The sequence below is a fragment of the Delphinapterus leucas genome, chromosome 2 (assembly GCF_059928025.1).
Source record: "Delphinapterus leucas isolate spDelLeu-1000000601 "Yukka" chromosome 2, BTC_Dleu_Yukka2, whole genome shotgun sequence".
Taxonomy (NCBI): domain Eukaryota; kingdom Metazoa; phylum Chordata; class Mammalia; order Artiodactyla; family Monodontidae; genus Delphinapterus; species Delphinapterus leucas.
In genome coordinates, this window is record NC_143130.1 from 55,868,642 (window position 1) to 56,012,820 (window position 144,179).

The window sequence follows — 144,179 nt, forward strand, 5'->3', positions numbered from 1 at the left end:
ATAGCACCATTTGAAATAGAGAAATGCTTCTTGTGTGAAGTTTTAAGAGCACCCCTTTTGTTGACCTTTACCTTTCTATTATGAGAGCCTGAGTAGCGGCAATGGAACCTCTGTGTATTTAATGAACAAGGGATGCCAAAAATGGGCACCAGTCTTTTTGAAGAATGTAGTAGTTCTGTGCATCTCTCATACTACTCTGATAAAATGTAATACCTGACCTTGAATCCTGTGAAAAGGCTTTTCAGGATAAGTACTTGGAGTTTTCAGTGAATGGATGCTATAGGCATTTATCTGGTTATTCAAGATGAAAGACTTCTGAATATCTGCCTATATGTGTGTCCATGGCCATGACCATGTCTGTGTCCATGAAACATGGTGAGGTGGATGGGTTTTTAAGAATTAGGTACCATGAAGTAGTCAATTTAGGCAGGTTTAATTTTGATACCATTTGCTAATGGTCATAATTTCCCTTTTACAAGTCATAGAGGAGACAGAAACTGTTCCTTTTATACATGTTGTTCCTGGATACTTCTTCTAACAGTAAGTAGCTGGTCCACATGCAGTTCTTTGTATCACTCTTTACAAACAGCAAAAGGAAAGCCATGGGGCTTCCCTGGTGGTGCAGTTGTTGAGAGTCCACCTGCCGATGCGGGGGACACGGGTTCTTGCCCCGGTCCGGGAAGATTCCACATGCCGCGGAGCGGCTAGGCCCGTAAGCCACGGCCGCTGAGCCTGCGCGTCCAGAGCCTGTGCTCCGCAATGGGAGAGGCCACAACAGGGAGAGGCCCACATACTGCAAAAAAAAAAAAAAAAAAAGGAAAGCCATGGAGAACTGAGTAGTCACTTTGCCCACAGCAAGCACCCACCTTGGGAACACCTTCAGGTAGAGCTCTATCAAGCAGAGACCCGTAGGGCACCGCACCCTGGAGATGTATGAGACGGAAAGAACTTCCAATTCTACCTATTCACCTCACTGTGGTTGAAGTCAGCTTTCTCTCTACATACTACCCAGAAGAATTAGATTGGAACAGAGGTGAGCAGCCAAGTGAGACACTTTTTCCCAAGCAATTTCATGATGGGTTTCCTTTACATCATTTTTAGAAAATGAGTCAATCCACCCACAAAATATGAAATATTTTTCAAAATATGACATTTATCCACAAGATCAGTTTATTTTTTAATGAACATTTAAGGTTCATATACAAATGCTAACAGAGCAATAAGTCAATCATGAAATAACATACAGGGAAATAAAATGGAAAATAACTCATTTACAATTTCTCACCACTGAAGCACTACACACTGGCTGCAGTGAGGTGTGGTCAGTGTTTCAGACAGTGGATGCTCAGGCCAAATGCCAAGACTGTCATCACACTATTTGTTTTAAGATCTTTTCTTTCTTGGTCATTGTTCAGTTAGTGGGGGGAGTCGGAGGGAGAGAAGTAAGTTTCATTCCCACCTCCCCCACAAAAACTGTTTTTAAGCAGTTAAATTTTTCCTTGGGGAAACATTGTATCTGTTAATCTAACATATCATATATTTCTGTTATTAAATGTCTGCATAAATATTTGTTTATTCTATTTCTTAACATAAGATCATGCAGAACTTTTAATTTCAGAACAGTAAGAATTATCAAAGGCAATTAGTTTGTACATAAATGCCCACAGTTTCTTTTTCAATGAAAAATGTGCTCTTTGTGATATTTGCTTCTTGTGAGAGTTGGTCAAGTAGTAATCATGGAGTATTTCCTAAAATATTTATTTGCTGGGAAAATTTGTATGAAATGACATTCAAAGTATAAAAAACATTGTTAGGTAACACTTGGAACAGTTAAAAATATACTTGTTTGTAAACTATCAATGTAAGATACTGAGCATCTGAGTATCAGAGCCATTGTCTCCTGTTTTTCTAGAAAGTGGCTTGATTTATCAATTTGACATCTTTGAAACATCTGACATTATATATAGAAACATCAAGGCAATATTATTTGTACATATTATTAAACATGCAAAAATTTCCTGAAAGATAGTGCCCCAAAAAGGAAGGTCCCCCAAGCTCAACCTCTCCTTGGTGCCCATCACTGAACGTATGGCTGTCTTGGAGTTTGGGAGCATGGCAGCTCATTTTGGAGAGGTAGCCCCTTTAATCACTGGCTCCCTATTCAAATATGTTGCCCAGTAAACTAGGTTGAAAGTGCCAAACAGGACTGGGAATATAATTCGGGACATTTTGTCTATCTTGCTGATGCTGTTGTAAGTCTTTTTGTTTTCAGAAGTCTTGTCTTCAGGTTTTACTGAGGCTGAAGAGGCATTTGAGGTCCCTGAAGGGGTCTGCTCCTTTGGGACGTTTGGGGGGTGGGTCATCTTCCCAGTAGTATAAGCATTTGTTGATTTATTTAGTGTAAGTTCACGCTCCTTTTTCTGCAAAATATAAAAAATTTAAGGGCATGACGTTTGCAGGCAGCTGTCAGTTCACTTCTAAAGGTTCTGAAGGTTTATCTCTCAAAAGAGAGAGACAGAGACAGACATAAAGACAGAGACAGAGAGGGTATCAGCTTAGCTCTGGCAGAGGGCAGCCTTCCACAGACTTCTAAGCCTAGAACCCCACATGGCCAGTCTTGGATGTGAAATTCTAGAACAGGCAAAATATTTTATGGTAGAAAAATTCGGAATAGTGGTTATCTTTGTTGTGGTGGGGACGGGAATGAACTGGGAAGGGGCATGGTGACCTTTCTGGAGTGCTGGCAATGTTCTCTATCTTGATAGGGATTTGGGTTTACAGGTGAACATGTTCATCAAACCTCAGCAAAAGTACCCTTAACATTTGTGCATTTCATACTATGTAAATTTTGCTTCAAAAGAATCAAACAGTATACAAATATTGAGCTCTAGTTAGTGACATGCTTACTGAAGTATTAGTGGGAAATGTACTATTTACTTTGAAATACATCGAAAAATAAGATGTATTGACAGATGGATTGAGGATGGGTGGATGGATGAATGGATAGACAGATTTTAGGTAACATAGATAGATAGATAGATAAATGATAGATGGGTGGTGATGACACAAGCTCAGTAAAATGTTAATAGTAGACAGGTTTTCATTTTGTAGTTCTTCAACATTTCTGTATGTTTGAAAATTTGCATGATAGAATGTTGGGAAAAATTCTGTTCCTTTACCAAAGTAACATAATCTCATTAAATTAAATTTGGAAAACATAAGAATAATTAAAGAAGATATATCACTATCTGAAAAACATATCTGCATCCCATTGCTCATACCAACATTATTCACAATAGCAAAAATATGGTAACAATGTGTCTGCCAGTCGATGGTTAAACAAAATGTGGTGTGTGTGTGTGTGTGTGTGTGTGTATACACACAATAGAATACACATCGGAACACAATGGAATAGTATTCAGCCATAAAAAGGGAAGAAAATCCTGCCATTTACAACAGGGAAGGACCTTGAGAGCATTGTGCTAAGTGAAATAAGTCAGAGAAAGACAAATACCATATGATTTCACTTATATGTGGAATCCAAACAAAAAAACAAACAAAAAGCTGAACTCATAGACACAGAGAGCAGATTGGTGGTCACCAGAGGGCAGGGGGCAGGGAGCAAAATGGGTGAAGGTGGTCAAAAGGTAAAAACTTCCAGTTGTAAGATAAATAAGATTGGGAAATGTAATACACAGCCCGGTAACTATGGTTTTTTAAAAAAAGAAAGAAAATATATTAACCATTAAAAATATGTGGGAGGGAGCTTCAAGATGGCGGAAGACTAAGACCTGGAGATCACCTTACTCCCCACAAGTACATCAGAAATACGTCTACATGTAAAACAACTCCTACAGGACACCTACTGAATGCTGGCAGAAGACCTCAGACCTCCCAAAAGGCAAGAAACTCCCCACGTACCTGGGTAGGGCAAAAGAAAAAAGATAAAAACAGTGACAAAAGAATAGGGATGGGACCTGCACCAGTGGGAGGGAGCTGTGAAGGAGGAAAGGTTTCCACACACTAGGAAGCCCCTTCGCGGGCGGAGACTGCGGGTGGTGGAGGGGGGGAACTTCAGAGCCACGGAGGAGAGTGCAGCAACAGGGGTGCGGAGGGCAAAGCAGAGCAATTCCCGCACAGGCGATCGGTGCCGACCAGCACTCACCAGCCCGAGAGGCTTGTCTGCTCACCCGCCGGGGTGGGCGAGGGCTGGGAGCTGAGGCTCGGGCTTCAGTGGGAGCGCAGGGAGAGGACTGGCGGCGTGAACACAGCCTGAAGGGGTTAGTGCACCACGGCTAGCCGGGAGGAAGTCCGGGAAAAAGTCAGGACCAGCCAAAGAGGCAAGAGACTTTTTCTTGCCTCTGTATTTCCTGGTGTGTGAGGGGAGGGGATTAAGAGCACAGCTTAAAGGAGCTCAAGACGGATGCGAGCCGCAGCTATCAGCGCAGACCCCTGAGACGGGAATGAGATGCTAAGGCCGCTGCTGCCGCCACCAAGAAGCCTGTGTGCGAGCACAGGTCACTATCTACACCGCCCCTCCTGGGAGCCTGTGCAGCCCGCCACTGCCAGGGTCCCGTGATCCAGGGACAATTTCCCCAGCAGAACGCACGGCGCGCCTCAGGCTGTTGCAACGTCACGCCGGTCACTGCCACCGCAGGCTCGCCCCGCATCCGTGCCCCTCCCTCCCCCCGGCCTAAGTGAGCCAGAGCCCCCTAATTAGCTGCTCTTTTAACCCAGTCCTGTCTGGGCGGGGAACAGACACCCTCAGGCGACCAACACGCAGAGGTGGGGCAAATCCAAAGCTGAACCCCAGGAGCTGTGAGAACAAAGAAGAGAAAGGAAAATCTCTCCCAGCAGCCTCAGGAGCAGCGGATTATATCTCCACAATCAACCTGATGTGTGCTTCATCTGTGGAATACCTGAATACACAATGAATCATCCCAAATTGAGGAGGTGGACATTGGGAGCAAAAATGTATATATTTTTTTCCCTTTTTCTCTTTTTGTGAATGTGTCTGTGTATGCTTCTGTGTGTGATTATGTCCGTATAGCTTTGCTTTTACCATTTTTCCTAGGGCTCTGTCTGTCCGTTTTTTTTTTTTTAAGTATAGTTTTTAGCGCTTGTTATCATTGGTGGATTTTTTTTTTGGTTTGGTTGCTCTCTGCCTTCTTTCTTTCTTTTCTTAAATTACTTTTTAAAATGTTTTTAATACTTATTTTTTATTTTAATAACTTTTAAATTTCATTTTATTATATTTTATCTTCTTTCTTTCTTTCTTTTTTGTCTCCCTTTTATTATGAGCCATGTGGATGACAGGCTCCTGGTGCTCCAGCCAGACATCAGGGCTGTGCCTCTGAGGTGGGAGAGCCAAGTTCAAGACATTGGTCCACAAGAGACCTCCCAGCTCCACGTAATATCAAACGGCAAAAATCTCCCAGGGATCTCCATCTCAACACCAAGACCCAGCTCCACTCAACGACCAGCAAGCTACAGTGCTGGACACCCTACACCAAACACCTAGCAAGAAAGGAACACAACCCAATCCATTAGCAGAGAGGCCGCCTAAAATCATAATAAGGCCACAGACATGCCAAAACACACCACCAGTCATGGACCTGCCCACCAGAAAGACAAGATCCAGCCTCATCCACCAGAACACAGGCACTAGTCACCTCCACCCGGAAGCTTACACAAACCACTGAACCAACCTTAACCACTGGGGACAAACACCAAAAACAACAGGAACTATGAACCTGCAGCGTGCAAAAAGGAGACCCCAAACACAGTAAGTTAACCAAAATGAGAAGACAGAGAAACACAGCAAATGAAGGAGCAAGGCAAAAACCCACCAGACTTAACAAATTAAGAGGAAATAGGCAGGCTACCTGAAAAAGAATTCAGAATAATGATAGTAAAGATGATACAAAATCTTGGAAATAGAATGGAGAAAATACAAGAAATGTTTAACAAGAACCTAGAAGACCTAAAGAGCAAACAAACAGTGATAAACAACACAATAAAGGAAATTAAAAATTCTCTAGAAGGGATCAATAGCAGAATAACTGAGGCAGAAAAACGGATAAGTGGTAGATAAAATAGTGGAAATAACTACAGCAGAGCAGAATAAAGAAAAAAGAAGGAAAAGAATTGAGGACAGTCTCAGAGACCTCTGGGACAACATTAAACGCACCAATATTCTAATTGTAGGGGTCCCAGAAGAAGAAGAGAAAATGAAAGGGACTGAGAAAATATTTGAAGAGATTATAGTTGAAAACTTTCCTAATACGGGAACTGAAATAGTTAAAGACCAGGAAGCAAGGAGAGTCCCATACAGGAAAAATCAAAGGAGAAACATGCCAAGATACATATTAATCAAACTATCAAAAATTAAATACAAAGAAAAAATATTAAAAGCCAACAAGGGAAAAACAACAAATAACATCTAAGGGAATCCCCATAAGGTTAACAGCTGATCTTTCAGCAGAAACTCTGCAAGCCAGAAGGGAGTGGCAGGACATATTTACAGTAATGAAGGGGAAAAAGTCTACAACCAAGATTACTCTACCCAGCAAGGATCTCATTCAGATTTGACAGAGAAATTAAAACCTTTACAGACAAGCAAAAGCTAAAAGAATTCAGCACCACCAAGCTAACTTTACGACAAATGCTAAAGGAACTTCTCTAGGCAGGAAACACAAGAGAAGGAAAAGACCTACAATAACAAGCCCAAAACAACTAAGAAAATGGTAATAGGAACATACATATCGATAATTACCTTAAATGTAAATGGATTAAATGCTCCAACCAAAAGACATAGACTGGCTGAATGGATACAAAAACAAGACCCATATATATGCTGTCTACAAGAGACCCACATCAGGCCCAGGGACACATTCAGACTGAAAGTGAGGGGATGAAAAAAGATATTCCATTCAAATGGAAATCAAAAGAAAGCTGGAGTAGCCATTCTCATATCAGACAAAATAGACTTTAAAATAAAGGCTATTACAAGAGACAAAGAAGGACACTCCATAATGATCAAGGGATCGATCCAAGAAGAAGATATAACAATAGTAAATATTTATGCACCCAACATAGGAGCACCTCAGTACATAACGCAAATGCTAACAGCCATAAAAGGGGAAATCGACAGTAACGCATTCATAGTAGGGGACTTTAACACCCCACTTTCACCAATGGACAGATCATCCAAAATGAAAATAAATAAGGGAAACACAAACTCTAAATGATACATTAAACAAGATGGACTTAATTGATATTTATAGAACACTCCATCCAAAAACAACAGAATACACTTTCTTCTCAAGTGGTCATGGAACATTCTCCAGGATAGTACTTGTACTGGGTCACAAATCAAGCCTCAGTCAATTTAAGAAAACTGAAATCGTATCAATTATCTTTTCCAACCACAACGCTATGAGACGCTATGAGATATCAATTACAGGAAAAAATCTGTAAAAAGTACAAACACATGGATGCTAAACAATACACTACTTAATAAAGAAGTGATCACTGAAGAAATCAAAAAGGAAATCAAAAAATACCTAGAAACAAATAACAATGAAAACACGACGACCCAAAAGCTATGGGATGCAGCAAAAGCAGATCTAAAGGGAGGTTTATAGCAATACAATCCTACCTTAAGAAACAAGAAGCATCTCAAATAAACAACCTAACCTTACACCAAAAGTAATTAGAGAAAGAAGAACAAAAAAACCCCAAAGTTAGCAGAAGGAAAGAAATCATAAAGATCAGATCAGAAATAAATGAAGGAAATGATAGCAAAGATCAATAAAACTAAATGCTGGTTCTTTGAGAAGATAAACAAAATTGATAAACCATTAGCCAGACTCATCAAGATAAAAAGGAAGAAGACTCAAATCAATAGAATTAGAAATGGAAAAGGAGAAATAACAACTGACACTGCAGAAATACAAAGGATCATGAGAGATTACTACAAGCAAATATATGCCAATAAAATGGACAACCTGGAAGAAATAGAAAAATTCTTAGAAATGCACAGCCTTCTGAGACTGAACCAGGAAGAAATAGAAAATATGAACAGAGCAAACTCAAGCACTGAAATTGAAACTGTGATTAAAAATCTTCCAACAAACAAAAGCCCAGGACCAGATGGCTTCACAGGCGAATTCTATCAAACATTTAGGGAAGAGCTAACACCTATCCTTCTCAAACTCTTCCAAAATGTAGCAGAGGGACGAACACTCCCAAATTCATTCTATGAGGCCACCATCACCCTGATACCAAAACCAGACAAAGCTATCACAAAGAAATATAACTACAGGCCAATATCACTGATGAACATAGATGCAAAAATCCTCAACAAAATACTAGCAAATAGAAACCAACAGCACATTAAAAGGATCATACACGATGATCAAGTGGGATTTATCTTAGGGATGCAAGGATTCTTCAATATATGCAAATCAATCAATGTGATATACCATGTTAACAAATTAAGGGGGGAAAATATATGATCATCTCAATAGATGCAGAGAAAGCTTTCAACAAAATTCAACACCCATTTTTGATAAAAACCCTCCAGAAAGTAGTCATAGAGAGAACTTACCTCAAGATAATAAAGGCCATACATGACAAACCCACAGCCAGCATCATCCTCAAAGGTGAAAAACTGAAACCATTTCCACCAAGATCAAGAACAAGAAAAGGTTGCCCACTGTCACCACTATTATTCAACATAGTTTTGGAAGTTTTAGCCACAGCAATCAGAGAAGAAAAGGAAATAAAAGGAATCCAAATCAGCAAAGAAGAAGTAAAGCTGTCACTGTTTGCAGATGACATGATACTATACACAGAGAATCCTAAAGATGCTACCAGAAAACTACTAGAGCTAATCAATGTATTTGGTAAAGTAGCAGGGTACAAAATTAATGCACAGAAATCTCTTGCATTCTTATACACTAATGATGAAAAATCTGAAAGGGAAATTAAGGAGACACTCCCATTTACCACTGCAACAAAAAGAATAAAATACCTAGGAGTAAATCTTCATAAGGAGAAAAAAGACCTGTATGCAGAAAACTATAAGACACTGATGAAAGAAATTAAAGATGATACAAATAGATGGAGAGATATACCATGTGTTTGGATTGGCAGAATCAACATTGTGACAATGACTATACTGCCCAAAGCAATCTACAGATTCAATGCAATCCCTATCAAACTACCAGTGGCATTTTTCACAGAACTAGAACAAAAAATTTCACAATTTGTATGGAAACACAAAAGACCCCAAATAGCCAAAGCAATCTTGAGAACGAAAAACGGAGCTGGAGGAATCAGGCTCCCTGACTTCAGACTATACTACAAAGCTACAGTAATCAAGACAGTTTGGTACTGGCACAAAAACAGAAAGATCAATGGAACAGGATAGAAAGCCCAGAGATAAACCCACACACATATGGTCACCTTATCTTTGATAAATGAGGCAAGAATATACAGTGGAGAAAAGACAGTCTCTTCAATAAGTGGTGCTGGGAAAACTGGACAGCTACATGTAAAAGAATGAAATTAGAACACTCCCTAACACTATACACAAAAATGAACTCAAAGTGGATTAAAGACCTAAATATAAGGCCAGACACTATCAAACTCTTAGAGGAAAACATAGGCAGAACACTTTATGACGTAAATCACAGCAAGGTCCACTTTGACCCACCTCCTAGAGTAATGGAACCCAATGAAACTTAAAGCCTTTTGCACAGCAAAGGAAACCATAAACAAGACCAAAAGACAACCCTCGGAATGGGAGAAAATATTTGCAAAGGAAGCAACTGACAAAGGATTAATCTCCAAAATTTACAACCAGCTCATGCAGCTCAATATCAAAAAAACAAACAACCCAATCCAAAAATGGGCAGAAGACCTAAGTAGACATTTCTCCAAAGAAGATATACAGATTACCAAGAAACACATGAAAGAATGCTCCACATCATTAATCATTAGAGAAATGCAAATCAAAACTACAATGAGATATCATCTCACACCAGTCAGAATGGCCATCCTCAAAAAATCTAGAAACAATAAATGCTGGATAGGGTGTGGAGAAAAGCGAACCCTCTTGCACTGTTGGTGGGAATGTAAATTGATACAGCAACTATGGAGGTTCCTTAAAAAACTACAAATAGAACTACCATACGACCCAGCAATCCCACTACTGGGCATATACCCTGAGAAAACCATAATTCAAAAAGAGTCATGTACCAAAATGTTCATTGCAGCTCTATTTACAATAGCCAGGACATGGAAGCAACCTAAGTGTCCATCAATAGATGAATGGATAAAGAAGATGTGGCACATATATACAATGGAATATTACTCAGCCATAAAAAGAAACGAAATTGAGCTATTTGTAGTGAGGTGGATGGACCTAGCGTCGGTCATAGAGTGAAGTAAGTCCGAAAGAGAAAAACAAGTACCATATTCTAACACATATATATGGAATCTAAAAAGAAAAAGAAAATGGTCATGAAGAACCTAGGGTTAAGACAGGAATAAAGACACAGACCTACTAAAGAATGGACTTGAGGATATGGGGAGGGGGAAGGGTAAGCTGTGACAAAGCGAGAGAGTGGCATGGACATATATACACTACCAAACGTAAAACAGATAGCTAGTGGAAAGCAGCTGCATAGCACAGGGAGATCAGCTCGGTGCTTTGTGACCGCCTAGAGGGGTGCGATAGGGAGGGTGGGAGGGAGCGAGACGCAAGGGGGAAGAGATATGGGGATACATGTATATGTATAACTGATTCACTTTGTTATGAGACAGAAACTAACACACCATTGTAAAGCAATTATACTCCAATAAAGATGTTAAAAAGAAATATGTGAAAGATGAAAAGCAGAGAGGAAATGCATGGAGAAGGAGCAAGAAGAAGCAGTGAAAAGTGAGGTGGAATAAGAGTGCGTATGTACCCAGATGCAGGGAGCACAACTACCCCGGGGCCACAGTGAGGGTGACCACAGCGTCAGAGCAGAGCAGGGCCTGTGGGCCACTCCTCAGGAATGGTACGGTTCTTTGCAGTCCCCGTGGTGCCATGCACACACCCCTACTCGTCTGCCAGAAGAAGCCCATCAGCATGATGGACTAGCTACCTCAATGGTTTGCACGGTCTTTGTCTCTGGGTGTAACCAGGACAGAGCAGACACTGGAGGAGAGAATGATGGGTCTCAGAAGTGGGTGTTTCAAACAGGACTCAGGGTGGCCACAGTGGTCCAGAGATGCGCCTCTGTCCTCCTTCCGGGACGACTTGCTGCCCAGCTGAGGGCAGACAGCTCCCTACACGGTCAACTTCAACTCCTTCCTCTGTCCTTTCACAGGTGTCCACCCCTAAAAACCATCTTGCACCCCCAACTCTGAAGACCCCCAACAGGTAACGACGGTGAACACAGTCTGGTGTTCAAATTTTCTCCACTTCTAAGTAAAAGCCAGTAATGCTATACTTACTTATTCATGCTCACCACCGTGTGTAACAGTATGACTTGCCTGCCGGGATACCTGCAGATGCCTCGATGCCTCCACTGGCCTAAGGGATGGTATCCCCAGCACCACAGCCTTGGGGGACAACACCTAGTCTTCTAGGAGATCAGTGCTAATCTGAGATTACATGAGCCAGTTACCTCCATGTCCTCCTCTCCCTCCAGGTCTGCATTCAGATCTGTGACGAGTAATAAGGACACTGAGGCTGAGTGTGAGCAAGCGAGGTGGCCGATGATGATGACAGCCCATTCGACAACCTTCAAGGACTCTCCATTGCCCCTGGGTTCCACCTTCTTCCTAGACTCACAGACACGAGCCTGATGGCCTCAATTCCTGCAGCACCTCCCAGGCGGCTGCCCCGCTCAGGCTCAGGGAGGCTGTCTCCAGGCCTGTAGCAAACATTTACTTCCTGGCAACACAGTGTTGGGTGTCGGGAAGCCCCTCTCTCCAGACTCCATGTCCCCCAACAAACATCCTCCATGGTTCTGTCTGTTGGGACACTTCAGTCCAGAATTCCCACAGTCTGAAGACGCCCTGCCTCTGCCATGTTTTCTCAGCTCCCCACCAATCGCCTGCTGCTGTCAGCTCACTCCTGTCCCCCATCATCCCCAAAAACACACCCCCTCGTGAGATTCCTGCTTGTCAAGGCCCTCCCCAGGCATCTCCCCCCTTCCCTTCTTCCCTGAGGGGCCATGGGTGCACACAGCTGAGTGCCCTCAGCAGCAGCAGAGTATCCTGGTGTAGTCACGGGTTTGGGGCACAGTCTCCGGTAGGGCCTTCCAGGCTCCCTTCATGATGATTTCCAAAGGACAGATGAAGTTTCACTTTCAAGTCTACCCTGATAAGTCCGGCCTGTTCCTCTCTCAGAGCAAAGGACTTGTTTGTTTTAAATGTGGCATACTTAGCACTTTACCATGTGCTATTTATTTTCTATTCCATATATGTTATTTTCTTTTCCCCAAGGATCTGGTTCAGGTTGGAATGTTGTGCAACCTTTTTTCTTCAAATATTTTTTAGATTCAGGCACCGACCTCCCTCTAAATACTCAGCACTTAATTGCTTTGAATAGAGAAATGCTTCCCACAATAACTCACGTGCATCATTTAAGCAAGACAAATCATCTCATCAGTGGAATTGGGTGTGTTTGCCTGTTGTGTCGCTCCCAATAATTCGAATGCTCCCTTCATGACCTTCAAGCCACCTTGCAGAAGACACGTTGAATGGTGAAGTGGCAAGAGTGAGCAGAAGAATTGACTGTACCATTCAAAACTGGATAAATAGTCCCTGAACAGACAGAAGGTACTTTAGCAAAAGTAATAGGCCTGATATCAGACCTTTCCCTTGAATGAAGCTGGTGATTCAAAATAAAGGTAAAACAAGACATGTTATAAGACTTTGTAAGGACCTTGAGCATAAGGGAAGAAATCATTTTTCAGGGGGAGGGATGTAGGGAAAACAAACACCTGGTCTTATACTTGGACATAAAATCAGGCACATTTTCTCTGGAGTATGGAGGAAATGAAGTCAGTACCTTGATCTTGGCTGCTTCCAAGGCTTTTTTGCCATCCCAGGCCCAGCCTCTCTTTGTGAAATAGTTGACGGTGGCAAACTCGATCAGCGCAGAGAACACAAAAGCATAGCACACGGCTATGAACCAGTCCATGGCCGTCGCATAAGCCACTTTGGGCAGAGAGTTCCGGGCACTGATGCTGAGGGTCGTCATAGTCAGCACCGTGGTCACCCCTGTGGTTGTCAATGACAGGGGTGGGGTCAATGGGAACAAGGATCAGCACCAGCACTGGACCCCAGTATAACACCCCTGAACGTGACAAAGAAAGAAAGGAACTATCACTTTAATCCCCAGCCTAGGTCTCCCGCTCCCTCTACAATTTTCACAGCACAACACATTCATAGCATTTAAAACACTGCTTAGTTTATTTACCTTGTCAATCGTCTCCTTCCTCTAGAACATAAATCGAGGTGGGCAGGGATTTGGGTCTGATTCATACACATACTCTAACTGTGTCCCCGTTGTCCTGACCGGACCCTGCAGAGAGCTGGTGCTCAACAAGGATGCGTCAGAGGAGTGGGGCATCTTAGGTGGCCCCAAGGCAAGTCCAGCTGAGAAGGGCAAGAACGTTCCCACCGCTCTAACGAAGTGCTTCACAAAGACTCACTGTGCACCTTACAAGTCGTGGGCTCCAGAAAACTGATGAGACAGGCTTGCTTTCACATGGATTAACACAGCCTGCAGACTCCGAGGACCGGAGTGCAACAGAAGCACCACATCTGAATCTGGGTCTTGGCACTTCACTCCTTCTAACAAGGATCTGGGCCACCTTGATGCTGCCATGCAAGATGCCTGTAGCCATCTGCCTTGTCTTCTGGGGAAATTTACAGTGACCATAAAGGAAGTCTGGATCCTCGGAAGGGGACGATAAGCCTCTAACGGGCATCTACTAAGGGCCAGATTCTGATCTAAGCTACATTCTGGATGGGTGTCATTATCCCCATTTTGCAAGTGAGGAGCTTAAAGATTTAAAAATAGTAATGTACCCAAATTCGCCAGCTGGCAAATGAGAACCTGTACTGGGACCCAGGTCTGCTGAACCCTTACAGCCCATGTAGTTTCCACATGCTCTGTGTCTTTCTTCTTACTGCAGTTTTGTTTGCAGAAAGGTGCAAGTATGTGTATGGGGTGTGGGTGCAACACACCTGTTATGAGTGGAACTGTGTACCCCCCCAAATGCATAAGTTGAATTCCTAATCTCCAGAACCTCAGATTTACTTTCCAGACCTTACTTGGAAATATGGTCTTTACAGAAGTAATCAAGTTAAAATGAGGTCATTAGGGTAGGCCTTAATCCAATATGACTGGTATCTCTCTCTCACACACACACAGGGAGAACAGCACATGAAGACTGGAATTATGCTGCCACAGGCCAAGGAAGTACCAGAAACTGGGAGAGAGGCCAGAAACAGAGCCTTCCCTCACAGCCCTCAGAAGAAACGAACTCTGCTGATTTTGGACTTGTAGCCTCCAGAACTGTGAGACAGTTAATTTCTATTGCTTAAGCACTCAGTGTGTGGTACTTTGTTAGGGCAGCCTCAGGAAAGAGCACCAAAAGAGTGTCATGTTGCTGGTGGTCATAGCAGCTTAGTCTTCATTCAGTGTCATCCTTCAGAGGTATGTATATACCCTCACTGAACACGGTACTGTGCATGGAATTAACGCTAAATGAGAAATCGGTAGTCATCTTTGATTTTTCTTAGAAATCCAGTTAATCACTGTGCTGGAGAGAAGTGTTCTGTGTGTGACCTTGAACAGGCTTCTTGTGTCTCCTTGAGTCCTTTAACAACCTAATGTGCTTTGAGAATCTCTAAGAGGAAGCAGACTGGAATATAGGGCATTCTGCAAACTAAATTTTTTTCCTTGCCCACCTACTAATGCTCCCCTAAAGAGCTGGGGGAGCACTGCCTGGCCACAAGCCAACCTCCACACCCTCCTGAAGCGAAATCAGGTGAGGCAGGTGAAGCTGGGTATGTGGCTCAAGGTAGAGAGATGGTCAGACAGGAGCAATCCTGGGCCCTCACTGGAAATCCCGAGGCTCCCCTGGCTTCCTCCACCTACAGGAGCGCTGGCGGGGAAATGCAGGGCATGCTTTCCTTCTTTGGAAGGGACAGTGCAATAGGAAAAGCTGAGGGGGGAATAGTACTTTACAGTTTAGAAAGATGTGAGCATCCATTACAACTGACCCACGAAATTACTTCTAACATTGATTTTGATGAAATGAGCTTCCACGTAAAAGTCAAACACTCAACCATGTCTGCTGTGCTAAGGTACCTCCTGAGCTGGATCTTGCTAGACTTGATTTATGTCTCAAGGATGTCAGATAATCTTCTAAATTCTTATCATATATATGTATACATATATACATGTATCATACGTACGTATGTATATCTCATATATATTACATTTATATATACATAAGGTAATATATATTATGTTTTATATACATTTAATCTATTACTATCATATCACATGTAACATATTGACTGCCACTTGGGAGTTAATTTTAAAGTGGCATGCACATTTCAAAGAAAACTGCCTGATAACATAGAAAACAGTACTTTATGAGACTTGTGAAAATACTGTAGCAAAATCCCACATAAGACAGATTGCTGGCAATTTCAAACCTCAAAAAAAAAAAAAAAGGCTCTTAGTGAAAGACTTCAAAAGGGAAACAGTGATCGAATTGCTCTGAACCCTGGTTCAGAGAGCAGCCCTAAATCTACTCTTTAACACTGAATTCATAACTAACTGGTCTGTTTGTTTTCTAGGTCACAGAATAGACAGGCAGCACTAGGGACTTTGAGGCTGCTGTCTTTGGGGTGTTAGAGGCAGTCACAGGCCTGGCTTGGGGACACTCACCAAACACTGTCCTGGCTGGAACTGATTCTCGGTTCAGCCAAAAGGACACTTGCGACAAGATCACAGTCATTATGCAGGGGAGATAGGTCTGGATGACAAAGTACCCGATCTTCCTCTTCAGATGGAAATGAGCCGTCATGATTGTGTATTCACCTGCAAATGAGCAAATTACTGCAGTCAGCCACCTAAATGAAACCCTACAGTCCTGCCCTGTGGTTCCTGCCCCTGGTCAGAGCCCCAGAGCTTCCCTTCTCTCCACCCTCCCTTTGGACAAGCATTTATTTGTATTGTTTGGGTGAAGGAGAGGCTGAAGGATGCATGGATTTCTTAATGGTCATTTTATAAGTAAGTCTTTTGACCCCCAGCCTCTGAAGAGCCTCTGCTGGTGGATGCTTTGCTGGGGAAAATCAGATTTGTGTGTTTTCCTAATCCCTGGTCACAATCTATGCCACTCTCCACCTGCCCCCCTCACTGCTACTGCCATCGGGATTTCAGGATTTAGCCTCTCCAGATATAACTCAGGACATCACAGAGCCCTGTCGTGGGTGGATTGTTTTCTCCTCATTTCCCAGCCAGGGAGGGCTGGAAGGAGTGGGGGGCTACCACTTTCCCACAGGCTCTGTGCCCCCTCAGCCAGCTTGGGGGTGAGGAGCAACAGCCTCCGGAGGCCACTGGTGCTGGCCGCTCTGAGCTTCCGCTGGTCCACAGAGAGAGTGAGGGCATTTCCTTGGCGATGCCCCAGTGCCTTCTCTGGATCTGCCTGGCTGTGTGGGAGGCGAGTGCAGACCTCCCCTTCGTTGCGGAGAACGATGCTGCCCTGATGGTGAACTGGTAAGGAGCCAAGGCAGCTGCAGTGGGAGGGTGTGTTAGACAGAGTCTCCTTTGCTGTGTGAATTTGCATCTCTCTGGTGAGATGGGAAGGATGCTTTGAGAGGTGGAGGCAGAGCTGAGTTGATCTGAGGACAAGAGTTCTTCAGCTGAATTGCAACAAGTAGATGGTGTGGCCAGGGAGCCTGGTGGAACTGTGAATGTGGGGGGAAGGGCCTGGGGTCTCTGCTAAGGTAGACCCCTGGTGGGGCCATCTGTTCGAGGGTGGTCGGCTGGCTGCATGGGCAGAATGTTGAGACATTTGAGACTGATTACATAGCTCGGACGCCTGCTGTTGGATTCAAAGCCCAGTGCTCAGCAAGGCCAGCTGTGGATGTGTCCCTACGTGCCTTTTCTCACAGCATGAGTTAAGATCATATGTGGCAAACTCTGCCCTCTTACAGAAGAGGAGACCAAATTTCCCTCAGGGCCAAGATGCACCACGCCCTCCCCACAGCCTCAGGCAGATGAGAGCAGGTGAGAGGAGGGGAATAGGCTCAGGCCTAGCAGAAGGAGACAGGGACAGAGAGAAGGGTGGCAAGATATGTTTAGTAGCAAAGACATCTTTATCATGATCCAATTTTGCCTCTCAATTCTTGAGAAGAGGGAAAATGCCATTCTGTTTCTTTGCATTAGGATTTGAAGTTACTCTCCTACTTGTAATTCTTTTGTTGTGGTGGTTCTTTTCATTCTATTTTTGAGTTGAGGATAACAATATAAGATAACGTTCAAAAAAAGACCATCTTTTTGGAATGCAAATAGAGCAGAAACCCATTTATAAATTTTTAAAGAACGACATGAAACGACTCCCAACTGTAGCACCCTCCATTAGCATTGCAATTCTTAACCCCAAACCTCTGCCGTGCCACCTTTTCACTTGTTCCCATAAAATCAGGTCTGCTTCCTCTTCCCTTGCCTTTAACACGGTAACCACATGGCACAGCAGCCTCCTCCCAGCCCTGCCAGGCCCCTTCCCCAGGATGCCAGCCCACGCCAGTGGATGGGCACTGAGTGCCTGTGTGAGAGGAGGCATGCACTGCACGTCCCTGTGCTTCCAGCCAGCTCCAGGGGGTGGTGATGCTGACAGAGTGACGCTGACCAGGGTAACATTTGAGGCTTAGAACTCATGTTGCAAGCAGGACTTACTCCATCCCTGTTCTACATTTCTCCTGCCATGAGAAGCCCTGCAGGACTTACTCCATCCCTGTTCTACATTTCTCCTGCCATGAGAAGCCCTGCAGGACCCTCCCCTGCTCACAACCAAGCTTGTGACCATGACCTCTAGGGCTGGGCCTCCTGTGGCCAGGAGGTGTCTGAGGACACCCTTTGCAGGTGCAAGAAGGGAACGCGTTGTGTTCCTTTGGACACCCTGCCCACTTTGTGTCAGGTGAAGCCCAGCTTGTGCTGCCCTGCAGGCTCAGGCCAGCCCTGTGCCTGTGGGTGGGACAGCACCTGCTAAAGCCTCGGCTATTTCTGTGGTGCCCGGTTGTGCTTTCCCAAACTCAACCCCAGGAAAACCTCTGAAATGTTCAAAGTGGGGAGATAGCAGAACAGGTAAATGAGAGTATTTGCAGGAAGCTCTCTACCTTTCCTGCAGAGGCTGCTGCCCTCATGTCTCAGTGCTTGGGCAGGACTATGTTATATAAGTAGGTCCATGAGGGCTCCGGTCAGGGCCTGCGGTCACCAGGGCTGCTCACATGGAGGCAAATGCACCTCAGATTAATGCTCTCATGATCCTTAATGCCAGGATGCCACAGCTGATGCCTCCATGTGCGGCTGGAGGGAGGGGGCCCGATGTGGAAGGTTCCTTGTGGCCAGCACAGCACGACAGGCCCGGGTGGCTAAGGAGAGTCCTGGGCTCTCCCAGGGTGTGCGCCCCTGAATGGGGGGTGAGGCTTACCTGTGCTAGTGCTGATGTTCTCTGTGCCCACTGTCTGCCCCATCAGGTGGTATTGGTTCAGCCTGGAGCCATCTTCTGCCACCACCACCGACTTGGTTGTGCCATTGGTCCAGACATAGACAACTTCAGAATTAGGATATGCATCTGTACGGGGGAGAAAAAAGGGGTGTAAACATGGAATCATTTGCAGCGTGGCACAGCCAAAGATGTTTATAAAAGTAGTACGAGAGATGATTAGAAAGTCAAAGTTAAATGACCTAAAGAAAGTACAGGCAGTCAGACCAGGGCAGACAGCACCACGGTTCAGGCCCTTCTCATTTCTAAAGGGCAGAGTGCTCAGAAGCCGGGCCCAGTGCTTCCTACAGGGTATCTTCTCTTCAGGGTGCACTGTCGCACGGGCCTGAGACCACAGGGCCTGGGGCTCTCCCAGCTCTTAGGGCTCCTGTTGTCATTACAAGAGCTCTGTAAGGATGTAATGCATAGAGTGCCTTGTCAACAGTTCATAAACAGTCAAAGTAAGAACAATGAATCACCCAAGAAGTAATGAATACACACCAAAAAGACAGTTTGGAAACCGGGAGCACTCAAACCAGAACATGGATTGAGGCTCAGGGGTACACTGCTACAAAGCATCTTGTATGATGGGAAAGTGGTGATGGTTTGTTTATTCTTCACAGTGTTGGTTACAGTATTAGAATTTTCTTAAATGATTGGGAAATGGTCAGTATTTACCTCATATCAACCTTGGGAAACAGTTTAAGTTTTGCTTATGATTCTCAGAGGCATAAGGAAGAAATGACCCAGGTCAAGTTAGCCTTACAAAATAAGCTAAATTAAGCTTTGTTTGTAGGACTAAACTGGTTGTCTGCTCAGGGAATTTTCAAGTCTGGTCTCTGTTTTTGTTTTTATTTATTTATTTATTTTTGGTTGCGTTGGGTCTTCGTTGCTGCGTGTGGGCTTTCTCTAGTTGTGGCGAGCGGGGGCTACTCTTCGTTGCGGTGTGCAGGCTTCTCATTGTGGTGGCTTCTCTTGTTGCAGAGTGTGGGCTTTAGTATGCAGGCTTCCGCGGCACGTGGGATCTTCCCGGACCAGGGACTGAACCCGTGTCCCCTGCATTGGCAGGCAGATTCTTAACCACTGTGCCACCAGGGAATTCCCTCTGTTTTTGATTCTAACAACTTGGAGCAGCATTTGATCACATCAGCTACTATAAAGGTCTCTCTTTTCAGAAGGCACTTGTTGCCCTGTTGTCCATGCTGTCCTGGTGGGAGGGTGGTGCAGAAGGCAGAAACTTTACCCTGGTGTCACACCTGTGACTGTTACCTTACACAGCAAAAGGCACTGTGCAAAATGGAATTAAAGCTATGGGCTTAAAATCAGGAGATTATCCTAGATGATCCCAGTGGACCCCGTATAATCACTCGAGCCTTTAAAAACAGAGAACTTTCTCCAGCTGGGGCCAGTCAGAGAGACCCAGCTCAGAGAGATTCGAAGCAGAAAGAAAGGACTCGACTGCCATTGCTGGTTTTGAAGGTGGAGGAAGGGGCCATGAGCCAAGGTATGTGGGCAGCCCATAGAAGGCAAGAATGACTCCTTCAGGTGACAGTCAGCAGGAGACAGGGACCTCAACCTACAACCCATGGAACTGAATCCTGCCAACAGCCTGAGAGAGGCTGGTTGTGGATTTGCCCCCAGAGCCTCCAGAAGGGAAAGCAGCCCTGCTGACACCATGATTCTGGCCGTGGGAGACCCAGAGCTGAAACACTAGGCAAATCCACTGTATTCTGACCTACAGAACTGTAAGATAATACACGTTTTTGATTATTGAGATATAATTAACATGTATCATTGTATAAGTTTAAAGTGTACAGCATCATGATTTTATATATGTATTGATACATATTGCAAAATGATCACTACAATAAGGTTACTTAGTAAACGTGTTGCCTCAGTTAAATTGCTAAGTTTGTGATAATTTGTCATGGCAGTAGAAAACTGGAACAGGTAGATGGACTGATAAACAGAAGACTCTCTCCTAGAGGAAGGAGACAAATATACATAAGACATGTTACATGTGAGGTGGTAGTAAGTGCTATGGAGAAATATAAGCTATGAAGAGGAAAGAGGTGCTATTTTAAATAAGGTAATCTGGGAAGGCATAACTTAAGAGACCCAAGGGCTGTGCAGGAGCCTGCCACATGGTTGTCAGAAGGACATGTATCCCAGAAAAGGGCACTGCAGGTGCACATGTCCTGGGGCAAGAGTGTGCCTACAATGCCTGAGGAGAAGGCAGGTGGGCAGTGTGGCTGGACAGGGTAGACAGCAGAGGGCAGAGGAAAAGACTAGATAAACATTGCCTCAAGGCTATTTAAGGCCTTTGCCTTTTACTCTGAGCTAGCCAGGAAGGCAGGGGCGGGGATAAGCAAGTGACATAGCCTAGTTCATGCTGTAAAAGGACCCATCTGGCTGAAACAGGAGACTAGAATGCAGGGGGGGAAAGAACAGAAACAGGAGAGTGCTTAGGGCAATATTAAAATAATTCAGGTGAAAGATGATAGTGGCTGGAAGTGGTAAAAAGAGGAGAAAATAGGGATACATTTTAAAGGAAAGGGTCATCCAATCAGCTTACAAATCAGATGTGAGCTGTGAGAGGAAGAGGGTGACCAAACCAGGCATCTGGATGGCTCATTTGCACTCTAGGATGGCAAAGATTCTGGAACAACCCAGCTTCTGAGGAAACAGCAGCATTCAGGTGCTGACATTTCAGAGTTGAGAGGCCTATGAGAGGTCTCCTCGGGGTGCTGAGCAGACAGTGGGCCACACAAGTCAGGAGTTCATGGGATTGGTCCCTGGTGAGGATGTGACTTCTTGAGGCATCGGCACACAGATGTCACTTGAAGCAGGGGCCGGTGACAGGGTCACCTGCAGAGTGAATGATGGTGGAGGGGACGGCACGGCAGGGCCTAGAGGCTGGGAAGGTGAGGAGGGAGCTGCAGAACCACTGGAGCAGCGGCCACGGCAGTGGGAGGACATGGGGAGTGTGCTTCGCAGGGGCTTGTCACAGGCTTCAGAGGACAGCTGAGAAGTGGCCTCGGGGCCTCGTGGCATCTGTTCACCTCAGCAAGAGCACTTCCAGAGGAAAAGTTGGCTTTAAGGAACAGGGGAGCTCAAGTGTTCCCCATGGCTCTTGAGGGCCCTGAAGGTAAACCTGCACACCCGCTCTGTAGTACAAACCTGTGCATCTTCCCAGCTGCCACACACAGCACCCAATGCCTTCTGGACAAGGCTTTGTGCTTGGCTCGCAGCCTGACGCCAACTCCAGATGGAACAGAACCCATGCACCCTCACAGGGAGGCCTCTGCAGACGTCTCAGGAGATGGGATAGGCTGGCAGGGAAGGCATCCCTAAGCAGGACAGCAGGCTCCGGGACTCCACCAGGCAGGGCTGGTGCCCGGCACTGCGAATGGGCTCCTGGTGTGGCCACTGCTGAGGCAGACAAGCAGGACTACACGTGTGATGAGGTCTCCACAGAAGGAGCCAGAAGAGGTCACGTTAGTAATGAGCCGTGTTCCCACTAAGTGTGGGAGTTTCTTTTCTAGTGCACATCACTTCCTTATTCTTGCTTTATGTGCAAAAGAGTATACGTAACACTTGGAAAATAATAAAACAAGCATGTATGTAGCAAACATTGAGCTTAACACAGAGGAAAACGTCAGAACCTTCTAGGCCCTCCACGCACGACTCACCAAAGGCTCACTTTCTCCCCACAGGTGGTATTCTGAACTTTATGATAATCATTGCATTGTTTGCTTTGTAGTTGTACCTTCTGGGCAGACATCACTAAACAAAGGGGCTTTTTTTGCCTCCCTATGTTTTCTTTGTGAAATCTGTTTTCTGCTTTTTGCTCATTTGATTCATGTTTTCAAATATATTCTGATATACATATTTTTTTTGCTCCATGTGTTGCAAATGTCTTCTTCAAGTTTGTGGCTATTTCACTTTGTTCATTTTTTTAAAAATTTTTTGATAAATGGTATGCTAAGTTAGTCAAATTTATCAGCCTTTTAATCTTTCTGCATCTTATTTTGGAGGCCTTCCTGATGTTACACATGTAGTATCAAAGCTGGAATGCTCCATCTTTAACCATTAGGGCCTTGATAACAGACAGTTGACTTCTGTATATATTTTCCTACATAAGTATCCAATCAGATCTTCTCCATGTGGTTTTTGGTGCTGGACCGAAATCATTAAGCTGTTCCTCCCACCCATGTACTTGCAGGGCCTGTTCTGACAAGTAAGGTCTCCATCAGGCATGGGCTCTCTCTTGCGGGATTCTCTGTTCTGCTCCTTTTTTCTACTCCAGTTTCAATCTCCCCTGTCTTAACTACACAGACTTTAGAACTCTAGACAAGAACAGCTGGAAGGGCGAGGTGCCAGCTTTTCTTCTTCATGGGGCCCTGGCTGTTCTTGGTCCTCTGCTCATCCAAATACATGTTAGAATCCGCTCATCAGGCTTTCCCAAAAATACTCTGATGAAATTTATGCTGGACATGAATTGGATCTATAGATTACAGATTGGGGACACATGACATCTTATGGTATTGAGTCTTTTTATCACAGACTTGATGTGTATTTAGGTCTTTGGAGTGAAAGTGCCTGACAGTAAGCCTTTTTGATTGTAATGTAAGTGCCTGGCATTAAGCTTTCCATTGCCGACGCAACTATTTAAAAGGCATCCACCTCACATAGGCATATTCCCAGCTACACTACTAGATAAAGGGCAGGTCCACCCATGCAGTTCCCCTTCTAGAAGGCCCAAGGTGACCTAGATAACTGGTCATTTGATGACCCCACTTCTCCCTAGTTAGAGTGCCTAATTCCTGTTCTTATGTTTTAAATTTGCCAATAAAGATTGAACTGGTGAAACCCTAATCACCCCACCCTGGACCCCAATAAGGGTAGAGCCCTGGGTCTGAGCTCTTTCTCTCTCCCTTACCCGTGACAGTGCTGTGTGGCCCTGGGCGTGCTGTGTACCCTCTGAGAGCTCTGAGTAATAAGCCTTGTTTTTTCAAAGTTCCCTGGTGGTTGTTGCTGAGAATGCCTTGCAATTGTCATAGGAACCACAAAGGCCAGTCCAGCCTCAGCGTTGCCTCTGGTCAGGGAATGTCTGAGGGGCCGCCATGGGTAGTATGGGCCCAGATGAGCACCCCAGGCATTCTCAGTCACAGAGCATTTCTGACTGCTAATGTATGAGCTGAGAGCAACACAAAGTAGTCTTCTAGGTTGAAATATCTTTCAGTGAAGTTGTATCACTTTCTTTCTTCTGCTAGACATTCTCCCTCCAGATGTGTGTTACTCAACATGGTTCCAATAACCAGTGTATCCTGTCTCTGAGCAAAGCCATATGGGATCCCAACTTATCAGAAGGCTGCTCGGCGAAGGGGTGGTCAGAACCCTGAGAATTAGTGACATGATTCCAATGTTCATCTGCATATTAGTAAGACATGAAATAGAAGGACGTAAATAGAGTAGACCAGCTACAGCAGTCAATGGAATAACATGGATGCTACACCTGACTTACACAGCAGGTGGAGGTTGACTGTTCTTGTCATGTTTTTTTTAAATTAGCATGACCTTCCATTTCCAAGTTTCAGGTATTACAGAAGTGTTGATTTCACATGGACAGCACTGGAGCTACCCAACACAGTGCATTCTGCCGTAATGTCCTTCTCTACTGGGGGAACATGGCTGGGGATGAGGGAGGTGAGGCCTGATGATGTGCTCCACCCTGGCAAGCTGCTTTCTAAGTGTCTGGTCACAGACACCACCAGGCATATGCTGAGACTTGGATGGCGCCCTGAGTTGCCCATAAAAGACATGAGATTTCTATCTTCCTATTATTTAGATGCTACAGGCCCCTGAATACTGAAGGGCCGTGGTACTGAGACATGGACTTGAGCAGAGTGGCCACACTGGATTCTAGCTGGGGCTGTGAGTATGGAGTGGACGGTACATGGTGATGAGGCAGCATCTCCTGGCAGTCCCCAGACTGGCTCAGGCAGCTTGTGCTCCTGTTGTCCTGTGCCACTGTCCTGCATCTTCCCCCAGCTCCTCTGCCTCATAGCAGGCAGAGCTGCTGCACTGTGAAGCTGGCCTCGCCCTTCCCGGCTACATTTGCAGTGAGGAGGGCTGCCAATGTCCCACTAACAACCCCCACTCCAGTCCCAAACCACACGTGGGCTGTGAGTCTGTACCCTGGCCAAAAGAGTTAAGGGGGCCCCCATAACCCCTGGAAGATGTGAGTGGGTTGGGAAACGTGAATCCCAAAGCTCAAAAAGAAAAAGAAGCTCAAACCTTGGGGCAATAGGTCTCAGTGACCAGGGCAGTTCTGAGAGTCAGAAAAGACTGGGAGCACAGACATGTATCTAAAGAGAGTACGGGGGAGGCCAGGGGAAGATGGCGGAAGAGTAAGACGCGGAGATCACCTTCCTCCCCACAGATACATCAGAAATACATCTACACGTGGAACAACTCCTACAGAACACCTACTGAACGCTGGCAGAAGACCTCAGACCTCCCAAAAGGCAAGAAACATCCCAAGTACCTGGGTAGGGCAAAAGAAAAAAGAATAAACAGAGACATAAGAATAAGGACGGGACCTGCACCAGTGGGAGGGAGCGGTGAAAGGTTTCCACACACTAGGAAGCCCCTTCGCGGGCGGAGACTGCGGGTGGCGGAGGGGGGAAGCTTCGGGGCCACGGAGGAGAGCACAACAACAGGGGTGCAGGGGGCAAAGTGGAGAGATTCCCGCACAGAGGATCAGTGCCGACCAGCACTCACTAGCCCGAGAGGCTTGACTGCTCAGCCGCGGAGGCGGGCCGGGCTGCGAGCTGAGGCTCGGGCTTCGGTGGGAGCACAGGGAGAGGACTGGGGTTGGCGGCGTGAACACAGCCTGCAGGGGGGTTAGTGCACCATGGCTAGCCGGGAGGAAGTCCGGGGAAAAGTCTGGAGCTGCCGAAGAGGCAAGAGACTTTTTCTTCCCTCTTTGTTTCCTGGTGCGCGAGGAGAGGGGATTAAGAGCGCTGCTTAAAGGAGCTCCAGAGACTGGCGCGAGCTGCGGCTAAAAGCGTGGACCCCAGAGACGGGCATGAGATGCTAAGGCTGCTGCTGCCGCCACTAAGAAACCTGTGTGCGAGCACAGGTCACTATCCACACCTCCCTTACGGGGAGCCTGTGCAGCCCGCCACTGCCAGGGTCCTGGGATCCAGGGACAACTTCCCCGGGAGAACGCACAGTGCACCTCAGGCTGGTGCAACGTCACGCTGGCCTCTGCCGGCGCAGGCTCACTCCTCATCATGCCCCTCCCTCCCCCCGGCCTGAGTGAGCCAGAGACCCAGAATCAGCGGCTCCTTTAACCCCGTCCTGTCTGAGCGAAGAACAGACGCTCTCCGGCGACCTACACGCACAGGCGGGGCCAAATCCAAAGCTGAGCCCCGGGAGCTGTGTGAACAAAGAAGAGAAAGGGGAATCTCTCCCAGCATGCTCAGGAGCAGCAGATTAAATCTCCACAATCAACTTGATGTACCATGCATCTGTGGAATACCTGAATAGACAACCAACCATCCCGAATTGAGGAGGTGGACGTTGAGAGCAGGATTTATTATTTTTTCCCCTTTACCTCTTTTTGTGAGTGTGTATGTGTATGCTTCTGTGTGAGATTTTGTCTGTATAGCTTTGCTTTCACCATTTGTCCTAGGGTTCTATCCCTCCATTTTTTTTTGTTTTGTTCTGTTTTTATTTAAAAAATTATTTTTTCTTAATAAATATTTTTTACTTTAATAACTTTATTTTATTTTATATTATTTTATTTTCTTTTATCCTCTTTCTTTCTTTCTTTCGACTTTTTCTCCCTTTTATTCTGAGCTGTGTGGATGAAAGGCTCTTAGTGCTGCAGCCAGGAGTCAGTGCTGTGCCTCTGAGGTGGGAGGGCCAACTTCAGGACGCTGGTCCACAAGAGACCTCCCAGCTCCACATAATACCAAACAGCGAAAATCTCCCAGAGATATCAATCTCAACACCAACACCAAGCTTCGCTCAACGACCAGCGGGCTACAGTGCTGGACAGCCTATGCCAAACAACTAGCAAGACAGGAACACAACCCCACCCATTAGCAGAGAGGATGCCTAAAATAAGTCCACAGACACCCTAAAACACACCACCAGATGTGGACCTACCCACCAGATAGACAAGATCCAGCCTCATCCACCAGAACACAGGCACTAGTCCCCTCCACCAGGAAGCCTACACAACCCACTGAACCAACTTTAGCCACTGCGGGCAGACACCAAAAACAATGGGAAATACGAACCTGCATCCTGCAAAAAGGAGACCCCAAACACAGTAAGATAAGCAAAATGAGAAGACAGAAAACCAAACAGCAAATGAAGGAGTAAGATAAAAACCCACCAGACCTAACGAATGAAGAGGAAATAGGCAGTCTACCTGAAAAAGAATTCGGAATAAGGATAGTAAATATGATCCAAAATCTTGGAAACAGAATAGAAAAAATGCAAAAAACATTTAACAAGGACCTAGGAGAACTAAAGAAGAAACAAGCAATGATGAACAACACAATAAATGAAATTAAAAATGCTCTAGAAGAGATCAATAGCAGAATAACTGAGGCAGAAGAACGGATAAGTGACCTGGAAGATAAAATAGTGGAAATAACTACTGCAGAGCAGAATAAAGAAAAAAGAATGAAAAGAACTGAGGACAGTCTCAGAGACCTCTGGGATAATATTAAACGCACCAACATTCGAATTATAGGGGTTCCAGAAGAAGAAGAGCAAAAGAAAGGGACTGAGAAAATAGTTGAAGAGATTATAGTTGAAAACCTCCCCAATATGGGAAAGGAAATAGTTAATCAAGTCCAGGGAGCACAGAGATCCCATACAGGATAAATCCAAGGAGAAACACACCAAGACACAAATTAATCAAACTGTCAAAAATTAAATACAAAGAAAACACATTAAAAGCAGCAAGTGAAAAACAGCAAATAACACACAAGGGAATCCCCATAAGGTTAACAGCTGATCTTTCAGCAGAAACTCTGCAAGCCAGAAGGGACTGGCAGGACATATTTAAATTGATGAAAGAGAAAAACTTAAAACCAAGATTACTCTAACCAGCAAGGATCTCATTCAGATTTGATGGAGAAATTAAAACCTTTACAGACAAGTAAAAGCTGAGAGTTCAGTGCCACCAAACCAGCTTTACAACAAATGCTGAAGGATCTTCTCTAGGCAAGAAACACAAGAGAAGGGAAAGACCTACAGTAACAAACCCAAAACAATTAAGAAAATGGGAATAGGAACATACAAATCGATAATTACCTTAAATATAAATGGATTAAATGCTCCCACCAAAAGACACAGATTGGCTGAATGGATACAAAAACAAGACCCATATATCTGCTGTCTACAAGAGACCCACTTCAGACCTAGAGACACATACAGACTGAAAGTGAGGGGATGGAAAAAGATATTCCATGCAAATGGAAACCAAAAGACAGCTGGAGTAGCAATTCTCATATCAGACAAAATAGACTTTAAAATAAAGACTATTAGAAGAGACAAAGAAGGATACTACCTAATGATCAAGGGATCGATCCAAGAAGAAGATATAACAGTTGTTAAAATTTATGCACCCAACATAGGAGCACCGCAATACATAAGGAAAATACTAACAGCCATAAAAGGGGAAATCGACAGTAACACATTCATAGTAGGGGACTTTAACACCCCACTTTCACCAATGCACAGATTATCCAAAATGAAAATAAATAAGGAAACACAAGCTTTAAATGATACATTAAACAGGATAGACTTAGTTGATATTTATAGGACATTCCATCCAAAAACAACAGAATACACTTTTTTCTCAAGTGCTCATGGAACATTCTCCAGGATAGATCATATCTTGGGTCACAAATCAAGCCTTGGTAAATTTAAGAAAATTGAAATTGTATCGAGTATCTTTTCCAACCACAACGCTATGAGACTAGGTATCAATTACAGGAAAAGATCTGTAAAAAATAAAAACACATGGAGGCTAAACAATACACTACTTAATAACGAAGTGATCACTGAAGAAATCAAAGAGGAAATAAAAAAATACCTAGAAACAAATGACAATGGAGACTTGACACCCCAAAACCTATGGGATGCAGCAAAAGCAGTTCTAAGAGGGAAGTCTATAGCAATACAATCCTACCTTAAGAAACAGGAAACATCTCGAATAAACAACTTAACCTTGCACCTAAAGCAATTAGAGAAAGAAGAACAAAAGAAGCCCAAAGTTAGAAGATGGAAAGAAATCATAAAGATCAGATCAGAAATAAATGAAAAAGAAATGAAGGAAATGATAGCAAAGATCAGTAAAACTAAAAGCTGGTTCTTTGAGAAGATAAACAAAATTGATAAACCATTAGCCAGAGTCATCAAGAAAAAAATGGAGAGTACTCAAATCAATAGAATTATAAATGAAAAAGAAGTAACAACTGACACTGCAGAAATACAAAGATCATGAGAGATTACTACAAGCAACTCTATGCCAATAAAATGGACAACCTGGAAGAAATGGAAAAGTTCTTAGAAATGCACAACCTGCCAAGACTGAATCAGGAAGAAATAGAAAATATGAACAGACCAATCACAAGCACTGAAATTGAAACTGTGATTAAAAATCTTCCAACAAACAAAAGCCCAGGACCAGATGGCTTCACAGGCGAATTCTATCAAACATTTAGAGAAGAGCTAACACCTGTCCTTCTCAAACTCTTCCAGAATATAGCAGAGGGAGGAACACTCCTAAACTCATTCTACGAGGCCACCGTCACCCTGATACCAAAACCAGACAAGGATGTCACAAAGAAATATAACTACAGGCCGATATCACTGATGAACATAGATGCAAAAATCCTCAACAAAATACTTGCAAACAGAATCCAACAGCAATTGAAAGGATCATACACCATGATCAAGTGGGGTTTATTCCAGGAATGCAAGGATTCTTCAATATACGCAAATCAATCACTGTGATACACCATATTAACAAATTGAAGGACAAAAACCATATGATCATCTCAATAGATGCAGAGAAAGCTTTTGACAAAATTCAACATCCATTCAAACCCTGCAGAAAGTAGGCATAGAGGGAACTTTCCTCAACATAATAAAGGCCATATATGACAAACCCACAGCCAACATCATCCTCAATCGTGAAAAAATGAAAGCATTTCCAGTGAGATCAGGAGGAAGACAAGGTTGCCCACTCTCACCACTCTTATTCAACTTAGTTTTGGAACTTTAGCCACAGCAATCAGAGAAGAAAAGGAAATAAAAGGAATCCAAATCAGAAAAGAAGAAGTAAAGCTGTCACTGTTTGCATATGACATGATAGTATACATACAGAATCCTAAAGATGCTCCCAGAAAACTACTAGAGCTAATCAATGAATTTGGTAAAGTAGCAGAATACAAAATTAATGCACAGAAATCTCTGGCATTCCTATACACTAATGATGAAAAATCTTAAAGTGATATCAAGAAAACACTCCCATTTACCATTGCAACAAAAAGAATAAAATATCTAGGAATAAACCTACCTAAGGAGACAAAAGACCTGTATGCAGAAAATTATAAGACACTGATGAAAGAAATTAAAGATGATACAAATAGATGGAGATATATACCATGATCTTGGATTGGAAGAATCAACATTGTGAAAATGTCTCTACTACCCAAAGCAATCTACAGATTCAATGCAATCCCTATCAAACTACCACTGGCATTTTTCACAGAACTAGAGCAAAAAATTTCACAATTTGTATGGAAACACAAAAGACCCCGAATAGCCAAAGGAATCTTGAGAATGAAAAGCGGAGCTGGAGGAATCAGGCTCCCTGACTTCACACTATACTACAAAGCTACAGTAATCAAGACAGTATGGTACTGGCACAAAAAGGGAAAGATAGATCAATGGAACAGGATAGAAAGCCTAGAGATAAACCCACGCACATATGGTCACCTTATCTTTGATAAAGGATGCAGGAATGTACAGTGGAGCAAGGACAGCCTCTTCAATAAGTGGTGCTGGGAAATCTGGACAGGTACATGTAAAAGTATAAGATTAGAACACTCCTTAACACTATACACAAAAATAAGGTCAAAATGGATTAAAGAGCTAAATGTAAGGCCAGACACTATCAAACTCTTAGAGTTAAACATAGGCAGAACACTCTATGATATAAATCACAGCAAGATCCTTTTTGACCCACCTCCTAGAGAAATGGAAATAAAAACAAAAATAAACAAATGGGACCTAATGAAACTTCAAAGCTTTTGCACAGCAAAGGAAACCATAAACAGACCAAAAGACAACCCTCAGAATGGGAGAAAATATTTGCAAGTGAAGCAACTGACAAAGGATTAATCTCCAAAATTTAAAAGCAGCTCATGCAGCTCAATAACAAAAAAACAAACCACCCAATCCAAAAATGGGCAGAAAACCTAAACAGACATTTCTCCAAAGAAGATATACAGATTGCCAACAAACACATGAAAGAATGCTCAACATCATTAATCATTAGAGAAATGCAAATCAAAACTACAATGAGATATCATCTCACACCGGTCAGAATGGCCATCATCAAAAAATCTAGAAACGATAAATGCTGGAGAGGGTGTGGAGAAAAGAACACTCTTGCACTGCTGGTGGGAATGTGAATTGGTACAGCCACTATGGAGCACAGTATGGAGGTTCCTTAAAAAACTATAAATAGAACTACCATATGACCCAGCAGTCCCACTACTGGGCGCATACCCTGAGAAAACCATAATTGAAAAAGAGTCATGTACCAAAATGTTCATTGCAGCTCTATTTACAATAGCCAAAAGATGGAAACAACCTAAGTGTCCATCATCAGATGAATGGATAAAGGAGATGTGGCACATATATACAATGGAATATTACTCAGCCATAAAAAGAAACGAAATTTATTTGTAGTGAGGTGGATGGACCTAGAGTCTGTCATGGAGAGTGAGGTAAGTCAGAAAGAAAACGAGAAATACCATATGCTAACACATATATATGGAATCTAAAAAGAAAAAGAAAATGGTCATGAAGAACCTAGGGGCAAGATGGGAATAAACATCTAGTAGGGCAGACCTACTAGAGAATGGACTTGAGGATATTGGGAGGGGGACGGGTAAGCTGTGACAAAGTGAGAGAGTGGCACGGACATATATACACTACCAAACGTAAAATAGATAGCTAGAGGGTAGCAGCCGCATAGCACAGGGAGATCAACTCGGTGCTTTGTGACCACCTAGAGGGGTGGGATAGGGAGGGTGGGAGGGAGGGAGACACAAGAGGGAAGACATATGGGAACATATGTATATGTATAACTGAATCACTTTGTATCACTTTGTTATACAGCAGAAACTAACACACCATTGTAAAGCAATTATACTCCAATAAAGATGTAAAACTATGTTAAAAAGTTCATTATGTTGTACACCCGAAATAATGTTATATGTCAATTATACCTCAATAAAAAAAGAAATAGAAAAAAATAAAAAGAGTACGGAGCACTGAAAACTATGCTTCCCCTCTCCCCCTCCCCGTCCCCCGTGAAGCTACCTACTCAGTGCCCAGCATCCTCAAGGAAGACGGGAAAGAGGGCAAAGAGCTGGCAACACACTGAAGAGGGAGAACATTCGGGACAAATGAGGCATTTGGGAGAGTGGGGCAGGTGACCCCTCGGGTGGCCTGGAGGGACGTCGACTGAGAATGTGGGGATGCAGGTGGGACCTGTACGGTGGTGGAGGCACAGAGGTGGGAGTGCAGACTGGACTGCCGGGAACATGGTCCTGACTGCAGGCTGGGCATCACTCTCCTCAGTGGGACTGGGGGTGGCTGTGCTTGAGCTCTGGGGCTAAGAGGAGCACTGACCAGGGAAGCGTGTCTGTCCTGCAGGGATCAGTGGCTGGGGAGAGGTTGGCTCTGTTACCTGCAGGCTCACTGGGCACCAGTCCTCCAAGCCTCTTTCTCCATTGTTGGTGGGGGGTGGGGTGGGGGTGGATAATAATACTTATCTTACTATAAGGACCCAATAAAATAATAATTATAACTAGATAAAAGTTACTTGAAATCACAGAGTGATGTATGAATGTCACCTACAATGTATATTAATAATTCATATCCTCTGGTTTTTTAAACTGTAAATATTAAATGGCCTATTGATATTGATGATGTTAATGGCATTGATAACAGCAGGAACGAGAGGCAGCGCAGCCTCCAGCACGTCAGTTCAACACCGTGAGTTCTGCTCTGCCATCAAATTAAGGATGGGAATAAATGAGGCACTCATGTGCCTTTCTGCTTGGGCGTTTAGCAACACTAAATTCTTCTCTGTGTGTCAGAGGTGTGGCAGCCCATCTCTTACCTGGGGACGACAGTAAAGAAGGCCATCAAGTTTGCCATGTTGCCATCATCTGTCATGATTTAGAGCTCCAGAAACATAATGCTTGCCTTCCTCCAACCACACATCAGTGGAGCCAGGCAAGGTTTGAAACATTTTCATCCACAACTAACTTGGGAATTCATTACTGCTTTCAGAGCAGCTCTGTCCCTGGGTTAACACTTCCTGTCTGTCCACTTCTGGCACTGCAAATCCTGAATAAAAGGCCACAATGGCACATCAACCCCTTATTTCCAAGGCCTTTTAGAAGCGATGAGTTTTTGCCTAACTACAAGAGAAACATGTCTGACCTTCACTATGGGATGATCTTCGACAACCTCTTTACGCTCAAAGCTCTACTTCCTCATCTGCAGATTGAGGGAAACACCTAGGGGTGCTTAAGGGTAAAGTATATTCATGAATGTCAAGTATTTAGCACATGCCTGACACACAGTTATAAATAAATAGTAGCTATAAGAAACATAGCCATAGGTTGGAAAGAAGTTTTGCTTGGTATCAAATCCAGTCTTATGAGAAGATCTTTCTACATGAATTCACTTTCTAATTGTCTGTCAAAAGCAAACCCAGTGTGTGAGGACCACTGGTTAGTCTTATCTGACAGGCTGCTTGGACACCCAGGAACTGCCAGTAACCAGTGAGGAAACCTCTTTTACTCTGTGCATTCACTGCCTTTGGCGTTAGAAGAAATGCAGGTTAGGATGTAATTGGAATTTTGGTGATTTGCAAAACGTACAGGATTTGAGTTCTCTGACACCCATGTCCTCAGCCTTCCTCCCTCTTCTAAAACTGGAGGTGGGAACGGGCTGAGTACCTTCCCCAGGTGACCTCACCACCCATCACCTGCGTGACCTGCCCATCCTCAATGGTACCGAGTCTCAGTCTCTTGAGCTGAAAACCAAGTCAATACCTGACACATTGATTCCATAATCTAAATTAGAAAATTTGTAAAATATAAATGTCTGTGGTTACGTTATTTCTAATGGCCTGTTGCACAACCAATATCCCTGCTTTCAGTTAAGCAGGTAACAATTAGATCAGTGGGGCTTTGCCAGGCCACTTTCCTTGCCCAGAATCAACTGGGAAGTGAGTGCAGCTCTCTGCAGATGGAGATGAACAGATAACACTGCTGCCCTGTTACCCAGGAAGCGACACTGGAAGCCTGAGATTTGCTAGTCACATGGCCCATCACCACCCCACAGTCAGGTCCTTGTAAAATTACTTGGGGTCACTGTCCCGGCTGGTCTGAGGGAGTCAAGAGACCGTGCTCTCTGTGTCTATAGACTTAAATGGGACCAAATCAGGAAAGAGGGACAAAGGACTGTCACCCTCCCAGCAGAAAAGCTGCTTCCTTTGTGAAGAAGAGTGAGAGGCAGGTCAAAGGCCAGGAGTATGAGGAGGAAATCCCTCCACGCACTTTCTTACACTCTCATAAACTGATTAGCTTTTTATACATTCAAATCAGCAGCTCCTTCCAATTACTTCCAATTTCTCATAGAAAATAGTATTTTCCAAGTCACCTGGTCTTAAAATCATGATGCCATCTTTGACTCTTATACACACGCCCAGAGTCCATCTCAAAATCCACTTGTCACACCAGCCACCACCCTGCTCTCAGCTCTCATCACTTCTACTGCTTCATGGCATTCCAAGTGCTTGGTTTCACTTCCAAACTAGTGATTTCAGCACATCCCTTACTCCACAACATCACTGCTCTGCCTACTACTTTTACACTTTGGGATTTAAGGCCCTTCCTATCTGGGTTGTAACACTGTCCTGTCACTTCCCCAAAGGGTGTCCTCCACTAACTGATCACCTGTCATTTGTGTTTTGTCCTTATTTCCATTATGCCTTCTTCTATCCAAATCCTTCCAGGCTCAGTTCAAAATATGACCCCCATGAGGAGGTTCCCCAAATGGCCTTCAGTTTCACAAGGGTTTTAACCTGATTATCTAACATGTCCATCATCAGCTCCTTGAGCACCGATCAAGCTTCTTTTTCTCACTGCACCTAGCAGAGTGCTGAGGGCAGAGCACACCCGACATAGCTGTTAGATAGTAATCAAGGGTAACTAACGCACAACACAGACAAAACTTCAATGTATTTCTAAGACCTCACATCAGGCACTCCGAAACCTGCGCTCTAGACCACCAACAGGTGAGCTGAGTCTCTCCGTATTGGGCATGACCAAGGCAGGAGCGGAGTTGTAATCCCACATATCTGAATGCGCTGACAGGTTACCCCCATGACATCTACCCCCGACGGTCTGAAATTCTCTCTACTGGAGATCCACCAAAACAGTGTCCATGTCTAATATAGAATATATTTTCATGAATCCAGATGTTTTCTCATGACTTAATCTAATACTTAAGGCACCATTTCACAAATAAAATTAACAAAAAAATTGGTTTTTTTTTCTTTTCTAAATGGTCTTGATTTGTTTAAGCATTTGCTTCCAAATGTAAGCCATGCCATTATATTTAAGGAATTTCCTTATGTACTGGGAAGTATCCATCTATAAGCCAGGGCTAATTTCAACAAATGTTTGAATTCTTGAGAGAGGAGATAGCAATAACAGAAATGTCTGTTAATCCAGCTCTGCATTAGAGAAGCCAGAGCACATGGCTCGTTAGAATAATGACGACTGTTTGCATTGCTTTGTCTCCTAATAGCAGAGAACTGTTGGATTGGGTAATTTGAAACTCATTATACTATCACATTTAGCCTCTGCAGGCTCTGATGCTGATGGTAGAAGTGAACTACTTGGCCAAGCAGCTATTTTTAGTAAATCCAAAAGATGAAAGACAAGTAAGAAAAACACTTCATTGAATAGCATTTCTTCTCTTAAACCTATTAAGTCCTGAGCTGAAACCATACAAGCTGAGGAAAGGTGAAGTTTATGCAGTTTTCTAGCTCTTGATCAATTGTATGCAAACATGATATATCAGGAAAATCTTTTAAACTGCCTTGTATATCATAGTAAAGATAATAAGAGCAAATATAAATAAGCGATCTCATCTATTTCAAACCAGTCTTCAAATATCAGGCAGATAAAAAGAAATTTGGCATGAGAGTTCAATATCTCTACTGAGTTGAAGAAATGGTTATATTGGTTTTCTCTCTCTATGGAGTTCAAGAAATGAATAAATTTATATATGTATATATATATAAATTTATGTTGTTTTGTTCGATTGAATGTTGAAATGAAAAGATCCTATCAGATGCATATTTTAGCTTTGAATATGATAAATGTTATAACTGCAGCTGGTGAGTTGTTGAATATGAGATGATATGAAGAAGGGTTAAAAGCTCACATACTTTTTTTCACCAAAAACTGCTTTTGTGCTCCTGCCCTGCACACCATTGCCATTAAATCTGAATATCACATTGACTTGAATTTATTTAACTAATGATGAAAAAATAACAATCTTTGGCTTTTAGTGTTTTTACCTTTGATCAAATGAAGAGCATAATTTTCAGGTACAAAGAGTAGCATAATTTTAAGTTACACAACTCATTTTCCTCTTAGAGACATGAATCAGTGATTCCCAAGTGAGGTGCCCTAGGGATCTTTTGAAGGCTTTGTCCCAACTACTGATGTGCACAGCTATCTGATGGCAGTAAGTGGTTTAAATAAATCCTAGTGAGAGTCCCTTTCCATTAAACTACTTCCCCAAAATAAATGTATGTTTTATCTCTCCATGGCATTTGAAGATCATAGTTTGAAAAAAATGAATTATTCCCATCCAACTTAATTTTTGGCTCATCACACATACTTATTTCTCCTAATCCCCCAAATCCCTTTGGAATTATAGAAGCAATATAAAAGGAAACCCTCAGAATCGAAGGAAGTTCCTTGCCAGTAATGGCTGAGTTGCTGTTAGTAGGTAACAACTATTAACTCTGGACACCACATGAAAGGAGCAGGAAAGGGTCAGCCTATAAAGACAGAAAATATCACCCAACTCCAGTCAAATACCACCGAAAAGATGTTGCCCTACCCCACCCCAGGCCAGCAAAGAGAGTGGAGAGCCTAGACTTTCACACTCAGCAGGTATCAGCAAAGGTCCAACACGAGGGAGCAGGGCTTTCATCCTTGCTGGGCAGCACTGATGCCAATTCTCTGTAGTGGGCTAGAGGCCAAGTGGGGAGCCTGGACTCCCACCCTAATCAGTAGGAGCATGTCCTCCTGCTCCTTGCTGGTGCTGCATCACAGGAAGTTTAGTGGAGGCTCAGACTCCTGCCACCCCAAGTCCACCCTCCCCCACATGGTGTCAGTGAAGGCCTGTATAGAGCTCGGAGTCCTGCGTCCACCCAGCAGGAGCAAGAGCCCAGTCATCCCTGTGTCAGTGGAGGCTGAAGGGAAGCCCACCTGGCAGTAATGAGGCTGTGCTGCACCTTTCCCTGCCAGAGCAGTGGTTTTAAAAATCTAGCTAAAACAGAAGGTTTCAATAAAATCCAGATTGTCATAACATAATACACAAAATGTCCAGGTTCCAATAAAAAAACATGTGTCCTAACAACAACCAGGAAGATCAAACTGAATTTTTAAAAAAATCAATAGATGCCAAAGAAAATATGACAGAGATGTCAGAATTACCTTTTAAAAAATTACTTTTTAAAAATTCTTTTAAAAAAAGAATTTTTGAAGCAGCCACCATAAGATGTTGCAACAACCAATTACAAACATGCCTGAAACAAGTGAAAAAATAGAAAGTCTCAGCAAAGAAACAGCAGAGAGAAAGAAAAACCAAAGAGAAGTTTTAGCACTTGTGTTGGTCTGCTTGGGCTACCATAACAAAATACCATAGACTGATTGGCTTAAACAATCAAAATTTATTTTCTCACAGTTCTGGAGGCTGGAAAGTCCAAGATCAAGATGTTAGCAGATTCAATTTCTGGTGAAGACTCTTGTCTTGGCTTACAGAGGGCTGCCTTCTCGCTGTGTTCTCACATGGCCTTTCTTCATTGCATGCATGTGGAGACAGAGAGAGATTTCTCTCTTCCTTTGCTTATAAAGGCATCAATCCTATCAGATGAGGGTTCTACCTTTATGACTTCAATTAACTTTAATTACAAAGGCTCTATGTTCAAATACAGTAACAATAGAGATTAGGGTTTCAAAATATGAATTTTGGGGGTACATAATCAGTCCATAGTGTTCTACCACTGGCCCCACAAAATTCATGTCCTTCTCACATGCAAAATACATTCATTTCATCCCAGTATCCCCAAAGTCTTAACTCATTCCAAGCATCAACTCTAGCATCTAAGGTCAAAAGTCTCATCTAAATATCACCTAGACTCAATTCATCCTGAGGCAAAATTCCTCTCCAGCTGTGAACTTGTGAAACAAGTTATTTGCTTCCAAAATACGATGTTGGGATGGGTATAGGATAGACATTCCCGTTCCAAAAGGGAGAATCTGGAAGGAAATAAAGAGTGACAAGTCCCAAGCAAGTCCAAAACCTAGCAGGGCGAGTTCCGTTAGATCTTAAGGCTTGAGAATAATTCTCCTTGGTTCAATGTTCTGAGGCAGCAGCCTCATGCCCATTGCCCTGCAAGGCGTGGCACCCAGGGCTCTGCTAGGTGGCAGCTCTGCCCTTTGAAGCCCAATTGGAGGCCATCTGGTCCCCTGGGCCTGTGTACTCTGCACCTGGGGTGGGACTGGCAGTCCTGATGGTCTCTGAATTGCCTTTGGGGTCTTTCTACCCGCCTTCTGTTGAGATGGCCAATAACACCATGGGTAACCTTTTTATTTGGTGTTCCCTCCTGAAGAAACTTCTTCTTTTTTTGCAATATGAGTATGAGAATTTTCCAAATCTTTAAGTTCTGGGTTTTTTTTTTTCATTTTTTGTCTTAACAATTCCTTCTTTAATTCAGCTCTTGCCTTTCACATTTTACTATTAAGCTGTCAAGAGGAACCAAGCCACTCCTCCAGCACTTTCCTTAGAAATCTTCTCAACTAAATAACCAATTTCATTGTTCACAAGGTCTACCTTCCACAAAACACTGGAACACATTATAGTCAAGTGCTTTGCCAGTTCATAACAAGCAGCAGCTTTCCTCCACTTTCCAATAATCTGTCCCACATTTCTGTCTGAGACCTCACCAGAAGACCTTTAACATCCAAGTTTCAACCAGCATTTTGTTCATGATTCTTTGGGTATTCTCTAAGAAGAAGAAAGGTTTCTCTCTAGCTCTCTTTTTTCTTTCTGAGCCCTTACCAGTATCTCCTTTAACATCCATGTTTCACCCAACCATCCCTACATAGCAATCTTGGCTTTTTCTAACATGCACCACAAAAGTCTCCAGCCTCTATCCATTACCCAGTTCTAAAGCCACATCCACATTTCCAGGTATTTGCTACAGTAGCACCCACATCTCATAACCAAAATCTGTATTAGTCAGGGTTCTCCAGAGAAACAGAAACAATAGGGTATATATACATATATGTGTATGTGTGTGTGTGTGTGTCTCTCTCTATATAGACATATATACATATACATATATTTACATATATAGATGTATATACATATATATATAGAGAGAGAGACACACACACACATACATACATGGTTTATTATAAGGCATTGTCTCATACAATAATGGGAGCTGAGAAGTCCCAAGATCTGCAATCAGCAAGCTGAAGACCCAGGAGAACAGATGGTGTAGTTCCAGTCTGAGAATTGTTAGGCTGGAGACCCAAGAAGAGCTGTTTCAGTTTTCATGGAAGGAAAAGACCAACATTGCCTGCTCAAGGCAATCGGGCAGGAGGAGTTTCCTCTTACCCGTGGGAAGGTCTGCCCTTCTGTTCTATTCAGGTCTTCAACTGATTGAATGAGGCCGATCCACATTAGGGAGGACAATCTGCTTTACTCAGTCAACCAATTTAAATGCTAATCTTATCCAAAAATATCCTCACATGCATGCCTACAATAAGGTTTGACCAAATATCTGGGCATCCTGTGGCCCAGTCAAGTTGACACATAAAATTAAAGAAAACAATAACCATAATAAGATGCTCAGTAAATGAGTTCATCAGAAAGATGAAGGGGACAAAAGAAAGAATCAGTAAAATTAAAGATAGAACAATCAAAATTAAGTGATCTGAAAAACGGATTGTTGGGCTGCACCCTGCAGGTCTACAAGGCCTCTACTTGCCCATCCTTAAGACTGAAGAAAGAGCCAGTGACAGAAACATCAATGGTTTAATGGATGGGGGAACTTACACCTCTGAAGCAAGGTCCTGGAGTGACACCCCACCATATTTGGCGGATGGCAGGCAGGACATGAGGCCATCTTTGCTCCCGGGGTGGAAGGAGAGATTGCCAGTTATAGGGGGAAATTATATCAGGTTACCTCATTTGTTACCAGGGAAACCAGCAGAGGGGTCGGTCCCTCACCACCCCTTTGATAAGCAGAGTGGAGAGTTCTTATCTAAAGCTAGAACAGTCATTAGCTGGGGCCTGGGGCAGGTATGTAGGTCAGTCATATGAGTAGGGTGTAGGTGAAGTAGGCACTGGTCAGGCAAGGGATATACAGAGAACAAGGGAACAGCCATCTGGAGGGGCCTGTGACCATACACAGATGTAATAGAAAAAAAAGTGAAAAGAGCCTCAGTACTTGTGGGAATACAACAAAAGATCTAATATTCATGTCATTTGAGTCAGGAGAGAAAAAGAGAAAGAGGATGGGGCAGAAAAAGTATTCAAAGTAATAACTGGTCAAACGTCCTAAATTTGACCAAAATCTATAGATTCAGAAGTGGAGTAAATCCCAAATCAGTAAACCCAAAGAAATCCACACTAATACACATCATAGTCAAACTTCTGAAACTAAAGTCAAAGAAAAAACCTTGAAAGCAACAAGAGAGAAAAGAGGGCTTCCCTGGTGGCGCAGTGGTTGAGAGTCTGCCTGCCGATGCAGGGGACACGGGTTCGTGCCCCAGTCTGGGAAGATCCCACATGCCGCGGAGCGGCTAGGCCCGTGAGCCATGGCTGCTGAGCCTGTGCATCTGGAGCCTGTGCTCCACAACGGGAGAGGCCACAACAGTGAGAGGCCTGCGTACTGCAAAAAAAAAAAAAGAGAGAGAGAGAAAAGATATTTCACCTATAAAGAAAATACGGTTTGAATTATAGCAGATTCCTCATCAGAAATCATGGAGGCAACAGCAAAGTAACACATTTTTCAAATGCCACAAGAACTGTCAGAACAGGATCTTATATTCATTAAAAATGTTCTTCAGGTATGAAGGGAGAAATCAAGGTATTTTCAGATGAAGAAAAACTAAGAGAATTTATTGCCAGCAGTCTATCCTAAAAGAATGGCTTGGGACTTCCCTGGTGGTCCAGTGGTAAAGAATCTGTTACAATGCAGGGGACGTGGGTTCGATCCCTGGTCAGGGAACTAAGATTCCACATGCCGCAGGGCAACTAAGCCCGTGCACCACAACTACTGAGCCTGCGCTCTAGAGCCCGTGAGCCACAACTACTGAGCCCATGTGCCACAACTACTGAAGCCTGTGCACCTAGAGCCCGTGGTCCACAACAAGAGAAGCCACTGCAATGAGAAGCCCGTGCACCGCAACGAAGAGTAGCCCCCACTTGCCGCAACTAGAGAAAAGCCCGTGCACAGCAACAAAGACCCAACGCAGACAAAAATAAATAAATAAAATAAAAGATGTACAATAAGATATACACAAAAACACTGTAAATAAATAAAAATGGAATCATAATAAATGTTCAGCTAACCCACAGGGAGTCAGGAAAAAGAAAATAGAGAAATGGAAAACATAGAGAATGGAAGACCAAAAAATCAAATAAAATGGCAAACTTAAGTCATAACATACCAATAGTTCCATAAAATGTAAATTATGAAAATACACCAATTGAAAATACAGACTGGCAAAGTGAATTAAAAAATATGACCCAACTATACACCATCTGCAAGAAGCTCATTTTAACGTAATGATCCTTAGAGTAAACATATGGAAATATATACATCATTCAAATATTAATCAAAAGAAAGAAAGAGTGGCCATATGGATTTCAGGTAAAGTAGAATTCAAAGCAAAGAAAATTACCAGAGACAGATATGAACATTGTGCAATCATAAAGGGTTAATTCATCCACAAGAAATTATAATCCTGAATGTGTATACACCAAATAACAGCTGAGAAATACATGAAACAAAAAACCCACTGAATTGAAAGTAGAAACAGTCAACTGCACAATTACAGTCAGAGACTTCAGCACCTCTTTCTCAACAATTGATGAAGACAGAAAATCAGCAAACAATATAGAACTCACAACACCATAATCAACAGGATTTAATCAATACTTGTAGAGCATTCCACCAAGCAACTGCAAAGTACACATGACTTTCAAGTGTTCACAGAACAAATATCAAAATGAATCCTATTCTGAGTCATGAAATAAACCCCCATAAATGAAAAGAAAGTTGAAACCATACGGAGGGTGTCCTCTGACTCTAATGGAATTAAACCAGAAATCAGTAACAGAAAGATAACAGGAAAATCCCCAAACCGTTTAAAAATTAAATAACCCACATATAAATAATCAAATGTTCATATGGGACATCTGAGAAGTGACTCAACATAGCAATAACTACCATGCAATAAGGAGTTATCAGGTGGGTAACCGAAATTGGGTCATTAAGGGCTGTTGGAGGAGGTGACCTGCAATCTGAGAAGTGAAGACAAGAAAGAATTGCCTGGTGCAGGTCTAGGGGTAGGGTACTGCTTCCCGAGGAGCATACCCTAACAGGCAAGTGCCTCCACTTGCATTCTCAGTTACAAGCAAGGAAACCAGCCTGGTGTGTGTCCCACCATACTCTCCAGACTTCCCAAGCAGACTGCAGCTCATCTCATTCTTACTCACATATAGAACATAAATGCTTCTCTGTCTTTGGGGGACATAACCCCCAAAATATATCCATGATTCTTACTTGTGAAAAAAACTTACAGCTGCCAAATTTCAGAGGGCAGGCATGAGCATCCATCGGGAAGTCTTCAAGTTGCATTGGGCACTCTGCTGAGATGGTCAAGCTGAAAAACAAGAGATGGGGACCTTTCAATGACTCACCGACTCTGGCTATTTACTGGACACCACGTTTTGAAAGCCATATTAAGCACTCCACTCATTATTTTAATTACTATCTTTTATGAAATTGTCTAAACTGTCCCACCAAATTACATAGGATTGCATTGTAGATGAATATCATTTAGAAATAAGGTTTAAATCAAATCTACTCAGGAGTTCTGTGGCTTGGTGAGTGTCTGTACATACATTACCGCTTGTAAAGCAATTTGAGATGCCTTTAAAGATAATTTATTCTTTTATTCTCCCATCACTTACCCACAGTAATAAAAAAAACTTCCCTTGACAAGGCTGAAAATATATGTATGTTCTAAAATAATTTATAAGCTCAAAAATATAAGTGTGGGGCTTCCCTGGTGGCGCAGTGGTTGAGAGTCCGCCTGCCGATGCAGGGGACACGGGTTTGTGCCCCGGTCTGGGAAGATCCCACATGCCGCGGAGCGGCTGGGCCCGTGAGCCATGGCCGCTGGGCCTGCGCGTCCGGAGCCTGTGCTCCGCAATGGGAGAGGCCACAACAGTGAGAGGCCCGCATACCGCAAAAAAAAAAAAAAAAAAAAAAAAATATATATATATATATATATATATAAGTGTGGAATAAATACACAGTCCAAGTTTCGACCAGAAGCTGGCTATAATTATTGTGTACTGGACTGATGTCACGAAACTATAGAGTAAGCAAAATTGTGTTATGATAGCAACTTTCTTATTGTTTTTAATCCAAGTCTGGTCTTCCAAATAATAATACCACCATCCACTACCACTGTCACCAATGACTAAAACAGTGCTGATCATAAGAGTTGCTGGTCTGGGCTAGGGACTGTGTTAAGTGTTTCACCTGCATTAACATATCTAATTAGAATAGCACAATGTATTGCTATTATCACCCCAGTTTCAAGGTAAGAAAGTGAGGCATGGATATTAAGGGATCCGGACAAGAATGCAGAGCCCCTAATGGCACGTGCCCCACAGGCTGTGTGACCCAAAACTCTGTTTGTACTTGCGGAGTCATCATGCTGTGGTGCTTTTATTTCCCTACAGATTTACTAATTAAGTAGTAAATCTAAATTTCTTTAATGAGTTAGTCTTCTGTTCTTAGTGTTTAATTCTATTATTTAAAATGAAATGTAATTGCATAAAATGAAATCAAATTGCACAATTTTCAACTTTAAACAGACGTTACAATTCTATTTTGTTATATTGTCTGGATCTTGCCCATGTGCCTGGGGTGAGAATAAAAATGTAAACATTTTTGCCTTTACTGCTTCCTTCTTTTAAGATAGCTTAACTTTTTTGCTATTAAATTGGGCATGTAATTCACACTTGACGATTGCAGATGGAGTAGTCAATTCATGCATTCTCTGAATGGAGCTAAAACATGTCAGTGGAAGGAAGGTGTGTGCCCATCATGGAGAGGAAATCTGCTGCCTCTGCCTGGGGGTACCACTCTCCCCAAAATGGAGTGAGTTCCAGAGGGTGTGAGTGCACATGGATGAGAATATACCACAAAAGTCTCATATTCAGGTGGGGAGATGATATCTAAAATTATATGCCACCTATGTTCGTAGAAGAATATGGAAAATACAGAAAAGTTATAAAGAAGAAAATTACAAATGCATATCATTTCACTTATAATTTCACCTGGTACACTTTGTCCAGATTTCTTCACAGCTACAGATGTTTTCTTTCTGTTCCTGGTTTATAAAATTCAGTCTTCTGTTTACCTAACATTAGAGAAGGGGCATTTCCCACATCTTTAAAATCTCTGCATAATCATGACTTTGAAAGGTAAAATATTTAATTCTAGCATGCAGATGTGTGTGTGTGTAATATACATATGCATATATCTGTATATGTGTGGACATCTTCAAGCATAAACTATGTAAAAGGATTATTATTACAGACTACAAAATGGGGAAGGTAAAGGAATATTTACTTATTAGAATTAAGAAAACAGGACTTAAAAACCACAGCCTGTGAGAAGGACAACATAAAGGAAAATAGTGTTACTTTATCTTGTTAGTAAACTTAAGCCATTTGTTAAACAAAGCAATAGTGGGGCAGAAAACTTAAGTGAGTCAAATATGTTCTAGAGAATAAAATCACAATGACTCAGTAAATCTAGAATTTCTTTGAGAAGCAAATTTATAGTAGGGAAATAAAAAGTATATATAAAGCTATAGTGCCAGGTACAAAGCAATAAATGTGAAAGTAAGCACATGAAGAAATGGTGATGTGGGAGAACAGAGAACGCTTCCAATTAGAAAAGTACATCTCAGTGCTGGTCTACGGCCTCTGCTCCAACAGTTGACGGCCTTGGTGTAAGGAAGATGCTGGGCTCAGCCAGTGGGAACAGTGTGAGGGGGGAAAGGGTGCTTCAGGTGGTCCTGACTGTCCAAGCCCTGCTGTATGCACAGCAGACTTCAACCAGCAGACCCAGTGCTGCAGTCTTCAAGTTGCCCCCAATAATAACAACAACTATGGGCTGGACTCCCACCAGCAGGGTGACGTGGAGATGGTCCTTCCACGGCAGAATTTTCTCTCCAGACACTGCCATGTCTTGGAGCTCACATAGCTGGGCTTCTGTCCCCCAGAAAACACTCTTATGGCCCACAGGGTCTGGAGGCTGCCTTGAAGCCAGATCTGTTGGTTGAATTCTTGACAATGTGGTGAATCACAGTTAACTCCTCTCCCCCCTGCTTGGTGCTGGGTCTCTGCTTTGATCCCCGGGGCCACTGGAGGCACTGCCACCTGCATTCCTGTTCCTTGCCCTTACTTGTCAGAGTCGACCCCTCAGGGAGACTTGACCTCCCACCTCTGGCACTCTGCCCACTCCTGGCTTTTCCTCCTTTTCCTCACGTACTCCTCTTTCTTGGCCAACACCGTGTGTTTATAAGAGAGTTGAGGAGCCATCTTTTCTGTCACTGTGTTCTCAGCATTTGGTGTCTTGTTTGGTCCTGAGATCTAGGCCAAAACCACTGCACTGACAACATTTAACGATGGCAAGGAATGCACACCAAGGAGTCTGCTTTTAGCATATAGCAGGAGGAGAGAGGGTGGGTAGAGACAGGTGGACAGAATTTAGCTGGATGTAAAAAGAAAACCCTTTTGAAGAAAAAAATAATTCCAGTGAAAACATAAAAAAGATAATTCTACAATTACCATCTTGATAAATGCTAACATTAGAGCCTCACAGATTGTTCCCCCATTTTAATAGACCTCTTTAGAATTTGAATTCCAAACATCAGAAAAATATACTTCATCTATGATAGTGTCTCTCCTCTAAGGAGTGAATGTATTATTCAGATAAATTCCCCAACAGCAAATGTTTCAACCTTAGTAAGAGAACAACACTTAAAATTTTTGATCCTTTAAGCATTTCAAAAACGGCCTATGCTTTTATAGTACTCAAATAATATCTCTAGATAAGAGGGACCCTTCCATTCATGGGGTTCTTAAAATGCAGTGTCCTTTGATGTACAACCAACCTCCTTCACACAGAATTGAGATCAGAGCACTCCATGGAATGTGGACTGTCAGAGCTCAAAGGAGCCAGCCAGGTCACCTCCTAGAAACCCTTACTTTTCTCAAAAGGTTAAGGAATATGCCTATGGAAAAACTTACTGAATTACTGGTAGATCCAAGGATCCAGCTTTTTACTCCCAAAGGTCAAATTTCTGTTTCTAAAGACATTCAGGCGTTGACTTATTGGAACACAATATCCCATTTTTGAACATCTTAATTTTAGGGTAAGAAAAAGGGCATTTTGTGAGTTAAGCTGTTTGCTTCAACTTGGATGTAAACTCCCTAGAGAGCCCTCTGCTTGCCCAGCGGCAGCGCTCAGTGGCATGTGCTTCAGATGTTAAAACAGCCAAATTCGGGCTTCCCTGGTGGCGCAGTGGTTGAGAGTCCACCTGCCGATGCAGGGGACACGGGTTCGTGGCCCGGTCCGGGAAGATCCCACAGGCCGCGGAGCGGCTAGGCCCGTGAGCCATGGCCGCTGAGCTTGCGTGTCCGGAGCCTGTGCTCCGCAACGGGAGAGGCCACAACAGTGAGAGGCCCGTGTACCGCAAAAAACCCCAGCCAAATTCTAGAGTAGCTTTGCCATTAATGAATTGTGCAACTTTGTAAAACTGCCTAACTTCTCTGGTCCAGCCTTTCCATTTGAAAAAGAGAAATAGCAGCTGCTTTATTCTCTGAAAAAAACAAGAATAGTTAATAGGTGCGTAAAGAGATTTCTACCCAATACGCTCTCCAGATCTGAGCCTTCTTCATTTACTTGAGAATATTCAGTACAATAGAAGATGTGGTGGTAGGCAGAATAATGGTCCTGCAAAGATGTCCATGTCCTAATCCCCCAAACCTCATGACTTGTGAATGTTACCTTAAATAGCAAAAGGGCTGTGCAGACATGATTAAGTTAAGGCCCTTGGGAGAGGGGAGTTTATCTTGGATTATCCAGATGGGCCCAGGCGAATCACAGCAGTCCTTATGAGAGGAAGGCAGGAGTGTCAGAGTCAGAGGCGATATGATGACAAAAGCAGAGGTCATGGGATTGTGGTCATGAGCCCAGGGATGCAGGCAGCCTCTAGAAGCTGGAAGAGGCAGGAAAGGATTCTCCCCTAGAGAATCCAGAAGGAATGCAATCCTGCTGCCACAGCTTGACTTTAGCCTCGTAAGACCTTTTTTGGACTTTCGACCTCCAGAACTAGAAGATAATAAATTGGTTGTATTTTAGCCAATAAATTCGTGATAATTTGTTACAACATCTATAGGAAAATAATACAAAATTTGGTACTTGGAAGTGGGATGCTACTGTAACAAATACCTAAAAAAGTGGAAATGATTTGGAATTGGGCAGTGGGAAGAGGCTGGAAGAATTTTGAGATTCATTATAGAAAAAGCCTAGACTATGTTGAACAGACTGTTAATTGAAATGTGAATGTTAATGATTCTGTAATGAGAACTTGCAGTGAGAAACATGGTAGAGAAGACCTATATTATATGGTCATAAACACACTGCTGGTAGCAATATGGACATCAAAGGCCCTAATGGTGAGGTCACAGAAGGAAATGAGGAAACTGGAACTTGGAGGAAAGGAGATTCTTGCTGTATAGTGACAGAAAGCTTACGTGGAAAGCGGAATTTGTAAAAGATTGCAATAGGCTAAATAATGCCCCTCAAAGATAAAAGGTCCTAATTCCTGGAAGTTGTAAGCATTACCTTATATGGGAAAAGGGTCTTTAACAGATGTGATTAAGGGTCTTGAGATGGGGAGATTAACCAGGTGGGCACTAAATGCAGTCACAAAGATCCTTATAAGGGAGAGGCAAAGGAAATTGCACATAGATAAAAGAAAGAAGGTGATGTGATGAAAGCACAGATGTTTGAAGATGCTGTGCTGCTGGCTTTGAAGATGTAGGAAGGTGCCCTGAGCCAAGGAATGCAGGCATGCCGCTCTAGATACTGGAAAAGGCAAGTAAACGGATTTTGTCCTAGAGCCTCCAGAGGGAGTACAGCCTGGCCAAAACTGATTTCAGAATCATGGTCTCCAGAAATGTAATACAGTAAATGTGTTTTAAGTCACCAAGTTTGTGGTAATTTGTTACAGTAGCCACAGGAAACTGATACAATGATGAAATTGGACCCTTAGATGAGGAGAGTCCAAGTAAGTGTTAAAGTTGTGGCCTGTTTTTTTCTTCCTGTTGCTTATAGTAAAATGTGAGAATAAAGAGACAGATTAATGTAAGAGCTGCCAGCAAAAAATGGACCAAGACTTGATTTGGGAAATTCTCAGTTTATCCAGGTTGCAAAAGATGCTATAATTAGGAGATTCATTGTCAGGAAAACATACTCTTAAGGGAAAGCCAAGGGTGTGGTTGGACCTTTTGCTACTGCCTCAGACTCTTTGAGGAAATTAGATGTGTGACTCATGGGTCCTCTCAGCCATGTAAGCAAAAGAATTATCCATTCAAGATTTATGAAGGAGGTCTAGTAGTGTAAATTCTTAAGACATACACAGGAGACGTAAATGATTCTTAAAAATTTTATACCAGCAGAAACACTGTCAGTTTGGGCTGAATGGGACAGACAGAGGCCAAAATGAAAGAAGGCTGTCAGAACACCAACATTCCACAGGCAGGAAATAGGTTGAAAGAAACTACTCAACTGCAAACATGTGCTACCCTTCATGAAAAAGGCAGGATGACTCTAAGGGTAGAGCCTTAATCATGGAGGATTAGCCCCAGGCCTTGAAACCTACTGTTGTTTGCCTAACTGGATTTAGAAATTTGCAGGTGTGGGGGGGGATAGTGCTTCCTTTTCTCCAACTATTTTCTCTCCTTTCAAATGGGAATATCTTTAACTGTTATCCTATGCTTGTCCCACCATTGTATTTTGTGGGTAATTAACTTGTTTATTGAGTTCCACAAATTCACAGATGAGAATTGTGCCTCAGGCTAGATCATACCCAGATCCTCACACATAGCTGATTTAGATGATTCAGATGATAAGATTTGGAACTTTGGAGCTGATGAGATTTAGTTGAGACTATGGACTTTGATGCCATAATGAGTTGAGACTTTGGGGGATATTGGAATGAGATTAATATTTTTTGCACATGGGACAGACACGAATTTGGGGGGCAGAACTCAGATTGTGGTAAGCAAAATAATGATTCCCTAAAGATGTTCATGTCCTAATACTTCCTACTTATGAACGTGATACCTACCATGGTCAAAGGGACTTTTCAGATGAGATTAAATTAAGGATTTGGGGATGGGGAGACTACCCCAATTATTGGGCAGGCCCAATGTAAGCACAAGGCTACTTATAAGAAGGAGACAGGAGTGTCTGAGTTGAAGTGGGAGATGTGATGCTGGAAGCAGTGATAGTGGAAGGAGTGATGCAGGGCCATGAATGAAGGAATGCAGGCAGCCTCCAGAAGCTGGGGAAGGTGAGGAAATAATTCTCCACTAGAGAATCCAGAAGAGACACAATCCTGGCAACATAAGACCTGTTTCAGACTTCTGGTCTTCAGAGCAGTAAGATAATAAATTTGTATAGTTTTAAAGCCACTAAGTCCGTGGTAATTTGTTACAGCAACAATAGAAAATTAGCACAGTAGTTTCCATAAAATAAAATAATAATAATATTACTAATCCAATAACCAATTGTTAAATAATTTTCACAAAGTTGAGAAAGAAATTTGGTTTGGTCAACTTATAAATAGCTCACAAAGTATTCACTGTCATGAAAATCACAGGCTTGATAGTGAAATGGACCAGACGCCTCAGGCAAGGTGGCCTGGCTTGGTCAGTGACTGAGCTGCAGGCTGCATAGCCACTGTTTTTTTTTTCTCTCCCCCACCCCTCCCCCTTGGCAACCACAAGTCTGTTCTCTATATCTGTTTGTGTTTCTTAGATATGTTCATTTGTGTTACATTTTAGATTCCACATATAAGTGATATCGTATGATAGTCTTTCTCTGTCTGACTTACTTCACTCAGTATGGCAATCTCTAGGTCCATCCATGTTGCTGCAAATGGCATTATTTCATTCTTTTTTATGGCTGAATAATATGCCTCCACTGGTCATTCAGTGGAAACATCACCTTCCTATCAAGACTCTCAGGCAATATATGAAATTTATTTGGGGACTCTTGAAATTCAATACTAACATAGCACCTAATGATTGGTGTTATGGGAAAGAGGTGAGGCTTAATTTGGCTGATACTTTTCCAAGTGAGTCTTTGTAAGGAACATAAGAATACTTAATGTACACAACTTTCTGTTTACTATGGTTGCACCCATACGAAGGGCTGCCAGCTTTGGAGATGGAGGAAAGCTGGCACTCTCAGCTGGCTCTTTGTAGGCAACACCTTTATTTTTCTGTAGGCTCATTGTGCTGCCTCTGGCTTATTCCCACCTGGATGGGGCTGTGCAGGGCTCCTTCAACACTCTGGATAGTCTTCCTTGCTCTACATCTGAGTCACATCCTCAGAGATGAAGAAGCTATAGATTAATATCTGCACGAGGAGCACCTGTTGTGCTGGGTCGTCAGGGGGAAGGTCTCTGAAAGGAAGCCCAGCTCTGAGGGTTATATGCCTGTTTTCCTTATATTTGATTTACCTCTAGATTGGCAAATAAAAGTTTACTCAGGTATTACAAAGAATTGGTCTTTTTATTAATATAACATGTCTACTCATATGTATTTATTGAGTCACTAGCGCTAGGAATAGAGATAGTCCTGCTTCTTCTTCAGAAACTTCCCCAAGAGCTCTGCCTGATGTCAAAATCCTGTTTACTGGAGCTTTCTCTTCTATACTCCTGTGCTCAGGAAGAGCTGCAAACTTATTCATTCAATAAAATAATGCATGAATGCATTTCTCTTCCTGTAAACAATCACTATTCCATGTATCATGATAAATAGTGATATACCATGTTTATTATTTGTCAGTTAGGCATCGCTGGTTTTCCTTGAAACTAATTACAATTCATAATAATGTTTTGAGGAAAACATTCTAAAGCTCAGCTATGTAAACACTGAACTTTTTAAATCTAAACATTGACAAGTTGGGAACAATATATGTTGGAACCCAGAGGTCATTGCCAGGTTCAGCCACTTCCACTCCATCTTTTTACTAACTAACCTGTGTATACTTGTCCCTTTGGTGACAGTTGTAGATCTATTGTAATTAAGTTTGATCCAAACCAGAACTGCAAGCCTAGTTTCCTTCAGGGCCTGGCCATAGTGCTTATCCTGGTTAGTCGCCCTCCTGAGGGATCTCCATCTTAGCATTAACCCTGACCCTACCCAAAGCTAAAGCAGGGCCTTTGCCTGTGATAAAGATGAGATGAGATACCAAGTTCAGCAGGTACAGCCCAGGTTGGGGTGGGCAGCAGCCAATGGAGAGCAGAAGAATAAAGGGTGCAGTGACTTGTTTAAAAGGCAATAGAATTTAAATTCAGTGAAGGGCAACCTTGCAGAAAGCAGAACTTAGGGCATTATCTGAAAGTTCCAATAAGACTATACTAAAATGATGCGTGTTTTGGTTTATACAATTGTAAAGTTCCATACTTAAAAAAAAACCCACAAAACTGTTATTGAGATAACATAATGAACCTCTTCCTTTTAGCAATGAAGCCAAATTCTACAATTTACTTCCAGCTTGAGTTACACATTTCATAAGTCATTCTAAATCTAATTGATTCATTTTGTATTCTTCAGTGTAATAGGGATGTACATGGGACCAACCATCAGAATTATTCTGGCTGAAAATCCTCTGTGAACTTGCACTATTTATTGGGATTCTCATTCCTCTTCAGCTATTGGAAAGAAGATGCCAGGAATTCTATATTTTGGGAAAACTAGTAGATGTGTGATAATTTTACAAACTTAGCCTTATCAAAAAGGGATATAAACTTTATTGATTTATTTTGATTAACATGGCTATTTCTATTTTAATGCTTGTGTTCCTCAGGAAGGCACTGTAATGATTGATGTGAGAGCAGAAACATTTTGGTTAATTTTTTATGTGTATCCACACACCCAGCAATAAACCTTCTTAATAAATCAAATGTAGGAAAATAAACACAAGCTTGGTCAATAAAAAGACTGCTGCTGGGCTTCCCTGGTGGCGCAGTGGTTGAGAGTCCGCCTGCCGATGCAGGGGACATGGGTTCGTGCCCCGGTCCGGGAGGATCCCACATGCCGTGGAGTGGCTGGGCCCGTGAGCCATGGCCGTTGAGCCTGCGCATCCGGAGCCTGTGCTCCGCAATGGGAGAGGCCACAGCAGTGAGAGGCCCGCATACCGCAAAAAAAAAAAAAAAAAAAAAGACTGCGGCAAAAAAGGAGCAGCAAAATTATGCAAAGACATTCCTTTCTCAAAGTGAAATGCAAGTACATCTCTAATCATAAAGCACAATGCAATCAACAGTGTTGTGGGCTACAGAGAAGATGGAATAGACAGTGAAATCAAACAGACCCAGCCCCACCACTCAGCTCAATCTCCATGTGCCCCCATTTCCCTATAAAGGGGATTATATAAAGCTTATCTTACAGTGTTAAGTCCTGACATACCAAATACCAATACAGATATGTAGTACAATGCTTGACACACAGTAAATGCTTTAAAAATCCTAGAGGAGAAGTAAAGGTGACATCAGTTGAGGTGGGGGACTACGGAACATCCACAAAAGCAGTGAATAAGCTTCAAAAACAGTCAGCATAGACTTTTTACGGAACTCTGGAATCTGATAAAAAACTTACAACAGCCAGAGAAAACAAGAAAAAAAAATGCCTGAAAACTAGTAAGCAGGTTCTGTAGCATTTTAACTTACCCTGTTACCAGCCCCCACTCTCTAGCTCTGCAGTAGGCATGAAAATGGGAACTCACATTCCTCCTGCAGGTTGCTGGTAACGGGAATGATATGGACCTCATTCTCAAGGAATGTTAGTTGCTTGTTTTGATCTGCAAAACAAGCAGATCAAGGGTCTGGTTGGTTGGTTCAAGGGTTCAAGGGTCTGCCTTTGTTTCAACTGACTCAGAGGTGTCTTCCTAGGGTGTTATTTGTTGAAAACATTTAAAGGCAAATGTATTCACCACAGTCACAGGGGAAATGGATACAGCTGGGGCAAGCAACAGACAGACCGAAAGCCTAGGAAGGAGAGGCTGAGGAAGGAGATACTTGGGGAAATAAGGGCTAAAAAGCTCCCACATATTCCAGAGAATCTAGAAGGCCATGTGCATGCTCAGGACTGGACACATGCTCAGAAAAGACCCAAGAAGACCCTAAGTTCTCATCTCCAGCTGACTCTCAGGATCTGTACAGGCAGGAAGTGAAAGCTATGGCAAAGTTGTAAACTGGCTAAGCTTTAAAGAGCACTCCAACATACACACAGAGTCTATCTGCAAAGACTAAAAGAGCTTTTATTTTCTTCTTTTTTGCTCCAGGTTATTAAGAAATCTGTATCAAATCACTAGCTGGCCATTAAGCTAATGAGAGTGACCACACATGACAAAGAATACAAACTTTTAAAAGTTGTTGAGAAAACTCACTAAACAAACAAAAATACCACAAAAAGCAAAACAGGAAACTCTATGGATGGAGGAGGATCTGATTTCTCTAGTTACCATATTATGATAATCAAAACATCCAGTTTTCAACAAAAAATTGAGGCATACAAAAATAAAACCCCACAAAAATAGATATCCCATTCATAGGGAAAAAAGAAATTAACAGAATCTGTCTCTGACGAAGCAAAGACATTGGATTTACTAGAAAACACTTTAAATCAATTGCCTTAAATATCAAGGAGCTAAAGAAAACTATGGACAAAGAAATTAAGGAAACTTAGAGAACAATATCTCAACAAATATAAAATATCAATAAAGAGATAGAAGGTATAAAAAGAACCAAACAGAAATTCTACAGGTGAAAAAAAAATAACTGAAATGAAAAATTTGCTAGAATGTTTCAACAGCATATCTGAGAAGATGGAAGAATCAGCAAACTTGAAGATAAGTCAAATGAAATTATCCAGTTTGAGGACAGAGAGAAAAGAATGAATAAAAATGAACAAAGCCTAAGAGACCTCTGGGACACCATCAAGAATACCAAAACATACATAATGGGAGTCCCAGAACTAGTGAAAAAGGAGAAAGGGGCAGAAAGAATATTTGAAGAAATAATGGCCAAAAATGTCTTCATTTTAATGAGAAATATTAATCTAACATCAAAGTTCAAAAAATTCCAAGTAGGATAAACTTAAAGAGATCCACACTGAGACATATTATAATCCACACTGAGACACATTATAATTATAATCTCATGAACAAGAGATCTTAAATAAGATTAACAACTGACTTCCATCAGAAACCATGGAAGCCAGAGGCAGTAAAGTGACATATTCAAAGTGCTGGAAGAAAAAAGTATCCTTCAAAAATGAAGGAGAAATTAAGATATTCCAGATAAACAAAAAACTGAGGGCATTCATTGTGACAGACTTGTCCTATTATAAACACTAAAGGCAGTCCTTTAAGTGGAGACAAAAGAGTACTAGCAGTAACTGGAAGTTACATGAAGAAATGAAGAATGCCAGTACTGGTAAAGACATAGGTAAATATAAAAGCCAGTATTATTTTTATTTTTGATTCATAAACTTTTCTATTATCTTATATGATTTTAAAGACAAATGCATAAAGTGGTGATTATAAATCTATGTTACTGGGCACACTATGTATAAAGATGTAATTTTTGACAATAACAACGTAAGAGGGGGAACGGAACTATAGAAACAAAGTTTTCATATACTATTGAAACTAAGTTGGCATTAATTCAAACTAGATTGTCATACATGTAGATATTAATTTAAATCCCCAGAGTAACCATTAAGAAAATAACTAAAAATATAGGCAGTATGAGAAGTGAGATGAGCGTTTAAATAATGCACTAGAAAAAATAATCAATTAAATACCAAAGAAGGCAATAATTTAAGAGTTGAGGAACCAAAAAATGAATAAAGCATATAGAAAGCAAATAGACTTAATCATCTCTTTAAAAACCCTATCCCCAAACACAGTCACGTTCTGAGGTACTGTGGGTTAGGATTTCAACATATGAATTTGGAGGGACACAGTTTGGCCTATAACAACACCCCTTACTACATTATCTTTAATCCTTCCTTGTCAGTAGTTATATTAAATCTAAATGAAACAAACACTTCAATTAAAAGGCAGAGACTGGTAGAATCAATAAAGAAATATGAACTAACTATATACTATCCACAAGGGATTCACTTTAGTTCCAAAAATACAAATAAGTTGAAAGTGAATGGATGGAAAAAAGCATTCCACCCAAACATAACAAAAAGAGAGCTAAAGATAAACTTTGTTACAAGAGACAAAGAAGGACACTATATAATGACAAAAGACTCAATCCAGTGAAAATATATAGAAATTATAAACATATATGAACCTTACAACAGAGCCTCAAAAATATATGAGGCAAAAACTGACAAAACTGAAGAAAAATAGACAGTTTTACAATAATAGTTGGAGACCTCAATATCCCACTTTCAATAATGGTTAGAAAAACCAGAGAATAATGACAAGGAAATAGAAGATTTAAATTACACTGTAACCCAACTAGACCTAGCAGTCGTATATAGAGAACTTCATCCAACAATAGCTCTCTTTTCAAGGGTACATACTGTTGTATGACCATATGATGGACCATATGAACAGCCACAAAACAAGTCTCAATAAATTTCAAAATATTGAAATCATACAAAGCATCTCCCCTGACCAAAATGGAATGAAATTAGAAATCAATAACAGAAGGAAAATGGAAAATTTCACAAATATGTGGAAATTAAACAACACAATCCTAAATAACAAATGGGTCAAAGAATAAATCACAAAAGAAATGAGAAAAAAACCTTGAGATTAATGGAAACAAAAATATAGCATATGAAAACCTATGGGATGCATCAAAAGCAGTGCTTAGAGTGAAATTCAGAGCTGTCAACGTCTGCATTAAAAAAGAAGAAAGGGGCTTCCCTGGTGTTGCAGTGGTTAAGAATCCACCTGCCAATGCAGGGGACATGGGTTCGGGCCCTGGTCTGGGAAGATCCCACATACCATGGAACAACTAAGCCCATGCACCACAACTACTGAAGCCCGCGTGCCTAAAACCCGTGTTCTGTAACAAGAGAAGCCACTGCAATGAGAAGCCCGCACACCGCAATGAGAAGCCCACGCACTGCAACGAAGAGTAGCCCCCACTCGCTGCAACTAGAGAAAGCCCGTGTGCAGGAACGAAGACCCAATGCAGCTAAAAATAACTAAATAAAATAAATAACTTTATAAAAATAAAAAAGAAGAGAAGTTTCAAATCAATAACCCAATTTTACATATTAAGGAACCAGAAAAAGAAGAGCAAACTAGACCCAAAGCTAACTGAAGGAAGGAAATAATAAGACTGGGTAAGTGAAATAGAGAATAGAAAAACCTCAGCCTCTCTCACAGAGAAGCCAGAGGGCATGCTGCCCAGTGACCTAAAGCCCATAGGGCCTGCAGCCCCAGTGCAAGTCTTCCACACCACAGATGCTGCAGTTTTCCATCCTTGAATCCCTTCTTCCAGAATTCTGAACGCTGCAGATAATGGACAATCAGAGCAGGATTTATAATGTTATTTAACATATTTTAACAACCCAGAATCTTTCAAATGATGACCACATCCTTCTTTTGGAGAGCTGATAGAAAGGGTGGTGTTGGAGCACGTGGGTGAGTAGACAGACACTTGTTGTACTGGGTGATGCTAGAGGGCTGAGTCCCAACTGAGTGGCAGCTGCATCTTCCATAATGCAAGGACTTGGTTAAATTTTCTGTTGGCTTCACTGGACAGCGGGGATTTCTTTGCCCAAACTCAGAGACTCAGTGATTTTCTACCTAGAACTGCCCCTCAGTGTCACTCCTCTTGATTTCCATGACTGTGGTCTGACCATCAATCTCCTCTTTCCACTTCACATTTCAGAATCCTCTATTTTCTACTCTAGCAACTCATTTTGTGACAGTCTATCATTCCCATTAAGTGGCCAAATATTTTGGAACTGTATGGAGTTTCTGTGAATCAGGAAGGGTTTCTCTCACTATTGTTGAAATTACTGAGCTCAAGGCTACCAGTCCGCAAATGTCATCGACTTAGGAAAATTGCATTATTTTAAGAAAACAGCATGATAAAATGTGCCCTATAAAGTCCCTTTCTGGGTTGGTTTTACCCCCAGCACAGTGAATACCCTACGAGTAGCGTTGACTGGTCTTCATGATGCAAGTTCGTAGAGCAGAGGATCAGATACTTGTAGTAGAGGAGCTGAGCATAAAACAGGAAAACCGACAAGAGGATTTGGGTTCCACTCTCCTTATCATTAGTAGACATAAACAACATATGAATTCTGAAACTTTAGATTTTATCAATGAGTAACTTGTACTTCTCCAAGTTCATAAGGAATTGAGTGTGCAGGTGAGACAGCTGTGCAGAGTGGGCTGGGATGGTTTGTATGGCATTGTAGCTTTTCATTGATGTCTGTGTGAGTTCACTAGGACGGCCAAAACAAAGTGTCATAGACTCAGTGGCTAAAACAATGGAAATGAATTTTTTCACAGATCTGGAGGCTGGAAGTCTGAGATCAAAGCAGGGCTGGTGTCTCCTGAGGCCTATCTTCTTGGCTTACAGATGGCCGCCTTCTGTCCTCACATGGTCTCCCTTTGTGCCTGTCTGTGTCCTGATCTCCTCTTCTTATAAAGAAACCAGTTGTAGTGGATTAGGACCTATTCTAAAGACCTCTGTTTAACTTAATTACCCCTTCAAAGGACCTATCTCCAAATATAGTCACATTCTGAGGAAACTGGGTTTAGCTTTAATGTGTGAATTTTGGGGGACACCATTCAGCCCATGACAATAGCCAACTCATATGTTTCTTACCTGCAGCTCCCCCCACCTTTCTGACTTGACAAATGATGGCATACAGACTGAAGCAGACAATGAGGAAATCTACCTGAATTGGTTAAACTTGGACTGTTGACAAGTGACTTTAAAAAGGGGGTGAAAACTTTTGAATTTGTGAGACATTATGTTCCATTTCATATGCCTTTTATGAGATCTTTTGAACAGCTCTTTTATGGTTGCTTTGCAGAGACAGCAAGAAATCTTTGGTTCATCTGGGGGCAACATTAACGCACACACCAAGTGATACCTCATAGCCCTTAAAAAGAAAGGCAATGTATTCTAAATAGTCTTTACACCCCTGTGTGATACGGAGTGAAGGAGCAGCCAGAGGTGCTGGGTTCCAAAACAATTCAAGGTTGGGGAATGGCCGAGGGTGGGAAGGATGTAAACTGATGACTCTGGAGGAAAAACATGTAACAAAAGGGAGGTTCATCCCTTCATTGGAAAGCCTGAGTGGGGTCCGCCTGGCTCTCGTGGAGACCTTGACCCAGCCTGGCTGACAATAACTAAACGGGTTTCTCCTCTGGGCCGTGTGCTGTGAAAAAGCTCTTTTCACTTATATTTACAAAAACCCTAGAACACGGGTACTATTTATATACCCATCTTACAAATGAAGTTACAAAACTTCTCCCATGTCACACAATTAGTGGCACAGTTAGGATTCCAACCCAAGTGGAATCATTCCAGAGCCTGCACACAAGTGGTGTCAGGTCAAGAACTTGCAAGTTGGTTAACAAGCTCTGCATCCCTAACAAGGGAAACTCAGACTGTGTTTTAAATTGTCTTGGCTTCTGTATTCAGAATGAATAATTCAGAATGGCTCTCCGAGAGCCAGGAGTCAGCCAAGTGCAACATTCCCGGCAGAGGCGAAGGGCCTGAATGGCCTGGCAGGCAGGGCAGGACTTGAGGGATAGGCGGCCCCTGGTAGCCAGGGCTGGAAAAAAGGGCCAGTGCCACATAACAGAGAAAGAATGAAAAGGAACCATTTGGTCAACCAAAAACTAGGGAAGCAGTTGCTATCTGGGAAGAACTCTGGGCCACATTTCAGACCTCAGCAGATGTGCATGAGGGGGTGTCCTAAAGGCCACTGGGAACCCGGGACCACACAAGATGAAATAGGGCTTGTGTTTTACAGCATATGAGTAAATAGACAGGTTGGGCCATGGAAACAGAAGAATTTTCAGAGAAGAAACCCGGGGGTGAGACGAGAAGGCAAAACACCGGAGGGCCTGATGTTCTGTTGGCCCAGCTGTGCCTCTGGGTCTGTGTGGCTTTGAAAGGGTCCCAAGTCTCAGTTCAACCCCCTACAGAATAAGGAAAAATATATGTCCAACCTCCCCAAGGGAGAGTACACCACACACCTCAAGAGGCTAAAATAATAGGTATTAGCGTCTTCCTAATGTGAGAGGAAAGGAAGGGTCTGGTGAGAGAAGAGCACAGGAAAACACAGGTTTATAGAGTGAAGGACAGTGAACACTTGTAGAGGGAGTTCATGCCCCAGTGTTTAGAGGCCAAGGGATTAAGATGAAGGACAATGAGGGGAAGTGGGTCTGACCCGGCTGATCCTTGACAATCAGGGACCAGCTTTTACAAACAGGTAACAGAGACAGTGCAACAGCCTGAAGCCATGAGCCCCGCGTGCTGCTGACCTGCCACAGAGAACAGTGATCCCTACTCCAAGACATCTGAGAAGGAAAGGAGAAGGGTGGCCAGTCAGGGGGTCAGGAAATGTTCTGCTCCTTGCCCTAGAATTTCCCAGTGGCCCAAAGCAGAAGTAACTTGCCCTGAATACAGGGACCTTTTAAATCGGTCCTTGCCCACATTTTAGGTCTATTCTTCTGAGATATCATCACACATTTTTTACACTACTTCATTCTGACTCCTATTTTCATATTTTTGCACATTTTTGTCCCTATGTCTAGAACATCCTTGCAACTCCCCCTCACCCCACTAGCCACACCTCCTCAAGACCCAGCTCAGACAGCCCTCCATCACTCCTTCTGTTAACCCAGTCCCCTGCCCACCAGCCCAAGAAGACAGGCCCCCACTGTCGTATTCCTAAATATGCCTGCCTCCATTTCCATGACATGCGGGTCCATGGATGGTGTTTATGCACCAACTAAAGTTCTTTCAGGTAACTGTAAATTGATGAAGGGATGGAGCAAGTGGGGAGAAAAAGATGGTTAAGTGAAGGGCTGAGGGGGGAAGGGCAGGAGGTTGTCATCCTGGCTGACAGGCCTGCTCCCATGATCACTGCTTAGTTATTTAAATTAACACACAGGGAGATGAGCCAAACAGATCTTCGTCTTGCCTCCCCCACCTTGTTTAATAACATACTTTCAGTTGGAAAATTAAGGTTCAGCCCCTCACCACCACCCCCATACACCCGCACAGGCTTACATGTTGCTCCGACTCCGGCACTGACATCCTGTGCAATGTCCTTCCACAAGCTCAATACTGCGCTAAGAAAACAGAGAGCAGGGAGGGAGGAGGAGTACGTCCTCCAGACATCTGTACAATTGTCTGTTTTCCAGGCAGGGCCAAGCACAGCTTGTGCACTTAGAGGCCGATGGAGCACCCCCGCTGCAGGTGACCACAGGGGCGGGGAGGCCGGCAGACCCCCATCAGGACTGCTCTGTCATCTGCTGTCCCCTCAAGCCCACTGTTCAGGGCTTGGCTTCTGCCGTTTGGCACCCAGGGAAAGGGTTTAGCAATGTGCTAAAAGTCAAACCAAAATGTCGAGTGTGATTGCATCTTCGTCTGCACTTAGCAGCCTCAGGGCTGCACAGTCTGAGCATAGTTAAAATGAAATTCAGCCTTCCTCTGACCCTTTCAGGAAACCCTGGTGCCCTTCAGGTGTCCCCATGCATTCATTCCTTCAAACTATTATCTGCGGAACAGCACTGCTTTGCAAGACAGATCTGGGAATCGTTTTTGACACTTCTCACACACATATCTCTCCATTTCAATTCTACCAGCAATCCTGGCAGTTCTCCCTCCAAAATGAGTCTACCCATTTTGTTCTTTGGTTTTGCCTCCAGCATATCTGCCCTCGTCTCCTGCCTGGATGTGGCACGGTGCTCTTAGGAGCCCTTAGGTGCCCCTAAGAGCACTGTGATCCCAGTCAGAAGCCTGATTCCTCCAAGCCCTGTTTTTTTCAGAAGGCAGCAGATACCTAACCTTAAACCCGTGCACTTCACTCCCCACATCAGCCCTTCCTCTGTTCCTTAAAATGCTGGCTCAGGACACCCAGCCAGTGCCACCTTTTCCTTCTGGCCACAATTGCAAAGTGACTTAGAGAAGTCTTTTCTGGGCCCATGCCCAACCTAAAGGGCCCTTCCTATTATTCTCTCCCATGTTCTTTTTCTTCTCTGTGCTTTAATGTTAATAGAAAATAACATTTCCTCTGTTTATATTTAAAGGTCTGTTTATTGACCTTATTAATATTGTCTGAAGCACTATGGGAAAGAAATTAGATTCAACTGGAAAAAAATACATTCAATAATAAAAATTAGATTAGCAATGTTTATTATTTTTTGTTGGATGTCTTTACAAATATTTAGTCTACTTGATCATTAGTACATTTAAAATGCTTTTTAAAAACATCATTTAAAGATTTAAAAAAATTTTTAAATATTTTTTTACAAAAAGATTGTAGGGGAGTGACATCATCATTTTGAAGCCGCCAGTCTCCTTCCCCTTACAAAGATCAACAATTAAATTGCTATTCATGAATAAAAACAGCTCTGGGAGATCTGGAGCCCACTTTCCACTTCCAGGAAAGGAAGAGTTGGGTGAGTGATCAGGTTCCCCAGCTATTCTGGGCACTGTGCAAAAGTACTGCTTCACTTATACCCAACCAAGACTGGCAAAGCTGATGTACAGACATGGCTAGAAACAGAAAGAAAAGCAGGGGCTACTAGGAGCAGCCAGACAGCAGAGTGATAGTGCCCTGCTCTGTAGACAAAACCAGCAGATGCTGCCACTGATGAAACCAAAGGTGGCACTGCCACCATCAAACCCCTGTAGATTTCTCCAGCTTTCACCCCATAGGTATTTCACTGACTCCAGCCACCTGGGTCTTTCCTCGGTCCCTCCCCTGTGCCCCTGCCAGAGCACAGGCACCACACCAGCAGCCATCCCAGGCTTCTGTGGCTACATGAGTTCCAGCCTAGACACCCACTGCTGATGCTCACCACCATGCACGCACTGGAGGCCAGCCCCTCCAGTGGGATTGTGCATGTTGCCAGCCTCCACTACAGTGTGCACACTCAGGGGAGACTGTGTAGCCATACGAAAGCACACGAGAGCCAAGGCCGCCACAACTGCTGGTGGGCTCAAATTGGGCCCTGTCTTCTGTCACTGACCTGCACCACTGTGCTCCCTGCAGCTGGCCACTCCCCTCCAGCCGTGCACCAGCAAGCCCCCAGCCAGACCCGTCATCTGTCTCCACTGCTGCACCCATGGCATGATCCAGCAACCCCTAGTGCACACAGACAGACAGAACCCTGCCCCTGCTGCTTGTCCTGGCCTCCACCACTACATGTATGTCTGCAACTGACCCCTGCAGCTGAGTGTGTGCACACCACTGGCTCTGGCCACCACCACAATTTATAAGTCCTTATCCAACCAAATTACTTGATGTAAATGTAAACAGACTGAATTCTCTAATCAAAAGATAGAGAGTAGGTGGATGGATTGAAAAACAAGAACCAATCATATGTAGCCTACAAGAGACTCACATTAACTTTAAGGGCACACACTGGCTCAAAGTGAGGGAACAGAAAACGATATTCCACGAAAAGAAAGCAGAGATAACTGTATTTACACCAGAAAAATAGATTTTAAACCAAATCTGTAACAAAAGACAGACAAGGTCATTATATAATGATAACAGGTCAATTCATCAAGATGATATAACAATCCTAAATATATATGCACCCAACATCAGCACACCTAAATGCATTAAGCAAATACTAACATATCTGAAGGGAGAACTAGACAGTACAATAACAGTAGGGTATTCAATACCCCACTTTCAACAATATACACACATCCAGACAGGAAATGTATAAGTAAAGTTGGACTAGAACCATACTTTAGATCAATGGACCTAACATGCACGTACAGAACACACCACCCAAGAGCAGCAGAACACACATTCTTTCCAAGTGCACATGGAACATTCTCCAGGATAGATCATGTGATAGGACACAAAAAGTCTTAGCAAACTTAAGAAGAGTGAAATCATACCAAGTATCTTTTCTGACCACAATGGTATGAAACTAGAAATCGATGACAGGAAGAAAATTGAAAAATTCATGAATATCTAGAAATTAAATAACACTCTCTTGAATGACCAATAGGTCAAAGAAGAAATCTAAAGGGGAATCAAAAAATATCTTGAAGCAAATGAAAATGGAAATACAACATACAAAATCTTATGGGATGCTGCAAAAGCAATGCTAAGAGGGAATAAGAGGGAAGTTTATAGACAAATGCCTAGACTAAAAACAAACAAAAAAGAGATCTCAAATAAACACCCTAACTCTACACCTCAAGGAACTAGAAAAAGAACAAACTAAGCCCAAAGTTAGCAGAAGAATGAAATAAAGATCAGAGCAGAAATTTTAGAAAGAGAGACCAGGAAAAAACAAAGATTAACAAAACTAAGAGCTGTTTTTTTTTTTAAAAAGATAATCAAAACTGACAAACCTTTAGCTAGACTAAGAATAAAAGAGAGAAGACAAATAAATAAAATCAGAAATGAAAGAGGAAATGTTACAACTAATATCACAAAATACAACGAATCATAAAAGACTACTATGAACAACTATATGCCAACAAATTTAATAACCTAGAAGAGATGGATAAATTCCCAGAAACATACAACCTACCAAGACTGAAATAGGAAGAAATAGAAAGTATGAACAGATGAAAAATGAGCAAGGAAATTTAATCATTATCAAAAACCTCCCAACAAAGTAAAGCCTAGGACCAGATGGCTTCACTGATGAATTCTACCAAAACATAAAAAGAACAATGAACACCAATCTTTCTCAAACTCTTCCAAAAAACTGAAGAGGAGAGAACACTCCCAAATTCATTTTACAAGGTCAACATCATCCTGATACCAAAGCCAGGTAAGGACATTATAAGAAAACTAGACCAATATCCCGGATTAACTTAGATGCAAAAATTCCTAACAAACATTAGCAAACCAAATTCAACAGCATATTAAAAAGATCATACACCATGATCAAGTGGGATTTATTCCAGTGATGCAAGGAATCAATAAATATGATACATCACATAAATAGAATAAAAGATAAGAATCATATGTTTATCTCAACAGAAGTATTCATTGAAAATGAATTCATCCTTTCATGATAAAAACATCTAACAATTTCAGTATAAAACATGCCTCAACATAATAAAGGCAATATGTGACAGGACCACCACTAACATCATACTCAACAGTGAAAGTCTGAAAGCTTTTCCTCTAATATCAGGAACAAGACAAGAGTGCTCACTCTGACCACTCCTATTTGACATAGTTACCAGATGTCCTATCCAGAGCAATCTGGCAAGAAAAAGAAATAAAAAGCACCCACATTGGAAAGAACTAAAATTGTCTTTTTTGTAGATGATATGATCTTATATATAGAAAATCCTAAAAACTCCATCAAAAACTTGTTAGAACTAATCAGTGAATTCAATAAAGTTGCAAGATACAAAATCACATACAGAAATCTGTTGCATTTCTATACACCAATAAAAAATCTGAATAATAAAGAAAAAAATCCTATTTTCAATAGCACAAAAAACAAAAGTACTTAGGAATAAATTTATCCAAGGAGGAGAAGGATCTGTTCACTGAAAAGAACATGATTTTGATGAAAGAATTTGAAAAAGACACAAACAAATGGAAAAAAAACCACGTTCACGGATCAGAAGAATCAATATTGTTAAAATGTTCATGTTATCCAAGGTTGTCTGTATATTCAATGTGATCCTTATCAAAATTCGAAAGGCATTTTTCACAGAGATAGAAAAACAATACTAAAATTTGCATGGAACAACGAAAGACTGAATAGCTAAAGCAATCCTAAAAAAGATGAACAAAGCTGGAGGTGTCACACTTCCAGATTTCAACCATATTACAAAGCTATAGTAATCAAAGCAGTATGGCTTTGACTTAAAAATAGAAACAGACTAATGGAACAGAATTGAGAGTCCAGAAATAAACCCTCAAATATACAGTAAATTAATATTTCATAGGGGAGCCAAGAATACTCATTGGGAAAAGAACAGTCTCTTCAATACTTGGTGTGGGGCAACCTGGATAACCACATGCATAAGAATGAAATCAGATCCCTATCTTACACGATTCACAAAAAATTAACTCAAAGTAGATCAAAGATTTAAACATAAAACTGCTAGAAGAAAACATAGGGGAAAAGCTCCTTGACATTGGTCTTGGCAACCATTTCTTGGATATAACAACAAAAGTAAAAATTAATAAGGGGGACTCCACAAACTAAACTGCTTCTGCACATCAAAAGAAATAATTATTAAAATGAAAAGGCAACCTATGAAATGGGAGGAAATATTTGCAAATCATATATCTGATAGGGTTTATTTTCCAAAATATATAAAAAACTCATACAACTCAATAGCAAAAAACAAACAATCCAATTTTTAAAATGGGCAGAAGAACTGAAAAGACATTCTCCCAAAGAAGACATACAGATGGCCAACAGGTACATGAAAAGGTGCTCAACATCCCTAGTTACTAGGGAAATATAAATCAAAACAATGAGATACCACCTTACACCTGTCAGAATGGCTATCATCAAAAAGACAAGAGATAACAAGTGTTAGAAAGGATGTGAAGAAAAGGGAGCACTCCTACACTGTTAGTAGGAATGTAAGTTGGTGCAGCCACTACAGGAAACAAAGTATGGAGGTTCCTCAAAAAATTAAAAATAGAACTACGATATGATCCAGCAATCTCACTTTGGAATATTTCCAAAGGAAGTGAAAACTAGCTCCAAGAGATATCTGCATGCCCATGTTCACTGCAGGGTTTTTTCACAATAGACAAGATATAAAAACAACCTAAGTGCTCTTTTCGGGATGACTGGATAAAGAGGATGTGATATATATACATACATGTACATTAAACACAAAATTATTCAGTCATGAGAAAGAAGATAATTCTGTTATTTGCAATAACTCGGATGAACCTTGAGGGCATTATGTTAGACAGAGAAAGACAAATATTATATGGCTAAAAAAGCCAAACTTATAGAAACGAGAGTAGACTTGTGATTATCAGGGGCTGGGAGGTGGGTGAAATGGGGGAAATGTTGGTAAAAAGGTACAGACTTCTAGTTAAAAATGAATAAGTTCGAGGCTTCCCTGGTGGTGCAGTGGTTGAGAGTCCGCCTGCCGATTCAGGGGACACGGGTTCGTGCCCTGGTCCAGGAAGATCCCACATGCCGTGGAGCAGCTGGGCCTGTGAGCCATGGCCACTGAGCCTGCGCGTCCGGAGCCTGTGCTCCGCAACGGGAGAGGCCACAGCAGTGGGAGGCCTGCGTACCACAAAAAAAAAAAAAAAAAAAAAAAATAAGAATAAGTTCTAGCTATCTAATGTGGAAGCACAGTGATTATATTTATAATACTGCATTACATACTTGGAAGTTGCTAACAGAGTAGACCTAAAACGTTCTCACCACAGAAAAAGATATGGTAATTATGTGAGTGATGGAGGTGTTACCTAATATGATGGCGGTCATCATTTTGCAACACATAAGGTGTCAAAATCAACAAATTGTACACCTTAATCTTATACAGCGTTATATGTCAATTACCCTAATAAAACTAGAAAGCAAATATACAAGAAGCATTGTATCATAAACGCTTTAACTTTTTTCAAAACTATTCTAAAATTTTACTGAAATCCGAGGATACCTGGTATCCTCTGTCATCCCTTCTTTGTATGTGTTACAGCAAAAAGCTGGCTATTGCTGGTCTATGCGCTGTGTGTGCAACTATGATCAGGGCCAATAGAAAAATATGACCCTTAAGAAACGTTTCTGTTTCTGTTGGATTGGGCTGGGTTTCCAACGGAACTTTCTGTGATGATATGAATGTCCTGTATCTGTGCTGTCAGATACTGAAGCCCTTCTTTGACTAGCTATTGACCACTTAAAATGTGGCCAGTATGACTGAGAAACTGAATTTTAAATTTTATTTAACATTAAGTTCAATGTTTTATTTAATCTTAAATTTAATGTTAAGATGCAGTAGCTAACCCTGTATCTTAACATTAGAGATAGCACAGATTATAGGAAAAACAAAACCCAAAACTCATGATTTCATGCCACTTGGGAAATATTTTAAGCACTGATGACTTGGTGCCTTCATTCTTCTCCATAAGTATCAGACATATGCATAATCATTTTCAGGGTAAATACAGAAACCCTCAGGGCATTAGCCACATAACTGAGAGACAGTCACCTCTCTGAATTTTATACTATGCAAGGTACTTGTCTGACATTTATGGATTATCTCAAACTTAAAGCATGGACAGATGATTATGCATGAGCTGAGACCACCAATTTCAGCAACCTAGAAGGAACCTTCACGTTTCCCCAGGTGAGGAGGCGGGAGGACTTCTTCAGCAGCCTTTCGACACTGAGTCAGCACCCAGTTGTCCCAATGACTTGGTGGAAGGTACAGACCAGTTGCGTGCGGGTGAGGGTGTGGGGCTAAGGACGGATTTACAGGCTCTGAGAAACCTCAGGTCGGTTGCAGACATGCTAAGTGCGTCTCATGGGAAAACTCTCCAGAAACGCAGCACTTTGCTCTCACTGAAAAGTGTTTCGGTGAAACCAGAGTTTCCTTGGGTCTGCTACAAGGCACTCCTGAGCCCATTCCCCCTAAATGTAAGTGGATGGGGCGCCACCTGGTGGTGACCGTTTTCACCCATGTTGGCTGAATAGAGTGCATAGCTGAAGGCTGTACGTTTCTTAGACATTATGTTAAAGTAGGTGTAGGCAGGTGAGTTGGGCATTTGGGCTTTATTGATGGACTAATTCCTGCATATTCATTTTCACCTGCCTCATCTATGAACAGGGATAATGATGGTACCAACCTCTTAGGGTGTTTTGAGGGTTATATGAGTTTATACTGCTAAAGTGTCTGGCAAGTAATAAAAGCTATATACCTTTTTGAAAAGCAATTAGCAGCCCAAGTCAAGAGGTTTTTTCCATTTGACATTACTGAGGGCCTGGACCTTACCTTTGTGAGGTTGGGAATGGTGTTTGGGACCAAGTCCCCAGCCAGCAGCTGCCTGGGACTTTCCACAACTGCCTCCAAGGAGAGGTTACTAGAGATTCCTCAACATTGTGTGAGCTATGGCCCTGAGCTTGCAGGTGGCTCCTTTTCAAGGAAGTCCCTGCCTGGACAGGGAAGCCCGAGACTCCAGCCCAGGAGAGCACGGTGCCAGGAGCCTAGGACTGAGTGTCTGACAACCTTTGTGGGGTCATAACCTAAAAAGACAAAAATGTGCTGGAGTTGCCCATTTGCAAAGGATGATGTGGTCCAATCTAATGGTCCAAAAAGTCTAGACTAACTGGAGTGAACTGACCCAGGATAATTCCAGTCATGTTTTCAAACCAAATAGGCAAGAAACCTGTATTAAAATGTCCTCATGTGTATCCCCAAAGTACAATTTTTTAGCCAAACATAAACTTGAATTAATATAAAACTGGCAGAAACCTAAGCACTGAGCATGTTTGTGGAAGAGAAATTTTCTAGATCTCCCTTCTAAATCCCTGAAGCTAAGGACTAAGCCGGGAAACGGCCTAGATTAAGGAATGTGGTCTGTTCATTACCGTATTCTCCTTCACAAACGTGCAGTAAATTCCTCTTGAGGGCCAGCCCAGGAGCCAGGCACCCAGAGTCCATGGAGTGTATGAAATTACACAGAATCATGCATGATCAAGACGTGGGCCCCTCCCCAAGATGTTCAGAAGTTCAACCAGGATATCAGACCCAGGTGGCCAACGCTCCAGACAAGATGACTTGGGGCTGCGACCGGAGGACCCTGAGCTGAGCCAGGTGCCAGTGGGCTGGCAGAGCAGGAAGCTTCAGGGAGCCGTCTGGGGAAGTCTGGGTGCCCATGCCCAAGGAAACCGAGAGAGGGCAAGGGTGCACACCTGATGGGGAGATGGAGGTGAGGGCTGTGCTCTACAGCCAGGTTCCCAGGCTCCCCCATTTAGGAGCAAAGGTCATCTTCAGTCAACTCAGCTCACAAGCTGTTCTGTGAGACTCGTTTCACAGAACAGCTTGTGAGCTGGTGTGACTATAAATCTCAGGCTAACTGTTACACATAGACTTTTCTATTGTTGATCACACCTCATGTAGCAAAATGGGCTGATGCTTCATTTTCAGTTTCACAGATAGAGTGTCAGTGAGGAAGTAACAGAGACCATCCCTCTTCCCCCTGTTGGAGGGAGGGGAATTGGTACAGTTTTTCTAGACAGCAACGTGGAAATACATATTGAAAGGCTTATCTTTTGGCCAATTCCTGGAATTTATCCAATAGGTAGAATTATATGCTTGCATGGCAATATTTATCACCGAGGACAAAAATGGAAATGACATGAAATTTTTTGGAGACTATATAATGACAGGATACTGACCTGATGGAATTTGATGGATCACAATATTTGAGAACAATGTTTGATGACAGAAAAAAGATGTTCAATATATTTCAAATTATAAAGCTATTTACAAAACAATTTTCAGAGAATGAGACCACTCAAAAACTACAGGAGAGTATGTGTGGACACACACAGATATACACATGTGTATGCAGGTGTGCCCACACACACAGACACACGTACATGATGCACACCAAACCATTAACATTGATTTTCTTTGGTCTGAGTGCCATAACTGTATTCCATATTTGGTGATTTTCCATGTTTTACAAATATTTAAATAATACATTGATTCTTGTCATTAACATAAATGTTATCTTAAAAAATTCAAGATATGGCCAATATATCTGTTGGTGTCATGAAAGACTTTTAAAATTATTATTATTTATTTATTATTTATGTTTAGTTGCCTTGGGTCTGTTGCTGTGCGTGGGCTTTCTCTAGTTGCGGCAAGTGGGGGCTACTCTTCGTTGTGGTGCGCGGGCTTCTCATTGTGGTGGCTTGTCGTGTTGTGGAGCACTGGCTCTAGGCACGCAGGCTTCAGTAGTTGTAGCACGTAGGCTCAGTAGTTGTGACTCGTGGGCTCTGGAACACAGGCTCAGTAGTTGTGGTCCACAGGTTTAGTTGCTCCACAGCATGTGGGATCTTCTCAGACCAGGGCTCGAACCTATGTCACCTGCATTGGCAGGTGGATTCTTAACCACTGAGCCACCGTGAAAGACATTTTTAACCAGCACTGGTGTTATAAGTAGGGATGTAGACACTCTCATACACATACCAGTGTTTAGTTAAAAACTTCTACTTACATATGTATAACTTTCTTCAAATATATTGTCCACAAATCAAACATGTAACATGTATATAATTTCCTTCAAGTAAGTTATTTATGCTATAACTTCATGGTGGTGTCAGCCAATCGCTATGCAAAAATGTGACTGTGCTGCCTCCCAGTGGCCATTCAAGGAATAGCTGTATATACAATCACGTTTTCAAACTGACATTCTCAGACCCTGCAGCTACACTGTATTGAGAGAAAGTTAATAAGCAAACAAGGACCTTCAAGATGGCAGAGGAGTAAGACTTGGAGATCACATTCCTCCCCACAAATACATCAAAAATACATCTACATTTGGAACAACTCCTGCAGAACACATACTGAACACTGGCAGAAGACCGCAGACTTCCCAAAAGGCAAGAAAATCCCCATGTACCTGGCCGTGTGGCTGACAGGGTCTTGGTGCTCTGGCCTTGTGTCAGGCCTGAGCCTCTGAGGTGGGAGAGCCGAGCTCAGGACATTGGACCACCAGAGACCTCCCAGTCACACATAATATCAATCAGCAAGAGATCGCCCAGAGATCTCCATCTCAAGGCTAAGACCCAGCTCCACCCAACGGTCAGCAAGCTCCAGTGCTGGACGTCCCATGCCAAACAGCTGGCAAGACAGGAACACAACCCCATCCATTAGCAGAGAGGCTGCCTAAAACCAAACTAATTTCACAGACACCTCAAAACACACAACCAGATGTGGACCTGCCCACCAGAAAGACAATATCCAGCCCCATCCACTAGAGCACAGGCATCAGTCCCCTCCACCAGGAAGCCTACACAAGCCACTGAGCCAACCTCACCCACTGGGGGCAGACACCAAAAGCAACAGGAACTACAAACCTACAGCCTGTGAAAAGGAGACCCCAAACACAGTAAGTTAAACAAAATGGGAAGACAGAGAAATATGCAGCAGATGAAGGAGCAAGGTAAAAACCCACCAGACCAAACAAATGAAGAGGTAATAGGCAGTCTACGTGAAAAAGATTTCAGAATAATGATAGTAAAGATGATACAAAATCTTGGAAACAGAATGGAGAAAATACAAGAAACATTTAACAAGGAACCACAACAACTAAAGAGCAAACAAACAATGATGAACAACATAACAAATGAAATTAAGAATTCTCTAGAAGGAATCAATAGCAGAATAATGGAGACAGAAGAACGGATAAGTGACCTGGAAGATAAAATAGTGGAAATAACTACTGCAGAGCAGAATAAAGAAAAAAGAATCAAAAGAACTGAGGACAGTATCAGAGACCTCTGGGACATTAAACACACAGACATTCGAATTATAAGGGGTCCCAGAAGAAGAAGAGAGAAAGAAAGGGTCTAAGAAAATATGTGAAGAGATTAGAGTCGAAAACTTCCCTAATATGGGGAAGGAAATTGTCAATCAAGTCCAGGAAGCACAGAGAGTCCCATACAGGATAAATCCAAGGAGAAACATGCCAAGACACATATTAATCAAACTATCAAAAATTAAATACAAACAAAAAATATTAAAAGCAGCAAGGGAAGATCAGGAAACTTCCATAAGCCTCTCAGATAGCCTCATCCACCACAGGGCAGACAGCAGAAGCAAGAAGAACTACAATCCTGCAGCCTGTGGAACAAAAAGCACAGTCATAGAAAGATAGACACGATGAAAAAGCAGAGGGCTATGTACAAGATGAAGGAACAAGATAAAACCCCAGAAAAACAACTAAATGAAACAGAGATAGGCAATCTTCCAGAAAAAGAATCCAGAATAATGATAGTGAAGATGAGCGACGACCTCGGGAAAAGCATGGAGGCAAAGATCGAGGAGATGCAAGAAATGTTTAACAAAGATCTAGAAGAATTAAAGGACAAACAGAGATGAAAAATACAATAACTGAAATGAAAATTACACTAGAAGGAATCAATAGCAGAATAACTGAGGCAGAAGAACGGATAAAAGTGACCTGGAAGACAGAATGGTAGAATTCACTGCTGTGGAACAGAATAAAGAAAAAAGAATGAAAAGAAATGAAGACAGCCTAAGAGACCTCTGGGACAACATTAAACGCAACAACATTCGTGTTATAGGGGTCCCAGAAGGAGAACAGAGAGAGAAAGGACCCAAGAAAGTATTTGAAGAGATTAGAGTAGAAAAATTCCCTAACATGGGAAAGGAAATAGCCACCTAAGTCCAGGAAGCACAGAGAGTCCCATACAGGATAAACCCAAGGAGAAACATGCCAAGACACACAGTAATAAAATTGGCAAATATTAAAGACAAAGAAAATTTATTGAAAGCAGAAAGGGAAAAACGACAAATTGTTTAAGTATAAGTATATCATGCCACTCCCATAAGGTTAACAGCTGATTCCTCAGCAGAAACTCTACAAGCCAGAAGGGAGTGGCATGGTATACTTAAAGTGATGAAAGGGAAGAACCTACAACCAAGATTACTCTACCCAGCAAGGATCTCATTCAGATTTGATGGAGAAATTAAAACCTTTACAGACAAGCAAAAGCTAAGAGAATTCAGCACCACCAAACCAGCTTTACAACAAATACTAAAGGAACTTCTCTAGGCAGGAAGCACAAGAGAAGGTAAAGACCTACAATAACAAACCCAAAACAATTAAGAAAAAGGTAAAAGGAGCATACATATCAATAATTACCTTGAATGTAAATGGATTAAATATTCCAACCAAAAGATATAGACTGGCTGAATGGATACAAAAACAAGACCCATTTATATGCTGTCTACAAGAAACCCACTTCAGACCTAGGGACACATACTGAATGAAAGTGAGGGGATGGAAAAATATATTCCATGCAATGGAAATCAAAAAAAAGCTGGAGTAGCAATTTTCAAATCAGAAAAAATAGACTTTAAAATAAAGACTATTCTAGGAGACAAAGAAGGACACTACATAATTATCAAGGGATCAATCCAAGAAGATATAACAGTTGTAAATATTTACGCACCCAAAATAGGAGCACCTCAATACATAAGGCAACTGCTAACAGCTCTAAAAGAGGAAATCAACAGTAACACAATAATAGTGGGGGACTTCAACACCTCATCTACACCAATGGACAGATCACCCAAACACAAAATTAATAAGGAAAAACAAGCTTTAAATGACACAACAGACCAGATAGATATAATTGATATTTATAGGACATTCCATCCAAAAAAAGCAGATTATACTTTCTTCTCAAGTGTGCATGGAACATTCTCCAGGATAGATCGTATCTTGGGTAACAAATCAAACCTCAGTAAATTTAAGAAAACTGAAATCATATCAAGCATTTTTCTGAACGCAATGTTATGAGATTGGAAATCAATTACAGGGAAAAAACGTAAAAAACACAAACACATGGAGGCTAAACAATACATTACTAAATAACCAAGAGATCACTGAAGAAATCAAAGAGGAAATAAAAAAATACCTACAGACAAATGACAATGAAAACATGATGATCCAAAACCTATGGGATGCACCAAAAGCAGTTCTAAGAGGGAAGTTTATAGCTATACAAGCCTACCTTAAGAAACAAGAAAAATTTAAATAAACAATCTAACCTTACACCTAAAGGAACTAGAGAAAGAAGAACAAACAAAACCCGAAGTTAGCAGAAGGAAAGAAATCATAAAGATCAGAGTAGAAATAAATGAAATAGAAACAAAGAAAACAATAGCAAAGATCAATAAAACTAAAAAGCTGGTTATTTGAGAAGAGAAACAAAATTGATAAACCATTAGCCAGACACATCAAGAGAAAGAGGGAGAGGACTCAAATCAATAAAATTAGAAATGAAAAAGGAGAAGTTACAACAGACACCGCAGAATTACAAAGCATTCTAAGAGACTACTACAAGCAACCCTATGCCAATAAAATGGACAACCTGGAAGAAATGGACAAAATCTTAGAAAGGTATAACCTTCCAAGATGGAACCAGAAAGAAATAGAAAATATGAACAGACCAATCCCAAGTAATGAAATTGAAACTTTGATTAAAAATCTTCCAACAAACAAAAGTCCAGGACCAGATGGCTTCACAAGTGAATTCTATCAAACATTTAGAGAAGAGTTAACACCCATCCTTCTCAAACTCTTCCAAAAAATTACAGACGAAGGAAAACTCCCAAACTCATTCTATGAGGCCACCATCACCCTGATACCAAAACCAGACAAAGATACGACAAAAAAAAAGAAAATTACAGGCCAATATCACTGATGAATATAGATGCAAAAATCCTCAACAAAATACTAGCAAACAGAATCCAACAACACATTAAAATGATCATACACCATGATCAAATGGGATTTACTCCAGAGATGCAAGAGTTCTTCATTATATGCAAATCAATCAATGTGATGCACCATATTAACAAATTGAAGAATAAAAACCATATGTTCATCTCAATAGATGCAGAACAAGCTTCTGACAAAATTCAACACCCATTTATGATAAAGAAAAAACTCTCCAGAAAGTGGGCATAAAGGGAACCTACTTCAACATATTAAAGGGCATATATGACAAACCCACAGCAAACATCATTCTCAATGGTGAAAAACTGAAAGCACTTCCTCTAAGATCAGGAACAAGACAAGGATGTCCACTCTCAGCACTATTATTCAACATAGTTTTGGAAGTCCTAGACATGACAATCAGAGAAGAAAAAGAAATAAAAGGAATCCAAATTGGAAATGAAGAAGTAAAACTGTCACTGTTTGCAGATGACATGATACTATACATAGAGAATCCTAAACATGCCGCCAGAAAACTAATACAGCTAATCAATGAATTTGGTAAAGTTGCAGAGTACAAAATTAATGTACAGAAATCTCTTGCATTCCTATACACTAATGATGAAAAATCTGAAACAGAAATTAAGGAAACACTCCCACTTATCATTGCAACAAAAAGAATAAAATACCTAGGAATAAACCTACCTAAGGGGCTTTCCTGGTGGTGCAGTGGTTGAGAGTCCGCCTGCCGATGCAGGCAGGTGATGCAGGTTCGTGCCCCGGTCCGGGAGGATCCCACATGCTGCGGAGCACCTGGGCCCGTGGGCCATGGCCACTGAGCCTGCGCGTCTGGAGCCTGTGCTCCGCAGCGGGAGGGGCCACGGCAGTGAGAGGCCCGTGTACTGCAAAATAAAAAAAAACCTACCTAGGGAGACAAAAGACCTGTATGCAGAAAACTATAAGACACTGATGAAAGAAATTAAAGATAATACCAACAGATGGAGAGATATACCATCTTCTTGGATTGGAAGAATCAATATTGTGAAAATGACTAGACTACCCAAAGCAATCTACAGATTCAATGCAGTCCCTATCAAATTACCAATTGCATTTTTCAAAGAACTAGAACAAAAAATTTCACAATTTGTATGGAGACACAAAAGACCCCGAATAGCCAAAGCAGTCTTGAGGGAAAAATAACGGAGCTGGCGGAATCAGACTCCCTGACTTCAGACTATACTACAAAGCTACAGTAATGAAGACAATATGATACTGGCACAAAAACAGAAATATAGATCAATGGAACAGGATATAAAGCCCAGAGATAAACCCACGCACCTATTGTCAACTAATCTATGACAAAGCAGGCAAGGATATACAATGGAGAAAAGACAGTCTCTTCAATAAGTGGTGCTGGGAAAAGTGGACAGCTACATGTAAAAAATGAAATTAGAACACTCCCTAACACCATACACAAAGATAAACTCAAAATGGATTAGAGACCTAAATGTAAGACTGGGCACTATAAAACTCTTAGAAGAAAACTAGGAAGAACACTCTTTGACATAAATCACAGCAAGATATTTTTTGATCCATCTCCTAGAGTAATGGAAATAAAAACAAAAATAAACAAATGGGACCTGATGAAACTTAAAAGTTTTTGCACAGCAAAGGAAACCATAAACAAGACAAAAAGACAACCCTTAGAATGGGAGAAAATATTTGCAAATGAATCATTGGACAAAGGATTAATCTCCAAAATCTATAAACAGCTCATGCAGCTCAATATTAAAAAAAACAAACAACCTGATCCAAAAATGAGCAGAAGACCTAAATAGACATTTCTCCAAAGAAGACATACAGATGGCCAAGAAGCACATGAAAAGTTGCTCAACATCACTAATTATTAGAGAAATGCAAATCAAAACTACAGTGAGGTATCACCTCACACCAGTCAGAATGGGCATCATCAGAAAATCTACAAACAACAAATGCTGGAGAGGGTGTGGAGAAAAGGGAACCCTCTTGCACTGTTGGTGGGAATGTAAATTGATACAGCTACTATGGAGAACAGTATGGAGGTTCCATAAAAAACTAAAACTAGAACTACCATATGATCCAGCAATCCCACTACTGGGCATATACCCAGAGAAAACCATAATTCAAAAAGACACATGCACCGCAATGTTCACTGAAGCACTATTTACAATAGCCACGTCATGGAAGCAGCCTAAATGCCCACCGACAGGCGAATGGATAAAAAAGATGTGGTACATATATACAATGGAATATTACTCAGCCATAAAAAGGAGCAAAATTGGGTCACTTGTAGAGATGTGGATGCATCTAGAGACTGTCATACAGAATGAAGTAGGTCAGAAAGAAAAAACAAATATCGTATATTAACGCATATATGTGAAACCTAGAAAATGGCACAGATGAACCGGTTTGCAGAGCAGAAATTGAGACACAGAAGTAGAGAAAAAACGTATGGACACCAAGGGGGGAAAGCGGCTTGGAGGTGGTGGTGGTGGTGGTGGTGGTGGTGCTGGTGTGACGAATTGGGAGACTGAGTTGATATGTATACACTGATGTGTATAAAATGGATGACTAATCAGAACCTGCTGTATAAAAAGATAAATAAAATTAAATTTAAAAAAAAAGCAGCAAATGAAAAGCAACAAATAACATCCAAGGGAATCCCCATAAGGTTAACAGCTGATCTTTCATTTAAAGCTCTGCAAGCCAGAAGGCAGTGGCAGGACATTTTTAAAGTGATGAAGGGGAAAAACCTACAGCCAAGATTATTCTACCCAGCAAGGATCTCATTCAGATTTGACAGAGAAATTAAAATCTTTACAGACAGGCAAAAGTTAAGAGAATTCAGCACCACCAAACCAGCTTTACAACAAATGCTAAAGGAACTTCTCTAGCTGGGAAACACAAGAGAAGAAAAGGACCTACAAAAACAAAACCAAAACAATTAAGAAAATGGTAATAGGAATATGCATATCGATAATTACCTTAAATGTGAATGGATTAAATGCTCCAACCAAAAAACAGGCCCACTGAATGGATACCAAAACAACACCTGTATATATGCTTTCTACAAGAAATGAACTTCAGACCTAGGGACACATACAGACTGAAAGTGAGGGAATGGAAAAGGATATTCAATGCAAATGGAAATCAAAAGAGGGCTGGAGCAGAAATTCTCATATCAGACAAAATAGACATTAAAATAAAGACTATTACAAGAGACAAAGAAGGACACTACATAATGATCAAAGGATCAATCCAAGAAGAAGATATAACAATTGTAAATATTTATGTACCCAACATAGGAGCACCTCAATACACAAGACAAATGCTAACAGTAATAAAAGGGGGAAATCAATAGTAATACAATCATAGTAGGGGACTTTAACCCCCCACTTTCACCAATGGACAGATCATCCAAAATGAAGATAAATAAGGAAACATAAGCTTTAAATGATACATTAAACAAGACGGACTTAATTGATATAGGACATTCCATCCAAAAACAACAGAATACACATTTTTCTCAAGTGCTCATGGAACATTCTCCAGGATAGATCATATCTTGGGTCACAAATCAAGCCATGGTAAATTTAAAAAACTTGAAATAGTATCACGTATATTTTCTGACCAGAATGCTATGAGACTACATATAAATTACAGGAAAAAATGGTAAAAAATACAAACAGATGGAGGCTAAAAATATGCTACCAAATAAGCAAGAGATCACTGAAGAAATCAAAGAGGAAATCAAAAAATACCTAAAACCAAATGAAAATGAAGACATGACGACCCAAAACCTATGGAATGTAGCAAAAGCAGTTCTAAGAGGGAAGTTTATAGCAATACAGTCCTACCTCAAGAAATAAGAAAAGTCTCAAATAAACAACCTAACTTTACACAAAAGCAATTAGAGAAGGAAGACCAGAAAAAAATGAACGTTAGCAGAAGGAAAGAAATCATAAAGATCAGAGCAGAAATAAATGAAAAAGAAATGAAGGAAACAATAGCAAAGATCAATAAAACTAAAAGTTGATTCTTTGAGAAGATAAACAAAATTGATAAACCATTAGCGAGACTCATCAAGAAAAAAAGGGAGAAGACTCAAATCAGCAGAACTAGAAATGAAAAAGGAGAAACAACAACTGACACTGCAGAAATACAAAGGGTCATGAGAGACTACTACAAGCAACTATATGCCAATAAAACGGACAACCTGGAAGAAATGGACAAATTCTTAGAAAAGTACAACCTTCTGAGACTGAACCAGGAAGAAATAGAAAATATAAACAGACCAATCACAAGCACTGAAATTAAAAGTGTGATTAAAAATCTTCCAACAAACAAAAGCCCAGGACCAGATGGCTTCACAGGCAAATTCTATCAAACCTTTAGAGAAGAGCTAACACTTATCCTTTTCAAACTCTTCCAAAATATAGCAGAGGAAGGGACACTCCCAAACTAATTCTACGAGGCCACCATCATCCTGATACCAAAACCAGACAAAGATGTCACAAAGAAAGAAAACTACAGGCCTGTATCACTGATGAACATAGATGCAAAAATCCTCAACAAAATAGTAGCAAACAGAATCCAACAGCACATTAAAAGGATCATACACCATGATCATCTGGGGTTTATCTCAGGAATGCAAGGATTCTTCAATATATGCAAATCAACCAATGTGATACACCATATTAACAAACTGAAAAATAAAAGCTATATGATAATCTCAATAGATGCAGAAAAAGCTTTCAACAAAATTCAACACCCATTTTTGATAAAAGCCCTCTAGAAAGTACGCGTAGACGGAAGTTACCTCAACATAATAAAGGCCATATACAAGAAACCCACAAGCAACATTGTTCTCAATGGTGAAAAACTGAAACCATTTCCTCTAAGATCAGGAACAAGACAAGGCTGTGCATTCTCACTGCTGTTATTCAACATAGTTTTGTAAGTTTTAGCCACAGCAATCAGAGAAGAAAAAGAAATAAAAGGAATCCAAATTGGAAAAGAAGAAGTAAAACTGTCACTGTTTTCAGATGACATGATACTATATTAGAGAATCCTAAACATGCTACCAGAAAACTAATAGAGCTAATCAGTGAATTTGGTAAAGTAGCAGGTTACAAAATTATTGCACAGAGATCTCTTGCATTCCTATACACTAATGATGAAAAATCTGAAAAAGAACTTTAAGAAACACTCCCATTTACCATTGCAACAAAAAGAATAAAATACCTGGGAATAAACCCACCTACAGAGGCAATAGACCTTTATGCAGAAAACTATAAGACACTGATGAAAGACATTAAAGGCGACACAAGTAGATGGAGAGATATGCCATGTTCTTTGATTGGAAGAATCAGTATTGTAAAAATGACCATACTACCCAAAGCAATCTACAGATTCAATGCAATCCCTATCAAACTACCAATGGCATTTTTCACAGAATTAGAACAAAAAATTTCACGATTTGTATGGAGACACAAAAGACCCCAAATAGCCAAAGCAATATTGAGACAGAAAAATGGAGATGGAGAAAGCAGGCTCCCTGACTTCAGACTATACTACAAAGCTACAGCAATCAAGACAGTATGGTACTGGCACTAAAATAGAAATATAGATCAATGGAACAGTATAGAAAGCCCAGAGATAAACCCACGCACATATGGTCACCTTATCTTTGATAAAGGAGGCAAGAAATACAATGTAGAAAAGATAGCCTCTTCAATAAGTGGTGCTGGGAAAAATGGACAGTTACATGCAAAAGAATGAAATTAGAACACTCCCTAACACTGTATACAAAAATAAAGTCAAAATGGAATCAAAACCTAAATGTAAGGCCAGACACTATAAAACACTTAGAGGAAAACACAGGCAGAACACTCTATGACATAAATCACAGCAAGATCCTTTTTGACCCACCTCCTAGAGTAATGGAAATAAAAACAAAAATAAACAAATGGGACCTAATGAAACTTCAAAGCTTTTGCACAGCAAAGGAAACCATAAACAAGACCAAAAGACAACCCTCAGAATGGAAGACAATATTTGCAAACGAAGCAACTGACAAAGGATTAATCTCCAAAATATACAAGCAGCTCATGCAGCTCAGTATCAAAAAAACAAACAAACTAATCCAAAAATGGGCAGAAGACCTAAATAGACACTTCTCCAAAGAAGACATACAGATGGCCAAGAAGCACATGAAAAGCTGCTCAACTTCACTAATTATTAGAGAAATGCGAATCAAAACTACAATGAGGTATCACCTCACACCAGTCAGAACGGCCATCTTAAAAAAATCTACCAACGATAAATGCTGGAGAGGGTGTGGAGAAAAGGGAACCCTCTTGCACTGTTGGTAGGAATGTAAATTGATACAGCCACTATGGAGAATACTATGGAGGTTCCTTAAAGAAGTAAAACTAGAACTACCATATGACCCAGCAATCCCACTACTGGGCATATACACTGAGAAAACCATAATTCAAAATGAGTCAAGTACCACAATGTTCATTGCAGCACTATTTACAATAGCCAGGCCATGGAAGCAGCCTAAATGTCCATTGACAGAAGAATGCATAAAGAAGATGTGGCACATATATACAATGGAATATTACTCAGCCACAGAAAGAAAGGAAATTGAGTTATTTGTAGTGAGGCGGATGGACCTAGAGTGTGTCATACAGAGTGAAGTAAGTCAGAAAGAGAAAAACAAATACCATATGCTTACACACATACATGCAATCTAAAAAAAAAAAAAACAAAAGGTTCTGATGAACCTAGAGGCAGGACAGAAATAAAGACACAGGCGTATAGAATGGACTTGAGGACACAGGGAGTGGGAAGGGTAAGCCGGGACGAAGTGTGAGAGTAGCATTGACATATATACACTACGAAATATAAAATAGATAGCTAGTGGGAAGCAGCCGCAGAGCACAGGGAGATCAGCTCAGTGTTTTGTGACCACCTAGAGAGGTAGGATAGGGAGGGTGGGAGGGAGATGCAAGAGTGAGGGAATATGGGGATATATGTATACATGTAGCTGATTCACTTTGTTATACAGCATAAACTAACACAACATTTTAAAGCAATTATACTCCAAGAAAGATGTTTTTAAAAAAAGAAATTAACAAATAGTGGTTCTAAGAGATTAAAGCAGAACAACAAAGTACTCATGACTGCTCTATGATCAAGTTCAGACTCGACCTTAAGTGAGCCTAACTCCAAATTCCATGCTCTTTTCTCTTCCTATCACCCCAATTCAAAGCAGTGTTTTTCACTAATAATGAAAATCTAAACAGGGTATAAACAATCATAAAATATGCCTTTCTCAAAATAAAAATAGCATGGGGGAATTCATAGTGTGCCAGAGTGACAATGCAGAGTGACCCCACTCTGTCCAGTGCTCTTTTCCCAAGTGCAGGGCATTCTATTACCCATGATGGCACAGTCACCGGCACTCTCAAATGTCTGCCCACAGGCGTGGACATGGTGATGCTGGGTGGAACAGCAGCCAGGTTTTCTGATACCATGTTGTACTAGCACAGCCTGCCTTCTAGTAATTCCTTTCTTGCCTGTTGTGGTTTCCTACACCAGAAACTAAGTAAGAGAGATTGGCTCTTCTGCCAGGGACCCAAAGGCCAGGGGAATAAGCCCTAAGGTGGTTCTCACAAGAGTCTGCACCTTCCAAGGGTGTGGAGGAAACAGAGATGAGAACTGGTCACTATCTCCCAGTTCACTTGTTATAAAGAAAATGTGTCATGAGATTTGGCATGTGCCCTGAGAGATGTGGTCACCCAGGACTGCTTGGGCTTGCTGGGGAGTGAAATCAGAACTTGCTGCTACTCAGTGATGACCTAAAGTTCTACCCAGCAAAAAAACCAAACAATTAGCAAGCCTGGCCAGAAAGACAGTCATTCAGTCCTTGGGTGGACTGAAGTCAGGCTCTGGGTTCTGTGCCTCTTCCTTCTCCAGCTCTGGCAAGGATGACCGAGGAGACTGCTGTGCTGAGGGTCCCCTTGAGGATGCCTGGCCACCAGCCTGACATCCGAAGCACAACTCTGGGGATGGTTCTATAAAACATATCATTTTGTTTGCTACAAGAACATCCTGGAAGAAACTGCTTGGTACTTTACATGTCCTCTGCTTGACAGTCCAACAGGAAATGTCTGTCGCTTTCTTTGGGCTTACCCTGAACAGCTAGTGACTTTTATCATTAGATCCTGTAAACAGATTACACACGGGTGGTAGAAAGTTCTTCAGAACTGAAATTGTAGATCACTTCCAGGCAAGCACCTAATAAGGCTTTTTAGAAAAGACATTTTGGAAGCAAATGGCATCAATGGCTTATGCTTCCTTGGCTTTTTTGGAATCACCTATTTAAAGAATTCCAACCATCTGAATTGTGTGTGTTTTTGAATATTACCTTAAATGATTTCTGGAGCATGGTGGGGATTTTACATAAAGAATCCCTCCCATGTACCATAATCGCTATAGAGTTACTTTTTAGAAGTTGCTAACAGTACTTTTTCAGACATTTCTCAACATTTGTCTCAGGTTAAAACAACATTTGTCTCAGGTTAAAACAACATTTGTCTCACGTGAACCCTAGTTTGTTCTTCATGTTCATGTTCCATCTTTTTAGGTAGGTCCAAAGTCTGAATAAAAATTTTAAAATATAATTTTAGTTGAAGACTGTATGGAATTTTTATATTTTTTCCAATGTTTGGTATCATAAGCCATATGACAATAGAAACCTTTGTGCATAAAGCTTAGTCCTTATTCCTAATTATTTCCTTAAGATGGACATTACGTAGAAATTACTGGGTCAAAGTATATCACTGCTTTTATAAAGCTTGGCAGGAGTGACCCAAGTGCTAAACAGAAAGGCTGTACCTCTGGACGCTCAGTGACAGGGTGGGACCTGGACGGGGCTGTGTGTGTGATCCGTCCTATCACCAGTTAATTCCTATTGCCATTTTGCTGTCTTTGCTAAATCAGTAGATTAAAATGCTATCAAATTACAGCTATAGCTCCATCATATTAAAATTCCTAACACTTTCAAATGGAACTATTTCCACTTTCCAAATGTTTTATAAGACTGAAAAAGAAAATTGGTCATCAACTTTGCAACTCATTAGCAGCAGGCTTCCTCTACATAAACAAGGACAAATTACTGCTGACAAGTTGCTCTGGGTCTCACCATCTTCGGCATGACACTAACAAAGGTAAGACAAAGGCCATTATATGTCTAATAATGTTGCATCCCTCCAATTTTCAAATGTGGTGGATTAAACAAGGAAATTGCTCATACCTGAACTCAAATTCCTGCTGCCCCCCTCTCTAGCTGTGTGACCTTGGGCTGATTACCAAACAACTCTGAGCCTCAAGCTGTTTGTTGGTTAATGGAAATGGTGTCCCCTAGCTGGCTGGGCTGTCTGAGGACTGAAGGGCTGTCTGTGTTTGTGAAGTTGCCTGGTACACAGGCACTCATTAAGAGGCCCCTCTGCTGCCTCTTCCCCTTCTAGACCAGGGGTTTATCTCACCATCCTGTCCAAGCAATTGTGCATGGGATGAAGCATCCCATTGTCTTAGGCGATGGACCTAACTGATCTCTGCAGGATAGGAACCAGGTGTGAATCAAGGGCAATAATCCATGGGGATCAGGGGTATTTTTATTCTATGAACGGAACACAGAACGGTAGGCCCACACAGTGCCCCCACTGTGGGGACCCCTGGCATCCTCCAGGATGTGGAACTCATCTCCATACCTGCTCTCTGCTCACAGGGCTGAACAAAGTGCTCTTGATTTCATTGCCCAGGCATCCTTTTCCATAGAATGATGGCAAAGGACTAACTGCTGACCCTTAAGATATTTCTCAGCTTTTCACATACTCTCTGCATGGAGAAGGCACTGTCTCAGACACTGATGTGATGTTCACAACTCGTCTCCCTCTATGGGTGAAACACCTCCCAGATCAATGTAGGGAAAAGGGAAGAGTGAGGACTGGAACAAAATGCCAAGGCGTGTGCAGAGATCACTGATCAGAATCCTTATTGGGTTGTTACAAATCGAGACCTGTTGTCAAATAGGTTTGGGACACAATGTGCCAAAGCATTCCTCAAAATTATGTTAGGACATGCAGCCTCTGAAGATGACTGTATCAATATTATTTTCCACTATGATTATTCTTTTAAATATAAAGTTTATTGTGAAGAATTGTAACTAAGATAGAGAAATTCCAATAACAGCTACATAAATGCATGTGCTTTTTTTTTTTTTAACTTTAGTGCCTTTTTTCTTTCTTTTTTGTTAATTTAAAAAATATTTTCTAAAGTCTACTTAGGCCCACCATGGAACCTGAAAAGCTATAAAGGAGTCTCTCTGACTGGTCAATTTATTGATTTACTCAGATGCAATGAATAATTCAGAATTTTTTTAAAAATGACTAATGATCATTTTAAATGAGAAATACTAAATTTTAACCTCAGCATTTGAAATGTTATCAAACCATACAAGAAACAGACTTTTAAAAAGTCAAAAGCGTTGCACAATTGCAACAAAAAAGCATTCTCCTTAGATTTTTAAAATAAAATTTCTTTTAAAATAAAATTTCCCTAACTTACATTATCTGGGTCACTCTTCCAAAGATGCCCTTGATCTGTACTTCCCTGGTGGTGCAGTGGTTAAGAATCCGCCTGCCAATGCAGGGGACAGGGGTTTGATTCCTGGTCCAGGAAGATCCCACATGCTGCAGGGCAACTAAGCTGGTGGGCCAGAACTACTGAGCCCTCTCTCTAGAGCCCGTGAGCTGCAACTGCTGAGCCTGCACGCTTCATCTACTGATCCTGCATGCTACAACTACTGAAGCCCAAGTGCCTAGAGCCTGGGCTCTGCAACAAGAGAGGCCACAACAACGAGAAGCCTGTGCACCACAACGAAGAGTAGCCCCACTCATGGCAACTAGAGAAAGCCCACATGCAGCAACAAAGACCCAGCGCAGCCAGAAAAAAAAAAACAACAAAGATGCCCTTGATCTTCAATCAAAAAACAAATATAGATAAATACTATGAACCCATAGCAGTCCAAAGAAATAAGCTACATGGACATCAGTATAGGTAGGTCAAAAGGAAAAAATACCCATCACACACACGACAGAATCCTCAAACCAGCCCATCTCCTCTCGGCCCCACCCACCCCCACCCTTGCCCGGCAGCCCAGGGCACGACTCAGCACGCTCACCGCATGGTGTAGAGCAGAGTGCCATCATCCTCCAGCCGCAGCAGCTTGTTGGGCGTGGTCATGTTGTGGGCGATGGACTTCTTCCCATTGTGGAAGAAGGTGTCTGGAGTCCAGATTTTGCTGGCAAGGAGGTTGTTGAGAGGCAGGCGCTGCATGGGCCCTTTAAACCGAAGCCTTTCGTCTTTCCAGCTTTGTCGGAAAAACACATCTATGGTGTATTCCTAGTGCAAAGGGAGGCAACCAGGTGACAACTCAAGGAGAGGAGGCCCTGGGCCAGTGCCTTCAGGGTTTAGAGTGGTCTGGGTGGGGCCGCGCCTCGCACCTACCATTTCCGTGTCAGACACCGGGCCGAAGCTGGTGACGTAGATGTCCGTTCTCACCTGAGTGATACGCTCTGAAACACAGACACAGGTTCCTCACCAGGGCCCCAGCTCACAATTCAGAGGGACATAACTCAGGGTGGAGTAAAACGGTGTCAAGGAGCCTATGTGGACTTGTCTTGCCAAAAAGGCAGAGAATGTCGAATCGTGCTTTAAGTAAATGTCCCTGCTAAAAATGCAAATAATGGAGGACTAAACATATTCTTCTGGGAATGTATTTGCTAGAAGGTCCCTCCTTACCTAATGGAGCAGGTTCAAATGTACCACATCTAAATCGGTTAGAGCCAAGGGCACCACACATGCCTGAAACGGCACATGATTCTCAGCACAAAATTAAGCCAGTTGTATCCTGAAAGCATATTTTACTATCCATTTAGTTTTATCAACTTTATAGTAAAAACTGTGATTATGGCTCTAGTGAAAAATTAAACCTGTAACATGCCATGGTGTGATGAGCACTTGCACTGAATAGTGGATTTCTGAAAAGGACTCGCATAGATGGGAGGGTATGACATTGATTTTAAAGTATTTCCTAACATAGGGTAACCTCCGCTTCAGTAACACCTAAGAAGTGGTTCCTCCTTAAGTGGACCAGAATGGCCTTACCATTATCTGGGGAGAAAAGGGAGTTTGCAGGGAGACCACTTCCCTTGGCTTCTTGCATCTGGAAAATGATAATATGCAGAAGCCTTAGCAACACCACCAATTCAAACTCCTAGCAGGGAAGCTCTTTGAGGAATTGTTTGAACCACAGGAAACATGTGCTTGGTTTAAGCAAAAATTTCCCTTGGGCCTCGAGGGCCTCAGCCAAGGAGCATATACCAACCTCCGAGCCCAGGCCTCAGTCTGTTGTCGTAGCCATCCAGGAGCCCATCCAAGATCCTGGTGAATATTGTGATGTTGTCATTGGTTTCATCTTTTACAGAACTGGTTGGCATTTGTGAAAAGCTTTTTAATGGAGAAACAAAAGAAAGAGTTCAAACTTGTATTAATTATTTCTTACAAATTATTCTCAAAGTATAGAAACCAGGGAATAATATGGTGACTTGTCTTGAAGGGAGGGCATCTGAGAATGATCTCTTGTACTACCCAGGTTATTGTTTTGCATACATAAGCCTTATTCTTGAATATCTTGAATAACCCTAATTCTTGAATAGCCAGCCAGAGAATGCTGGCTCTGGGCTGGTCGCCCATCAACCTTATATGATGCTCAAAATCCATCCCTCCCAGATTCTGAAGAGCTGTTTGTGTCAATAGTGTAGCCATTTTAAAGACATATTAGTCACTGCACATGGACTAGCAGAGCCTAACCCACTCACAGGGTATTTCAGAAGTTTGGTTTAAACACAGAAAAACTGAGTCTTCATTTTGTTAGTGAGTCAACTGCAATGGGCTATGGGGTGTCGGGGGGACATTAAAAACTTTATCCAATTTGAAAGTAAGATTGGTGTGCTCAAATTTCCCTGTATCCTTAATTGGGAGCATTTGTGCTATGAGCATTAAGCAAGGACTGGAGCATATGGTGAAGGGACGACAGAGTCTGTGGGCTTCTGTACCATCAGCACTGCCAGCTGCCAGCACACTCGGCTCCAGCCAAAGCACAGGATGCAGGGAGCAGGAATTGTGAAGCCCAGGCTGAAAACCCTGGCTTTACGTGATGTCGCCTCAGAGCAGAGCCTCAGGGAGCACAGTGTTCTGTGTGACCCAACATGTCAACTTACGATAAAACCCTGAGAAGACGGGCAGAACCTTCTAGGAGGCTCACAGGAAGAACAGTCTAGTTTGTACAATTCAGTGAAGTTATCCAGGCCTCAAAAGTGTATGTTGATGGAGCAGCTGGAAATGAGAAATGGCCCTGAGCATATTTGGGCAAACCGAGGAAGTTATCTGGAGGGAAAGAAAGTCACAAGTCTAGAAGATGGTAACACACCTGAACATCATGGGTTCCACCTCAGGCATCCATTGCTGCTTTTTCAGAAGTGCAAATAGCAAGATATGTGTTATTACCAAGAACCTGACCTGCACATCTGGCTTGGCTTCAAGGGGAACTCAACCCAGCTGAGAGCCAGCTGTGGTCCCGAGAAGTCAGCACCCTTGGTACTTGGGAGAAGAACAGAGGGCTCCTGGGACCTCCCTGTAGTGCCTGATTGTGGGGCCCCACTGTGCTCATGCGCTTTCTCTTCCGTGAAGTGGCTGGAATGGATGCTGAGCTCTGCCATCAGCAGGTGGATCTGAGGGCAGCACTGATGTGTACCTTCCCCACCCACTTCTCAAAAATTGGTCATTTTCACTGACTGCATCTAAACAGATCAACTCTCTAATGGCCTAAAGTGACTCCCTTTTGAATGAGACACTATAAAGTTCTTTGGATCTAATTTTCCCATCACCATTAAAATGCATATTGTTGAAGCTCTAACAACCTAAAATTCAGTCCTGTTAGTATGGAGCCCACAGACACATACTTTTTTTACTCTGTGACTTAGTATTTAAAAATACTGATTTCCCTTTTCTCTGACATCTATTGTAGTTTCACACTTTAGAAACACAAAGCACTCAGCTTTGAAGACCTAATGTCAGGACGAAGGGGTTTAACACTGTCCTTCAAGTTTATGAAAGAAAGCCTGTGCACACGCCCAGCTGAACAACTATTGCTCAAACTAAATCTGACCTCAATGTCCACTTCACATGGTGCTCATAACTCTCACCAGTTTGGTTATTCAATTCTGGGCTTGGTCCAAGTGTCCAATTTTTGGAAGGTCCCCATTGGCTCTTTAACTTAGAAGAGAGATGAAAGCATGTACACTAGTAGAAAAGGCTTATCACTTGTATGTGGAATCTAAAAAAGCCAACTCGTAGAAACAGAGTAGAATGGTGGTAACCAGGGGCTGGGGGTGATGGAATTGGGGAGGTGTTATTTAAGGTTACAAACCTGAAACTAGAAGGTAAATAAGTTCTGGGGATCTAATGCACAGCATAGTAGTTATACTTAACAATACTGTGTTATAAACTTCAAAGTTACTAAGAGGCTAGATCTTAAGTGCTTCCACTTAAGGAAATGATAATTATGTGACATGATAGAGGTGTCAGCTAATGCTAAGGTGGTGATCATATTACAATATATAAATGTATCAAATCAACACACCCTAAACGTACACAATGTTATATATCAATTATATCTCAATAAAAAATGTAAAGTCACAATGAGAAAAAAGAAAAGAAAAAGCATACTTTAATGTTTCAAGAACATTTTTAAAAACTATTACATCTGTTGTGAAAATGTTCTTAAATTATATTTGCTTTGAATAGCCTTGACTGCCCAGAGATAGAGACCATGGAGATGCCCACAGACCATGCAGTCCCAGTGCCTGTCTCCAGGAGAACTGCCTCCCGGACACTCTGGTACACTGCTCCACCACTGACTCAGACAAACACCATTCCACATGGCTCTGAATCCTGCTTCACAAATAGCCAAATCATTGCCAAAAGCAATGGGATAGCATGCAATGTCTAAGACTTCCAAAGCTCTTCTTCCACTTTTTGGCCAAAATTTTAAAAAAGAGTTCAAATATATCTACACCCATTTACACATAATTACACTTTTCTTGCAGGAATTTCAACATCTGCCATCTTTTGCTGTAACTGCTTCTTCTATTTATCTGTGGACTTTTTTTTTTTTTAAGAGAGGCCGTGGCTGGGGATTTGCAGTGATTTCTTCTCTATTTTTACTGAAGGTAGGCCCTAGGAGGTAGGAAACAGTTTCTAAAAAAGTCCTAAAAATGCCTGTCGGGGCAGGAGTAGAGGTTCCTCTCATGAACAACTGGGAAGTCCTCCTCAGTCCATAGATCCTCCTCAAAAACCATTCATCTGCAGCTCATTGTTACAAAATGCACTGTCTTCACTGCTACGGAGAGGAAGGCCCTTCCCTTACCACTGAAAGCAAATGACGTGCCAGCATACAGGAGACTCTCAGAGAGGTCTGGTGAACTTGCTCATGCATATCAAGTTGTATAATCTTTACAGACTGCTTCTAATATACAGAGTGACTTCAGCTTGCTTTGTTCCATTTGAGCTAGGAAAACAAAATAACACACAAAGAGTGGGCTGTGCCTTCGGTGAGCAATTCCACGCAGTGAGCAAATCCACGAGTCCTCCAGGTGGAAACACAAGATGCCCTCAGACCTCTAAGGTACAGAAAGCAGGCTCCAGCTTGCATCTTCACTGTTCTGAGTAAAACCAAAGAGCTCTGCTGGCCCTCAGGTAAGCTGTGAGTACACAGCTGCTTCCAGGATAAGCTGAAGGCTCTGATCTCAGGGGGAGCAGATTTTGTGAGCTGAGACTAGATCCGTTATTTCTGAGAACGACCTTAGATAAAGTAGAAGTGCTTGAAAAATTTGGTGATTTCCCCTTCAGTATCAGGATTAATGAACTAGGTTCTCTGAAAATAGGAACTATTTCCTTATAGTTACTGCCAGTTTTCTACAAACACATTTAGTTTATGAAACAGTTGCAATATTTTCAGATTGATGTTCCAGAAGAAGGATCATAAAGGAAATGTAGACCTAACCACGCATGTTAAAACATCCTCATTTTTTATATCTTCCTACTCAGGTACAGGCCTATACAAAAGGCACAAGGACTCGATCCCTAAGCTTGAACTCTGAGCCCCATATTCCAGACTGAGGAAGGAAGGTGGTGGTTGTGACATGGGCAGTGATATGCGTGGAACAAGATGCTCAGGGGGTGGAAGGGCTTCCTAAAACGCTATGAGTGGCCCCTGCCAGGCTTGAGGTCCTGGGTCTTTCAGAGATTTCTGATGAGGTGGAGTGGGGAACAGATAGCCATGAAACGTGGTCGACTAATGGGTTTATTTCACCAGCAGAGTTTTGAGAACAATAAATGGAAATGACTTTAGAAAGGGTCAACTCTAGCAATTGTGCAAATTTCCCACCTGTCCCCGTGGTCTTACATCTGGTCTCTTCAAGGCGTTTGATTCTGTGACTTCTGCATTAGCCTCTTCCGGGTTTCTAGGCCCTAGAGACTCGGCTTTAATTCACCCAGGAGGAATGAGCACTCGTATTTTATAATGTCCCCAAGTGATCTTCATGTGCAGCCATGGGGGGAGAGGTACTGTTCTAAGCCTGTCTAGATTGGAAACAGAAAGGTGAGCCAACTGCCAGAGTGACTCCAAATGACCCCAGAGAGTGTCTCTTCTCTGTCACGTCTTCAGAGAGGCTTTCGGGTTGGGCCCAGTGCTTATCCCAGCAGCTCAGCTCAACAAAGGTATTGTGGACATCAGCCATGTGTTGGTATTGCGGTGAGGACTGGTGGTGTCAATGAGAAAGGTGGCATCCCCAACCTAGGGAACATGACTGTATCTAAAAGAATAGGCCATGTTCCCAGAGAATTTCTGTAGAACATGGTTGGTGCAGGAATCTTTGCAATATGCAGGGCATTCTATGTACCCAAAGGGGAGGGATCAAGCTTTGTATGGGGTCAGAGGAGAGGAAAGCAGACCTAAGCTTTCAAGCATGAAGATCAGGTCTCAAGCTAAAGGAAGGGGTTGTGAGCAGTGGCACTAAAAATTGGGAGATTGGTATTGACATATACACATTATTATATATAAAACAGATAACCAATAAGGACCTACTGTATAGAACAGGGAACTCTACTCAATACTCTCATTATAGTAATGAGTATACTACTACTACTCATTACTAATGAGTATACTAATACTGCTCATTATAGTAATGAACTATATGGGAAAAGAATCTAAAAGAGTGGATATATGTATATTTATAACTGATTCACTTTGTTGTACAGCAGAAACTAACACAACATTGTAAATCAACTATACTCCAATAAAAATTTTAAAAAAGAAAAGAAATACTGATATTTGCAGAGGGTACGTTGAACTCTGGTGAGAAGAGCCACGTGTGTGGCTCAAATCATGGCGTATTCATGTGAAAAGCTCCACCTCTAGGATCTAGCCTGAAGGTGGTGGGAAACTCAGAACATCTTAACAGGGACATTTTCTTTCCTTGTGGCCCCCGGGCACCTTGGGGATGATGGACTTAGAAGAGGAAAGACTGAAGGCGTAGAGACCCATTGCTCAGGTGATGGCAGGGGGTAGAGGCAGGATGGATGAGGCCATCAGCAGGGTTTCTGACGGGGAGTCGGGGAGGAATGGGGAGGGAGGAGTCTGAATACAGCAGGGCAGGGATCCCAAGAGAACTGTCTCCAAAATCAGTTACGAACACAGGGTGAAACCTGCAGTAGAATCCATGCATTACTCTGAAAGAGGAGTGAGCAAAGGGTTGTACTGGTAGTCAAATCTAAGAGTCTTTTTCTTTTTGAGGAAATTTTACTCCAACGTATCTTTTCTATCAGTATTACAATCTCTACTAGTAATAATAATACTATGAGGTAGAGTCCATCTTTAAACGTGCTTCATTTTACCAAGTGATGCCTGATGAGGTCTCCTTATTTCAGTAAAGGGTTCAAGTTCAAGTTCAAGTTCAAGCTATGTCATCATTTCTGTGGAAGAAAAATCTTTTGTCCCATACCACAAATGGTGCTGTTGATGGCAATGTGTGACACATTTCTTGTGATGTTATCTCTGCTTATGCTGACAGCCATTTTTTGATTTCCATAAAATAGGATAGGTAATTGCATCTGCAGACCAGCTTTAATGTGAACTTACTTTGGGACTGGAACAGAATTGCTTTTAAGCAGCAGCTTATCTGTTTTCTTGAATTACATTTCTTTCTGCATTTTTTCTTCAGTATTTAATTACTTCTGATAAATGTATCTTCAGTTTATTTGCTTGCTACCTTAAGCTCACTAAATAAGTACCTCTAAATGGCATGGTTTTGTGATGTTTTCTTCAAATTTCCACTGCACGCCACTTTAGCTAACCATGTTAAAAAATATGTAAAATTAAAAAAAAAAAAAAAAACATGGTGGATATAGCCAGACATGAAAGTCAACCCCAAGTTTCCAAATAAGAGTTGTTCCCTCTTATGGTGGAAAACATGGATTGACATGTGTGCTTTATGTGGATAAAGTCATGGCCATAAAACATTATGCCAGAACTCTTAGATGGTGCCCCTGTCAAAGGTGCCCCTGGTCCTGCCTGTCAGCTCCCTAGACAGTGCTTAAGTCCACCCTACCCCTGTCTGCCACACTCCATGTAGACGCTCCACTCCTGTCCCCAACCATTGCAGCCTGGTTCAGAATCCTACCACCTGCAAGGTGCAACCCAGGTCCTGGTCTTGCAGGCCACACCTCCTTCATCTGACTCTGCCCACTTCTCTAGACTCAGCCCCTTCCCTCCCCCCAGCCACACTGGGTGCCCCACATATATGATTATAAAGCACATGAATCATACTGGTGCTTATCACACATGGGTCTCCCTCCCCCCAACCATTCCTATCAGTAATTACATCAGGTCTTTAAAAAGTCTTTCATTCACCCTATATCCCATCCCAGCTATTGTTCCATCCTTAGTCTCTCTTCTCATCAAAACTCACTGGAGTTTTCTGCTCAAAGGTCTCTGCTGTCTCTCTGCCCTTCTCTTGCCCCACTCCACTCGGGCTTTGCCCAACTGCCTCCCAGTGAAAGCTCTCTTCTGGCTGCTCCTCCACACTGCCAAACCCAAAGGTCCAGTCTCAGCCCTCAGCTGACCACGTCCCCTTCTTACAACACTTCTCCGCTCAGTCGCAGGACATGACTCTCTTTCTTCTTCTTATCTTCACTGGCCTCTTCTCCTCAGTCTTGCTTGCCCGCTTCTTACCTTCCTGACCTTAAACCCTGGTGTGTTCCAGGGCTGTCCAGGGACCCTTTTTCAGTCTACACTCAATGTCTGATTGATCTTATTCAATCTAATGGCTTTAAATGTCTCTTTCAAGTTCATGTCTCCATCCCCAACCTCTTTCTCTCTGACTCCGGACCTGTATGTCCAATGGCCTGCCTGGCCATTTTGATATCTACTAAGCATCTCACAGGTCCAAGACTGCACTCATGATTCTCTACAGCCTCTTCTCCTACTGTCCCCACCAGCTCAACAACAGCCAATTGAACCCATCATGTTTTCAGGTCAAGCACTGGGGAGATCATCCCTGACTCCTCTTCTTTCACGTTCACATCAGCCCATCAACAGACCCTGCTGACCGAAATGCCCCTCCCCTGGGTCGTTGCATTTGCCTCTTAACTTCCTCCCTGGTCCCTCCTTTACTAAGCCTGCCCACCTTAGACTCTTAGTGTATTCTCCACTCAGCAGCCAGAGTCAGCTTTAACGTTTGTCATTTTACGGTCACATCTCAATGGGCTCATATTTCACTCTTCAACAGCCAACTGCTCGTCCTGATACTACCTAGCGTGGCCTACAAGGTCCTTCATGATCTGACCCTCCCAACTGCTTCTCTGGTCCTGCCTCCCACCAACCTTCCCTTTCCTCACACTGCTTCCTCATCATCCTGTATCTGCTGCTTCTCTCACCTGTCCAATCATCTCCATGAAGGGCACTGCTCACATGCTCACTTTCTTTAGACATCTGCTTGAGCACTTCTCTCCAGCACACTCACTACCTCTTACTCTGATCACTCTTCTCAGCAATCCTTGTGACCCAACTGATAAGTATGTGCTTACTGCACACTTGAAGGAGTCCTCCTGGAAGGCATGCTCTACCCTGCCCACCACAGAGTCTCAGCACCTAGAACACTGTCTGGCACGTAGGAAGGACACAATAAACACTGATGCAGCCACAGGGCACCATACTGCAGGATGCCCACATGCTGATTCCCAGAACCTGTGACTGTGAATGTGCTCCCTCACATGGCAAGGGAGACTCTGCTGACATGACTTTGCCGTGCCCACCCCATGGGTCTGGTAAACCTCAGGGTCTCCTGGTCATAACACCCAGGATAGCTAGCCTGGACTTAGCACTCCCTTCCTACCTGGCCATGTTTCAGCATTTAGCACTCATTCAGCAATTTATACTTCGCATCAACCCTGTGACATAGGATCCATTATTAACTCCACCTGGAGATTAGGAAACTGAGCTGCAGGCAGGCTTAGTAATTCTGCTGCCACACAGAGAAGCTTCACTGTCCTCTGTCAAAATGACACCTACATCCCTGAAATAGGAACCAAATTGATTATAGAGTTATGGCCCAATTTTATCTGTTGTTGTTAAAACTGAAAATGAACTTGTCCTGGGTTTCATTTATTTTTAGGTTTGCCTTTTGACCTTGAAATAAATTGTTAAATAAATACAAATAAAACAGAATTTTCAATGAACTGCTAAAGCCAGTTTCATAGTATATCTTAATTTTCCTATAATATGGTTCCCTCTCTATAACATTATATTTCATAGTACATATTTTGTATTTGATATTATTCAGGCTACGATAAACCAACTATCTTTAGAGCAGTGTTATTTGAGTTCTAGGTTAGGACATTTCAAAGTATAGATTTTCCCCCATTCTATCCCTTTTCATTGCACCTTAAATATCCAGACATTCTGGAAAAGGTCCTGCATGGAGGGTGCTAGCCCAGGCCCTGAGCCTAGAGATGGATCCTGACTTTTCTACTTTCCAATGATGAAACTTAGACATGTTTCTCTGTGTTCTATCACCTGAGCTCTTTTCACCTAAAAAGTGAGGGTTTTGTGAAAATTAAACAGTACATTTTTTTGAAAATGCATTCTGGAAATGAAGGAGAAATACTCATGTAAACACTGATAATTATTTTTGCTGCCACCATAGTTCTATGATAAGATTTTACTACTTTTGATTCTAATATTTTCCTTTGAAATTTCACACCAATTAAAATATGCATGTTATGCAATTGCACCTTTATAAAAATCCAAAAGCCCACATTCTCCTTATCCCCTTGAACCAAGCCAGTGACTCATCTTGGAGCTGATGGCCAGACAGGGCTGGCTGGGTCGACTCTGGCTGACTGTCCTTCTAAGCTTTGTCTTAGCTCACTGCCTGTTGGCATGATAAACCTGCTAAGAGTTTCTTCTACAAAGTGTGTAATTTGGAAGTATTTTCTTTTGGTGCCTTAAAAAATATTGGGCATTACTCTGTAGCAGGATCTTAGTTACCTAAAATGTTTACTATATGTGAGATCTCTGGCCATCTCCACTTAGACGCCCCCTCACCTGTGTGTGTCCTAACTGCTTCACAGCACTTCTCTGTGTTTTTACAGTTGTTACGATGACTTTTTTCCTGGGTCTTGTGAACCAGCAGCTACAGGCAAGAAGAACTTGCCATCTGGGGATTCACAAGAGAGAACTTGCCATTTAAAAAGACATTGTGAGTACTTAAATGACTCAGAGAGAGTATACTTTCTGCTCTAGTTAAAAGAAGAGAACTGTCCTTGAGAACATGTATGAAAAAGCACTCTTCATGAAACCAAAGGTCCTGGTTAGCACACCTGTGTAGACAGATAAAGAAGAAACTTATCTGTTCCTGTTCTTAAGCTACTTCTACAAGAATCTGCCTATAATTGCCAATTATAAAATACTGTTTTCCAAAGTCTATTTGAATTGTAGTTCCCATGTGATAAAATTCTAATGCATTTTTAATTTTCCAATAGATAAACCTCTAAAAAATATTTAATACTATTAAATGAATGGAATCAGATTTTACCTTATCATTGAGTTGATAATCCTCAAATTTATCTTACAATTATCACTGGTCAATCAAGTCTGATAAAGTGCGATTTTTCAAATGATGATAAACTAATTCCAGATTAAATTTAATATTATGTATTTTGACATTACATTGATTCAGACATTGTTATTGTTTCTGTGCTAGTTTTTTTTTTTTACCATGTACATTTGATTACTGGTCTCATTAAAATAATTATAATGCCTCAAATTAAACCATGTCTCTAAACGTGACATTGCATAAGGCTGACAGTCAAATAGGCCTCTGTTCTGTTATACACTTGACTCATGCTCTGTTATATAACTTAAAACTAACAGAAGAATTACAAAGGCTACTGAAAATGAGCTACTGGTGGCTCTGATCAAATTTAGAAAATAAAAGGGAGAAGAAGGAGAAGAAATGAGACTCATATATTTTCAAAACAATTTCACATTATCTTATGTAATCACAGTAAAATACATTTTACTTATCACATTTATAAATTTCCTGATTGCCAAATCCACATGCTTTTCACAAATACTGGGTATAACTTTGTACTGCACAAAAGCACACGTGTACTTGCCTCTTTCCTTCTGCTCCCTGACTGGTTTCCTGTCACCCTCCTAACCCTCCACAAGTTGTCTGGTTTCCTTTATGTATTTACAGGCATCAGCATTTCTCTTGTCCCACAATGTTCAAATTAAGGCCTTACATGCTTCCCCGTTCACCTTTCTTTAGAACCAAATCACATAAACTCTTTCTTTGTGGGAAATAACAGAGCTTACCCAAACACTTTTTTTCCTGTAATTTCAGAACAGAAAACTCTCTCTACTCCAATGCAGAGAATACCTTTCAAAATTACGTCTCCTTCCTCTATAGATCAGTCTGACTTAGACCTTCCCTGCAAACCACGTGAAATCAAGAGGGGACCACCAGGCAGGTTCACTCTGAGGAGGGCTGAGGACGGAACTCCAGCATGACTGGCTTGGCGAACTTCCCCAGTTAGCCATCCTTTACTCTTGCCTTCCCGACCATAAGACAGGGCTAATGATGCTTAGCTCATAAGGCTCCTCCTAGGGTTTATCTAAAACAGACAACATAACAAATAGGCACTCCATATTGCGATAGCTATTATTTTGTCAAGATTTTAAGCCAAGTAAGTGTTCTGAAACTTTCTTTGCAATTTGACAAAATTATTCTTAAGTTCATTTATAGTAATAAGCAAGTGAAAGGAGCCTTGTATAAGAAGGGAAATAAATAGGGACTTGTGCCCCCAGATGTCAAGATGTCTTCTGTTGAAAACCACACCCTGCTGGGCTTCCTGCTTTGCTGCAGTTCCTGGTCCTCAGAAGCAACTGGACATGTAGGACCAAGAGCTAAAAGTACTCAGGGGAGCTGACGTAAAATCCCACTTACAGGAAGATCTTCTAATAGAAATGATCTCAAATACTTAAAACAATTGTAAGCCAAATATGTTCACTGTAGGAAAATGCAATAACAGCACAATCGGAAACAATGTAAACACCCCAAATTAGGAAAGTAGCCTATGATGAAGCATTTATGCACTGTAATAATATTCATCCATTTTAAATCATACATTTCAAAGAGTTTGTAGTAACAAAGTATTGGCATGAAGAAAGCACAAAAACACAAAACTGAAGGCACAGTATGATCCCAACTGTATAAAGCTAGGCATAGAAGCAAGGGGAAGAAAACACACCAAAATATGAAGGATGATTGTTTCTGTGTGGTGGAATTAAGGATGTTTTTCTTTTTCACATACTATTCTGTGTCTCACGCATTTTCTGCAGTCAGTAGGTATCGTTTTGGGATGGACTATTGACCTTATATCTAACAGATTCAAAACTTCTCCAACAGCTAATTCTCTAGGGAGAGTGAGGGGTATTCTACCACTTGCTCTGTATTAGCTTCCAGAAACTAACAGATATATCTCTGTTTTGAAGATGACCTCAGAAAGCCATCAAATTAAATAAGAAATAAAGTATAGCTGCTTCTAATGGCTAAACTCAGTATGCACATTCCTTCATATTTCAGACTTTCATCCACCATAGTATAATACCTTCGTGACTACAGAATGCAGATTCACAAAAATATATCTGACCAAAATCTTAGGAAAAAATACATGCTCTCAATCCTAGCCTATTTCTTACCTCTGAAATACTGCTAAATATATGCGATATATATAGTAAGCAAATTAACTACCTAATGTATTAACTTGGAAATTTAAATATTGTGTATGATTTCACTTCTAAACACACTTCTCATGCAGATATATGTAGGAACATCATGGTTAAATCCTATAAGGTTTAGCAGCAGGGAGAGGAAGACATGGAAAGGAAGACATTCACTGAATAGATAAGGAAACCAAAGGCACAGGTAGGGAAATAACCACTCAAGACAAGCAGCAAGGCAAGAATAACAACTAATGCTCTTTCCCAAGGGAATACCCTGAATGGCTAAGAGGCATGTCCTACAGGCACGGTTAATGTGCACATTCCTCACGGTGCTGAGGGCTGGACTAGTCCCTGACGGACCTGGTACACAGCCCCACTGCCGTCATGTACCAGCCACACACCTGGGGATGGTCACAAGCCTCTCTCTCTCTCTCTGTTTCGTCCTCTGTACACACCTGGGAATGTCAAAAGAACAGAAAATGTCCAGAGGACAAAGAGAGAAGGTCATGGACTTGGAAGGGTCCTCCTTCCTGCCAACTAGTAGGGATCTGTTGCAGATTCACTGTGTCCTGAAGATCCCTCCATGTTTCACACAAGTGCAACCTCCACAGCTGATTTTCACAGAAGGGGTGCTTGGCGACTTTTGTCCTAAAATTTAACTTCTTAATTATACTCCACCAACTTCAAGTGACAATCCTTTTGATCAGCCAGAACAGTTTGGGGAAGAAGAGGAAAGGAATTGATAACGCCAAATGCCTGGGTGTCCTGCAGATCTTCAGGCACATGTAGTTTCTGGTATCTGCCTCTGCATTCAGATGGCCACAGTTCAAGGCCTATGGCTCAAGCCAGGACCACTGCAAGTCCTTGTCAGTGCCGCCTAGTGTGGGCCTGGATTTAAAGGCAAATTCCTTTGCATAATGGCACCAAGGAGGGCAATCAGAATGCTGATCATTGCCTTGTCTAACAAGCAATAAATGTCCTTTATGCAGGTCAACTTCTGAATCGTGCTTTAACCTGAGTGGGAGGAAACACAGCCGACTCTGAAACCATCTTCTTCCACTTTTGAAAACGTAATCTGCCTCTTTTCTCTGACTCACTTCAGAGACCCCACACTTGGAATAAAGGAATAAAGTGTCTTTATTCCAAGTGCCTTGCTCAGGAATAAAGTGTGGGGTAGGGCAAGGACTCTTTTATTTATTTACAACAAGTTCAAGGGTGTGGGACTGCAAAGGTGGCCAGCGCGGGTTTGCTAATATACTGCTCAGCAAAGTTTCTGAAAGGCACTTGTGCCCCGAAAATCGTAAAATCAAAGCATAGATGATAACTTACCCAAAGTGACCGGCTAAGTTCATGGAAATACAAAACAGAAGGAGGTTTTTGATCATGATAAAGCTAGAGAACATTCCATTGTCCATTCCCAATAAGAATAATAGCTGAAGCAGATGAATTTGGAAGAATAACTGTTCCTTTCTCAACCTTGATCTTGAAGCTGAAAGGGGGAAAAATATATAAACATGAATGTTTCTGTGACGCAGTTCCTGGAATCAAATCACACTGCTAACACACACAGTTCAGAAAGAAAGGAGCCTGGCTGTGCTTGTGCAGCACGGCTCCACATCAGGAGTTATCTGTGTTCACTGGCCTTTTTATTGGGGCATAAAAAGAAATTACAGTAGGCTTAATTTTCACTTTTACTCAAGGTGCAAAATCATTCCCCTAATTAATTTTTTCCCATGCCTCAAATACTTTGTTTTATTTTTACCATGTTATCAAATGACCCATTAGTCCTATTATTAGATTCAATGCCTGAAGTTATCTAACTGTATTTTGCATCTGTCAAATCCACAAGTGGAATACTTTTACCTTTCTGAAATATTTGCCACGCGTTCAAAGTCAGCAAGCTACTCCTTGTTCTGCAAGGTGCTGAGAGAAAGTATGTGAAAAGAGGGGGGAAAAGGCACATTTAAGAAACAGGTCTTCTACAAGATCATGAAAATATAAGAACTGCTTATAAGGGAGGGTTGCCACTTTCTGAGCAATCTGTCCCCATGACTGAAGAACTTAATAATCACTGCATTTGGGAAAGTCTCTTGGCTCTGGGCTCTGTGCTGGGCCCTAATTAATGCATTTGAAATCCAAGCAGGCACAATCCCTGGGCTCTGCAACTAACCTTAGCGAAGGCATATACTTCTCAATATGCGCATAACGCAAATAGATGCACATCCTATAGGAGCACTGCGTGTTCAAAAGAAACATTTTCCCGAGGCGACCCCAGGCCAACTCCGGAAAAGGGAAACACACAACAGGTACTTCCACCTCAGAATCCAAGGCCCTCGAGTGCAGAAAGGCAGGGCGGGGGTCTCCTGGGCGCGTCCTGGGGCTTGTCGCCAAACCCGGGCCAGAGTCCCGGCGGCGAGCAGGCGGCGCTGCATGCGGGAAACCGGGGCGGCGCCTCCTGCTGCCCTCAGCCCGGAGCCGGGACCCCCAGAGAGAGGCTGCGCTCCCACGGTACCGGGACCGCCGCGGGGGCTCGCGGGAGCTGGTGGGCGCGGGGACGGCACTGCGGAGGCTAAGCCTCCGCCGGCTTGGTGCCCGCGGCTCGGCAGGGTCGGCCTCCTGCCCAGTCCGCAGCGGCGCGCCCAGCGCCAAACGCTCGCCGACCCTCCCCGGTTAGCTTCTGGCCCCAGCAGACCTGCCCGGCTCCTGCCCGGGGTCCGAGCGGAGCGTCCTGCCGGGCGGCGCTTTCTTTCTCGGAGAGGAGCGCGCGGTGCAGTGCCGGCTTGGTGTCCCCCGTCCTGAGCAACCGGCGCGACCCGCCCGCGACCCCCGCCGCCGAGCCGGCGCCCACCCTGCAGGAAGCTCCTGGACGCTGCGCGCCTCGAAGGCCTGGGGCCGACGGGGACCTCCGGATGGGCGATCTCGCCCGTCGGCTCCAGTGACGGCGGCGGATGCCCCACGCCCCAATTCCTACCAGCGAGCCCGTGGGCACTGAACCCTGGTGCCCCGTCCCGCGGGGCTGCGCCGCTCTGGACCCCCCTGACCTCCCGCGCTGTCTATGCCTCCGCAGTCGCCGGGGGAAAGTTTGCGCTCCCGGCCGCCCATGGCTCCCCGCCTGTCTCCACCTGCCTTCCCAAGCCAGGCAGCCCCGAGGATAGGGGTGCGGACCGAGCCGGGGCCGCCCGTCCTCTCGACCTCGCCCGCAGCTTCTTACCCCACTTCCCCGGTCCCGCGCGCCCGGGCTTACCCTGCACGCCGGCCCGGGAAGGCAAGCCGTCGGCGAGGATGCATCCTCCTCCTCCTCCGCCTGCTCTCAACCGGCTGGCAAGAGCGGAAGGCCAGTGCGGCGTCACCGCCCCATGCCGCCAGCGCGAACTTCCCCAGTCCTCCCGGGCCGAAAGGCTCCGGTGCCCCCCGCGCTCCCGCCGCCACCCTGCGGCTCCGCTCCGCGACCGAGGCCGCGCTCTGCCCTGCTGCAGAGATTCCGCCCCCCCACCCCCCCGCGTCCCCAGTGCACTCGCGCGCTCGCTCTCACCTCGCCCGAGCGCCACATGTCGTCTCCGGCTTTGGGGAACGTTCCTCTGCAGAGGCGCTCCGGTAGAGGCCGCCAGACTCTCACCAAATGCGCCCTCGCCTCGGGCCGGCTCAGCGGAGGGGGAGGGCTCCGGGCCCGCGGCTGGGCCAGGTTTGGGATAGGCCATATTTCCGATGAAGTTTCTTGGTAGCCTGCGGGAGAATATCGATGCTTCTTGTAATAAGCACCGGTCCCTCTTTTCAGAGCTGAGATGCAAAGGGCGTGTCAGCAGGCAGCCCCCGGAGGCCGTTTCTCTGAGAGCTTTCCTGTTTCACGGCCAGCCCTGAGCACCTTACTGGCCTGGCCTCAGTCTTCCCGCAGTTCTCCACGCAGGCCTCTGTGTCCGCATCTGCTCCTCGCTTTAGAAAGAAGCTAGCTTGTGAGGCTACTTTTTAAAATCTGTAATTCATCGCTACGGGAAGGAAAGTCAGAGTAAAATTGGATTAATTAGAATTAAACACTTACCTAATTGCAGTATACATTTGGGCGTTTTAGGAAGTTCCCTTTCTGGACAAGAAGCCGCCTTGTCAGTAGCAAGGGACCCTGGGGTCTGCAGACCTGAGAACGGGTCTGGGGCGCGGACACTGGTGCAGGGCACTGCCTCCTGCACCCACGCACATGTGAGATTTCATTATTGGGATCGTGTCTGTCTCTGCCGCAGTGTGCCCACTCCAAGAGGTGAGGCTGGCACTAATGATGCCTGGGTGGAAAAGGGGTGCAAAAGCAAGCACAGTCCTGGTTTTAAGATGGCAGCATCTGGTTTTCTCAGGAGGCGGCTGCCTCTTGGCTATGAGAACACCCAGGGGGAGATGTTCAAGATTTAAAGTAAAACCAGCAAGAACATAATGGGCAGTGTACTATTATTTCCACGTCTTTTGTGACACTGAGTTGTTTACAATCATTTTTAACAGAATAATTGTGAGAAAGGCAAATTTCTAACTGTCCCCCAGAAAATATCTTTAATCTTTCAGTGTGTGAAGTCACTCTGTTCTTCAGTTATGTTTAATGCCATGTATTCCAAATCTAAGCTAACTGCCGGCACTTTTGCACTTTCCAAAACGCTAAGATTTTCCAAAAACAACAACTTGTAAATATATTTAAGGAACAGGACATAAAAATACATAAATGTTGCAAATATAAGGAAGTGTTATTCTGAATATACAGTTAGTCACAGTATTAAATAACTCAGATTCTAGTGGTTCTTTATGAAATATAAATTAGGTAAGATGCTCATTTGAAAGGCTTTTCTGATTCTAAAATGAATAAATTGAACACAGGCATTTCTTTATTTTATAATTTCTCAAAAGTCATATCACTAAGATAAAGTTCATTGACAGTCAAAATCATTAAATTAAAAACAATCAGAATCAATATAATTTACCCTACTAAGTGTTAGAATTCTAGGTTTGGAGATACCAGTGACAGCTACTCTTTTCCCAGGATAAGGCAAATCAAAGAGTTCAAATAATTAGTGAATCTAAAGCTTTAGAGATTACCAAAGTCATTCAGTAATTTTTGCAAAAATGTAGATAAACCAGGGATTATTTTGGATTAGTAAGAATTACAGATACTAATTTTTAACAATATTATTTTAATCAATGAAATCAACTGTAGGAGAATTTATGTTCTTTTGATGAATTATTTTTTAAATTTCCATGTTTTTCCTATTAGTTTAATTTCAGTACATATTATTGAACATACGGAACTATGTTTACTAAGAGCTAATCTTTAAAATTGTATTTAAGCATGTGGCTTAAATATTTACCTTCTCCCTGAGATGAAATGGTAACCCAGTCTCTCCATATTTATGAACATATAGCAGAGTCTTAGGTCAGATGGACCTGAAAGGATAGTGAAATAATAAGGCATATCATAACCTTATAGAAATTCACATTTTAGAAGACTATATATTACCATTTCATAATGTTTGTTTTAATATGGAATTCAATGTTTGCCCTGAAAAATAATGGTCTATCAGCTGAATTCCCATTTGTTCCTTTAGCATTTCCCTTGTATTGAATGACAGAAAGCAAAGTAGTTATAGTTCTGGAAAGCAGTAGAGGGCACCACAGTTCCACATAACCTTAGGGTTGGACCAGTCTCCATAATAGTTTCCAGTGTGAGAGCCTAAAATAGCTGAACTTGGGGAAGCTGGGAGATGGGTGGACACTTTCTACCCCATCCAGAGCAGAGACAGCACAGGGAGGCTGTGTTTGTCGGGGTAGGTGGAGTAGAGATGGCTAAACGAGAAAACAGTGTCTCCATGAAAAAGAAGAGCTTGGTGAGAAGTTGAATGGAGGGTGTTCTAAGCTGAGAGTCCACCTGTGTAAACTAAGGCATGTTCATGGAACTGTATGTAATTTTTTGTTTGGAAAATTCAAGTACAGGGTAAAGATAGCAACAGGTAAGATGAGACAGGTGCCAGAAGACAAGAAATTTGGCACCAAGCAGTTAACTTCCTCTGCAGGCAAGGAGTCATTGAATAGTTTTGTTGGTGGGGGAGGTACATGTTCCAGAACAGATTCCCCGTAGCAGCTGTATACAGAAAAAGTGTTGGGAAGAGGCAAACCTAGGCTAAAAGCATGAATGAATATTGCAGGACCAGCCTTTGATGGATGGGAGTTTAATAAATGTTTGAGTCTTTTCATTAATGAAATCATAACTTCATAGATTCACATGTACTCAAAGTGGATTTATTAGTGCTTTGACGGAACAGAAACAAGAGGGTCTTGGTTGTTAAGGAAACAGAAATGTCAGTTCTGACTGGAAGAAGAAGGAAGATTCCTAGGAAAAGGTGGCAGTTGATTTGGACTCTGAAAAAGAATTTGTACAGAAGATATCAGAAAAGGTAAAAGAAAGAGCAGGAACAAAGGTAGGAAAGTACAGGGCACATTAAGTGATAAAAGCTCAATTCACAGAAGCACCCACTAATTTTGGAGTCTCCTGGAGAGGCAGGAGGCAACTGCAGCTCACTCTAGGGACATAGACACTGGTGGCAGCTATTTTGGGGAGCTGCTCTACCATGTGGACACTGATGCAGCCAACTGCCATTTGGAAGCCTCCCTTTAGCTTTTTACCCTTGGGACACTGCCCTGCCCCCACCCACCAGCCTGTAGGCACCAGTACTGGGACGCCTCAGGCCCAGCAACTAGCTGGGTGGGGATACAGCTCCACCCACCAATTACAGGCTGTCGTAACATCCACTAAGCCCCCAGCCATTCCTGGACATGGCCTTGTCCACCAGAAGGCCCAGGACACTGCTCCACACACCAGTGTGTAGGCACCAGAACTGGGAACCCCAGGGCTCTACAGCCAGAAACCTTGGGACCTAGCTTCACCTACCAGGCGGCAAGCACTAGCCACAGAGCCCCCTGGGCCCCACCCACCCACTAGCAGGGAGAAAGCAGTTCTGAAATCACCAGAGCCCTACCCCTGGCTTGTCAGAGCCTAGTAATACACCAGGAAGCTGGCGCCAGCCCCAGAGCTCATTGGGCCCCAGTCCTGCCAACCAGCAGGCCAACACAGGCCAACACCTTGGACCCCTCAATCAGCCACCCCAGGATCTGGCCACTCTTACCAGAGAGCTGACACAAGCTTTGGGGCAATGCATACCCCACAGCTGGCCCCACCCACAAGAAGCCTAACACCAGCTCTGGAACCCCTGGGCCCTGAAGTCAGAGACCCCAGTACTATGTTCTATCTGCCAGTGAGCCAGCATAGCCCCAGGACCCAGCTTCACACACTGGTCGGTGGACACCAACCCCAGGATCTCCTTGACCCTGAACCTACATACCAGTGGTTGGACACCAGCCCCAAGACCACTGCAGCCCTGCCCCCTGTCTTGTCAGGACACAGCCAACATATCAGCAGGCTTGTAACAGCCCCAGGACCCACTGGGCCATAGCCCCACTCACCATCAGTTCAGCACCAGCTTTGGGACACCCCAGAACCCACAGCCGGCCATGCCAAGAACTGGCCACACCCACCAGCAGGATGACACTAGATCCAGGAACCCCAGCCCTGCAACCACCCACCCCAGAACCTGGCTCTGCCCACAACTGAGCCAGCGCCAGCCCCAGGACTCCCCAGGGTTCCACAGACAGCCACCCCATGACCCAGCCTCACCAACCAGCAGCTGGCACCCTCTGCACAAGGCAGGGCCTGGCAACCAACTGGACGTAGGGCCAGCCATGCTTACCAAACTGCCCACAGTTGTCAGCCTGCCACAACAGAAGGACCCACACAACCCTCATAGGGGACAACCCTAGAGCATATAACACTGGTAATCAGAGGGGAGTGTGTTGCTGGGATGCATAGTTATGTCTCCTACAAAAAACCACTTATCAAAGGTCAGGAAACATAACCAACCTACCAGAGACATAAAAATAAAAACATCAAATTAGGCAAAATGAGGCAACAGAGGAATATGTTTCAAATGAAGGAATAAGATAAAACCCTAGAACTAAGTGAAGTGGAGAGAGGCAGTCTACCTAATGAAATATTCAAGGTAATGATTATAAAGATGACCAAAGAGCTTAGAGAAGAATGGGTGAACAGAGTGAGAAAGTGTAAATCACTGAAACTGAACAGAAACAAGAAAAAAAAAAAAAAGAAATGAGGACAGTTTAAGAGACTTCTGAGAAAACATGAAGTATACTAATATTCACATTATAGGGGTCCCAGAAGGAGAAGAGAGAGAGAGAGAGACAGAGAACATATATGAAGGCATAACATCTGAAAGCTTCCCTAACTTGGGAAAAGAAAGACACATCCAAGTCCAGGAAACGTAGAGTCCCAAACAGGATCAACCCAAAGAAGAAAACACTAAGACACATTGTAAATCAAATGGCAAAAATGAAAGATAAAGAGAAAATATTAAAAGTAGCAAGGGAAAAGCAACAGGTTACATACAAGGGAACTCCCATAAGGCTATCAGCTGGCTTTTCAGCAGAAACTCTGCAGGCCAGAAGAAATAGCACGACCTATTTCAAATGACAAAAGGGAAAAACCTACAACCAAGAATACTCTACTTGGCAAGTCTTTCATTCAGATTTAATGGAAAAATCAAAAGTTTTACAAAGAAGCAAAAACTAAAAGAGTTCCACACCATCAATCCAACTTTACAAGAAACGTTAAAGAGACTTCTCTAAGCAAAAAAAAGTCACAACTAAAAACATGAAAGTTACAAAAGGAAAAAGTTCATTGGTAAAGGCAAATATACAGCCATGTACATACAGCCATGTACAAAACTAATAGGATGGTTAAGAGACGAAAGTAGTAAAATCAGCTATATTTGCATAAGTAGTTAAGGGATACACAAAATAAAAGAGTGTAAAATATAAAGTCAAAAACTGTAATTCTTGGGGGCTAGAAAGTAAAAAGCCGAGGTTGTTAAAAAGTCTTTGAAATTAAGAAATCAGCAATTTTAAATAGTCATATATATAAATATATGTATATATATATATATATACATATATAAACCTCAAAGGTAAGCACAGACCAAAAACCCATAATAGATACACACAAAAAACCAGAAAGGAATCCAAACACAACACTAAAGATAGCTATCAAATTACAAGGGAAAAGAATATAAGAATAAGAAAGGAACAAAAAAGAACTAAAAAAAACCAAAAACCCAAACAATTAACAAAATGGCAATAAATACACACCTATCAAAAATTACTTTCAGTGTAAATGGACTAAATGATCCAATCAAAAGACATAGGGTGGCTGAATGGACACAAAAACAAGATCATTATATCAACTGCCTACAAAAGACTCACTTCAGATCTAAAGACACACACAGACTGAAAGTGAGGAGATGGAAAAGAGTATCCTATGCAAATGGAAATCAAAAAAAGGCAGGGTAGCACTATTTCTATCAGACAAAATAAACCTTAAAGCAAAGACAGTAAAAAGAGACAAGTAGGACACTACATAATGATCAAAGAATCAATCCAAGAAGAAGATATAACAATTGTAAATATATATGCACCTAAATAGTAGCACCTAAATACATACAGCAAATATTAACAGACATAAAGGGAAAAATTGACAGTAACACAATAATAGTGGGGGACTTTTACACCTCACTCCATCAATGGACACATCATCCAGACATAAAATCAGTAAGAAAACACTATGGCTTTAAATAACACATCAGAGCAAATGGACTTAGTAGATATACAGAGAGCATTCTATTCCCAAATAGCAGAGCACACATAGTTTTCAAGTGCACATGGAATATTCTCCAGGATAGATCACATGCTAGGCCACAAAACAAGCCTTGGCAAATTTAAAAAAATTAAAATCATATCAAGCAGCTTTTCTGATCACAATGCTATGAGACTAGAAAAGAACCACAAGAAAGAAAACTGGAAAAAAACACAAATGCATGGAGGCTAAATAATATGCTACTGAATAACCAATAGATCAAAGAAAATATTTTAAAATACCCAGAGAAAAATGAAAAGGAAAACACAGCAATGCAATATCTATGGACACAGCAAAAGCAGTTCTAAGAGGGAAGGTTATAGTGATACAACCTTACCTCAGCAAATAAGAAAAATCTCAAACAACCTAACCTTACACCTAAAGGAATTAGAAAAAGAGCAAACAAAATCCAAAGTTGATAGAAGGAAAGAAATCATAAAGATCAGGGCAGAAATAAATGAAATAGAGACTTAAAAACATAGAAAGACCAATGAAACTAAAGCTGGTTCTTTCAAAAGATAAAATCAATAAACCTTTAAGCATACTAATCAAGTATAAAAGAGACATGGCCCAAATCAATAAATTCAGAAATAAAAAAGGAGAAGTTACAACCAACACAACTGAAATAAAAGAATCATAAGAGATTACCACAAACAACTATACACCAATAAAATTGACAACCTAGAAGAAATAGGCAAATACCTGACTGAAGACTGAATCAGGAAGAAATAGAAAGTATGAACAGACCAATTACTGGTAATGAAATTGAATCAGTAATTAAAAACTCCTAATTAAAAACAAACCTAAGTCCAGGACCAGATGGCTTCACAGCTGAATTCTACCAAGCAAGGAAGAGTTAACACCTAACCTTCTCAAACCATTCCAAAAAACTTCAGATGAAGGAACACTTCCAAACTCACTCTATGAGGCCAGCATCTCTCTGATATAAACCAGACAAAAATATCACAAAAAAAGAAAATTACAGGCCTCTATCACTAATGAACATAGATTCCAAATGCTCAACAAAATATTAGCGATCCAAATCCAACAATATATTAAAAGGATTATACACCATGATGATGTGGGATTTATCCTAGAGATGTAAGGATTTTTCAATATCTGCAAATCCATCAGTGTGATTCACCACATTAGCAAATTAAAGAATAAAAATCTTATGATCACCTCAATAGATGCAGAAAAAGTTTTGACAAAATTCAACATCCAATTATTTATTCATTTTTTACAAATTATTTTTTAATTGAAGTATAGTTGATTTACAATGTTGTGTTAATTTCTGCTGTACAGCAAAGTGATTCAGCTATACATATATATACATTATTTTTTATACTCTTTTCCATTATGATTTATCATAGGATATTGAATATAATTCCCTGTGCTATACAGTAGGACCTTGTAATTTATCCATTCTATATATAAGATTTTGCATCTGCTAACCCCAAGCTCCCAATCCATCCCTCCCCCACTCCCCATCCCCTTGGCAACCATAAGTCTGTTCTTTATGTCTGTGAGTCTTTTCTGTTTCATGGATAGGTTCATTTGTGTCATATTTTAGATTCCAAATATGTGATATTATATATTTGTCTTTTTCCAACTTACTTCACTTAGTGTGATAATCTCTAAGTCCATCCATGTTGCTGCAAATGGCATTATTTCATTCTTTTAATGACTGAGTAGCATTCACTGTGTGTGTGTGTATATATATATATATATATATATACACCGCATCTTCTTTATCTGTCAATGGACAGGTTGTTTCCATGTCTTGGCTATTGTGAATAGTGCTGCTATGAGCATAAGGGTGTATGTACCTTTTTGAATTATAGTTTTGTTTGGATATATGCCCAGGAGTGGGATTGCTGTATCATATGGCAACTCTATTTTTAGTTTTCTGAGGAGCCTCCATACTGTTTTCTGTAGTGGTTGCACCAACATACATTCCCACCAATAGTGTAGGAGGATTCCCTTTTGTCCACACCCTCTCCAGCATTTGTTATTTGTAGGCTTTTTAATGATGGCCATTCCTACCGGTGTGAGGTGGTACCTCACTGTTGTTTGATTTGCATTTCTCTAATAATTAGTGATGTTGGTATCTTTTCATGTGCCTGTTGGTCTTCTGTATCAACATCCATTTATGATAAAAAAAAAAACCTCTCAACTTAGTGGGTATAGAGGGAACATACCTGAACAAAATAAAGACCATATAATGTAGGCCCCCAGCTAGCATGATACTTAACAGTGAAAAGCTGAAAGCATTTCCTCTAAGATCAGGAACAAGACAAGGATGCCCACTCTCACCACTTTTATTCAACATAGTACTGGAAGTCCTAGGTCCTAGGTACAGCAATCATACAAGAAAAAGGAATTAAAGGGATCCAGATTGGAAAGGAAGAAGTAAAACTGTCACTGTTTGCACGTGGCATGATACCATACATAGAAAATCCTCATGATGCCACCAAAAAACTATTAGAGTTCATCAATGAACTGGATAAAGTTGCAGGATATGAAATTAATATGCAGAATGTTCATATCAGCATTATTTACAATAGCCAAGATATGGAAACAACCTAAATACCCATCAAGAGATGAATGGATAGAGAAGATGTGGATTATATGTACAGTAGAATATTACTCAGCCATAAAAAAGAAGGAAATTTCACCATTTGCAACAACATGGATGGACCTGGAGGGTATTATGCTTAGTGAAATAAATCAGACAGAGAAAGTCAAATACTGTATGTTATCTCTTATATGTGGAATCCGAAAAATAAAACAAAAGAATGAATGTAACAAAACAGAAACAGATGTATAGAGAATGAATTAGTGATTATCAGTGGGGGAGGGAAGAAGGAGGGACATGATAGGGGATTAAGAGGTACAAACTACTATGTATAAAATAAATAAGCTACAAGAATATATTGTACAGCATGAGGAATATAGCTAATACTTTATAATAACTTTTAATGGAGTAATAATCTATAAAAATTTTGAATCACTATGTTGTACACCTGAGAGTAATATAATATTGTAAATGAACTATACCTCAATTTTAAAACACAGGGCACTGGATATGTGTTCAATTTGACATTCATATTGAAAGAAACTTGCTCCCAACTTCACACCACTCAAAAATCAATTCCACATGAATCGTACATGAAAAGGCACAAAGAAAAAGACTGATAGATTAAACTATATTAAAATTTAGAATTTTTGTTTATCAAAAACCAAAGAGTGGGAAAAATACTTGCAAAAGTTTTAACTATCAAAGACCTTATGTTAAAAAAATATAAAATATCTTAAAAATCAATAGGAAAAAATCAGCAACAGTTTTAAACAGGTGTTTCACCATAGATGGAATCCAAATGGGCAGTAAAGGTTTGATAAGATTCTTTGTGGTACTTGTCATCAGGGAAATAAACATGAAACCACCATGAGAGACCACTCTATAGCCTTAGAATGGCTTAAGTTGAAAAGACTGGCAATTTCAAACATTGCTAAGGATGTGAATCAATTGGAACTTTATATATTTATTGGAGTGTAAGTTAATGTAACTGCTTTGGGAAACTGCTTGATATTGTCTACTAAAATTGAAGATGCATATACTCTATGACCCAATACTTTCAATACTAGGTACATACTCAGTAAAAATGGGTGCACTTGTGCCCCAAAAGACAGGTACAAGTATATTCCTAAGAGCATTATTCATAATAGACAAAATCTGGTGACAAATATCCATCCATAATAGGTCAAATATATAAATTATGGTATATTCATACCATCAAATACCATACAGTAATGAAAAGTAATGAATGATCCCTCCATGTAACAGCATGCAAAAATCTCCTAAACAAATAAATGCCAGGCACAAAACTGTATTTATTGTGTGATGCCATTTTTTAAAAAGTTCAAAAACAGGCAAGAGTAACACACAATTTTAGAAGTGACCATAGTGGCTTATTCCTAGAAATAAAATGCATATTTTGTGAATTCGTCATGTTGCATAATAAATTAAGGTAGCATTTCTATTATACCTAGTCTGAAAAAGTCATTTAGAATGAGGCAGTAGGGAGAGCACTCAATTTGCAGAGAAAAATTTAGATTTTAGTATAGACTTTTCTTCCATAATTAACCTCAGAAACTTGAACACATTACTTACTTTCTCTATATTTTCACTACCTTCTCTGTAAAAATGAAAGGCATACCTGTTCTACAGTTTGCTAGAGGATCAAATGCAATGTTATATGACACATATAAAGCAAAATATAAATGTGAAGACATTACTATGAAACTCAGAGCACTCTTTCATATTCATAGACCATTTTATCTTAGATTATTTAGTGATTTTCATAGCTAAAACTTTGGGGTTTTAGTATTCAAAATGATGAAATATATTTGATTGATATAGAATATGGGTCATCAAGAGTGTCTTCTGTTCATGCATAATTTTGCATGTTGTCCAATCACCAAAAAGTCACAGTCATGTTTAGCAAGGAAAGAGCAGCCCCAGCATGGACCCTCTTTGAAGGGCTCTGAACATCTGGGTTCTTCTGCTGTAACCCTAAAGACTTGCACTCATGTGTCCAACATGTCACAATTCTATCACCATCCATGGGCTACACCACTTATGCTAATTTAAGTTAGGGAAAAGGAAGGAAAAAAACCCTATATTTTTATTTTTCACAGAAACCAACATTTTATTTGGAGTTATTCTGAGTTGTAAAATGTCAGTTCTGTCAAGGAATCATCCAGGAGTTAGTAGTAATATTTTGAATCTGACTGGAGCTCATTCTCCACCTGTATATAGTATAACTACAATTCTGAACCCTCAATATAAATGCCACAAAATGACTAAATGGGTTATAAAATATTTATCTTATGAATGAAAATACATATTTTATTTAATGACTACTTCTGTAAAATTTATACTACTTCCTGTCTGATAAATATTTAAATAAATATAAACAAATGTTTAAATAAATATATTTATTTGATAAATATTTAAATAATTTTTTTTAAATGGGAGAAATTTGCAAATTCCCAAACACCTTATAGATATTCAAGAAATACTAAAAATAGGAGAAAATAAAGGACTTGGGAAAGTTTTGATCAGATCCAAAGCAGCAGCTTGGTTTTCTATGTGTGTTTTTAGTATATATTTGCAAACTTCTTTCTCAGAAGTTTGCATCTTTTAAAATGTGAATAAAAGATGCCTGTATTGATCTGTTTATGTTACTCATCTATTTAAAGGAGAAGCATTCTTGGCTTTCAAATACTCATTTGTTGGAATTGGACAAACACGTAGAATAAGGTCAATTAAGAATTGTGATGAAAGTGATGCACAGTATATAGATGAAATCTTACTTCTGGAGTAAAGAAGGTCAATATTAAATGAGAATTTGTATGAGAATTTGGAGCCTACCTCAATATTTTTGGTGGAACAGAGAAGGTATAAAAATAAATAAACAAATAAATGCAACAAAGGCATAAAGCCAACAATGAAATAAAGCACCCATGAACTTTATATAGTTTCTCACTGGAAACATGTTTAAATGGTCAGAATAAGGCAGGAGTCTCTAAGTAAAACTTCTTATAGATCACCCTACTGTATTATTTTATTATATCTCTTTATGGAAGTAAGCTGGTGCTGGATCTCAAAGTCTACTAGCAGGGGTATTTGTAAATGCTTCCATTCCTCCCAAAATTCTACATAAGCCCACTGATGTAAAGCTGAATTTAAAAAATAATGTTATTTGTAATATTTGTAAACTCTTAATTTTTCAAACACTACACATATGTGGGCAACGGCTCGTTCCTTGGCAGGCACAAGAGGACAAGATTCACATGACAAAGAGTGGTTGCATCCATGTTCTAACTCATGGCTCTTTTTGCTTGGAGAGTCTATTCTTTGATGTTCCTTCAAAAAACCAGTCATTTGTTTACTTCTTATTGGAAATAATTATACATATCTATAATCATGTAGAAGTCATGAAGTACTCTGCTAGAAATTGTAGTGATTTCCACAAAATTGTAAATGTGTGGGTTTTAGTAACAAGTGTTTTAATTGTGCGTTTGCTGGTCAGTCCCCTGCTGAACTGAAGGACATCACCAACCCCATGCTGTAAAGGAAGTATAGTTCTGAAATTAGGATTGGTTTAGTACTAAGGAACAGATTGGGAGGAATGAACACAGCAATATACCAATTAGAATTTCATTCTTCTCTTAGCACTTGATTAAGCTTCCAGTTACTAATTCATTTTCTCTTGGGGGACTTTCATGCACTCTCCTCCATCACTGAGAATAGTAATGCCTTTTGATTAAAAAAAGATGTTGTACAAGGAATTAACTGAGAGGAATGTCTACATTAAGTCATCAAATTACTTTCTGAGACATTCTCTGAGGAGTAAAAAGTTATAATGTGCAAATAAAAATAATACAGTTTGGGAGAAAGCAGGCTGCCGCCCACATTTCCACGGGCTACTCCTGCCCTGAGTCAAAACAGTGCCCTTGGATCAGTCCCCAAGTCTTTCCTTGGCTCTGGCTCTGACCACAAGCACCAGTACCCATATCTGGGGCATAATTGGTACGATTATTTTTCAGCCATGAGTCTACAATTCTAAGACCATCTACCTCCTTAGATCCTTTGTTTTGGGGGGCAAAGGACGAGAAGCAGAAACAAAGTCACGTAGGAAGAGGCAGTGGAGGACTGAGGGCCTTTCTCCACCTTATGTCATCTGAAAACGCTTGCTGTGACAGAGCTCTGTCCTGGTGCTGCTCAGCTAAGACTGACATTGCCCCATCTACAGCAGAGTTCAGATCTTTGCTTCCTGGGAATTGTTCTATACCTTATTTTTAATTTAGTTCCATTTTGAAAGAAAATCATTTTAGTCTGATTCACAGCCTTATTTTTTCCGTTGAAAATTGTGTTGTTCAAAAGTTGTACAGGGGCTTCCCTGGTGGCGCAGTGGTTGAGAGTCTGCCTGCCGATGCAGGTGACACGGGTTGGTGCCCCAGTCCGGGAAGATCCCACATGCCGCGGAGCGGCTGGGCCTGTGAGCCATGGCCGCTGAGCCTGCGCGTCCGGAGCCTGTGCTCCGCAATGGGAGAGGCCTCAACAGTGAGAGGCCTGCGTACCGCAAAAATCAAAACAAAACAAAACAAAAAGTTGTACAGAGTAGTCTTATCCCTATCAAAATAAAAAATTCTGGGAAGATTTCAAAATGCAAACAATTTCATAGTTCCAAAACATTTTTTTTTCTCAGTTAAGGAGATAAATACTTAGCTTCCTAAATTATCTTATCAAAAAGTAATATGGGAGTATCTAACAAATCGTTATCTCAGTTACCAAGTTGAGGTAAAGAAGATGCTGTATTTGGAAGGTTCTGAGAAGTGTGGCACATCCGTAGAAGAAATTCATCAACTGGCACCTATCATTAGTATTGTCATTTTCATTATTGAAAAACATGGGCCTGTTCACACACACACACTCACACACATGTGCCTAAGTAAGAGGCTTTTGTGCATAACATAATTACCTAATAAAGAGCTGGATCAGACAATCACAACCACAGGATAAAATAGTATACAATAAGGTACTAATAATGCAGTAGTAACAGCAAAGCTAAAGGAGATAAATAAAAGAAGGACTGAAGCTGATACAGTGGCCAGTTAGGCTGCATGAGAGCATTTTAAGTTGCTTTAGTTAACAGTGCTATAGAAACTACAAAGAATCTAAGAAAGGCATAACTGTTGGCCCCAGTGACTAAGCCTTCAGGGCGGTTACAAGGACAAAGAGTGTCTTTGCCTGAGGGTAACATGCTATTAATAATCACATGGGGCACACAAACATCCTGTTTGTCCATGAAACTAAATATTTATTTAATTAAATTTTATTTAATACTTGATACTTCACAACTTTAACAGACATCATTGTCACTGAAAATTCAGGAAAAGGAATATAATAAAACCATCAAGTATTTTAAAGTGTTGGAGGATTTTGAATAATTTTGAAGCAAATATTGGTAATGGAATACTTTTCATATACATATTCTAAAATAAATGTCATTTAAAATTAATTAAGTATTGCCTCTCGGAACTTTAGTAAAGGTCAAGATTTTGTCTTTCGCTCTGATTTTTCAGTTGAAAAATTACCTCACCCAAGAATCCTCTATGATTTATTAATATATTTGAATAAACAGCTTCAAGGACCTGAAAGCCTCAGTGGAGTAAGAAAGAGTAAAAAGTGACTGGAGAGACATCCTCTTCTAGAAATGGCAGTCTAGATAACCCTAAGCAACCCTTTTGCAGAATAGAACTAGCAAAGTTGTGTAGATAATAGATGTTTGAAAAGCTGCCTGAAAGTATCAGACACCAACAAGATAGTAAAGAACAAGGTCAATCCAGGGGAGGAGAGTGGCTCATGGAGATCACCCTGGAAAAGAGTAAATATACCAATTATTATTAGACATTGATAAACTTATTCCAAGAATTCAACCTAGTCATAACATTTAAAAATCAATCAAAGTAATTCACTTCATAATAGAGAAAATGAAAAAAAATATGACTTTTTTCATATATATATATGAATATATATGAAAAATATCTGAGGAAACATAAAAGGAAATTTAACCTGAAAGGAATGATTTTTTAAAAAATTAGTGGCAAACTTTATATTTAGATTACATATTTTCTTTAAGATGAGGAGTAAAAAAAAGATTTTCACTCTTTTCACTTCTATTTAGCATTGTGCAATGAGGCAAGAATATAAAATTAAAATACTAGAAAATAAGAAATAATACTGCCATAATTAGATTATATTGCTGAAATATAGAAAATCTAAAATATCTAGAGATACATTAGAACTAATAAGGGTATTTAAAAATTTGTTGAACACAAGATAAAGCCAACTTTCATCTCTATGTATCAGCAATAAACAATCTAGAAAAACATTCCTTGTAATAGAGTAAAAATGTCAAGTACCCAACAATCAGCATAGCAAAAGATGTATAAAGACTTCATGTGGAAACTATAAAACATTACTGATATGAATTTCAGAAGACTTAAATAAGTGGAGAAATAAGCCATGATCATGAATTGGAAAGATTCAACATTATAAAAGAGTAATTCTAACCAAAGTACTCTAGAGTTCAATACAATTCCAATCAAAACACCACTGGGGTTGTGTGTATGTATGGGACTTGAGAATTGATCATAAAAAATTCAAGAAAGGGAGGAGGATTCTGAGAAGATGGCAGAGTACAAAGCACCAGAAATCTGTCTCCCCACCTAGATACAATTAAACAGAATCTGTCTGATATAATTACTTTGGAACCCTGGAGTCTACTGAAGGCTTGAAATTTCTAGGGAAAGGCTTGGAAGGTAAATTTGTTAATTTTGGTCAATTCAGCTGTTAGCATGGTAGTAGCTACCCATTCCCCAACCCTTGGTCCCATGGCAAGCAAATATGCATGTGTCCTCGGAGCAGCTTGCACACAACTTTCAGGAGCCTGGATGGGCAAATAGGACCTTGTCCTCCAAATATTGAGGGTATGTACTTTGATCACTGATTGCGTCTGATCACAGAGCTGTAGACAAAGAGGTAGAGGCCATTGTTTTTGCACTGCCCCCCATTGCTACAAGCTGCTCCTCCTCTGGCTGAAGTGACTTCCAGGGGATTGAAAGGGTCAGTGACATTTTTGCTTCCTTGGTTTTTCTCTTTTATTTCCCTTCTGTGAGCCAGGCATTGAAGAGTAGGACATTCAAAAGTAACCACATACACTGAAAAACTTAGAAAGCAACTGCGCATGCCTAAGGAAAGGCACAGACTCAGAAAGACCTGAGAAGGTATTAAGTTTACACTTCAGGCTGATCCTTGGCACAGGGATATCCTAAAACGATACAAACAAAAATGAAAACAAATAAAGCAAACCTTGGAGGAGGGGGAGAATTTATTTTCCAGAAGTACTACATTGTCATATTCAAATGTCCAATTTTCAACAAAAAATTGTGAACCATATAAAGAAACAAGAAAGTGTGGCCTACTTAAGGGGAAAAAAAACACAACAGAAATTGTACCTGGAAAAGAACTGAGAACGAATTTACTAGATAAAGACTAAAACTTCTGACCTCAAAAAGTTAAAGAAAACATGAATGGATAAAAAGGAATTATTAATAAAGACATAGAAAACCTGAAAAGAGACTAAAATGAATTTCCAAGCTAAAAAGTACAATAACTGAAATGAAAAAACTATTAGAAGGATTTAAAAGGCAGAGTTGAGCAGGCAGAAGAAAGAATCAGCAAACTTGAAGATAAAACAATGGAAATTATCATGTCTGTGGAAGAGAAAGAAAAAAGATTTAAGAAAAGTGAACAGAGCCTAAGGGACATGTGAGACACATTCAAGCAGAACAACACATGCATCATGGGAGTCCCAGAAGGAGCAGAGGCAGAGAAAGGGGCAGAGAGAATATTGGAAGAAATAATGGCTGAAAACTTCCCAAATCGGGCGAAATACATGACTATAAGCCTCCAAGAAGCTCAAGAAGGATTAATTCCAAGAGACCCGACCAAACATTATAATTACACTGTCAAAAGCCAAAGATGAAGAGAATTTTGACAGCAGTAAGAGAGAAGCATATCATCACATACAAAGGATCTTCAATAAAATTATCAGCAGATTTTTCATGAGAAATTTTGGAGGCCAGATGACAGTGGGCTGATATATTCAAAGTGCCAAGAGAAAAAACCTGTCAAACATTAATCCCTTACCCTGAAAAACTGCCCTTCAAAAGTGAGGGAGAAATTAAGAGAGACCTGGATAAATATGTAGGCTGAAATGAAATATTACTTGAAGCTGTATGAGGAAATAAAGATATGAAAAAGGAAATAAAGCTTTCTGTAATCAAACTACTATATATAAAAAAGATAAATAACAAGGACCTCCTGTATAGCATAGGGAACTATATTCAATATCTTGCAGTAAACTATAATGGAAAAGAATCTGAAAAAAAAAAGGTGTCTGTTAAAGGTACCTATATGGATCATTATAAAAGGTAGTAATATTGTAACAGTTAGTGTAACTCCACTTTTTGTTTTCTACATAATTTAAGAGAGTAATGTATTAAAAATTAATTCATTGTTGCTTTTGAAAACACGATTTATAAAAATGTTATTTTATGACATTACCTGAAAGGTGTGGGAATAGATCTGTTAAATGAGCACAGTTTTGGTATGTTATTGAAGTTAAGCTGTTATAAATTCAAATTAGAATGTTATAAAGTTATATTAAATGTGATGCCCATGGTAACCACAAAGAAAAGAACTGAAGAATATATAAAAAAGGAAAAGAGAAAGGATTTTATTATTTTTTATTTTTTTGGTCTTCGTTGCTGTGTGCGGGATTTCTCTAGTTGTGGTGAGTGGGGGCTACTCTTTGTTGTGGTGCATTGGCTTCAGGAGTTGCAGGATGCAGGCTCAGTAGCTGTGGCATGTGGGCTTAGTTGCTCTGTGGCATGTAGAATCTTCCCAGAGCAGGGATTGAACCTGTATCTGCTGCATTGGCAGGTGGATTCTTAACAACTGTGCCACCTGGGAAGTCCAGAAAGGATTTTAAATGCTTCACTTAAAAAATTAGTTAAACACAAAAGAGAAAAGTAATGCAAGAAATGATGAATAAAAAGCTATAAGGGGCTTCCCTGGTGGTGCAGTGGTTGAGAGTCCACCTGCCGATGCAGGGGACGCGGGTTCATGCCCCGGTCTGGGAGGACCCCACATGCCGCGGAGAGGCTGGGCCCATGAGCCATGGCTGCTGGGCCTGCGTGTCCGGAGCCTGTGCTCCACAACGGGAGGGGCCACAACAGTGAGAGGCCACGTACCGGAAAAAAAAAAAAAAAAAAAAGCTATAAGGTGTATGCAAAACAAATAGCAAAATGAGAGAAATAAGTCCATCCTAAAAGTCATCACTTTAAATGTAAATGGATTAAACTCTCACTCAAAGACAAAGATTGGCAGAATTAATAGAAAATATAATCCAACTATATGCTGTCTATAAGAGACTCATTTTAGATACAAAGATATAAATAAGTTGAAAGTAAAAGGATGGAAAAGATATTCCACACAAATAGTAACCAAAAGCGAATAGGAGTGGCTATGCTAATATTAGAGATTATAGACTTTAAATTTTAAAAAGTTACAAGAGCCAAAGAAGGATATTACATAATAATAAAACGTGAAATAAAATCAGACGGTATAACAATTATAAAAAATTTTGAATCTAATAATAGACCCTCAAAGTATATGAAGAAACATTGACAGCATTAAAAGGAGAAATAGATAGTTCTACAAAAATGGAGATTTTAGTATCCCATTTTCAATAATGAATAGAACAACTAGACAGAAGATAAGTAAGGAAATGCTTATCTTCCTTACACAAGGACAGCCCTTTCAACAAACAATGCTGGAAAGTTGGATATCTACATGCAGAAGAATGAAGTTGGATCCTTACTTAACACGATATATAGAAATTTACTCAAAATGGATCCATGACCTAAGTGTAAGATCCAAATCTATAACATTTAAAAAATATATGGTAAAATCTTCACAGTACTGGACTTTTCAATAATTTCTTGGATATGAAACCAAAGACATAGCCCACACACAAAAAAGTAGGCAAATTTAACTTCATGAATAATCAAAAAAATTTGTACATCAAGACAATATCAACAGGCAACTTACAGAATGGGAGAAAATTTTTGCAAATCATATATCCATAGGGAGTTAATATCCAGAATATGTGGTGAATACTTAAAAATCAACAATAAAAAATAAAAACTTCATTCAACTTAATTTCAAAATATCTGGTTGAAATAAATATGCATGTGTATAAGGTAATATATAATGATCTTCATAGCAATGTTATTTGAAATAGCTAAAAACTGAAAAAATGTTAATTCACTTGAAATGCATACATAAATTTGTGGTAAAGTGGACTGTTATACCAGTGAAAATGAACAAACCACAGTTATACGCAACAATGTGGGAAAATTTAAAAACTTAAAAAAATGTTTCCAATATGTTATTTTTTTAATTGAAGTATAGTTGATATATAATATTACATTAGTTTTAGGTGTACAACTTAGTGATTCAGTATATTTACAGACTATACTCCATTAAAAGTTATTACAAAATAATGACTATAATTCCCTGTGCTGTACATATATTCTTGTTGTTTATTTTATACATAGTAATTTGTATCTCTTAATCCCATGCCATTGTTTGGAACCTCCCCCTTCCCTCTCCACATTGGCAACCACTAGTTTGTTTTCTTTATCTGTGACTCTCTGTTTCTCTATATACATTTGTCTGTATGATTATTTTAGATTCCACATATAAGTGATATCATACAGTGTTTGTCTTTCTCTGTCTGACTTATTTCACTAGTGTAATACTCTCTAGGTCCATCCATGTTGTTGCATGTTGCTCTTCTTTGTATGTTTGGTAGAATTCTCTTGTGAAGAAGTCTGGTCCTGGACTTTTGTTTTCTGGGAGTATTTTTTTGTTTTTTGGTTTGTTTGTTTCTAATGAGTTCAATTTCACTTCTAGTGATCCCTCTGTTCACATTATCAGTTTCTTCTTGATTCAGTAATGGCAGGTTGTACGTTTCTAGAAATTTGTCTATTTTTATTCTATGTTGTCCAGTTTGTTGGATATAACTGTTTATAGTGTTCTCTTAGGATATTTTGTAACTCTGAGGTATCGATTGTTATTTCTCCTCTTTCATTTCATATTTTGTTCATTTAAGATATCTCTCTTTTCTTCTTGGTGAGCCTGGCTAAAGTTTGTCAATTTTACTTATTTATTTTTTACTTATTTACTTATTTACTTACTTATTTGTCAATTTTACTTAGTTTATTATGGAGAGTAAGTAGTTCCTCTGTCTATTTATTTTGCTTAACTTTCTGTGCCTCTATGAATTTAGGTGAAACTGTTACTTATTGCAGTCTTGAAGAGGTTGTTCTTATGTTGGAGTGTCCCTATACATACTGTGTGTGCCCAGTGCCTTTTGGTGGAAAAGCTGGATATAACGGGGAGGCAAGTCATGTCTTTCCTCAGGGTGTGCTGGCAGCTATCATCTTGGTGGGGGGTGGGGCTGGAAATGGCGGGGTTAGAGCTGGAGCCAGGTTTAAGACAATAATTCCCGTCTGCTCAGTGGCCATCAGCACTCTATCAGGGTCAGGGTCTGATCCCAAGCTGCTGGAGCAGAAACCCTGAGGAAAAATGTTAAAATAATTTTGAATGAAAGTAAGCAGACACCAAATGATATATATTGTAAGATATCAATTAAATAAAAATTAAAAATAAGCAAAACTGTAGTATTTAGAGATGCAAAACTCAGAAAATTATTACCACAGAAATTAGGGCATATGTTACACTGGGGTGGAAAAGATAAAGGTAATGACTGGGGAAGGATAGGATGGATGTCAGGAGAGTGGCTGGCAATGAACTATTTTTGGACAATTCCAATTCTTATAATAACCAAATGGCTCCCATAATTCCAAGTATCCCACAGAAAAATCTCTAAACTCTTGAGAAAATCTTAAATTTATGAAGGCATGAGAAAACTAAAAGAAGGCAGATACTAGAGAGTCATCTTCAATACTTAAAATAAGAGAATAGCACTTGATGAATTCCTTTGCCCTTTAAAAAATTTTTTTTTAACTTTTAGTCTGAAGACAAGCTCAGTCTATACTATGTAGAGCAGCTAAAACTCAAAGAGAAAACTATTTGAGATTACTGGCTTGAAGAACTAAAGAGAGACTTCAAGATAACCACATCCACTGGTAATTGAGAAATGACAGCCCAGAAATGAGAGAATCAAAGAGAAAAAAATCCCAACTTCTGTGTATAATCCTTGCCCGTATTTCTTGCTGATCCTGGAACCAAACATGTATGGGCATATTCCAAGCAGCCCCACTAAGAATAAAAGGACTTGACTGTAATTTAAATTCTCACTCACTAAGGGAAAATAGAGTTTTGTAGTTTGCATCTCATAAGGTTAATTTCAGACTCAAACAAACAAACAAAAAATATTCTTTGGAGGAATATAAAAGAATTGAGTGTCTCTAACATGATATCATTCACAAAGTCCAGGTTATAATCCATAACAATCAAAGAAACAGAAAAATGTGCCCAGTTCTCAAATCAAAAGAAACAATTAATGGTGACAAGTGACAAAATGATTCAGATGTTGAAATTATCAAACAAGGATTTTAAAGCAGCTATAATAACTAAGTTCAAGAGCACGAAGGAAAACATACTCACAATGAGTGAAAAGTTAGGAAAATATCAGAGAAATAGAAAATCTGATAAAAGAATCAAATGAAAATTGTGTAACTGAAAAATATAGTATCAAAATTTTTTAAATTAAAATTTACTGAACAGAAGAATGCAGATGAAGATGGAGAAGGAAGGCAGGTCGGTAGAAATTATTCCATCTGAAGAATATACAGAAAAATAAAATAAAATAAACAAGCCCTTGGAACCTGGGAGACAATAACAAAACATTTAGTATATATGTAATTGAAGTTCCACAGTAGAGGGAAGAATAAGTTTGAAAAAATTTTGCATGGCCAAAATTTTCCAAATTTTAGTAGAAAACATAAATTTACATATTTAAGGATCTCAGAAAAATCTCAAACAGTAAGATTACAAAAAACATCAAACCTAGGCACATTATAGTCAAACTATTGAAAACCAAACTTGAAAACAAAATTTAAAAAGCCACCAGACAGAAATGACATAAAACATATAGGAGAACAATGATCTAAATTAACAGTGACTTCACAATAGGAATAACAGAAGCCAGAAGATAGTGGGACTTTTTCAAGAGTTGGAAGAAGAAAAACAATCTTTAAAGAATTGAAAGGAAAAAAAACCTCCTGTGAACCCAGATTCTTATATTCAACAAAAGTATATTCCATAAATGAAGTGAAGTTATTTTCAGATTAAAAAAAATAGAGATAATTGCATCAATAAATTCTGCACTACAAGAAATGCTAAAGGAAATTCTTCAGTAAGAGAAATGATTCTAACTTAGAACTCAGATCTTCAGGAAGAAAGAAAAAGTATCTATATGAATAAATACAAAAGACTATTGTTTATTTCTTAATTTTTTGAAGTGCATATCACCACTGAAAAGCAACATTATATTATTTTTTGTGAGTTATGTGATATCTATAAATGTAGTACGTACAATGACTGCAGCATAAACAATGGGGGTTCACAAATGGACATATGCAGTTACAGGGATTCTTCATCTTATGTGAAATCATACAATATTAAATTTATGAGGACAGTGAGAAATTAAGAATATTTTAATATTCCATGGGTCATTAAAAATTCAGAGAAGTTATGCTGAAAAACCAACATATACAAAACTGGAATTAAAATATATTTAATCCAAAAGAAGGCAGAAAAGGGAGGAGAAAGAAGCAAAACAACAACAACAACAAGCAAAAGAGGGGACAAAAAGTAAAATGGCAGATCTAAATCCATTACATAAATAATTGATGGAATTTTAATAGAATAAACACTCCAAGAAAAAGACATAAAATGTCATAATGGATAAAATTAAAGAAGAAGTTGCACAAAAATAGAGCATATCCTAGATCATTAAACAAGTCTCAATAATTTAAAAGTATTGAATCATACTGATCACATTAAATTAAATTATAAATTAATGACTAAAAGCTTTCTGAAAAATCTCCCAAGCATTTGGAAATTAACAACATATTTCTGTATAATTCACAGGTCAAAAAAGAAACCACAAGGAAAATTAGAAAATATTTTAAACTGAATGATAATGAAAATATAATATATCAAAAATTGTGGGGTAAAGTTAAAGCAGTCCTTCGAGGAAATTGTATAACTTTAAATGCTTCTATTAGGTAAGAAAGAGGGTCTAAATTTGTGTCCCAAGATTTTACCTTAAGGAGCTAGCTAAAACAGAATAAAGCAAAACAAAACAAAGTAAGTGCAAAGGAAGCAAAAAGACAGCAATAAATATAAAAGCAGAAATAAGTGAAGTAGAAAATGAATAAAATAGAAAAATTAAATCAAAGCTTATTTCTTACCAAAGATCAATATTGATTGCTGAAGCCATAGTTGAACAAAAGAGCAAGAAAATAAGTTACCACTATGTCTTGACAGATGTGTTCTTTATGATAAATTGTTGAATTAAATATTTCTGTTTTGTACATTTTCTGTATATGTTTTATTTCACAATAAAATATTTTCAAAATATAAAAAAGAAATAATTATACATATACACAAAGATACTTACATGAGGATGTACATGGTGATCTTGCTAAAAGTCCAAAATGTGGGAAGTCTTTTACACATTGCCAAGCTTCAACTGCTGTCAGCTCATGGCCATTCTTGTTACATCTCTGCCCTCACCCACTTAATTCCCTCCTCCTCCCACCCAGAATTACTTTTAAGCAGATATGATACTCTTTTATTGATAAATAATTCCATTGGTTTTCAATACATATATTGTCAAATGAAAAAAAGCAAGTTTTATAACAATGCTTATACTGTGATGCTATCTTTAAAAGTATATGTGTTTACATACTTATTTCAATTTGTTGGCTGCACATAGAAAGAGTCCTGGAAACTTAAACAAGTCAGGATATAAACATGTTTTGCCTCTCAAAAGGCAAGTAGAGAGTGGTTTTCTTGTAGGAAAGAAAACATAGAGCATATCCTAGATCGTTAAACAAGTCTCAATAATTTAAAAGAAAGAAAGAAACCAGGTTTCTTTCTAAACACTCTGTTTGCTGCCCCCAGACACACACATTGTGCCTCTTGATAGCCATCTCAGCCTATATTAAAAAATAGGAATGCAAATCCAACTACAGATAACCAGATATTTTGGCAACAAGGAAAGGAGATATCCATGTCTGCTTAAACACACACACACACACACACACACACACACACACACACCAGAAATAGTTTATTGTAGATGAGTAAACACATAAATGAGTAAAAGGTCTAAAAAGAACAGAGACAACATGTCCAATGTAAAACTTCAACATGCCTGGAGCACATGCCATAGGTAGAGCTCAGAAAAAGTAACTAAGGAAGGTGTGGAAATAAAAACCATGGTCCTCTCTTTGCAGCAGCTGCTGCAAGAATGACGACCGCTCTCAGCAACCAGAGAGTTGGTATCTCACAAAATGTCAACATTGCTCTGAAGGAAAACCCAGATTTTATGAAGAATCCCAGAGGAATCCTGCAGAGGAACTCCAATCACATCAATGCGAAGCTCAGCTTCCTTGGGAAGAAAAACAAGCAGCTCTGGGTTGATGAATGGTAGGGAAAAGGAAAGGAAATGGCTACTGTTTGCACTATCTGTTGTGATGGGGCCTCCATTACAGGATGAGGTCTGCCTGCACTCACTTTCCAAACAATGTTGTTATTAGGAGAGAAGATGTCTCGTTGACATCCACAATTTCTTGGGTGAAAATATATCTGCAGGGTTTGAATGAAGTCAGGTGTTGCTTGCTTGATGTTTCAAGCCCAGAAAAATGAACTAATTTTCTAAAGAAATGATATTGAATGTGTATCAAATTCAGCTGCATTGATTTATCAAACCATGAAAGTTAAAAATAAAGAATATCAGAAATTTTGGAATGGTACCTATTTCTGTAAGAAAGCATGCTGATGGATAAGATACAGGAGTTGTTCAACTATACGAACAAGATGCTGGATTTACCTAAGAACTGTTTGTGATATTTTTTTAAACACAATAAAATTATTTTATTAATCAAAGAAAGACCTGATACATATTCCTTCTATTTTCTAGCTTTATTGATATGTAATCGACATATATAATTGTGTGAGTTTAAGGTGTGTAACATGTTGATTTGATACACTTTTATATAGGAAAATGATCACCACCTCAGAATTAGCTAACACCTGTATCATGTCACATAATTACCATTTCATTTTTGTGGTGGGAACATTTAAGATCTACTCACCTAGCAACTTCTTTCAAGTATATAGGAATACAGCATTATTAACTGTAATCACCATGCTATACATTAGATCCCCAGAGGTTATTCATTTTATAACTGGAAGTTGGTATTCTTTGACCAACCTCTCCCCATTTCCCCTACCCACAGCCTCTTGTAATCACCACTCTACTCTCTATTTCTATGAGTCTGATTTTTTAGATTCCACATATAAGTGAGATTATATAGTATTTGTCCTTCACTGACTTATCTCACTTAGCATAATGCCCTCGAGGTCTATCCATTTTGTTGCAAAGGGCAGTATATCTTCCTTTCTCATGGCTGAATAACACCCATATATATTCTTTATTCATTCATTCCTTGATGGGCACTTCAGTTGTTTCCATATCTTGGCTATTGTGAATAATGCTGTAATGAATATGGGAGTATACATATTTCTTCAAGATCCTGTTTTCATTTCCTTTGGGTATATACACAGAAGTGATATTGTTGGATGATATGGTAGTTCTGCTTTTAATTTTTTTAGTAACTCCTATGCTGTTTTCCATTGTGGCTGCAACCAATTTACATTCCCACGAATAGTGCAAAAGTGTTCCCCTTTCTCCACATCCTTACTAACACTTGTTATCTCTTGCAACTTTCTCAAGGGAAAGATACTACCTACTGCAATGTTACCTGTGTTAGTTTCTGGTTTTGTTTTGACCAGATAATTTCCATGCTTCAAAATTTTGAATTATCATCATCTTTTGAAATGACACCATACTAATTCAAGTGCCAGCATAAATTAAAATACTTCTCAAGTGCTCAGAAGAAATTAACATCGAAGAGCCCCATGGTTAAAAAGAAACATAATGGATTTTCTAAAGTAAGCAAAGAAATTTTCCAGTACACACTCAGTCAATATGGAATTATTGCAATGTGACCGTAATAAAATGACTCTGGAAACTGGGATTCCCTGCACTGTTCTACAGAAACCTAAACTTTTTAGGTAGGAGTAGTTAGGAGTCAGCCCCAATACCTGTAGTTAGGAGTACAAGTATTGGGACTGACAAATTTGGAGTTCAAGCACTGATATTACAGCTTCCTAATCAGGTGATCCTGGACAAGCGATTTAGGCCCTTTGATCCTTCATCCCTAAACAGTAATTTCCTATAGGAAGTAAGTGAAGAGGAAATTAGATAATGCATGTGAAGATGGTGTGCCTGCAGAGCCCAAGTGCTCTGTAACTCTCCGCTCTCCACTCTTTTGCTTAATTCTCACTCCATGTTCATCTGGGTCACAGGCCTATGGAAGAAGGATACACTTTAATACAAAGAGGGGGAGGTTCAGGCATGTAATTAAAACAAACAGTCCTACTTTCACCCCAAAAGTGTATAAATTACTGTTATGAAGTAGCATTTTTGTAACACCCCTAAAAACTGCCTCTTATTTCCCATGTTTCCAGGTCTACAAGTTCTATTCAGTTTTCCACCTCTTACCTAAAGAATCTCCTCTTTTGGAGGAGATTCAAGCAAGTTCATCATTTGGACCCAGGAGACTTCACTCACTAGCCCTGGAATACTGTTCAAATCCTTTTACTTCCCTACATTTCAGCTTTTTCATTTGTAAAATAGAAAACTATGCTGCTTCATGGAGCTTGCATTCTTGTGGGAAGACATTTTTTAAAAAGAAAAAGAAAACCAAGTTGTTTATATAGTACATTAGCTAGTGATAAGGCGAAGGAGAAAAATAAGACAAAGCAGGTAGAGAGGAAGTATTGATGGTGGAGCAGTTTGAAATTTCAGATAAGATGTCCAGGGAAACTACTGGGCATATACCCTGAGAAAACCATAATTCAAAAAGATACATGTACCACAACATTCATTACAGCACTATTTACAATAGCCAAGACATGGAAGCAACCTAAATGTCCATCAACAGATGAACGGATAAAGAAGATGTGGCACATATATACAATGGAATATTACTCATCCATAAAAAGGAATGAAATTGAGTTATTTGTAATGAGGTGGATGAACATAGAGTTTGTCACACAGAATGAAGTAATTCAGAAAGACAAAAACAAATACCATATGCTAAGACATATATATGGCATCTAAAAAAATGGTACCGATGAACCTAGTGACAGAGCAGGAATAAAGATGCAGACATAGAGAACAGACTTGAGGACACGGGGGGGAAGGGGAATCTGGGATGAAGTGAGAGAGTAGCATCGACATATATACACCACCAAATGTAAAGTGGATGGCTAGTGGGAAGCTGTTGCATAGCACAGGGAGATCAGCTCGATGCTTTGTGATGACCTAGAGGGGTGGGATAGGGAGGGTGGGAGGGAGGCTCAAGAGGGAGGGGATATGGGTATATATGTATACATATAGCTGATTCACTTTGTTGTGCAGCAGAAACTAACACAACATTGTAAAGCAATTATACTCCAAAGAAGGTGTAAAAAAAAAAGGGATGTCCAGGGAAAATGACCCTGGAGTCAGGACTTGAAGAAAGTGAGGGAGTGAATCCTGCAGAAATCTGGGGAAGATCACTGAGGCAAAGGACAGTGGTGCACTGAGTATATTCAAGGGTCAGGGAGGAGCCAAGTGTGGCTGGAGGAGTGGGTGATGGAGGCTTGAGACAATGAGGACACAGAACTTTAGGGCTAGTAGCATGACCCTGGAGGTAACAGAGACATTTGGTTATTGGTTCTGAGTGACAGGTGAAGCCACTGGAAGGTTTTGGGCAGAGTAGTGACATATGACTTCCTTTCAGTAGGACCTGTGCCGAGAAGAGATTGCATGGAGCAAGAGAAGCCTGGGGTCTGTTGCAATAATCCAAACAAGCGATGATGACAGTGTGGGCCAGAATGGTGGCAGTGGAGGTGTTGAAAATGGTCAAAGGTAGAGCCACAGACTATGCTGCAGTTTAGATGTGGGTGTGAGAGAGACAGTAGAGCTAAATTCTGAACAATTGAAAGGATGGCCCAACACCTAAAATATGTGTCTGTGGAAAGATCAAATTGGAGAAAAAAGTATCAGGAGCTGGGTAATAGGTATTTTAAATTTGAAATGTCTATTAGATATGAATGTTGAGTTCTTGAGTAATATCTGAGGTGGAGATGCACATTTGGGGGTCTTCAACCCAATAAATGTTGTCTATAGGTTTAGAAGTTCTGGTAAGAAAAAAAAAGGTGGGACAAAGGTAATTGAAGAGAGTTTCACAGAGGGCACCAGCAGGGATCTCTATCAGGACTCAGGGAATAAAAACAGTGGGAAACTGTTTTAAGAATCCAGGAGCAGCTGAAGCCATGGAAGCAGCATTGCCCAAAAGGAGCAGTTGCCTTAGGTAAAGGCCACATTCTTGCAGTTTGGGAACCAAGGAGTTAATACTCCCAACATTTCTCTCCACCTTCTCCCTGACCTCCTACACGTGCTTCCCATTGACTGGACCCAACCAGAAGTCAGAGGCAAGGAAGCCCAGGCAGTGAAGCCCATGGAGGTTAGCCCTTCAGGGCATGGAGAGCAGTGGGAAAGGCTGGGAGGGAATAGGGAAGGGAAAGCTGAAGCCGCTAGAAACCATGGGATTGTGTAGGGAGCATATGTAGATAGAAACGAGAAGTCCAGTGATTGAGTCCTGGGCCTTCCAACAATCAGAAGAAGAGGCAAAAAGAAGACTAACAAGGGAGACTACAAGGGCCAGAGATGGGAAAGAGAAACAGTGGGTTAAAGTGGAGATGGGGCTTGAAGAGCCAGTCATGCACTCCAGACTCAGACCAGCCTCTTCACTCTGCAAATTGACAAATCATTTAAGGTCGCCAGGCCTCAATTTTCCCATTTATGAAAAGATAACATTGAACTATTTTATTTCTATGATTCTCTGCATTTATTTAATATGCTTGGGCACTCATGGACCCTAAGGGATGGTACCTCCCCTCTGTAGGGCCCTTCCATCCAACATATTTCCAGTATACAAGACAAACTGAACTTTGATGGACTCAGCTGAGCAATGCTCCCATGGCTGTGAGCTCAACAGAAAGTGATGTGAAGCAGATTCCAAGAGGGAATCTGCACTTAGTGAACTTGCGATGTTGCCTGAGCTCTATGGGCCGCATCTTCTTCTAGGGGAAGGAAAACACCTATTTTGGAAAGATGAAAAAACACACAGTGAGTTGTTTGGAAATATGGAAATGTGATAAAGTGAAAGGTATTATGATGCAGTTAGGTCACTGTGTCACCCTCTTGCCTGACATATTGGTAAGAGTATTATTTAGGATGACAACAACAATATCCAAAGCAAAATCAATGGATTCAGGGTTCTACTAAGTCCAAAATCCTGGTTTAAAGAGATGCATTATTTCGAGACTTCTCAGAGCTTTAAATATGCTAATGAGTGTTATAAATATCTAAAAGAAATAAAATGTGCAAGGATTCCCAAAGTAACTTAGCACTGAAATCACCTTTGACCACCTGGCCTGAGCATTTCACAGGCCAAGTGACAAAAACATCCCCTGTAGAAACACTGCATTATGTGATTTTTCTTAGTTAATACTTTTCCATTAGATTGCATATCTTTCCTGAAATCAAGATAACAGTTTTAACATTATTTTAAATTCATAGACTTTATTTTTTATAGCAGTTTTAGGTTTATACAACAATTGTGCAGAAAGTACAGAGCATCCTCATATACTACTTCTCTCTCTTAACACAGTTTCCTATATTATTAACTTACTGCATTAGTGTGGTACATTTGTTATCATTGATGAACCAATATTGATGCATTATTAACTAAAGTCCATAGTTTACATCAGGGTTCACTCTCTGAGTTATGATAAATGTATAATGTCACACACCCAACATTTCAGTAACATACAGAATAGTTCCAATGCCCTAAAAATCTCCTGTGCTCTGCCTATTCATCCCTCCCTCTCCCTGGGCCTCCAGCAACTACTGCTCTTTTCACTGTGTGCATAGTTTTGCCTTTTCCAGAATGTCATACAGTTGGAATCATACAATGTATAACCTTTTGAGAATGACTTCTTTCACTTATGTAGGGTGCTTTCAATATATAAACTTAAATATTTTAAAAGCTTCTTTGAATTTTAGTTTTAAATATGTGTCAGTTTCATTGTTTTAGCGTTCTTGCTGGAGGATTTCAGTGTTAAATATGTTGAGCCCTCTTACAAGTCTACCTGTATTCCTTTCTCTCATGCCCTTTTTATCTTTTCTATATTTCTGTTTGAAAATTTCACTCTTCTCCTTTCTATTTTCTATTCCTTTTTATGGTATTCATGACTCTTAGGTGTTTTTTCATTTAAAATGCTTTTGAAATATTAGGTTAGAATTTTTCTCTTTAGTTTCGATTTTTCTAGAAGCAAACCTTAAGAAGAGAATTCAGGTAAAGTAGTTTATTTGGAAGGTGGAGGAAACACAAATAGAGATGATGGAAACAGTGAGGGCAGGAAGTGAAGATAGACAACTAAGAGTGCATTATCAAGAAAGTTTCCTTTCTGGGTAACTGGAGCACAGTCCCTCTAGGGAATTCTGAAAGCTAAGACAAAGATACTCTCCAGAATGATCCTACCACAGGGTGTTTGAGCTAAAGATTTATCAGCTCCCCTCACTAGTTGAGAGCCTTCATTCTGTGGCATTTCCACCAGCTCTGGAAGTACAGCAGCAGGGCTCTAGCAGCCATAAAATGCTCTTGGCAATGACGTGAAGATGCTGAAAGTGGGGCAGACGAGCGTCAAATATGGGGGAGGTGACACCCAGTGCCACAGTTTTCATCTTTATTTTTTGTCTGGTTGTTGTCTTCTTTTTTCCTGGTTGTTTCCATTATTTGTTGGAATATTATTCACTTAATATAAACATTTCCTCAAGTCTTTTTGTTTTATTAGGAGAACCCTGTGTGGTTGCAGCAAATGGTCCAGGGTAGCTGCCTCAACTTCACGGCTCAAGGGCACCCTCTTGAAAATAAAAGTATCTTTATCTTAAAAGTATCAAAAATATTCTTTGTGTATCCACTTCTCTTACTTCTCTTCTCTTTTAATCCTCTGTTCCTCAGGATTAAGTCTGACTGGAGAAGGCTTCTAGTCTTGGTCTCTGTATGGGTCAGAGCTCTACATCACTACCAGTTCCTTTTACAGTACTCTTTAAGGTCTGCCTTCCTCTCCTCAATCCTTCCAATCTCTGAACCTTCTTTGTCCTGTGATCCCACAATGCTCAATTTAAGTTTTCTTATCATTAGCTTTTCTTTAGGGTAGATCTTTGTTCTTTGCAAAGGAAACTTTTTGTTTGATCTTTCTGGGATCCTAAGTGATTTGGGTTGCTTCTGTACTGCTTCCTGCTTAACGTTTCCCCATAAATCATACTTAATTGTGACTAGAAGCCTGTGAGAACTTTTCTGAGTAACATTAGTTTTTTTCTCAGATTCAGTCATTAGATTATTGCTTAGTTTGAACTTTCTTTATGGTGGGGGTGGAGGTGGTAAGTTTTCATGGTTTTGCATTCCATGACTTCCGGGGTTATTCCATACTTTTTCCTTTGCCATTATTCAGCAGCCACTGGCCCCACGTGGGGCCCGTGGCTCTTTTGTGTTTGGCCAAGCCTTCCTCCGTTCTGGGATTCATAGCGATTCCTTTTCACTTTTCAGTTGAAAATGTTGCAGAATTCCCACTCTCCCACCCCTCACCTTTGCTATCCTACCTCCTTTGTTTGGTTTTCATAAATGTTTTTGTGGATATCAAGAGCACAAACAAATAAACAAAAAGAATATGATGTAACCATATTCCTGCTGCCAGAAGTTCTCTATATCTTTTAGGGTCTGTTTTGGTAAGATTAATTTTTTCAAGAAAGCAGTAATTTCATCTACATTTTAGAAAATTAAAACAAAGTTTTTCATAGTATCCTCTTTTTATTTTTAAAATTTCTGCAGTATCTGTAGTAATGTTTCATGTTTTATTTCTAATATTGGTTATGTGTGGTGTCTTTTTATTCCTATTGGAATCTTGCCAGAGATGTTATCATACTTTATTTGTCTTTTCAAAGAACAACTTTTGGCCTTGTTAATTATCTTTGTTGTATGTTTGTTTTCTATTTCTTTAATCTCTACTATAATATCAAAAATATCCATTTGATCCCAAGTAATGACATTGCCTTAAAGTCTAGTCTATTCTGTTAGATTAAAATATAGCTACATCAATTTCCTTTTGGGTTATCATTACAGATATATCTTTCTTCATTCTTTATTTTAACCTTTCTATTGAGATGAATCGTATTTGGCATTATCTTTTTTTGTGAGTAGAAATGTTCAATATTGTAAAAATGTCTAGTAACTGACAATTGCTGTCTTTTAAATAGATTATTTATCCTAATCATATTTAATAAAAAATTTTAATATTTAAAATTTAACCATATGAAATTATCATTTTTATGTAGTCCCTTTAAAGATATCTCCACTCTCTTTTAATATTATTTTGGTGGCATTTGCCAAAGAAATAAGGCAAAAAAGGAAAGAAAGAACACATGTGCCATTATTTTCAAGACTGTAATTATGTACGTAGAAAAACCAAGAGTAAACTCTAACAAATATTAGAAATTAACAGTTTACAAAGATGGTTAGCTACCTACTGAATATGTGTTCTAATGGAAGCCTTTTAAATCATCAAGAAGCCGTAAAAATACAAAGAGAATAATATTATAATATCCTTTACATTAGATGTACAATTAACAAAACATCTTAGAGTAAGTGTAAGTAATCTGTAGGATCTTAATAAATATAGTCATGAAATGACATTGAATGATGTAAAATAGAAGACTTGAATAAAAGTAGAGAGAGTACATATATATGAATGGGAAAACACTTGAAAACATGTTTTGCTTTCATCTACAAGTTATTGACATACTCTGCAATAAGTTACAGCATATATTAGACAGTATATTCACTTAAAAGGGAGAAAGTTCTGCTTTAATTTTGTGTCCTGCAAACCCTTACTGAAGCATTAACACTGAATTTTTCATATATGTGTATATTTCTATGCTTTGCTATAATTTTTGACATTTGTTATAAAAAAAATAAAAAGGAAGGTGAAGGAGAAAGTGCTCACAGATGTACAAATAATTGTCTTCTTTAGAGAATGAATTAAAGTTGCAAAATTTCATTTCTGTTGGTTGTAATTAACTTTTATTCAGAGAATATGAATATACTATTTAATCCTAGGTTTAGCCCTCCTAAATTACTGCTCCTAACTAGTTTCTTTCTTATCTTTCCTTTACCTCACCCCATAACCAATCTCTTCTCCAGGAAGAATCCAGTGTGATCTTTTAAAAATAAAGCAAAACAAAAAGAAATCACATTGTTGACCTGAAACAAACAGACTACCAGATATTTCTCCAGCAAAGATGAGTTTATTTGGGATCAGCAGACAATTGCGACTTGGGATCTGCAACTATGGAGAGCCATATATAAATCCCCACACAGCAAGGCTAGGAAAACACCTTTATAGAGGGAAAAAGGAAGTTAGGAGGGAGGGCTATAGTAAACAAAGAGTCCATGGTTTTTCATTGGCTGAGTCATTGTGAGGAAAGAAGAGGAGTCTTTCTTTTTTCTGTTGTGCTCTGCTATCATCACAGGGCATGGGGGTAACCCCCTCTGGTCTCCCGGCTCTATTTCAAGTTTCTGTTTATTAATTTTTTACATTTCCTCCTTTCGGTTGAGGTCTTTCTCTGAAAGCACCACTGATCAAGAGTCATGTTTTCTAATTTCAACAGCTTGTTTTCCCTCAAAGTCAGGAAGGAAATTTCCTGGATGTAGTGTCTCACATCAGAGGGAAAGTGCACAGAATGGAAACCTATTGAGGTCACATTTGAGTAAGAAAGAGGGGTAGGAGGGTGAACTCTCAGGCGCTTTTTATCTAAAGTCCATATATTGTGAAGATCATAGACATTGGAAATCATCTGAAACATTAGGTCATCAATAAAAGTTTGGCCACAAACATCCAACTGGTCTGGTCTGAATATCTTGGGAAAGCTGTCTCATCAGATGTCATCCACTTCAATTCCACGAAATCTTTACTTTCAGGTCACCAGATGATGGGCAGGTCCAGTCAGGGTTTGGCACTTTCTTTAGGTGTGTCACCTGAATCTATGAGTCTATTCCTTGGAGTCTGGTGGCACAAAGTTTGATTAACAGTACCTGATAGGAGCTTTTCCAGTGAAGTTGAAGAGAGTTCTTCTGGAGGTATCTTTTTCTAAAAGAGGAAATCTAAAGGTTGCAAACTGTGATGCTTAAGGTCTTTGTCTCCTGAGGGCACACCATGAAAACATTGTTCTAACAAAACATGGATATTTTTAATAGAAGCAATCAGACCTCTGCAATATTGGAGTATCTCTCCTTATCAGTTGTGGGTCAAAAGAGGCAGGAGCCAAGTGCATTGGGTATCCTGTGACTATCTCAAAGAGTGAGAGTTTATGAGTCCCCAAAGGGGGTGGATCTGAGATTTAGAAGGACCAACAACAATGTTTTTGGTGGGCTTCTACAAATTTTGCCAATAGAGTCTTAATAATGCAGTTATTGCATTTGACTAAACCAGAGAATTGAGGGTGATAAACACAGTGAAAATGTTGTAAAACCAGGCAGCACTGCAGACTTGTCAAATCACCTGGCCAGTAAAATGTGTTCCTCAATCACTATAAAGTTCAAGAGGAGTTCTGCAAGAAGGGATAATCTTTTCCAAAAGAACTTTTGCCAAAGAAGATGCAAGTAGCCTGTCTGCAAGTGAAGGCTTCAGTCCAGCATGAAAACATACAGACCATAACTAAAACATATTTATATCCATTAGAGGAGGAAGTTGTATGAAATATACTTGCCAGACCACTAATGGTCTATTAGGCAGTTTAAAATGTCCAAGAGCAGTAAGAACAGCCTTCCCTGGGTTGTACTTTGGACAAGTGGGACAAGTGAAGTAGGCACTTTTTGCAGCCTTGTTAATGGTTCCCCACCGATATTAATTCATGAAGGCTATCATTTTGTTAGTAGATCAATGGTTTAATGCATGTACAGTGGTGAGGAATGGAAATCATAGTCTCTGATAGGACTGGGTGTTATTTGGTCCAAATCAGAGCTCTCTCTCGCTCTCTGTCTTTTTTTTTTTTTTTAATCAAATCAACAATTGTTGAATTTCTAATCTTGTTTTTCCTTTTCTGAGGACAATTGTTGGGCCTCTCTAGCTAGTTTTTCTAAATTATCATTTAGAGGAATATTCCTTTGGAACATAACAGGTTTGTTTGCTGTTGGTCCCCTTAAGGGTAGCATTCCTTGCAAAAAAATATAAGCAAGGTGATTTCTCTTAACTTCCAGAGAGCAAAGTTTAGAAAGCCCCAGAATCTTGATAATAATGGCAGGTAAAAGTACTGCATTTAATAATTCCTGAACATAGGGGCCATTTAAAATTTTACGTCCACTGGTTGTAAGGAAGTCACATTGCTTCCACATTCCAAAATCATGAGCTACTCCGAATGCATATCTACTATCAGTATAAATATTGGCAGTGTTGTCCTTGGCTAAGGTACAATGCCATGTAAAAGTGTATAATTCAGCCTGTTGAACAGAAGTAGCAAGAGCTAAATATGCTGCCTCAACAACATCAAAAGGAGTTGTAATAACATACCCAACACAGTATTTGCCATTGAAACCTTTTAAGTAAAAACCAACAGTGAACAATGAGAAACCAGCATTACCAATGGAATTTCCTGTAGATCATCACAAGGAGTCAGGAGGTGGCCCATCAGCATTAAGCAGTTTGAAGTGCTTCACTGGTGATGGAGGGGAGAAGTGTAGCTAGGTTAAGGTTAAGATTATTACAATGTAAAAAGAGCTATGTGAGGAGCAGTTAACAAAAAGACTTCATAGGAGGTGAGATGGCTGGCTGAAAAACATTGTGTCATAAGAATTTAGGATTTTCTGGTGACTTTAACCAAAAGGTCAGTGGTTGTAATGACTCTGAGTCAAGGAGGGTATCCCCATGCCACATGGTGCGAGAGGGTCCAGTTGCCAGCTATAATAACCTATGGGTTGATGGTGGTCCTTGTGCTTTTGGGTAAGTACTCCAATGGAATTCCCTTCCATTTCATATACAAAAAGGAAAAAGGGAATATGATAAATGGGATGCCTAAGGGCAGGTGGGTTCATCAAACTCTTCTTTAAAGCTTGAAGTCTATGTCATCTGATTCTTCCCATAAAATTGGGTTGGGGTTGTTTTTGCTGAGTAAGACATATAGGTTTGGCCATAAGAGAGAAATTTGTAATCCAGTTTTGGCAATAACCAACTAACCTGAGAAAACCTCACAATTGGCACTTAGTTTTGAGTTTTGGGAAACTTAGGACACCATGATGTCTATCTGAGTCTAGATACAGCCCTTGTTCTAATATCAGATGCCCTAAATATCAATCCTGGGTTTTGGCAAATTGCAATTTTACTTTGGTGATCTTATGCCTTTTTAAGGGTAAAAGCTTTAGCAAGTGGATGCTTCTGTGAGGCAGCTTCAGAAGGAGAGCAAAGAAGCAAATAATCCATATATTGCAACAACGTAGAACCTCTAGGAAACTTTATGTCATCCAGATCAGCCTTCAAGATTTGTGAAAAATAAGGACTTTCAATATAACCCTGAGATATTACTGTCCAAGTAAGTTGTACTTCTTCCCAAGTGAATGCAAAAAGGTATTGGCTAGTTTAATTAACTGGAATATTAAAGAATGCACTGCATAAATCAATTACAGTAAAGAATTTACTTGCAGTGGGAATGGATGTTAGTAATATGTGAAGGTTAGAAACAAGAGGGTGTTGAGGGATAGCAATGTTGTTTATTGCCTGGAGGTCCTGAACAAACCTCCACCCTAGGCCCTTAGATTTTCTCACTGGTAAAATGGAAGTGTTACAGGGACTGGTACAAGAGATAATGAGGCCCAGATCCTAACACCTTGTGATCTTCTATTATGGGATTTACACCTTGAAGGGCTTCTTTACTTATAAGGTATTGATTAATTCTGGGAAGAGATTTTGAGAGGTCTATTTGAATTTTGATGGGAGGTATGCTGTGAATTTTGTCAACATCAATTGGAGATTATAATAATAACATAACTATCAATAATTACCTTAAATGTAAATGGACTAAATGCTCCAATCAAAAGATATAGAACGGGGGCTTCCCTGGTGGCGCAGTGGTTGAGAGTCTGCCTGCTGATGCAGGGGACATGGGTTCTGGGAAGATCCCACATGCCGTGGAGTGGCTAGGCCCATGAGCCATGGCCGCTGAGCCTGCATGTCCGGAGCCTGTGCTCCGCAATGGGAGAAGCCACAACAGTGAGAGGCCCACGTACCACACACAAAAAAAAAAGACATAGAATGAATGAATGGATACAAAACCAAGACCCATATATATGCTGTCTACAAGAGACTCACTTCAGGTCTAAAGACACACACAGACTGAAAGTAAGGGGATGGAAAAGGTATTACATGCAAATGGAAATCAAAAGAAAGCTGGAGTAGCAATACTTATATCAGACAAAATAGACTTTAAAATAAAGACTGTTACAAGAGACAAAGAAGGACACTACAGATCAATCCAAGTAGAAGATATAGCAATTATAAATATATATGCACCCAACACAGTAGCACCTAAATATATAAAGCAAATATTAATGGACATAAATGGAGAAATCAACAATAGCACAATAATTGTAGGGGACTTTACAGCTCCACTCACATCAATGGGCACATCATCCAGACAGAAAATCAATAAGGAAACATTGGCCTTAAAGACTCATTAGGCCAGAGGGATATCTATATCCATATCATCTATATCTATAACTATATCTATGTCTAAATCTATATCTATCACATTCCATCCTAAAGCAGCAGAATACACACTCTTTTCAAATGCACATGGAACATTTTCCAGGATAGATCACATGCTAAGCCAGAAAACAAGCCTCAGTAAATTTAAGAAAATTGAAATCATATCAAGTATATTTTCCAACCATGCTATGACACTAGAAATCAACTTCATGGGAAAAAAAAGACAAAAAACACAAACACCTGAAGGCTAAACAATATGCTACTAAACAACCAATGAATCACTGAAGAAATCAAGGAAGAAATAAAAAATACCTGGAAACAAATGAAAATGAAAACACAATGATCCAAAATTTATGGGATGCAGCAAAAGCAGATCTAAGAGGGACATTTATAATGACACAAGCTACATCAGGAAACAAGAAAAACTTCAAATAAACAACCTAAACTTACATCTAAAGAAACTAGGAAAAGAAGAACAAACAAAACCCAAAGTTAGCAGAAGGCAAGAAATCATAAGGATCAGAGCAGAAATAAATCAAATAAAGACTAAAAACAAACAACAAAAAAATAGAAAAGATCAATGAAACTACCAGCTGGTTCTTTCAAAAGGTAAGCAAAATGGATAAACCTTTAGCTAGACTCATCAAGAAAAAAAGAAAGGAGATGGCTCAAATCAATAAAATCAGAAATAAAAAAGGCAAAGTTAAAACCAACACCACAGAAATACAAAGGATCATGAGACTACTATGAACAACTACCTGCCAATAAAATGACAACCTGTAAGAAATGGACAAAATCTTAAAAATCTACAACTTCCCAAGACTGAACCAGAAAGAAATAGAAAATATGAACAGTTTAGTTGCCAGTAATGAAATTGAATCAGTAAGTTAAAAACTCCCAAGAAACAAAAGTCTAGGACTAGATGGCTTCACAGGTGAATTCTACCAAATGTTTAGAGAAGAGTTAACACCTATCCTTCTCAAAGTATTCCAAAAAATTGCAGAGGAAGGAATGCTTCCGAACACATTCTACAAGGTCAGTATCACAATGATACCAAAACCAGACAAAGATATCACAAAAATGGAAAGTTATAGAACAATAGCACAGATGAACATAGATGCAATTATCCTTAACAAAATATTAGCAATCCAAATCCAACAACACATTAAAAGTATCATACACTATGATCAAGTGCAATTTATCCCAGGGATGCAAGGATTTTTCAATATCCACAAATCAATCAATGTGACACACCACATTAACAAGTTGTAGAATAAAAACCATATCTTTATCTAAATAGATGCAGAAAAAGCTTTCAACAAAATTCAACAACCATTTTTGACAAAAAAAAAGCCTCTACAAAGAGAGCATAAAGGGAACATACCCCAACATAATAAAGGTCATATATGGCAAACTCACAGCTAACATCATACAAAATGGAGAAAAGCTGAAAGCATTTGCTTTAAGATTAGGAACAAGACAAGGATGCTCACCCCCACCACTTTTTTATTCAGCATGGCATTGGAAGTTTTAGCCACAGCAATCAGACTAGAAAAATAAATAAAAAGAATCCAATCAAAAAGGAAGAAGTAGAACTGTCGCCGTTTGCAGATGATGAGATATTATGCATAGAAAATCCTAAAGAAAACTACTAGAGCTCATCAATGAATTTGGTAAAGTTCAGGATACAAAATTAATGCACAGAAATCTGTTGCATTTCTACACACCAACACTGAGCTATCAGAAAAAGAAATTAAAGAAACAGTCCCATTTCCAATTGTATCAAAAAGAATAAAATTCCTGGGAATAAATCTAACAAGTGGATAAAAGACTTGCACTCAGGGGCTTCCCTAGTGGCACAGTGGTTGAGAGTCCACCTGCCGATGCAGGGGACACGGGTTCGTGCCCTGGTCCGGGAAGATTCCACATGCCGCGGAGCAGCTAGGCCCATGAGCCATGGCCACTGAGCCTGCGCGTTCGGAGCCTGTGCTCCGCAATGGGAGAGGCCACAACAGTGAGAGGCTTGCGTACCGCCAAAAAAAAAAAAAAAAAAAGACTTGCACTCAGAAAACTATAAGACCTTGATGAAAAAACCTGAAGATAACACAAACAACAGGAAGGGTATATCATACTCATGGATTAGAAAAATTAACATTGTTAAAACGACCTTATTACTCTAGACAATCTACAGATTCAATGCAATCTCTATCAAACTATCAGTGGCATTTTTCACAGAATAGGAACAAATAATTCTAAAATTTGTATGAAAAAACA

The 144,179-nt window shown here is 40.7% G+C and overlaps 1 protein-coding gene and 1 pseudogene across 1 annotated transcript; one reads left to right on the forward strand and one right to left on the reverse strand.

Annotated features, from left to right (window-relative positions):
- Positions 1–2,073: 2,073 nt before the first annotated feature.
- GABRA5 (gamma-aminobutyric acid type A receptor subunit alpha5) lies at positions 2,074–101,676 on the reverse strand. Its single transcript, XM_022598892.2, has 9 exons — positions 101,560–101,676; positions 88,207–88,328; positions 87,327–87,394; positions 87,001–87,221; positions 43,272–43,354; positions 18,744–18,887; positions 15,977–16,129; positions 13,076–13,287; positions 2,074–2,420 (listed from the first exon to the last, which is right to left on the reverse strand). The coding sequence occupies exons 1-9, from the start codon at positions 101,643–101,645 to the stop codon at positions 2,121–2,123; spliced, it is 1,389 nt and encodes a 462-aa protein (XP_022454600.1). The 5' UTR covers positions 101,646–101,676; the 3' UTR covers positions 2,074–2,120.
- Positions 101,677–128,100: 26,424 nt separating this feature from the next.
- LOC111187342 (large ribosomal subunit protein uL6 pseudogene) lies at positions 128,101–129,044 on the forward strand (annotated as a pseudogene).
- Positions 129,045–144,179: the final 15,135 nt, after the last annotated feature.

Excerpts from the sequence above, each read along its gene's own strand:
- GABRA5 (XM_022598892.2), bottom strand. The coding sequence starts at position 101,645 with ATGGACAATGGAATGTTCTCTAGCTTTATCATGATCAAAAACCTCCTT. Across the intron at positions 88,329-101,559 it reads AACTTAGCCGGTCACTTTGG|CTTTTCACAAATGCCAACCA; the intron begins GTAAGTTATCAT and ends TCCATTAAAAAG. Across the intron at positions 13,288-15,976 it reads TCCAGCCAGGACAGTGTTTG|GGGTGACCACGGTGCTGACT; the intron begins GTGAGTGTCCCC and ends TGACAACCACAG.